Genomic DNA, 144,179 nt, shown 5'->3' with positions numbered 1-144,179 from the left:
TCTTTAGTGACTTCTTCCCTTCCCTTCTAATACCTTTCCTCCCAAGCATCAAATAAATTTATAGGAGTAAACAGTAACTCAGCAGTCAAACAGAACAAGAAGTAACATGAGCACCTTCAAAAAGCAAGGAAGAAAAGGAGTACAATCAATGCAGGACAGCCTAAATATTCAGGAGGACCTAGAGTCATCAGAAAAATGGTCATATAAAGAACTCAAGGAACACCTTAGACAGATGGAATGGAACCTTAAAGAGGATACAAGACAACAAATTCAAGCAGCGAAAGAACACATTGAAAATGAATTATATAAACAGATAAAAGAAGAAGTTAAGCATCTTTATCAGGAGATACAGATTATAAAAAATAATCAAACAATAATTCTAGAAATGAAGGAAACAATAAACCAAATTAAAAACTCAATTGAGAGTATCACTAACAGAGTGGAGCAAGTAGAAGCCAGAACGTCAGATAATGAAGACAAAATATATCATCTTGAAAAGAGTCTAGCCAACTCAGATAGGCTGGTAAAAAATCATGAGAAAAACATCCAAGAGTTATGGGATAACATAAAAAAACCAAACTTAGGAGTCATCGGGATAGAAGAAGGTACAGAGATTCAAACCAAGAGAATGAGTAACCTGCTGAATGAAATAATTACAGAAAACTTTCCAGAAATAAAAAAGGAAACAGATACACAAATTGAAGATGCATACAGGACACTGAGCACACAAAATCACAGTAGACCAACGCCAAGACACATTGTTATGAAGATATCCAAAATATAGAACAAAGAGAAAATATTAAAAGCTACAAGAGAAAGGAGACAGATTACATTCAGGGGTAAACCAATAAGGTTAACAACGGATTTTTCATCACAGACACTGAAAGCAAGAAGGTCATGGAACAATGTATTTCAAACACTGAAAGACAATGGATGCCAACCAAGAATTCTGTATCCAGCAAAATTAAGCTTCAGGTATGACAACAAAATAAAAATCTTTCATGATAAACAAAAGTTAAAAGAATTTGCAGCCAGAAAACCAGCATTGCAAAGCATTTTGAGCAAAACACTACACGAGGAAGAAATGAAAAACAATAACCAAAACCATCAGTAGGAAGTGCCTCAGTAAAGACAGAGGGCGAGGGGAAAGATAATCATGGAGAAACAAACTAAATTTTTAAAAAAAAGGATAAATAATCAAACATGCATGGAAGTACAAACCATATATCAATAGTAACTCTGAATGTTAATGGCTTAAACTCTCCAATAAAGCGACATAGGCTGGTATCATGGATTAAAAAAACAAATCCAACAATATGCTGCCTCCAGGAGACACATCTGATTGGAAAAGATATACACAGGCTGAAGGTGAAAGGATGGGAAAAAATATACCACGCACACGGTCCTCGTAAGCAAGCAGGGGTGGCCATCCTCATATCGAATAAAATCGACTTTAAGACTAAGTTAATCAAAAGGGATAAAGCAGGTCATTATATATTGTTAAAAGGAACCATTCACCAACAAGACATAAAAATTATCAATATTTATGCACCAAATAATGGTGCTGCCACATTCATAAAACAAATTCTCCTCAAGTTCAAGAATCAAAGAGACCACAACACAATAATTATGGGTGACTTCAACACACCTCTCTCACCATTGGACAGATCCTCCAAACAAAAGTTGAATAAAGAAACTATAGAACTCAATATCACAATCAATAACCTAGACTTAACTGACATATATAGAATATATCAACCATCATCAAATGGATATACTTTTTTCTCAGCAGCACATGGATCCTTCTCAAAAATAGACCATATATTATGCCATAGGGCAACCCTCAGTAAATATAAAGGGGTGGAGATAATACCATGCATTTTATCTGATCATAATGGAATGAAACTGGAAATCAATGATAAAAGAAGGAAGGAAAAATCCTACATCACATGGAAAATGAACAATATGTTACTGAATGATCAATGGGTTACAGAAGACATAAAGGAGGAAATCAAAAAATTCTTAGAGATAAATGAAAATACAGACACAACATATCGGAATCTATGGGACACAATGAAAGCAGTTTTAAGAGGAAAATTCATCGCCTGGTGGTCATTCCTCAAAAAAAGAAAAAACCAACAAATAAATGAGCTCACACTTCATCTCAAAGCCCTAGAAAAGGAAGAGCAAAACAACAGCAAATGTAGCAGAAGGCAAGAAATAATTAAAATCAGAGCGGAAATCAATGAAATTGAAACAAAAGAAACTATTGAAAAAATTAACAAAACTAAAAGTTGGTTCTTCGAAAAAATAAATAAGATCGACAGACATTTAGCCATGCTAACGAAGAGAAGAAGAAAGAGAACTCAAATTACTAACATACGGGATGAAAAATGCAATATCACAACAGATGCTACAGAAATACAGAAGACAATTAGAAATTATTTTGAAAACCTATATTCCAACAAAATAGAAGATAGTAAAGACATCGATAAATTTCTTAAGACATATGATTTGCCCAGACTGAGTCAGGAGGATACACACAATTTGAACAGACCAATATCAATGGATGAAATTGAAGAAGCCATCAAAAGACTACCAACCAAGAAAAACCCAGGACTGGATGGGTATACAGTGGAGTTTTACAAAACCTTTAAAGAAGAATTAATACCAATACTTTTCAAGTTATTTCAGGAAAAAGAAAAAGAAGGAGCTCTTCCAAATTCATTCTATGAGGCCAACATCACCCTGATTCCGAAACCAGACAAAGACACCTCAAAGAAAGAAAACTACAGACCAATATCTCTTAATGAACCTAGATGCAAAAATCCCCAATAAAATTCTGGTGAATCGAATACAAAAACACATCAAAAAAATTGTGCACCATGATCAAGTAGGATTCATCCCTGGGATGCAAGGATGGTTCAATATATGGAAATCAATAAATGTTATTCACCACATCAATAGACTTAAAGATAAGAACCATATGATCATCTCGATAGACGCAGAGAAAGCATTCAACAAAGTACAGCATCCCTTTATGTTCAAAACATTAGAAAAACTAGGGATAACAGGAACTTACCTTGACAATGTAAAAGCTATCTATGCTAAGCCTCAGGCTAGCATCATTCTGAATGGACAAAAGTTAAAGGCAATCCGTCTAAAATCTGGAACAAGACAGGGATGCCCTCTATCACCACTTCTATTCAATATAGTTCTCGAAACACTGGCCAGAGCAATTAGACAGACGAAAGAAATTAAAGGCATAAAAATTGGAAAAGAAGAACTTAAATTATCACTATTTGCAGATGACATGATTCTATACCTAGAAGACCCAAAAGGGTCTACAAAGAAACTACTAGAACTAATAAATGAATTCAGCAAAGTGGCAGGATATAAAATCAACACGCATAAATCAAAGGCATTTCTGTATATCAGTGACAAAACTTCTGAAACGGAAATGAGGAAAAATACTCCATTCACAATATCCTAAAAAAAAAATAAAATACTTGGGAATCAACCTAACAAAAGAGGTGAAAGATTTATACAATGAAAACTACAGAACCCTAAAGAGAGAAGTAGAAGAAGATCTTAGAAGATGGAAAAATATACCCTGTTCATGGATAGGCAGAACTAACATTATCAAAATGGCGATATTACCAAAAGTTCTCTATAGGTTTAATGCAATGCCAATCAAAATCCCAATGGCATTTCTTGTAGAAATAGAGAAAGCAATCATGAAATTCATATGGAAAAATAAAAGACCCAGAATAGTAAAAGCAATTCTAAGCAGGAAGTGTGAATCAGGCGGTATAGCGATACCAGATTTCAAACTATATTACAGAGCAATAGTGACAAAAACAGCATGGTACTGGTACCAAAACAGGCGGGTGGACCAATGGTATAGAATAGAGGACACAGAGACTAATCCACAAAGTTACAACTATCTTATGTTTGATAAAGGGGCTAAAAGCATGAAATGGAGAAAGGATAGTATCTTCAACAAATGGTGTTGGGAAAACTGGAAATCCATATGCAACAAAATGAAACTGAATCCCTTTCTCTCGCCATGCACAAAAGTTAACTCAAAATGGATCAAGGATCTTGATATCAAATCAGAGACTCTGCGTCTGATAGAAGAAAAAGTTGGCTCCGATCTACATATTGTGGGGTCGGGCTCCAAATTCCTTAATAGGACACCCATAGCACAAGAGTTAATAACAAGAATAAACAAATGGGACTTAATTAAACTGAAAAGTTTTTTCTCAGCAAGAGAAACAATAAGAGAGGTAAATAGGGAGCCTACATCCTGGGAACAAATTTTTACGCCTCACACTTCAGATAGAGCCCTAATATCCAGAGTATACAAAGAACTCAAAAAATTAGACAATAAGATAACAAATAACCCAATCAACAAATGGGCCAAGGACCTGAACAGACACTTCTCAGAGGAGGATATACAATCAATCAACAAGTACATGAAAAAATGCTCACCATCTCTAGCAGTCAGAGAAATGCAAATCAAAACCACCCTAAGATACCATCTCACTCCAGTAAGATTGGCAGCCATTATGAAGTCAAACAACAACAAGTGCTGGCGAGGATGTGGAGAAAAGGGTACACTTGTACATTGCTGGTGGGACTGCAAATTGGTGCGGCCAATTTGGAAAGCAGTTTGGAGATTCCTGGGAAAGCTGGGAATGGAACCACCATTTGACCCTGCTATTGCCCTTCTCGGACTATTCCCTGAAGACCTTAAAAGAGCATGCTACAGGGATACTGCCACATCGATGTTCATAGCAGCACAATTCACAATAGCTAGACTGTGGAACCAACCCAGATGCCCTTCAATAGATGAATGGATAAAAAAAATGTGGCATCTATACACAATGGAGTACTATGCAGCAATAAAAAATGACAAAATCATAGTATTTGCAGGGAAATGGATGGCACTAGAGCAGATTATGCTTAGTGAAGCTAGCCAATCCCTAAAAAACAAATACCAAATATCTTCTTTGATATAATGAGAGCAACTATGAACAGAGCAGAGAGGAAGAGCAGGAAGAAAATATTAACATTAAACAGAGACATGAGATGGGAGGGAAAGGGAGAGAAAAGGGAAATTGCATGGAAATGAAGGGAGACCCTCATTGCTATACAAAATTACATATAAGAGATTGTGAGGGGAATGGGAAAATAAACAAGGAGAGAAATGAATTACAGTAGATGGGGTAGAGAGAGAAGTGGGAGGGGAGGGGAGGGGGGATAGTAGGGGATAGGAAAGGTAGCAGAATACAACAATTACTAATAGGGCATTATGTAAAATTGTGGATGTGTAACCGACGTGATTCTGCAATCTGCATTTGGGGTAAAATTGGGGGTTCATAACCCACTTCAATCTAATGTATGAAATATGATATGTCAAGAGCTTTGTAATGTTGTGAACAACCAATAAAAAAAAAAAGAATATCTCCAGGTGATTTCTGCACATGTAATAAGTATTGCTGTAGGGTGTGGAGGCTCCCTTGATGGAGGTTAATCAGTTAAATGATTTTGTGTGTGTGTGTGTGGTCACTGAGCCACATCCCAGCCCTATTTCATATTTTATTCAGAGACAGGATCTCACTGAGGTGCTCAGTGCCTCACTTTTGCTAAGGCTAGTTTTGAACTCTTGATCTTCCTGCCTCCACCTCCCAAGCTGTGGGATTATAGGCATGCACCACTGTGCCCAGGGCCAGTTCAATGATTCTTGAACACTGGGTGTGACAGATTTACCTAAAGTCCTTTGAAAAATATTGATTCCCAAACCCCATAAAAACCAATCCAATTAAATGCAGACCCACTGAGATAGAGATTGAGAACTGAGGCCCCGTGCTGTATGAAGACTCAATTACCACATCAGTGGTACATGGTGAATTCACATCTCCCTGGCATAAAAGAACACTTGATTGAATATAGCATGACATCAATGAGACTAGGGTCTGTGTATGAAATTGGAAACTTCAGATGTGATTTAAAGAATGTAAAAAGCAATTTGGTTAAAATAGAAAATATTTGGAAAAGGTTGAAGACTAACACCAACATGAGATTACAGAAAGGAAGTGTTTTGGGAAATTGCAAGGAGGTAAAGTAAATGACTGGAGTTGGGAAGTTAGCATTTACAAATCAAAAATATAAGTCAAGAGATGTAGACTTGGCCTGGGAAAATAAATAAGATTAAATAATAACTATACTCAGGTCAGTTGGGAGTTTTTAGGGATTGTCTATGACATTTAATCACTTGTGAAATATTTTTCTATACCCTGACATATTAAAAAAAAGTTCCTTATGGAAAATTGGGAAAGAGGAGAAAAATGGAAAAAAGGAAAACCCAAAGTACTCATAATTGCATAATACAGAGATTCTATGTTTAGTGTTATGTTATATTCTTTCTGTGTATGTCCTATTTCTTTGATCTTGGAAGTAGATTTTAGTAGATTTAATAACATTTTTACTAGGAAATGAAAACCATGTAATTTTTAAACAATAGGCAATACATAAAACACATTATGCATTCTTTCCAGCCTTGTATTTGTCTAAATGTTGTCACAAAATGCTTTCAGTCATCAGCAGCTGTCACTGCTGCATCGTGACACGATGATTTTCATAATCCACACCTGTGATCATGACTTCTTCCTCCCTTATGTAAGTGAAATATACATTTGAGATATTGAGAAATACCAAAATTTTTCCACATTTTCTATTTGGTTAGGTTTAGTCTTGGCTTTTCCTTATCTGGAATATATAGTTCCTCTTGGTCATTAGCCAGTGCTTTTCACATAGAGATATTAAGGCTTGAGTAAATGTCCTTCACCATGCTCAAACTGGTCATGCCACCTCTCCTAGCTTTGAAAATTTCTAAAGCATTTCATGCGATTGCCTATGATGTGACCAACCAAATGCATGGCGGATAATCTTCTGCATACAAAGATAATCTTTGTTTGAAGTTTGCACCTATAATAATTTTAAGGCATTAAAGGTAATAATTTGCAATTCAAATTTATGTTAAATATTTGTTCTACTACAATGTAAATAACCCATCAGAGGTGGCAATCAAAAGAACATTATCTGTACATAAATTTGGATTCCTGTTTCTGGTTATTTTCTCTTGGTTACATTCTTTGATAAGCTAAATCCAAAGTGTCTTGTGTTGTTTTATCTTGAATGTCCTTGATTATCATTGACATTGAACATGCTTTGCGCTCACTGGCCAGCTATTAACATTTCTCCCCCTGTGAATGGCCCTGGAAACTCCTCTGTTCAAATTTCCTTTTTTTTTTTTTTTCTGTGTGTGCAAATATGAAGGAAAGTAGCCTTTTGCTTATCACATTTGAGGGAAATGTTTTCCTAATATCTTGATTGATTTATTGTGTCAAACATTATTATTTGACAGATTACATAATAAGATATGTTTCTGAGTTTCATTTCTGCCCCATAGGTTTACATATCTTTTCTTGCATAGTGGTGCATAATTATAATTTAAAATTTTTAAATTTTGTAGTATATCACTTTGAATTGCATTCAACTGTAATCAAATCCTTATGATGAGGAAAGCATTATTTATTTTTTTTCACTCAATAAGAGTTAAGGGATTGGAAGCCTGAGGTTGATTCAGTTGCTGAAAATACCACCAGGAACTCAGAATTCATCTTTCTTCTTGCTTCATTGAACTCAGCAATGACCACTGCAACTCCATCCTCCAAACACTCGTTTACAGAAAGAGGGAAACAAGGAGGAGGCAGTATCTGTGTTCTTGGGTTATCTTTAGTTGCAAGAGTGTCTTGGAAGTAATAGAGGTTTGGAGGGGGTAGTTTTGTCTCTGTTGTGTGTTTTGCTAGCTTCTGTAACTAAAAGGCATGGCAGAGGGATTGAAATCGGCATTGAGTGATACAGCATATGTCCACGGCACATGTAGGTTTATACCAATTGGCATCTTTCAGAAAAAAAATGTCCTCTTACTCTCAAAATTTCATAGCTTTTCTTTGTACATCCTACCTTTAGGACTTTGAATTAAGATGCTGTGCTTTATTAAGCTTGCTATTAGAACTCCTCACTCAAAAATATGGTATACCTTTATTTATATTTTCATAAATATCACAGTAATATTTTGTCTAAATTATCTAAGGTCCATGCAGTTCTTGTTAAACTATTCCCAGAAATGTTGTTTAGTGAAAAGTACCCCTGTTTCCCATGATGGTTTTTAATTAGTTGCTAATATATATACTTAATCTACCTAGGTTGTTAGAACAGAATACTCAATACTAGATAATTTATATGTAAAGAACAGCAACTTACTCCTCCGGTTCCAAAAGCTGGGAAGTCCAATATCACAGGGCCAGCACCTGGAATGGGCTGTCTTGCTTTAGACTTTCTTGCTATATTCTCAGAGAAGTTGAAGGTAAAATGGCAAGAGAGATCAAATGCAGCCATGTGAGCTGTTTTTATAGTAACACTAATCTATTCACAAGGGTCAATTCCTGAAGGTCTAAACACTTCTCAAGAGGCCCCACGTACCGATACTGTTACATTAAAAATTAAGTTTATAGCACATGAATGGGGGGGGCACATTCAGACCATGGCAGTACAGTAATGGGAAATATGTGGATTTGAGTTTCCCTATCTCATAGGTAGATACACTATTGCACCCTCATTAGTTTTGGCAATTTTCCCTTGATATGATACTTTCCTTTTTCAGTCGTGCTGTGCAGAATGTTTTTCTGAACATTGTTTCTGTCCTACATTTGGAACATCTTGCTCCTGGGTTTACTTGCATGAAGCGCTAGTTTTATCAAGGAAGTTGTTGTTCATACATTAAACTGTATTTCAAACTTAAAGAGGAAAAGAGTGTGATGTTAATTTTATGTGCCAGCTTACCTAGGCTGCAGGTTGCCCAGATATTTGGTTTCACATTATCCTGGTTACACCTTGAGGGTTTCTGGATGACATCAACATTGGAGTCAGCAGATGGGGTAAAGAATCCCTGCACCAATGTGGGCACACCTCACCCAGCCTTTGGAGGAACTGAATAAAACAACAAAGAGCTAGTAAGGAAATCCCCTCTGTCTGCCTGAATGCCTTTGAACTGAGACATTAGCATTCTTCTACCAGACTCACACACTGAAACTTACATTGTCAGTAATGCTGGGTTTCTAGCCGGCTGACTGCAGATCTTGGGACCGCTCAGTCTCCATCCTGCATGAACTAACTTCTAATCATATACAGATATATAGGATAACATATAATTGATATATAGGATATATATCATACATGTGATAAAAATATAATATATAATACATAATATTTAATAAGGCTATATAGTACCTAATATATGACATTATATATGATATATAATTAAAACATATAATTATATATATGGTATATAATTATTTCTCTGAAGGACCCTAATATAAATAAAATTGGTTGCATACTTTTTCAGTAAATACCTTTCTTTTCCATCCCATTGGTCCTTAGGAATCTGAGATCATAAGCACCCCACTTTACAACCTAAATTTTAAAAAAATGTCTATAGAATCAATTATGTGAGCATTTGAACAGCACAGTGTCTCCCTCATAATTTCACCTGGCCTCAGAGTTCCCTGTTAACCCTTACCAGCCCCTTTTAGGTTCCCACCCCCAGCTCTGGTTGCTCTTCTCATCTGTCGATCCTGCCATCAAGCCTCTGCACATGACCTTCTTCTGTGATCTTCATGTGTAACCTTGAGTCAGACTCTGCCAGGAGCGTCAGGGGCTGCTCCGCTGTCTTCCAGCACTTATTCGTTTTGAGAACTACTGTGGGGCAAACTCATTTTGTTTCTCCTTGTGGGTAACTGGAGCATTTTTTCCTGATCACTTTAGAAGAGTCCTTTAATCTTTGAAAATTCCATCAGAATGTATCTTTTTATTGTTTTACTTATGAGTTTTCAGATTAAAGTTTTATTTATTTAGAACAGGAAGGACATACATGTCCTTCATCTTCCCTGGGTTAGGGACCCTCCCCAGTTCCACATCTTAGGAATGAAGACAAAACATTCTTGTGTGTTGTTTATATAGAAAACAGGTAGATGCAGATAAAGGGACAGATAGCTCATACAGTATAATGTCACTGGGTTGAACCCTGAAATTACTGATGGCCTGTTGTCAACTATTCTGCCTGGATGCTGATAACCAGATGTTCCCAGCTGCCAACCATGCAGTGATTGCACTTTCCCAAACATAGAAACACTGCAGACCCATGGGATCTGGTTCAGATGCCATGTTGACACTCCAGACATCCTTGACCTCATTTTAATCTCATATGACTTATTTGATCATTGATTGCTGTTTCTAAGCCAAATATTCATTCTCTTTAGAGTTCCTGTCATCTGTAAGTTAGATGTCTCAAATTGAGACCCCCCCCTTTTCTTTGGACTCTTTAGACTTTTGCCTATTTCTAGAAGGACAGTTTTGTATTCAAAATATATTTTTTTCAGTATAAAACCTATTATGCATGTCTTAAGGTAGTTTACAATTTGGTAATCGTATTTTCCATGTCCTTTCAAATTGTGAATTATTATTTATGACTGATGGTTTTAACTTCATTGAAGAACGTAAAATACTCAAATGTTTTCTAAGATTTTTCACTTTCCTCTCCCTAACCCTAACCCTAACCCTTTTGGTTAATGTATTTCAAAAGGAGATTGCTTTGAACTACGGCACCTCTTTACTGACACATGATTTTTATTATCTCTCCTTTCCTTAAACAGGAGGTATTATTGTGTATTAGTTAGCTATTTCTGCATAACAAAACACTCCAGTCTTATTAGCCAAAACCAAAAAACATTCTTTCATGATTCTGTGGAGCCACAATTTAGAATGAACAGAAGAGTTCTGGTTTCAGTGGGCTCCTTCATACGCCTGTGGTCAATTGCAGGACAGTTAGGTGACTCTGCCTCTGGTAGTCAACTGGCTATTAGGTAGAGCACTTCAGATTCCAGAAACCTCTCTTTTCCCACCACAGTAGCCTGAGCATGCTGTTGTAGGAGGTAAAGAGGCCCAAGAGAGCAATCAGAAATATGAAAACGCCTTTTCACACCTCTGCTCACACCTTTTCACACCTCTGCTCACATCAAGTCTGCTATTGTCTCCTTAGTCAAGACAAATCACAAAGCTTAGTGTCAGAGTGGGAGGGGACTACAAAGTAGGACAAGGCTCTGCATATAGGAGCCATTATTTGGGAACATGAATGCAACCAATATACTAAATATTGGCTCATATTTATTTTGTAATTGAACTGAAGTCATAAGATCAGTTGAGAGGCCCATCCAAATCTTCACAGGTGAGAATTATAGCCTAACCAGTTCTTTGCTCTATAGCAGAGACACACTTCTGCCTCCACCATGACCTGAGCTTCCTAAAAATCTGAGGAAACAATGGTGGTTTCCATACTTGGATTGCATCCTGGAATCCCTAGAGCTGTTGGGCTCTTCAAGGTTAGTGGTAAATCCCTGAAGATTCACCATCTGTTCTTACTAATACTCCTAGTAGGAACCAGGCAACAGTGCAGGTCTACTATACCTTCTCCCAACTCCAAGCAAAACTTACCTCTTTCAAGTTGAGGATGGTGTATAAAGCCTTTATGGTCTATATGTTGTACCATCCAAACTATAATTTATATGGAAATTCCATGAAGGTTATGATATGTCAATTTTATCCTTAATTTGTATCTTTGATACAGGTTTCCCAAATTTGCATGTTCTGCTGCTGTTGCTTTTTTGTTGTTGAGGTATAATTTGCACAAAATGCGTAGTTCCCAAGTGCTCAGTGGGAAGAGGTTTAACAGATGCCTATAGTCATGTAAACACCAACCAAAATCAAGATACAGCATCTTCTATTAACTCCAAAAGCTCCCTTTGCCTCCTTCTCTCTAATCTTCCTCAAGCTAAGGCTACAGCTTTCTGACTTCTATTACCAGAAACTGTTTGCCTCTTCTTAGAACTCATGCCAATGAAATTTCCTGCAACATTACACCATTAAAACTTACCCATGTTGTTACAAGTGTCATTAGTTGTTCCTTTTTATGACTGAGTAATATTCCAGTGTTTGACTATATCAGGTTCTCAAAATCCATCTCCTGATGATAGATATTTGTTTTTAATTTTTGGCCAGAATGAGTGAGAGACTGCAGTAAACATGTCCAAGCTATCCATCTTGCTTCTGTTGACTTTCTAAGAAAAACTGTTTGTCATTCAGCTCTGAAAGATTTCATATGTCTTCAAAAAGCACAATAAAACTATTCAAAGTGGCTTAGTATTAATGTTAATTTTAAGTGCTGCTGCTATGAATTTCAAAAATAGGAATAAGTGATCATTAAAAGTGGAAAATGTTTAGATGAAAAAAATGTTTGCTCAGTAAGCATTAACAATAGCAATCAGAAGGGAGATCTCTATGGAATTATATGTACATACATGTCCTTCATCCTCCCTGGGTTAGGGACCCTCCCAAGTTCCACATCTTAGGAATGAAGACAAAGCATTCTTGTATATTGTTTATATAGAAAACAGGTAGATGCAGATAAAGGGACTGATAGCTCATACAGTGGATAATAATGTCACTGGGTTGAACCCTGAAATTACGGATAGCCTGTTGTCAACTATTCTGCCTGTATTCAAAAGTTACACCATGGATGCTGATAACCACGTTCCCCTGCCAACCATGGAGTGACTGCACTTTCCCAAACATAGAAGGGGTGCTGCAGACCCGTGGGATCTGGTTCAGATGCCATGTTGACACTCCAGACATCCTTGACCTCATTTTAATCTCATATGAATAAAAACACACTTACCAGTGCCATGACAGATCCAACTTCACCCAAATTAGGGAAGAAAATAGATGGTAATCTGATTCCTGGAAATCCTCTCCCTTCTCCATGAAAAGCGCGGATGACAGTATCCATATACCCAGCCCTGGTAAAAATCTAGTCTCCAGACCTGCTGGGAGAAGATGCTTTTAGAGTGGGAGCTTCCTTCTCCATTCAGTGGCCTTTGAATAAAATTTCCTGTCTGCGGCTGGGGTTGTGGCTCAGTGGTAGAGCACTTGCCTAGTATGTGTGAGGCACTGGGTTCAACTCTCAGCATCACATATAAGTAAATAAAATAAAGGTTCATTGAAAACTAAAAAAAGTATTTGAAAAAAAATTTGTCTGTTCCCAGACCTGTCCAGTTATCTTCTAGTGGTCTTAGTAGGAAAATATCGCAGATTTAGTAACAATACTAGTAAGTTGGGAACGATATATGTATATGAGTAGGAAAAACTGACCAGAGTTTGAAGAGATGATTTCAAAATCAGATAAGAACCAAGACTTAATCAATGGTTCCCAAATGAGACTGTATACTGAAATGAACTAATAGGGGAAAAAGTCACCTGGGGAGATGGGTAGGAGGAAAATAAAAATGTTTTGAAAACCTAAAAGTTACTATACCCACTGTAATCACAGGCTTATGATTCTGAAGGCTTGGAGTGGAGCTAAACATCCACACTGTTAAGGTGCACTTCAGGCAATTTTGAGGGTCCTGGGAGATTAGAACCCTGTGGACTGGATCAGCTCTAAGGCTCTTTTGAAACTGAAAGTACTGTATCCTGATGCCCTTGAATTATGCCAAAGCCAGAAGTCATCTTAGGTCTGCCATGAGAAATTTATAATGATATGATACTCCTTTCAAAGAATCTTTCTAAAAGGGGAGGCTAAGGATTAGAATAAATGAGTGAATAGACCAAGAAAGGATGATTAAAAAAATGATTTCTAGGAGTCTGGCTTCTGCTTTTATAAATTGTTTCTACATTTAACAAAACAACACTATGAATGAATTTTCTGTCATTGTTTGAAAAATGAATAGGCATTTTTCTCTTATATTAAATGGATGTAAATGGAGTGAAATATAGATTCGGTGCCAGCAGCCTAAGCTATAAAAATGTAATTGCTCCCAAATCAAGACACATTATCAATTTCTACTTTAATATTGGTTCACAATTAAAGGGCATTAATCAGCACACTTGGCACAGGCAGAAGTGTGGAGCAACAGCTACTGGTTTTTTTAAACATAGAGAATCAAAACATTAGTTACCATTTTTTAAATTGCCCACTATGGGGACAGATCTTGAGCCAGTCACTTTATTGACGGTGTCTCTATTCTTCATAGAACTCCTAAAAATTAGGTGTGGGGTACAAAATATCAATGTAGTAGAGAGAAACCCTGAAATAGGATTTTGGTCCTAGCTGTGCCACTAACTGGGTGATCCCTGTTTTCTATACTCAACTCTCTAAATTTAAATTCTGAGAAGTGAAGAGTAACCTCAAGTTTTATAACAGTGTATTAGTTAGGACAACCTGGGCAATGCAGCTGTAACAAACAACCCCATTACCTCAGTGCCTTTCACAGTAAACATTTTTTTTCACGCATCATTTGTAAATGGTGGAGCCAGATTCCAACTGTGTCTGATCTCAATCTCATATCTGTCACTGCATCTTATTTCACTGTGTTTTGTTAAGTGATGAGGAAGCTGATGCTCAGAGAAATGGGTTTCCTGACCAATATCACTCATCCTGACACACATGAAGATAAAATGCATGAACCCTTTGGGGTTGGAGTATTTGCTCTGCATTTCTTCTGTGTATGAGTCACTGAAGACAAAGCAAGGTGACTGGAACAGCCCCCCAGTACAGAAGTCCATCCATCACATTGGCTCCTCCAACCGAAGCTCTGGCCAAGACTCTAGACCCACCTTTCACAGATTTCTTTTGGGTTTGTTTTTCTTGACTGTCTACTAAGGGTCCAGTCAAGGATACTTCTGAGTATAGCACAAAAGAGGGTTAGGCTACAAATCTGTTCTGGGAACCTACAGAACCTTTTCTCTTGGTCAAGGGCTTTCTCTCGAGGAGCAGTTGTATCACCAGCCAGTAAATGTGTTTTTGTTTGGTTTGGTTTGGTTTGGTTTTTGAGATAAGTGTATTTGAACTACTAAACTAGAACTCAGTTGAATGCATTACTGAAGAAGTTCTTGTGTGTCAGAACTAAGAAGCTGTTCAAAAGTTATTTTATGTACTGATTCTGCCATTATTCAACCTGTTTTCTCCTTATTCCAGAAGATCTGGAGTTCAATAGAGGAGGGTGGGAGGCCCAGGGGGCCCACCCAGCTGTTCATGGGACCACCAGAGCATCAGTCCACTAACAACAGGCTCCTTTCTTTTCTGTCTTCATAATTTTTTTCCCCAAGAAAATCTTATGCTTCCTTCTGTTGACACGAAGAAAGTCCACATGTTCTTAGGGTCTCTTGAATACAGTGTCAGAAGAAAGATTCATAAAGAAACTTAATTATTTCCTAAAATTATAAAGAGGAATGTTGCTTCCTCCCTTTCTTTCCCTTTCTTCCTTCCATCTTGTGTCTTTTCTTTTCCTCTCCTCCTCCTCCTTTTTTTCTTTCTTCCTGAAATTTGCACTTATCTTCTTGTCAAATAACAAATGAAGTATGGGCATTATCCATTTATCTTTAACACAGTAATATATGCGTAAATAAAACAAAATTTAATGTATCTAGAATGTTCCTAAAGGGGAAAACGATTTCCAGAAAAGATTTCAAAAGACAACTTAAGATGTGAAGTTCAAGCAGAGTCTCTCTGCCTAAAACTTCAGAAGAGAAGGAAAATTAAATATAAAAATAAAAAAAGAAAAAAATATATATGAGATAAAACTTAAAACAGAAAGAAAAAAGAGGATGTAAGAAGCAATGGTAAGCGTAATCAATTTATGAGTAATTCTAAATAAGCTTTAAGAATAATGACAATAATTACAAATGGCTGTTACAGAGTAGGATAAAGAAGCATGAGTCATGTGAAAGAATACCTGAGCTGACATGGTCAAGGGTGTTTATGTTGCTAAGAAGAAGGGCAGAGGTGTTGATTGACTTAGAATGTTGTTAAGTGCACAGATGAGCCACAGAATGGTCAACACTAAAGACCGGAAGTAAAAAGTAGAAGGAATTAAAAGAAACGAGGGGAACTCTATAAACTCAATACTAACACAACAATATTAATTGATCAAGAAAGGAGGGAGACACAGTAAATAAGAAAAAATGGAAAAAAATAAATCCAAGTATATTGGTAATCACATTGTTATTTAATGGAACCTCCATATTGGATTATTTTCAATAAAAACAATTTACTACTTATAAAAAATACTGAAGATATAATGACAAAAATGAAATAATGAATGTTTGGGTAAACATGGAGAGTTCAATGCACAAGCTTTCCTCTTTTTTGTACAATGCTGCTTTATAAAGAACTTTAATCCTCCCATGCTCCCCATCTCAACCCCATTGTGAATCAGCCTCCTGATATCAGAGAAAAGATTTTGCATTTGGGGTTTTGGGGATTGGCTAACTTCACTTAGCATTATATTCTCCAGCTCCATCGATTTGCCTGCAAATGCCATGATTTTATTCTCTTTTATTGCTGAGTCACATAATGAACTCTAGATAGAGCAAAGGGGTAGGAAGGGAAGGGAGGGGGCATGGGGTTAAATGAAAGATGGTGGAATGAGATGGACATCATTACCCTAAGTACATGTGTGAAGACACGAATGGTGTGAATATACTTTGTATACAACCAAAGATATGAAAAATCGTGCTCTGTGTGTGTAATATGAATTGTAATGCATTCTGCTCATATATAACAAATTAGAATAAAAAATAAAGAGCATCTCACATCTAAAAAAAGGGAACTTTAAAAAGTTATAAATAGGAAAAGAGATGACGGCAGTAAAATTTTACTAATACATCAATATTAATCGATCTTATAGATTACAAAAAATTGGGGATCTAAAACAGCAGTGGAGAAATCCTGGTGTGTTGGGGTTCGAGTGTGCAGAGTTTAGCTCCCTCAGGCCTGACAGGTTGCAAGAGCTGTGGTTGTGATTTAGGTCAGCTGAGGCAAACCTCAGTTAGGAGGAGAAAAAGTTCTCTTCCCCTTATCGCAAGTCACAAGTTCTGCAAGGTTTGGCCAAGAGGAAGAAGCTTCCTGCATACTGGACCTGGGAACAGTACATTCGGGGATTAGATAATGTCTACAAAGAACTTTGGGAGGGTACTTATCAAATGAACAGGAACAATCTGAATTTAGCTCTGTGTACCCGCTGAGGCATGATTTTTGGGCAATGTGGGTAAAGTGTTACTGAATTGCTTGCTTTGTTAGAAGAAGAATATAAAAGGAACTTACAAATAAACCTCAGCACGCAGTTGCAATTGCTGCCTTTGCTCTGCAACCCCTGTGTCCCGGTTATTTCGCGACCCTTACCCAGGGACCCGAATGCACTAGACGTTCACACTGGTGGAACGCCAGAAGCGATCATTTCTCAGAAGCCCAGACAGAGGAAGTGGAAGCACCTGTCACCTCAGTAAATGGAGGCACAGAGAAGGAGCTAAAAGCAGAGAATTTACTGAAACTCTGAATCAAAAGCAGCTGGACTCTTAGATCCACTCTCTCTCCCCGACAGCCAGGTAGCCATTCTTCCTCCACCTGGCAGGAGACTGAGCTAGAGGTGCTAACCTCGGGGACATCGAAGCAAAGCTTCCAAAGAAAGTCTCATGTTGAGGTATTGGATGTTAGGACTTCATTGTCACTTCATAGGGGACATAATGTTACCTGTAACATTGTGTATATTACGTATGGCCGCAGAAAACGAAAAAGCAGACGAGATGAAAACTAGAAGAAAAAGTTAGAACTGGAGGGCAAGTGCAGACCCTCTCCTATTTAAATACCAGATGGTATGGAATTACAAAAGGAATAATTAACTGAGTGCTCAGCACACAGAACGGAACGTCTTTGTGAACTGTTAGTATAGAGATGATCGACAGATAATCCAGAGGGGGAAAACACGTCACGTAGAAGGAATGTCACTGCACAGCAGAGGACTTGTCATTAGCAACAGTAGAAGCTAAAAGACAGAGGAGACATACCTTGGAATTTGGGGGGAGACTTCTTTCCATCTTGCTGTTCTAGCCAACCAATCTCAGGTGTGTCAAGGGTTCGCATATTAAAAAGACACTTCAGACATAGAAGATCTCAAAAGTGTCCCTCCCTTGGGCCATTTTCCACTCATGTTCTGAAGGATGTAAATCCAGAAGAAACAAGGGGTTCCTCCCATGAGGGCCACAGAAAACAACTGAAAAGAAATCCAGAGAGCAAGGTGTGCTCAGGGGTGCTAGAGGACAGTATGGGTGTCTCTAAGAAAATGAATCTGAAAGGTTACATCAGACATCTGGAAGATAGTCTGGGGATGAATGACAGTTCCAGTTATGTAAGCAAACAAGAAATGAAGCAGTGACAAACCCAAAGAGAAGCAAAATGTTTCATGTAAAAGAAATATAATCACAGTACACTACATGACGCCACTGGGAATAATATTTACATATTAATAAGGTTGACAGTTAAATTCATTTTATTTGGTTAGGTTCTTTTTGGTCTGTTTTTGGTATGAGAGATTGAACTCTGGGGCACTTCACCACTGAGCCACATTCCAGCCCTTTTTGTATTTATTTTGGGACAGGGTCACACTAAGTTGCTTAGGGCCTCACTAACTTGCTGTGGCTGGCCTAGAACTTGCCATCTTCTTGCCTCAGCCTCCTGAGCTGCTGGGATCACAAGCATGTTCTACTGCACCCTGCTCATTTGGTCAGTTCTAAGATATTTACTGAATGCTTGCTTGATGCCCAGGGGCTAAATTAGGCCATGAACATGCAACATGTTGTGAATATATTATTTTAATTTGATTTAATTTTTTTATTAGCTCCACATGACATTATAATGATCTTGGCAATTCATACATTTAAATCATTGGGGTATAATTTCTCATTTTTCTAATTGTACAGATTGCTGGTCATAGAGTCACCTACATACATACAGCAATAATAATGTCTATTCTATTCTGCTGCCCTTCCTATCCCCCCTACTCCTCCTCTACCCTCCCATCATTTCTCTCTATCCAATCTAATGTGACACACTTTTTTTTCCTTTTTCTCCTCACATCATCATACATGTATTCTGTATAACGATGAGGGTCTCCTTTCATCTTCTGTGCAACTCCCCTTCTCCCTCTTTTTCCCTCCCACCTCTCTTCCCTATTTAGTGGTAGTCTTCTTCTCATGCTCTTCCTCCCTATCCCATTTTGAGTCACCCCCCCCTTATATCAGAGAAGACATTTGGCATTTGTTTTTTAGGGATTGGCTAACTTCACTTAGCATAATCTGCTCTAATGCCATCCATTTCCCTGCAAATGCCATGATCTTGTTATTTTTTAGTGCTGAGTTCTTCATGCACAGATTTTTAAAAATGATAGTAAAATCCTTCAGACAATCCTATCAACTCTAGCTTTAAATATATGCTAAATCCAACAAATTTCCCACAAGCTACACTGCTACCATTGTTGGGCAAGATTTGGTCTACTATGGGCTCTGAGTAGCCCTGCATTCTTGCTGCATGTGGCAAACTATAAGAATTGTTCATCCTTTGAATCTGAGTAGTTTCCACAGTCAGAAGAGAAGATAACTAATACATAAGACAACTATTGCTTCATCACTATATAACTACTTGCCTGTCAGGGCATGGAGACTCATGTTTGCTGCTTGCTTCAAAATATTCTGGGCCCCAACACCTGTGTTCCTTAACCACTGTGCAGTCCCCTGCAGGCAGAGCTTCTATCTAGGTCCATCACATTATCCATGGGACTTGAGGACAAGGCAAACTGGCACAGGTATGCTCCATATGTTTCCATGTACAACTCTTGCTCTAGTTCATTAAGTTTATTATCTACTTTCATGGAGGACTCATGGAGCTGAGACAAGCTTCCTCTCCTTCCTCTGTGAAGTTGAGATTTTTTTCTCAACAGAGATTGGTGCAGTAAACAAATAAGCAATGGCTATTTATGAAGGGGTAAAGCAGGTACCCTGAGGTCAGGTTTCAAGGATATAAGGAAACTCCAAGCAGTTCAAGGACAGAAGGGACCAAGTGGTTCCCGCTGTCATTGTCGGTAGGGATTGAGCAGCAAGATGTAGGGTTGAAACACACTGCCCCAGTGGGCCACATTTGCTGTTTGCTCTCTACATGACGGACTGGGGAGAGCACACTTAGCATCATCAGGAAGGAGGATCTGATGCTGCTTTGGTCAACAGTGTGGGGAAGTCTTGGAAACTCGGCTTGTGATTCTGTACATGAAAATAAAAAATGTCCCTATTTGATCAGATTCCTCCTTGGAGACCAATCGCCCTTTGATGGAGGGACTTAGGAGACAAGTGACTGCCATGGGACAAAGCAATCCACCGGAGTTTCCACTGTCTGTTGGGACCCCTATCTCCTGACTTGGCAACCTTTGACTAGAAGGGGCAGGTTGGAGTGACATCTATCTCTGGAGGAGTGGGAAGGAGCGAATAAAGGCCTAAGGTCCCAATGAGGGTCCCAATGGGAAGTTGCAGGAGAGGGAAAGGACATGTAACAGTGTCATAAAAATGGGGGTAGGAGGAGTTTCCATGGTTAACCATGAATAAGTAGCAAAAGATTACCAGAAAGACACAAAGTTATGTAGCAACATAAAATAGGACCCCAGGGCAGCTTACCCTGTCCCCAGAAAGCAATCATAAAACTGATAAAATTGTTTAAATGGACCATTTAAGTACCTACCATACAGTAAAAACATGCAACAAATTGATGAGCTTGTAGTCAAGAAAAATGAATTCTATACTTAAATTGGGTGAATTCTAAAGTTGTTGAAGTATGCCTTAATAAACTTGCTCAAAGAAAGAACATATTCCATTCATGAAACAAGAGCAGGACACTATCAGTAGAAATGGGAAGAACAAAAATAATTCATAGAAAGCAAACATGATTTGGGAATTTTCAAAAATAGCATAGAAGTTTGAAACAGTAAAGTCAAGAAATATCCTATAATATGAAACTGAAAGACTGAAACATAAAAGAGAATGTAATCATGGATTACAACACCAAGTATTCCAGACAGAGAGGGGGAGAAATGGAGAGGGGAAATTTTATAATAAATAAGAGCAAAAGTTTTCCCTGGGCTAAAAAGAAGCATGAGTTCTTCATATTAAAGAGTCTGTAGAGATCCAAGAAAAAGTAATGAAAAAATGAAAAACCCTCTGGACATATTACTATGAAATTTCATAACACTAGAGGAAAGGAGAAGGCCCTCACATTTCCACAAGTAAAACCCAGAAAATGGGGTTCAGACAGCATTAAATGTCATAAGAAAATGGAGAAATGGCATTTAAGTCTTGAGAGGAAAAGATTTTAAATCTTGACTACTGCCCTTACCCAGCTTTTCAACAAAAGTTAAGATAAACAAAATAACTTTTTAGACAATAAAAAACTCAGGACATTATCTCTCATGCAAGTTTTCTGGGGAGAGTAACAAGAGTAAAGAGAAAGGAAGTCAAACAAAAAATAATAAACCTTTCTGAAAAGCTCAATGAAAATATTTCCCAGAATAAGAGTTATATAAAATTTCTAGTAAGTGACTCACTCAAAATAAGAAGCCATTGCACTCTAAGAAGAAAAAGAGACAGGATGCATTCCATGCAGTATCAATGATTGCAGAATGATTTTACATTAATAAAAAGTGGTGAGAATAAAAACAAACAAAAACACGTTTCTACTGTCCATAGGAGGATGAGAAAGTGAGCAGAACAGCCTAGGAAACTATAAAACTGTATAAGAAGGGCATGTTCAAAAGCACTGCAAAGTAAGCTATGCATGACTTTGAATAAGGGAAATATAAGAAAAGGAAAGGAAATTAACTTGGATGCTGTGAGATGTCTCCTGCAAATAATCTCAAATAATTGCGATATGGTCTTGCTGCTCTGTTTGCTTAGCAGTGAACAAGTGAAAGCAGTTAGACTTATGTAAATGTATTTATTATCTTTGAACTTTTAGGGATAACTCATTGAATAAACCTTCAAGATTTACATGTAGTTACAAAACATGATATAAACATCATAATTTGTCATCAAAACAGAGAGGGTAGAAAAGGTGGAGGGAACTGGGCACACAAGTCAAGATGTAATATCTAAAGCTGGTGAGTCAAGAAACACTAGTTTAAATATGACATTTAAAGTTATAAGTGCAAACAACAACTAAAACAATAACCATCAAAAACTGGAATTGAAAGATAGAAATTGGGAGAAGTTATGGGGTAAATCCTCCTCTTCCCCAGTGAGAAGTTAATATAAGTCTGTCAAATGCATAAATCATATCAACATACTATTTAAAGTATAGGAAGATAACACAAACTGTTAAAAGTAATTGTCTTTGGGAACTGAAATGGGCTATGACCAGAGCATAATTCTTTAACCCATGCATTCATTTATAGGACTTCATTAAGCACCAACTGTGGAGCAGACCTCCTTTATTATTCTATTATTAATATTGTTACATGTACTAATGAAGATTACAATGAAGAAAGATAAATAAATGAAATATAGAAATAAATGACAAATATAATGAAGCACACATATGAACATCTCTCCTATAACTGGGAATGTTTTTAAACTTCTCCTTGTTAGGTAGTTCCAGAATGTACAACTTTGGTTCTACCTGAATTACTACTTATGTAGCTTTTGTACCAAACTAAACCAGAAATAACCAAATTAGAGCATTCATGTTTACCCATGCTTCTGAATTTCATTGTTCATTTAGCATTTCAGGTTTTCATATCATGAATGCTTAATTATATTTGCTATTTATTTCCATTTGTAGCTATTCAAGTATGTCTAGAACTTTGAGTCTAAGTCAAGAGAGAAAAATGGCCAAAAACTGACTTAAGTATTTATTGATTGTGTTTACCATCATTCATTTTCAGAAATAATCTAAGGAGTTTCTCTAAAATGAGATTGGTAACAAAGAGAGAAAAGGAAGGAAGAGGAAATCGTTATCTGGAAGAGGACGTTTTAAAAAATAGTGATAGCATCGAATGTGGCTCTGGTTTGCTTGTTCAAGGCAGGTGCTAACAGGTCACAGGGCAAATCATGCTTTTTGAACAGTGGCCCCATAGTGCCACATGTTATGTATAGACTCAAGAAATGCACAGGCAGGGAAACGTTTTCCCTGGGGTGCACTGAGGAAGAAATTTGGGGAAGCCTTCCATAACAAAGAAGATGGGTAGGACTCTCCCATGGGATTCCAGGTGTCTCACCCTTCTTTCCATTTCTATATAGAAAACCTCCAAATATGGCATGGTATACCATGACAATAAACACTTCTGCCCAACAGAATTCTTCCCCTTTAGAAGCTAACCAAAACGAGTGGTAACTAAATGGAGCTGGTTTATGCTTTTATGCCCTGCTGTTTCTCCGGGAGAACCCAGCTGCAGCTTAGACTGTCATAGTTTTTGCTCTGCTGTGAACATTAGCTCCAGCCTGCACGCCTCTTTTCCTTCTCTCTGAAAGCCACTGTTCACTTAGAAACCAGACTTCCCTCCCAAATTCTCCATAACTGATGCTCCTTCCCAACCTAATGGGCACTCAATGTTAAACGTTATTCCCCTCTTATTCAGTGTAGTTAAGGGAAAACGTGAAGTTCTATTTGTAGACATTAAGAATCCTACAAAGTGCAAATTGGAACTTCATTTAGGGACAGAGACAGAGGCATTGCATTGGCAGTAAAGAAGCAAAGCACTGTTCACTTCATGTCAATGGGTTTGCACTCTGCTGTACATTTCCACTGTTTTGGAGAAAATTCTTATCCTACTACATATTGGGTATGGGGGACTCTGCAGTCACTATACAGAAAAAAAATAGTCTAAATTAAAATCAGATGATGAGATAAATATCTGAGCCATTAATACTAACAAATTAACTTCCTTAATGAGCAGAATTTTCCAAGAAGGCTTCCGGTTGTAAAGTTGAGTGGAAATGAAACATAATTGTGTTGCAAAAAAAAAAAAAAATGCAACTAGCAATTCTTGTTGGTAAAACAGAGTTTGAAATGTTGACTATTTTACTTACCTCAGTGCTGTGCAGAAGATAGTTCACAGGGAAATCAGAGTGAAGGTCCCTGACTGACACCAAGCTGCCTGAAATTGCCTTCCTGCTCCTCCCTCTGCCCGATGTGCACTTGGGCTTCACTTTCCTGCTGTGCTACACAGGGAATGATAATGATGCCACACGAGGTGGTTGTGAAGAAGAGCCGAATAGCATCCATGAAACGTTAGCTGTGGTAATCACTGTTAATATGGTTTCTGCACTTCATTTAAAACATAAAATAATTAACTGGGCAAAGAATGCTGCAGCCACTGAGCTCCAACTGGGTGGCTACGATAAATCTTATTTTGTTATCTGTTGTAAAATAGAAGGATACACAAGTCTTTTTAAATCTTGATGTGTCGCCATGTTTTCCCTGTATTCAAGGTATCCGCACCTGGAAGATGGCTTACGTTTAACAGTGGAAGGGTCAGGCGCCATCTTCACTTCATCACATTGCAAACAGTTGATCTGTTATTTTATGATGCTGTTTTACAATGACCTAATCTGATTAATGGCCTCAGAGTCTGAGGTCTATGCAGCCGTGTGATAAAGCCAGTCTGTATCAAGAACCAATTCAGTAATTTTGCAAATCAAATATTAAGCCATGGATGGCTTGAAATCAACAATGGTGGGAGTATTTATGCCACAGAAATTGGCAAGCAGTACAAATTGAGGTTTTTCTTTGTTCCCAGAGAGGGGATGAGCAGCACATGTGTGGAGGAGGTGCTCATGTGTCAAAATCAGTAGCTTCTTTTTACCAAAGTGTGTTTCTATCCAAACTAAATGATCTTTACACCGATTCTATGGCAGTAGCCGAGTATTATCATTCCTGTTTTACATATCAGGAAACAAACAATGATGTTCAGTAATTAATTCAAATTAACTATCAGAGCAGAACAAGGACTAAAACCAGGCTCCACACTTGCTCTCTCCCGATTTTGAAATAACAGCATCCCAGGAGTTGGAGATCCCCAATTAATTTTAAGAAGTGCTACAATATTTTATAAAAGAGAGGTTGGGGGAGGGCTGGGGAAGGAAGGGAAAGGAGGAAAGGAATCATCTAGTTAAATTACATATGCTATTTAATAAGTAATAATTTGGAGGACTTATATATAATAATTTGGATGTATATAATTTAACTTAGATGATATCTGTGTCTATATCTTCATCTTGATCACTTGGTCGGCAGGATGGGGAGGATATGAAGACATAGCAAAATCTCCTGCAGACATAAATATTACATTTGTCAACATGAGGTGAAGCCTGTGCTGATTGCTTTTGTGCATGGAAAGGGAATATTTAAAAAAATGAAATATGCCCACTTTTTTCTGGGAAGATTTCACTCAAATTAGAATCTTAAACAGACGTCTGGGATGCTTAAGGATGTTTACAAAACCCTGGTGCAGTGGCACAAGTCTGTCATTCCAACCACTGGGACGGCTGAGATAAAAGGTTCACAAGTTCGTGGCCAGCCTGGACAATTTAGCAAGACCCCATCTCAAAACATAAAAAGCACCGGGATGTAGCTCAGTGGTAGGGCCCTGCTAGGTTCAATACATAGACCAAAAAGAAAAATAAAACAGAATATTTCCAAAAAATATTTGCAATTTTTGCCTGGGAATCCAGGAAGCCTCCTAGAAGGAGTGAAATTTGAGGTGTGTCTGGCAGGTGTCCCTAAACCTGCAGTGCTGACAAGGAGAGGATAGGATTGACACCTGGCACCCAGGATGACTGAGTAACAGCCTCCTTCCTAGAAGTGCTGAACCTCCAGCCTCTGGACAGGGCTCTAGATGATGGAGCTCCTCCAGGGATGGGGGAGAAGCTTGGCCCAGACAATGTTTCACTTCTTCCAGTCTGTTAAAAACACAGCACTTGAAATTAGTCACAAAACAGACTGAAGCCTTGGGCTTTCCCTTTCCTTTCCATCACTTTCCTTCGTCATTTTTGACACTCTGGTGGGTAAACCACCGTAGCAGTCATGGGAATATCTGAACAGCTACAGTAATGTCTGAGCTAATTTTCCTGTTGTTCCCTGAAAAGCTCCACGATGTTGTCTTGTACCCCACTTAAGGGAATCCTAGCAGACCAATGTTCTGACTCGGAACCGAATGGATTGGGGTAAGGTTATATGCACCACAAAAACAGCTATTCATTTTAGAAGAGGATGCACCATTGTTCTATGAAATGATTTCTTTTCAACAGGCTGTCAGTTAACTACTGTTTCAGGCACTGTAGATTCAAAACAGGTCCCACAGCCCCCACAGATCTGGCTAATGACAGTCACACTCAGTTGTTACAATAGAAGTGGAAACCCTTGAGGATGATGGATCAGAACCGTTAACAGTTGCAGGTATTGGGCCAGTTGACAAAAAGGTGGTGACGCTTCGAGTGGAAATGCACCAGTTCACTAGACAAAAAGATAGCTCTCCTCAGGCGGGACAAATTGGAGAGGTCAGTATGTGTTAAAAAAACAAAACAAAGCGTTGCCATGGTTTCCTATGCAAACGTGGCCGTGGTCTTCCAACTTAAATCACCCCTCAGATACAGTAACTGAAGGCCTCCTGTGTGATTAGCAGTAATCCTCATTTTATCAGGCCCGAGAAGTTCATTGTTGCAACTGGAGTGGGGACACTGAAGGCCCTGAAGGCAGGTCAAGTGGAGGATGTAGGAAATCACTCAACATTTTTAGCACGAACAGGAGTGGCATGCTCAGATTTGTAATTTTCTTTTTTAGAAAAAGATCATTTTAGAGATGATAGAATAAACCAAAGGGTAGAATTCTTCTAGTAGATTCTCTCTTATTACATTTAAATTGCAATTAAAAAAAAAGTTCTGCTTGCATAGATTAAACCTTTGTCCTGCCTCTCAAAGCAAGTGGAATACCCCTCCAATATGGCAAAGCCCAATAAAGCATGGGTTGTTAGTTGCAGTGTTTTAATGCCTTGTTTTTCAGATTTTTTTGGGGGGGGTACTGGGGATTGAACTCAGGGGTCCTCGACCACTGAACCACATCTCCAGCCCTATTTTGTATTTTTTTCTTTTATTAACATAATTGTTTTATTTTTTATTTATTCTAATTTGTTACATATGACAGCAGAATGCATTTCAATTCATATTAGAGGGCACAATATTTCATGTTTCTGGTTGTACACAAACTAGAGTCACACCATTTATGTCTTCATACATGTACTTAGGGTAATGGTGTCCATCTCATTCTACCATCTTTTCTACCCCTTTGGCCTCTCCTTCCCCCTCCTTCCCCTTTGCCCTATTTAAAGTTCCTCCATTCCTCCTATGCCCCCCCCACAATCCCCATATGAATCAGCATCCTTATATCAGAGAAAACATTCAGCATTTGGTTTGAGGGATTGGCTTGCTTCACTTAGCATTATATTCTGCAACTCCATCCATTTACCTGAAAATGCCATGATTTTATTCTCTTTTAATGCTGAGTAATAGTCCAATGTATGTATATATTAGTTTCTTTATCCATTCAACTATTGAGGGGCATCTAGGTTGGTTGCACAATTTAGCTGTTGTAAACTGTCCTGCTATAAACATTGTTGTGGCTGCGACCCTATAATATGCTATATAAATCAAGGAGTGGGATAGCTGGGTCACAAGATGTGGGGGAAAAAGGCACACTCATACACTGCTGGTGGGACTGCAAATTGGTGCAGGCAATATGGAAAGCAGTATGGAGATTACTTGGAAAACTTGGAAAGGAACCACCATTTGACCCAGCTATCCCACTCCTTGGTGGAGGCTGTAGGAAATCACTGAACATTTTATACCCAAAGGACTTTAAAACAGCATACTACAGGGACACAGCCATATCAATGTTTATAGCAGCACAAGTCACAATAGCTAAATTGTGGAACCAACTTAGATGTCCTTCAGTAGATGAATGGATAGAGAAACTTTGGCATATATTCACAATGGAATACTATTCAGCATTAAAAGAGAATAAAATCGTGGCATTTGCAAGTAAAGGAATGAAGATGGAAAATATCATGCTAAGTGAAATAAGCCAATCTCAAAACCAAAGGTCAAATGTTTCCTGTGATATGTGGATGCTAATTCACAATAAAGTGGGGGGGGGGGCGCTAGGGAAGAACAGAAGTACTTTGGATTAGGGAGAGGGGAGCAAAGGGAGGAGAGGGGGTATGGGAGTAGGAAAATAGTAGAATGAATTGGACATTATTACCTTATGTACATACATGGTTACAAAACCAGTATGATTCTACATCATGTACAATCAGAAGAATGAGAAGTTATACTCCATTTATGTGTGATGTGTCAAAATGCATTCTACTATCATGTATAACTCACTAGAACAAATTTTAAAAATCAGAGGTTTTAAATAAAATATACTAGAATAAGAAGCACAAATTTAAATGCCTGTAGATGTAAACATAAAATGCCAATGAGGCAATCCAGGATAGATGTGAGAAATGCAAAACCACAGAGGCACCGTCATTAGTAAATGACATTCAGAATGTGGCACAAGAAAGAGCATCAGCCTCATCTAAATGGGCTGGATGACACCAGGTAGGAGAAGAAAGCCAAGTAGCTAGATCTGATGTTTCTAGAGGTTCAAAATGCAGATTTCAATATAAGATGTGACAGTATTAAAATACTGATGGTTAATTCATTTTATAAAGAAAAACATTGTCTGGATAAAACAAATCTTTCTGTGGGGGCTCTAGGGATGCCAGTTACTACATGCCTGGCCTAGATGCACAAGAACACTTCTAGGCAGCTCTGCATGGATGAAGGAACACAGCCCCCCGCCATTTTACTTGTATAACATGGGACCTCCTCTTTGTGTGGCACCATCCTCCAAATATGGAGCATCTGAGGACCAGATGGGTCAGGACCTTCATTTTAATCCAAGACCTACCAGAACCAAGAAGAGATAGCACAGATGTGCCCTGTTGTCAGGCTCTGCAGCTTCAAAACCAGGTAATTGGCTTGACATTTTATAATTAGGAAAAGCAACAAGGCTATGCACTCTAAATTGACCATGAAATCAAAATGATCACTAAGTTTATCTTAAGCCTCTTCCCAGAGCAGTCTGAAGGGAGAGGACAGGAAAGGGGAAGCTATGTTGCTCAAACTTACAGGTCTTATTTTGACTACATATTTGAGATCATTCTTGAGGGAACATGTATAATTTGATTGACATTCTGTGGATGTAATACATAGGAGTTGGTACATGAAATAGGACTGTTTAGTAAATGATTTTGTTCAGCACATGCAACATATCACCTATTTCTTATATGCAGGCCATGCTCTGATGAAGCTCCATGCTTTGAGTTTTCCCCTGTAGACACCAGAGGAAAGTCAAATCTCTTACCTGGAGGATGGGAAAATGGCTGATTAGAGGAAGGGTCCATTTCCCAGTAGGTCCTTAACAGCAGACTTAAAAAGGGGGGCGACTGCTCCTCAACAAGGTGGGAATTTTAGTCAGCTTTTTGCCGCTGCGACTAAAAGACCCGACCAGCACAATTGTAGAGGAGGAAAAGTTTATTTGGGAGCTCATGGTTTCAGAGGTCTCAATCCATAGACAGCAGGCTCCATTCCTCTGGGCTCAAGGGGAGGCAGAACATCATGGCAGAAGAGTGTGGCGGGGAAAGCAGCTCACTTGATGATCAGGAAGCAGAGAGAGATCTCCACTTGCCAAACCCAAATATACACCCCAAAGCCACACCCCAGTGCTCCACCTCCTCCAGCCACACCCCACCTGCCTCTGGTTACCACTCAGGTGATTGGTTCAGGTTGGGTTAAGGCTCTCGTAATCCAATTATTTCTCCTCCAAACCTTTGGCATTGTCTCACACTTTTGGGGAACGCCTCACATCCAAACCATAACAGTGGGTAACCCAGAGAACTCACTAAAACCAATACTGGACAGAGTCACAGAAAGTCAGAAACTTTGAACATAAGAAATAATTCATTAGAGATGTGCCAGCTCAGCAGGCGGGAACTGCCGAGGAGAGGGAGGGGCACAGGGAGAGAGGAAATCACTGAGGAATGAGAAAATTGGCCTGGGGAACCCCTAGAACAGACAGGGAGGAAGACCTGAAAGGATCCGGGGGTTGTGGGGGAGGGAAGCCATTGAGTGAAAAGTAACCAAAATTGTTTGGCCCGTGGGCAGAGAGTTCTGTAGGAACTGGGGTCACTAGCAGGTGAACAAACAATTTGTAAGCTCCACTTGCCAGTGAGTAGATTGGGAACTGGTAAAGGAAGTTGCCAGGTTGCCAAGCAGTTGCCTCGTATGAGGTCCATCACGTCCTGGACCAGTGTGACTGAAATTGTTGCAAATAAAATTGTGCCTAGGGCATATGGGCCCTGATACCCAAAAGACCTCTCTTTGTGGCTGGTGCCCCAGAAATCCAGCTGATATTGTCATCTCTCTATCAGCAGCAGGTGTGGATCAAATACCCACTAACAAAGTTCCAAGGGTCAGCCAGGACCAACCCTAGCTACTGTGAGACTTCCAGGGTAGAACTCTGCACCAGCCCCACTTCAACAATATACAATTTGTCAGCACTTCCCAGTCTATCCAGAGACAGGAAACTGAGAGCTACTGTAACCAGCTTTAGGTCTGGGCTACAATGCCGGGCAGATAGATGAGGAACACAAAGACACTGGACTTAACAACTCCCAGCCCTTGGCCCACAGTTAGAGATCCCCCCAAAAAACACAAAGAATGAAAATCCTCCCTTCCAACAGCTATGACCACCCCAGTGGAAAAAAGTCCTTTATTTCTCATTCAGATTATATTATATATGTTGTAGATGGACACAAGTATCTTTATTTATTTTTATGTGGTGCTGAGGATCAAATCCAGTGCCTCCCATATGGGAGGTGAGCGCTTTACCACTGAGCTACAGCCCCAGCCCTCATTAAGATATTTTAATCTTTCTCTTTTTTCCCTCAAGTCCCCTCAATTATTTTTTACTTTTTTAATTTAAATTTTTTCAAAAATTATTTTATTGTATTTTTTTCACTTTTTTTCCATTTGCAAGGTTGTGTGTGTGTGTGTGTTCTCACTGTGCATGTAGGTTCTAATATATATGTTTGTATATACACATATGTTATCATATATTATATGATATATAGCAATTTACATATATTATACATATATGTGTATTATCTAATACACACACATCTTCACATAATTTTACTTTCATTTTAATTTCTCTCTTCTTCACCCATTTAGTATTTAACCTTGTTTGACTTGAGTGGGGAATAATTATATGTGGACTTGAGCTGTTTTAATCTTACATTTGTTTATTTGAACCTTTGTTTTTGTCCCTCTTATGGTCCCTTCTTCCTCTCTTCCCCCACTAATAGTCAATTTTTTCTGTTCCCTCTTCCTTTTTTAAAAAAATTACTTTTAGTTTTTTTTTTATTCCTCCTTCTTTATGACTGTCATTTGCTACCTAGCTCCTCCCTTTCCTCTGTTCACTTTTTAAATATTTCAGGTTTTTCTTGTCTTCCTACTGTATATTCCCTTCACTTAAGGAACTGGGATGACACTATCTAAGAGAATTATATTGTGTATGTAATTCCTACCCCATTCATGTTGTTGTAATTATTAATATAGTGGACGGCATAGGAGGCACCTGCTGCTTATACCTGATCTAGTTCATGGGTTTTTTGTTTTGTTTTGTTTTGTTTTTGCTGATGTCAAATACTGATCCCACCATTCCAATACAGGTGACAATTAATGTTGTATGTGTCCAAGTAGACACTTGGTATTTATCACTAACATTGCTATTCCTGGCTCCCTCCTTCCTCTAAGAGTGGCTGGAAAGTAATTGGGACACTTCAAATTCACAGAGTAAAGATCCTACTGCTGAGAAATATTCACAGCTTAAACAAATAACAGCAACTCTCACCCGACACATGATCTAGCCCCACCCAAGCCTCAGAAATATTTCAACACATGGAACTGGGGAGAAAAAGACTTTTAACCAACAACCAGGCCCCAAGGAGGAACAATGGGGGGAACTGCAAATCTCATTCCTGGATATCTGCTCATATGTCAAAAACAAAGAAGTCCCAGAACAAAAAAGCTACATACAAAAGGACACATGTGTACAAGAGGAGGGGGAATCCATCTCTACTTATGCACAAGTCCAAGACCTCTGAAAACATGGGAAACAGGCAAACAGATCCCCGTCCCCCAAATTCCCAGTCCTTCAGAAAGAATCCCACAGATATGGAAGAGGATGAAGTTCCTAAGAAAGATAATTTAAAAACTGATTATTAGAATTTTAATGAACTAAAAGAAGATCTAAGGAACAAATTAATAGAGCAAATCCAGGAGATCAGTATCAACTTTATCCACTGATTTCCACTGACAGCTATCCTCCATCCATGCCTCCTTATTCTGAGGAGTGCTGTGAAATATCAGCACTTGGTTACCACAAGGAGATGGATATATATCTACTTACCCTGAACATCTCTAAAGCATTTGGGTGAGCAAAGCGAGTTTTAACAAAAATACTTGCCCAAAAGAATGCTTTGTATTTCTACAGTGCTGTTTTAAGAAGCTTGTAAGTTATAGACAATCTGAAAATTTGAAGGCACTGTATTCCACCTGCTTGAGAGCTTTTTTCCTAAATTAAATGTAAAAATTTTGTTCTAAAAATCAGGATACACTGTTCCAATTATTGAATGGATTTGGTTATAAGTAATTCATTTACTTTGAAATTAGCTATGACTTTTCAATAATTCTCATACATACCAGGAAACATTTGCAAAATAGGGAAAAATGTAATTACCCATCGTAATTATATACAATGAGCTGATAATAGTGGTTAATTCTAGGAAGGAAACCTAGACTGGAAGTAGAGGGTTGCAGGGACACTAAATTAACCCATACTGTCTGAATTTTTTACAGAATGTATTATTATTTTAACATGTAATTTAAAGATGCATATAATATTATTTTAAAATAAATTATAGGGAGAAGAACAGGAGATCTCATAAGTACTAAGGATTTTCAAGTACATATGGATGCTTACAAAAGATGGAAAGATTTCTAAATATGCTTGCTAGGCTTTACTATATTCAGATAAATGAAATAGTGTTGATTTTTATGGAAATATAAAAAATCTCCAAGATAATTATACAAGAATTTCATTCTACTGGGAATTTCACTTCATTATGTCTCTTGGAATTTATTGCTTAACTTTTGTAATAAATCTTCACCCTTGCTAATATCTGATTTTATAGCTTTGGGGTGCCCATAATGAAAAAAGAAATTAATTTAAAAATTTTAGTATGAAAAATATGATACCTTGGAGAAAAAAATAAGCAAGCTATGTCTCATTAATGTTAATATATATATTAATACATATAAGATATATATTTTCACACTATGTATAATATATGACTATATATTTTCACACTAAACCAAAGGAGATGTTATTATAGAGGAAGACGTGGGAACTTCATATAAAATGACCACCATTCTCATGTTTTATTTTATTTTATTTTATTTTTTATTGGTTGTTCAAAACATTACAAAGCTCATGACATATCATCTTTCATACATTTGATTCAAGTGGGTTATGAAGTCCCATTTTTACCCCAAATACAAGTTGCAGAATCATATCGGTTACACATCCACATTTTTACATAATGCCCTATTAGTGACTGTTGTATTCTGCTACCTTTCCTATCCCCTACTATCCCCCCTCCCCTCCCCTCCCACCTTCCCTCTCTACCCCATCTGCTGTTATTCAATTCTCTCCCTTGTTTTTCCATTCTCATGTTTTAATAATTCCTTGTGATGACATTTGTCAACAGACATTGGGATATTTATATATGAGCATAAAAAGTGCGTGTTTGCTTTCTGCTTGCTGGCTGCCATGAGGCTGCAGAGTTTTCCTCTACCCTACCTTACTGCCATGATGTTCTGCCTCATCTTGGGCCCAGAGCCATGGAGCCAGCTGACCTGGGATGGAACCTCTGAAACCAATGGCAAACCTTAAACAGTGGATCTACCTTTAAGTCAGGACTTCTGAAATTGAACATACCTCCAGAAGTTTTTGAACTGACACTATAGTGAAGAAATACACAGCTGAGTTCACCTTTGAGAAAAGACAGCTTCTTGCAAAAACATAGGTGTAACACTGTTCCACCAGAGAAGAAGAAGAAGGAAAACTGGAAAGGCATGAGGTCCAAAACCTGGCATTTAACAGAGGAGCGAGAGATGCCTGAGAGTGAAGATAAACGGAAAAGAGTATCAAATGTTATTTAGAACCAGGGAGTAACTACCAGGAAGAACACCTCAACAAGTTGAAGGGCATTTATATCACGTTAGAAAACTGAAAACATAAAGAAAGATATGGTAGAAGACAAAGGAAAAAGAGGGACTATATAGCAGTACTGGGGAAATGGGTAGACAGATAACTTACTGAAAGCAGTTAAGAGGTTTTGAATTATGTCAGGTCAGCTCTGACCACTCAAGTATCTTGGGAAAGGTTATTTTTTTTAAGAGACAATATATTTCCTTAAGGAATAACTTATATGTTGGATAATACAACATAGAGCAAGGAACTGGTGTAGGAATCGAGGAATGTCATTAAACATGAGATTTCCTCATGGAAATTAAAAGTCTATGGTAATTCCAGGAAAAAGTCCTCTGAGCTGGGCATTATCTAAGAAGGAAGACTGTATGGAGGAGGTGACCATTGAGGAGGGTCAGGAGGGCATAGAAGATGAGGATGAGAGAGGTGGAAGAAATGCCCTCCCAGCAAAGAAGCCTGGGCCAGGGCAGGGAGGTGAGAGTGGGTCCAGCTCATTGGAGGACAAAGATTCCCTTATCCCTGGCAGCATGTGGCCATCCTGGTGGCTTCTCTCCGAATCTAGCAGGTGTGAGGCAACCTTGCCTTGTTAAGTAGCATTACAAGAGCAAATGCTTTTTGGTATCTGTACCCATGGATTCTCACGTTTAGCACAACTGATATTTGTGGACAAGTATGTCTTACAAGTATCTCCTTCTTTTGTGGTCAGGTTTCCTGATGGTTCCAGGATTCTTAGCAGAATTTCACAGGATGTTTAGTCTTCTACCACTCGATATCCACAGCACACACAAACCCCTCCAAATGGGACATAGATAACTCCCAACATTGTGAAATGTTCTCTAGAAGCTGGGGGAGCGCAAAATTTCGCCTACAGAGAACCACTGCTCTAGCAGCGGGGGAATGTGATAGAGATTTCCCTATATATCTACTGCACCAGTGGTTCACTTCAATCACCTGAAACTATTGGCTCAAACTATGGGCTGACTTCAGTAACTGGGAGACTATTGGCATTAACAAGGAGGGAAATTTGCTAACGCACTGGCATTGATAAGGGTATAGACGTATCATGAACCAAATCAAACTGTCACATGTGACAGGCATTAGCATTTTTTCAGGGCATAACTTGGGGAAATGGCAAGTTGTATATTGTCAAAATTTTGGCAAAGGCCCAAGGCAAATTAGCCAGGGCTGGCACCTGCCTCTGGCTGACTTTTAAATGCAGTACCTGATCCCAATTAATCCTATAGATCCTGGTGAGATTTTTAGGATGGTTACAGTCACTTCTGGGTGACAGAGTCTGAAGTGGCCCAGATTTTGGCTGAAAGTTTCCAACCAACTCTTCTTCTCATTTGCTCTCTTCCTCCACGATATCAGGGTCCACATCCAGGAAATGTGGTAGTTTTGCCCAATATGTTAAGCTGACATCAGACTTTACTGTTGAATCTGACATTTGCTTTATCATTTTTATTAAAACTTTAAATATAAATGAGCTCCTGTTCCTAAATAGACCTCATAATAACACATGCACTAGAATCACTAAACTGAAATATTAGAAACATTAGAAAAAATATGCTTATTTGCCCAAATTGGTCCATACATTAGGGAATATTCTACCTTTCTCCATTCAGATAACTCAGAGGTTTTACAGATGATCTAAGTCAATTAAAGCCTTTCTCTACTAATCTGGCTACCATATGATTGTTCTCCTTTGTTACTTAACTAGTGATAAAAAATAATTCTTGAAATTCTTTTTCTTTTTTCGAAGGGGTACTGGGAATTGAACCTAGGGGCACTTAACCACTGAGCCACATCTGCAGCCCTTTCATATATTTTATTTGGGGACAGGGTCTTGATGAATTGCTGCTTAGGGCCTTGCTAAGTTGCTGAGGCTGGCTTTGAACTTGCTATCCTCCTGCCTCAGCCCCCTGAGCCACTGGGAGTACAGCCTTCCTTTGTCCATGAATTTCTTCAACAGACATTATTTCCAAGTCCAAACTCTGACTTGACCAGGAGGAACACAGGACAGCCTTCTGTCCCGTTTCTTTTTTTTTAATCATGGAGAATTTTATTTATTAACTTTTTTATTTCCCAGATGAAGTCTAGAGAAAATATGAATTGATTTCTTCTGGCAATACTTGAGAACAGGATCATTCTGAAAACATGAAATAGTAAAACAGCATTTTTAAAGAGTTGGAAAATGTTAAAACCCAGTTTTCCAAAAACGACCTATTAGGAAAGGAGCACAGAGAGCATTCGACACAGGGACCAGATACAGGAACAAAGATATCCATCAAAACTATGGGAAAGAGGCCATCAAAATGTAATGATATCCAGAAAGTGGCCCAGACTAAGAATTAAGGAATCGAAAAAGTAGGAATGAGAATAATGGATGTAAAATAAAGTTGTGAAGAGGAAAGTTGGAGAAATTAAGAAAATTATCAAATTTCTATTTTAAAAGTAACACAGAAATGTTTTGAATCCTGATTCTGTAAGACTGTAACTTGAACCAGATGCTATGAGGGACTAGTCGGCTAAAACCATTATGTGGAAAATTACCTGCTTTTCTACTGGAAGTCTTCATTATTGCAGCTTAAGAATTTGGTTCTCTTTTGACATTATATGAATTTGATATTTGAAAAACAGATCAAATTTGAAAACAAAATCTGAGCCATCCCAGGCATGAATGTTCTGGATCTAGGTTTGACCAAAAACATCTCAACATTACTCTACTTTGGATTTGGGTTTGGCAGAGCTAGGCATTTTCAGACCCTCAGATCTACTCTGAACACAAACTTTAATGATTTTCCAATTTCTCTCCTTTCCATTTAGATTGATGGAAGTGACCATGCTTTATTTCAACTGGGTCTTATTTTTTAAACTCCAGGATAGAAACATAAAACTGAACCTAAACCATGAAGCCACATTTACAGACCACCCAGACACCAGTGAACCCGTGCCTACCCTGACGATGGATGCCAGGTCCTCCCAGCCTCAGAGGTTATTGCCCAGTCAAAACTGCGGAAAGCAGTAAACCAGTTTTACAAATTTTCTAATTTGCATTGTGGGGAAGAAGACAAATTTTGAAGGAAACAAAACAAATTTTCCTGCTCCTTGCTTGAGAATATTAATAAAGTCCTAACTTCAGCATCTTGCATTTGGGGGACAAGGAAATCACTTCACACCTGGAGATGTCTTGGGACATTGCCTAATACCTAAGAGTTGGGTGGACTCAACAAACACTCTCAGAAATTCCACAAAACTCACAGCCATTATTACCTCCCATCTCTCAACACCAGAGAGCACATTAACAAAGACTCTCAACACCACTTTGTTCCTGCTAACATAAAAATGACTGCTTTAAAAGGGCTGTTTTAACTTATAGAAGCTTTAACATGTCAAAAAAATTATTGCACTGACACCCAGAGTAAAAAAAAAATGAAAGTGTCTATTGGTATTTTTTTCTTCAAATCCATGCCAAATCTTGGCCTCTGTTCAAGGTTTCCTGATTTTCTGTGCTCTCCCAAATGATCTTGAAGTGGTGGCAGGATTCCAGCTGCACTTAGCTACAGATGCATGGTTTTTTTTAACCTTCATTTCAGTTTTCTCACTTTAATCACCAAAATGGGCCACCAGCCCATATTCTACTTGTGGTTATAAAAACTGGAAATAAATAAATGGATCATACCTCTCAGGGCCTTGTCCATCAATGTTCCAATTTTAAATTGCTAAATTTGCTTAGGAAGACCTTGCAGGTACTGTATGCATAGGCCTTTTCCGGTCCATATAAGGTTTTCTCTGGTTCAACAATTTGTGGAGCATTTACCCTACTCTGTGTCCACTCAGCTTAGGTTTTCCAGAAGTGTCTCAGTCTTAACTAGAGGTGGAGCAGCACTCATCTGGACATCAAAAATTCAAAGTTCTCCAAAATCTCAAACTTTGGGCACTGACATGTATGATATGTCCCCATGGAAGATTTCATGGTGGAAAATTCCCCATTAGGAAACTTTGTTTCATAAACAAAATTATGAAATGTGTGCTATGAATATAAGTTATAAATGAATCACAAGCAAACTTCACATTTAGAATTGGGTCCCATTCCCAACGTATCTCATTATGTATTTTCATGTAGTGCTTAACCTCATACGGCTATGTTCTGAGAGATGCACCTTAAGGTGATATCATTGTTGTGCAAACATCAAAGAGTGTGCTTATACAAGTAAGATGGCTATGATGTCACTAGGGATTATGATCATATACCACTACAGTCATAAATGCTGCCTGCCATTGAGTGAAATGTTATATGGCACACAGGTATACATGCAAATATTACAAAATCCAAAAAAGTGCAGAACCTAAAACACTTCTGATCCCAGGATTTTTAGATAAAGGATATTCAGCCTATACTGTGTCTTTTAGTTGCAGTAAAACACTGGTGTGTAGTAAAAACCCCAGAACAGTTGAACCAACATTCATAAATGGGTGATGGAAATGTGTGGTATAGGCACTGTCTCACCAGTCTTCACAATTAACTTTGCTTGTGGTGACCTAGGGCATCCTCTGACATCTGGTATCCCAGGGCGTCCAGCTAGGGATGAAGCTTTCATTCTTGTAAAAATGAGCAATAACCATCTTTTGCAGTGGATCCAGGGTAGCTCATTACCAGGAAAAAAAAAAGTCTCCTTATGCTCACAGCCAATCATATTCTTAGAATCCAGAGGTTGGTAGAAAATATCTTTTCACTTTGTTCATTGGGTCACTTCTCAAATATGCAAAAGTTCTCTCTGATGGGCTCACACAGGGTTCCTCTCCTTCCTCTCCCTTGGTTTCCTTTCTTCTTTCCTTTTCTACCTCTGTTCACCCAGGACTTCCTGTGTCACTGATCCTGTGTCTGAGCCCTGGGAATCCCATCCTTGGTTTCACCGAAAGTGTGGGGGACAAGTTCTGGTTTTGGTTTTAGGCTTTTTGTTTTTGTTTTGAGACAGAGTCTTAAAACATTGTCCAGATTGGTCTTGGCCTCCAACTCCTGGGCTCAAGTGATCCTCCTGCCTCAGCCTCCCAGGTAGCTGGGACTAGAGGTATACAGCAACATGCCCAGATGCTGGTGAGTTCCTACCTTCTTCATAGTTGAATCCTTTAAAATCAAGTTTATTTTCATACCTAACATGGATTTGGGGTGCTCTACCTGCTTTTAAGACTGAGACTCTTCTGGAAAATTTAAGGCAGTAGCTACCAGGAGATAATGTTCCAAGGAATAAAGGGGACTGGAAGTTCTCCATCAAATGCAGGGCAGGAGCCAAGCTCGTGGTGTAAAGGCCGGGGCCAAGGAGTAGATCTCCCTCTCATGAAAGGAGACTAAATAATAGGTAACAAATAATACAGCAAAGACCTTCTAGAAGCTATGGCTTTCTTGAGAGCTGGAAACTGGACAAAGCAGCTCACAGATTTCATCTGAATTGAGACAGTAAGTCAAGGTGCCTTCTGACTTCCAAGGACTCTCCTCTTTCCATGTCACAGGTGGGGTGGCATCTGAAGGTGCTCTGAAACCTCTTGATTCTGGAGGCTCAGAGAACAAGGAAGAAGCAATCGCAAATCTGCTAGTCTAAGAGATGCATGACAAATCTATTACAAAAAGAGACAGCCAACAAAATCAATGGTAAAAATGTTGATTCACCCCAGACTGAATTTGATAGAGTATGTTTGGCAAAGCCTTTAAATAAGCAGGCTAACATGTGTCCAAGAAGATAAATGAGGCCTAACTTCTTTTAACCAGAAAAAGACTCCGTAAAACATAAGCAAGAAGAAACAGGTGGCAAGGCCAGAGGACGAACTGAAAACTTGGAAATGAAAAGTGAAGTTATCAAAATGGAAATAAAATAAAACAGATAAATTTCAGATGGGACAGAGTTGGAGAAAGATGGGTTATTTGGACAAGAACAGAGAAGGCAAAGACTGCTTTTCAGTTCGCAGCAGGAAGCAATACTTAACAGACCTGGTCTTTTCCTCCCAAAGATGGCCTAACTCTGTAGGAGGTGACTCCCTGGGCCCAGCTGAGCTCCCAGCCTCAGTTGAGCAGCCATACTTTTCTAAGAGCAAAGGCATTCTGTTTTCTGTACTTTAGGGCGGCTCAGACATTGTACAAGTGCCTACAGCCCCACTTTCCTAGACTAAGAATTCTAGTGAGAAGTTATTTGCCCACGCTACTCTCCACAGGCCCATTTTAGAGACTGAGGATGGAAGACTGCAATCCTGAGTGACTCAATCATCAAATCCTCACATTTATTTATTTTTTTGGTACCCTGGATTGAACTCAGGGGCACTGAACCACGGAGCCACATCCCCAGCCCCTTTTTTTGTATTGTATTTAGAGACAGGGTCTCACTGAGTTGCTGGGCGCTTTGCTTTGGCTGAGGTTGGCCTTGAACTCGTGATCCTCCTGCCTCAGCCTTCCGAGCCGCTGGGATTACAGGTGTGTGCACCACTTCGTCCTGCCAAATCCTCATGTTCTAATGGGAGCCCCTGGTGGAAGGGACCTGGCCTGGAAGACTCTTCAATACCAAGCTGGAGCATTTGTCTGTTGCCAGAAGATGTGGAGGAGTGAGTTTGAGAATTAGAAGTTTTGGTCACCTCGACAAGAAAGAGCCGTGGGTGATTTCCCGGATTCACATCGGGTTTCCCTGCGCCCCTCCAAGGTCTCCCTGGTGGAAACTTGGTTCTTAGCATGGAGGTGTTGAGGGGGTGGGACTTTTAAGAGATGGAGATTAGTGGGAGATGATGAGGTCACCGGGGGCACAGCTGTTAGAGGAATGAATGTAGCTTTTGCAGGATCCCAGATAGTTTCTGCAAGACAAGACAGTTACAAAAAGAGGAAGCCTGGATCCTGAATCTCTCTTGCTTCCTGTCTTGTTGTGTGATCTCTCCCTCTCACATCTTCTTCAACCATGATGCTGTGAGCCATGTTATGATGCAGCAAGTAGGCCTTCACCTATGACCAAACCAATGGGCCGTCTGACCTAGGCCTTTCAGCCTCCAAAGCTGTGAACTAAATAAACCTCTTTTTTTTTTTTTAAGAGAGAGAGAGAGAGAGAGAGAGAGAGAGAGAGAATTTTAATATTTATTTTTTAGATTTCGGCGAACACAACATCTTTGTTGGTATGTGGTGCTGAGGATCAAACCCGGGCCGCACGCATGCCAGGCGAGCGCGCTACCGCTTGAGCCACATCCCCAGCCCTAAACCTCTTTTCTTTATAAAGTTTTCAGCCTCAAGTATTTTATTATAGCAACAGAAGATACATTCATACAGTGCTAATGGGTTTTGTGCCCCTAAACAAAGATTGTGTATGTGACTTTGTGATCCCATTCTTGGCTGAGTCTCTAAGTACATGGAAAATAGGATGTAGCAGAAAGAGCATCGTATCTGGTGCTACATTCTAGAAGCATATCGCCTGCTAACAAAACTACTTTCTTCCCAACTGAGAGGGCTCATCTTGATATACCTCACCTGGGACAGTGGTTCTCCCCAAAAGGCATTCTTTGCTCAGATCCTAAAAGGATGGCCAGGAAATTGAGGGATGCTGTAGGACTGAGACTGTAGGATGGAATACATTTATTGAATTTTCTTTCAGTTTATGTGCATTTAAAAAAAAAATACTTTCCATTTGAGCCAGGTGTGGTGGCACACACCTGGAATCCCAGCAGCTCGGGAGGCTGAGGAAGAAAGATCATGAGTTCAAAGCCAGCCTCAGCAAAAGCAAGGTGCTAAGCAATTCAATGAGACCCTGTCTCTAAATAAAATACAAAATAGGGCTGGGTGTGTGGTCAGTGATTGAGTGCCCCTGAGTTCAATCTCCAGTACACACACACACACACACACACACACACACACACACTCACAATACTTTCCATTTGAAAGATTGATACCTACCACTCCTTAGGATTTAAGCAAAGTGCCTATTCCCTGAAGCCTTAATGCATGAACATCTTTTACAGAAAGCAACAATGGAGCCATAAAAGTAAATTGTGGAGTTTGAGTGATTTTGTTTGGAGGATATTCTTAGCAGTTGATGCATTGAGTAATTTTGCTTATACCTTGATCTTACAGGCCCCAAGCTGAGCACCTGACTCCCCTGTGACATCCAAGTGTGTACGATCCCTGACCCACACCTGGCCTGCCAAATTCCTCCCCTTTCTGTTTAAGACTTCCTGCTGACCCTAGAAACTTTTACCTCTCCAGAAAAGTCTGTTCACATCTTACTTAACAATTTGTTTTCATTGTTTTTCCTTTCTCTCTGTTATTCATTTTGTTTTATTTCCATGGAAACATGGATCTAGAAGATGCTATGGGGATTAACTTGTTCCACACTCACATCTTACAGACGGGAAAACTGAGACCCAGAGAGATTAAGTTACAGTGTCTTTTCAGGATGGGTGTGGAATCTCAGGAAAAGGACCTGGCTCCTCTCAGAGAACTGGCGGTGTCTCTAGGACTTGACGACGTCATTGGCGTGTCTCAGGGTGGCAGACTATTCCAGCACCACCGCAGTGCCCCAGAAGTCCAGCCGCACAGGTCATTGTGAGAGGATCTGTGCTCCCTCAGGGATAGGCTGACTCTGCCTCTGACCCTTTCAGATTCTTGGCGTGGTCTCACCGAGCATTCTCCTCTCCAGCTTCCTGGCAATCTTGATGTCATCCAAAATGTTCTCCCTCTAGCCTGACCTGATTCTCTCTCTTGTTGCCTCTGATGCTCCTCTCCTTGCCATGGGATTTGATCCAGCAGCAGGGGACCCCATCCTGCCCCTCCCAGTGCCTTGGGATGCCACCTGGGATCCTTGGCCAGGCGGCATTTGGACCAGCCCCCAGTGGAGTCTCCTTGCTTTGTTTCCATCTCCACGGGGACTGATGAGCCATCCACACCTGCACACTGTGCCTGCCAAGGCATGACGCGCCAAGCGAGTCATCTGCAGATCTTAGGGCTGATGAGGATGAGGATCTCAGAGTTCCTGCTGGACATCTGTGGCCCAGGTCTTTAGAGAAACAAAGAGAGACAAACTTAAGTGGCCTCCGAACCAGAAAATGTTAGTGAAGAATGGTGAGGCCTAATCTAGATGAGAGCCCAGGGGATATCAGATTTAAGATCCATCCAGATCCATCCAAATCACTCTGGTGGATTGTTAAAAGTTCAGATTCCCGGGACCCCCTTTCAGGCGTTGTGATTTCCTTGGTGCACAACAGAACCCGGGAGAGTGGCTTTCTAATAAACACCTGTGACTCTGATTCAGAGTTCCCTTCCCCTGTGCGTCTCCCTATACTGCTGAAGGTGGCACTCAGCATGTCTTCCATTTGGTTGAGAAGGCTGTGCCCCCCCCAAGCCAGGCAGAGAGGAGCCTCCCTCTGGCTCTCCCCAGCATGGCCTGATCTCCTCTGGTTTCTACGATTCTCCCTCTGTCTTCTTGCCTGGCTTAGTGAGCTGGGCTGTGCTCCGAGAAAAGTGCCCACGTGGAGGGCAATGAGAAAGCCAACCATGTGAGGTGGGAGTGGCTCAGGGGGACTGCACGAGTCTGAACGAGTCGTGTAGACAGCCTTCATCAACACCTAATTTTGCCAGAGGTCATGACTGAGCCAAAACATTCAACTATGTTGCTGAGCAGACATCAGCCATCTGCCAGCCCAGCACATGTGTGGCCAGGAGATGCTCAGGTCATTCAGCTCATCAGGCTCCACACATTCGGCTATTTCTTCTTCCAGCTGCATCTTCCTCCTCCTCTGTCCTCATGCTCCCCCTTTCTTCCTTGTTTTTACTCCCCTGTGTGTAATAGGAAAACCAAGATGGGAAGAGAGACAAGTTCAAAGTTGTATTCTTAACTGACATTAAACTTGATTAAACTTGTGTGTGTGTGTGTGTGTGTGTGTGTGTGTGTGTGTACGCACGCGCGCACCAGGGACTGAACCCAGGGGCACTAAAAACAATGAGCCATATCCTCAGCCCCTTTTATATTATTTTTCATTTTAAGACAGGGCCTTGCTAAGTTGCTGAGGCTAGCCTTAAAGTTGCGATCCTCCTGCCTCAGCCTCCCAACCCCCTGGGATTACAGAGATGTGCGCCACCACACCTGGCTTTCACCGAGCTCTTTCATGTGACCTTGTGCAAACAAAAATCTGGAAAGATGTCACCTGGATCCCAAAGCACAAAAGCCATGATGCAGCAGCACAGTCCTGACTTCTTGGCCTCGGTTTGCATTCCTTATTCTCAAAGGGAAACTGAGGATCGGGTGTCACATCCACAGAGAGTGTCCACAGGGACGCATTAACAGTTTTCTAAATGAAAATGCCTTTTAAAAAGTGATTTTATCTTTCAGTCAGAGTGGAGTTCCTCTTTAAAATTAAAATAGCCATTTGACTCTCTTGCTCCTGGTGTGCAATTTCAAATGATTTCCTCTTGCAGTTTTCTCAGTGCTTGCCAAAATCCCACAGATGAGAGGATGTTTTATACCTCCAGAATAAGTTTTGTTCCACTCACAGGCATTAATCACTGAATGCCAAGAAGAGGCAGATAGATGAGACAAAACAGCCAGCATAAATTACATTTTAAGACTCTCAGATAAGAGCAAAGTCAACATCCCCACGTACCACCTCAAATCCCTTTTGGAATTAGATGGTGGTATAAATCTCAAGTTATAAATAAATGAGACATTTCTGCACAGAGTTATACTAACCTCATAAAACACAAGCCACTTGTTTTTTTTTTTTTTTTCATTTCTGTGTCCAAATTTGAATCAGAAGCAAAAATGGCTCAAGAAACACAAACACACACACACACACACACACACACACACACACACACACACAATTACTAAATGAAAGTGAATTTGAACCAGGAATTTAAAAATCACTATCTCAGGGATGTCACACATAGTAGCTAGTGAAGAACCCAAATCACAACGTCACAAAAATGTCCAGGACTAATAAACCTCTTCTACTTTGTTGGATGATATTTCACACTTGAATTCACTTAACAGGGCAAGCTTATACAAGTGTCCTTCCTATAGTAAGTCATCTAGCTAAAGAAACTGTGGTGGAAGTTGGAAGGTAAAGTATGAGGAGTGACCTTTATGGACCCAGAAACCCCCACACATATGTACTTTGCAAGTTCATTTCAGTATCAGTTCTCAAAATGTAACCAGAGGGAAGCTGAACTAGCCTGCTGTTGAAGTGGGGGTGTATCTCACAGGTTGATTAGAAGATGCTAAAGAAATTTTGACACGGTGAACATCTGCACATGCCAGATAGACACATCCAAGACATCTTATGCCTATAAGATACTTTTCAATTTTATGAAGAATTTGTGGATTAAAACTAAAATCCTTTTGATCATATGTAAGTGTTGAAAGCAATTTCATTGTGGCTTTGTTGGAGAAATATTATTTTGTTCCTAAAAATGTGGTATATATTCATTGAAACCGGTACAAAAAAATCATAATCTGCAGAAGATGAGGCTATGTTCCAACAATTCTGGGTGAAAGGAATAAAACCAGGTGGCTAAAGAGAACTATACTGGCATCAATAAATATAAAATGCAATGAATACATTGCTGAATGAGATCTTACATCTTTTATGTGATACTATAAATGCAAATAACAGTCTTGCTTTTCAGAAAAGCCAGCCATAATATAAAATATATGTGAATGGATTCTCATCTAGTACTCTGGACAGAGTAAATATATCAGCAAAAATTGAAAAAAACAACTAACAGGATATAATAAATTTGAAATTAATTCCTAGATACAGAATTTTAGTGGACATAAACAAAAACTATAATTAATAGAGAACTTAAGCTCAATAATAAATTTGAAAGAATTCTAATATTATGCTTATACAAGCAACAAAACCAGATATTTCCCTGACTAGGAGTCAGCAATAAGAAACCTGGTAAAACATGAATTTGAATAGATGTCCCTGGACCCATTGCTAATGGTAATGGTTCTATATGGGTTTTGAGTCACAATTTATGTTGAGGCAAGTTTGTATCTAAGATATTAGTGAAATAACTCCAAGTCTACTGCCTGTTAGCTGTAGGATTGGGGCTCATTTTGTTTGTTTGTGTTTGTTTTGCTTTTGTTATTGGGAGGTTTGGGATCTGGTGGGGTAATTGCTATTGTTTAACACACAAAGAAATAGCAAAGCGCTCCCCAGGAGTGCCTGGTTCCACCATCTGGAGTGGCAGAATCACCTGCTGTCCACCACCCCTTGCCCCATGGGGACCTGGCCTGAGAATTATAATAGAAGCCCATTGGGTGTAGGGAAAGCCTTTCATATTTGAGGTAGAGGGGAAGTGATAAATGTCATAAGCCAACAAATTCAGTGTATCTGGAGAACTATAGTAATGCCTGACATACTAAAGAGGTATTCTGTTAATCAACTGAATTGCTTTATTTATTTATTTGTTTGTTTATTGGTACCGGGGATTGAGCCCACAGGTGTTTAACCACTGAGCCACATCCTCAGCTCTCTTTATTTTATTATTTTTTATTTTGAGACAATGTATCTCTAAGTTTCCTAGGGCCTCCCTAAGTTGCTGAGGCTGGCTTTGAACTTATGATGTTCCTACTTCAGTATCCTGATCCGCTAGGATTGCAGGTGTGGGCCACCATGCCCAACTTTGAATTGCTTCTTTAGGGGTCTTAAATACCCAGCAGCCAGTAAACCCAACTCTTTAGTCAAATACCAGAAAAGACTTTCCTAACATATTTTAACAGGTTGATTTACAGACCAGAAGGAAAATAGAATCCTGATTGGCCTTTACGTTGGTACCCCAACAAGGAAAGCAAGCCCTGGCAGAATGGACTAGAAAGAAGCATGATAAGGCACATGGGGGGGCACACTGACAAAGAGCCTGTGGTCCAGGACATGAATAACAACGAACTGAACAGTGCTTACCAGTAGAAGGGCCAGATAGCAGTAATTAGAAGGACTAGCCTAATTAGGTCATTAATGTTCTGAGGCAACTAAGTTGAACTGGGGAATCCACCCAGCTTTGGTAGCCTCGGGTCACCCATGAGAGGGAAGCAGATGACTATGATAGAAATTGAATATCGGGAAATTTCCAAAGCAGTAATAACAACAAAAACACATTTCAGAACCACGATTGCATCGGTCCTCCTTCGACCTGCAGTCTAACCGAACCCATGTCTGACCCTGTACTGAAGCTACAAATTGAGAAACGATGGATATTTCCAATACACAGATTATACTGGAACGATACATCCCCCTTAGTCGACTTCATCTTGGATGCAAGGAAATGTGCGCTTTAAGAAGTTTTCTATTGAAAAGGAATCACAAAATTTTAAAGTATTATTCACCGTTAGTATCTGGGTGAACTTGGCCATCCATAAACTCTCATTTCTTAAGCATTCTGGGTCATGGGATACTTGAAATAAAGCTCTCTGTGGACTGTCTTGGATTATATGTAAATATTTTCTTTTAAAAATTATTTATCATCTTTCACCTTCCTTATCTATCCATACACCAAGAGAGTGATTTCTGATACACAAACAACTTAATTTTTCAACTCATCATAAATTTCCTCTCTCTCTCTCTCTTTTCCTTGGGTTAGGCTCTCCTCCTTCTCTGGCTCCCCTCCTCCTCCCCCGCTCCCTCCCCTCCTTCCCTCTCTTCCTCTAGGAACTGCATTCACACAGAGACAACTTGTCTGTCCGTGGAATGTTCTATTTTGCAATTCACAGTGTGCACACTGTCTGTCTGCGGTGTGCTACATACGCCCTTACTGTGGCTCTCTGGTATCCTCTGAACACAAAGTCTAGCCTTTGAACTTGGAGAGGCCACATCCTCTGACCACTGCCCTTCTTGTCTTGTCAGTGGGGGAATCATGGCCCTGAGAGGGGAACTAAGGTTCATCCACATTACACTGCTGTGGGGGGGGGGTGGTAAGGGTGCCCTGCCACTTCTCCCACCTGCAGGCCAGGTTTTGTCACAATACATACAAAGCCACCCCTGTCCTTCTATTCTGTCTTTTGAGTGATATAATGTACATTTAAGACTCCTTCTGTCTGTTTTGGAAGAGGGGGTGAGGTGGGAGGTGGGGAGGGCAGAGGTAATGGTTACTGCTTGTCTGTTTCCTATGATGTCGCATAAACGTTTCAATAATAATAATTTTATCTCCTTAGGGGAAGAGCCTCCAAGTAAACAATAAAATATTAATAAGAATCAGACAGGATTTGCTTAACCACAGTGTGGATTCACATGCAGATATGGACTCCGGACTGCCTAAGTACCACCATTTAGAAATGACGGGTTTTCCAGGTGCAGAATAAAGCTCGTCAGTCTTCCTGTAGCTGTGATAATGAACATTTCCAGCAGTGCTAGAAATATGTAAACAGAATGCCATCAAATTTCTTTTTTACAAAGTTCATGAAAGGTGTCTCACAGAGTTTTTGTCCAACCCAAAGCAACTTTAAGATGTGTACGGTCTGTCCCTTGTCCCATCCCGTGAGCCACAATGCCAGCGTACCTGTCTGCTCAACCACATCTCAAGGATTCTGCCTTATGGCTCCTAGGTTTCCTTCTGCCTCCCCCAGGGTCACTGAGAGCTCACCCCCTCCTGGCAAGAACACCATGCTGCCAGGAAGGCGCCAGGGCAAACTGTAAAATTGGCACAAAGAACTTTCTGGAACAACCTCACCTAACACTCCGAGGTAGGAAACAGACCCTCTATTTCATATAAACAGCAGTTTATATGTGATGCCAACCAGGGCCCTCTGCTGCAGCCACAATTGTAACCAGGCAAGAGTTGCTTCTTCTACCAACTGGATTCCCTTTGCCCTTGGTGGCTGGGTGAATTCAATATTCCCACCGTTACAAAGACAGTTTTGAAGAGTCAGTCACATTGCTTTGGCTTTAATGAAATACTATAAATAAAAGTCATTGGGTCCAGCTCAGAGCATGCTTAAGAGAGAAGCACTATAAATTAAAAATAAAAAGAAAGAAGCCCTGAATAGCAGTTGGGATACAGAAATTTAAGAACTGTTTTCATTCACACCAAAAGCCTTCTACAGAAGGCTGCCTAAAGGGAAATAAACTTTGTGGCTTATTTAAAAAAAAAAAAAAAACTAAGTTGAAAAAAAAATTAAAAACACTTGTCACAAGAAAGACAGCATTAGTTGTTGTTTTTAAAAAGCAATTTTGTCGAGTTGAATATCCAGTCAATGAACTATCACTACTTTGAGTTAAAAAAGTAAGACTTTTATTTGCTTCATTGTCTTTTTACTCCATGCTTTTAAACTGGAAATTCTCTCTCTCCTCTCCTCTTCTCTCTCTCTCTCTCTCTCTCTCTCTCTCTCTCTCTCTCTCTCTCTTGAAAAATCCACTTCACACAAAAAAGACCAAAAAAAAAAAAAATCCATTTCACTTCCACAAGACCTAAATATTTACCTTTCCTCTTCACCTCATCTCTGTGTACTTAAATTTTTCCTTCTTTTCCCCAAAAAACCTTGAAAATAAGAAGGGGAAGAGGAGAAAAGAGAGATTTAGCAATTATAGACTTCAGTAAAAAATTTCACAATTTTTATGACTCTCAGCTTCTGCATGCACAACTGCACTCGCTGAGCCTTTTCCTGTACTCTGAAGGGCTTTGGTGTTCTGAGAGAGAGGGGTGCTCATGAGCCTACTGACTCACTGACCTAGATCTGATAATACTGAGACCCGGGGGAGGAGGTGACACCGTCATCCAACATCCCAAACCCATCCAGATGTTAAGAGCGTGACCTTGAGACCCCTACATCCTGCCTGAGACCCGGAATGCCCCTGACCTGCCCTCCCTTACCCGGATGGGACCAAGGCAGCGGGCTGCTCACCACCACCCTCCAGTTCTCTGCCTGAATAATCCGCTTCCTCACTGTCCAGCAAATTTATGGAACAACAATTATACGCCAGGAACTATTTTAGGTCCTCACTTTCATGGAATGCACGTCCTAATTGAGGGGAAAAGAGAGACATCTCTTTACCTCAAGAAGCTACAAATAAAAAGAAAATAAGATGTTGTGAAGGCAGTGACCTTGCTGGGTGTCAGAAAGGAAGTCAGGGAAGGCCCTTCAGGCCAGCTTCTGTCCCATATCAACTGTTCTTCCTCGGCTATGCTATGGCTCAGAAACCAGGTCTCCCATCTCTGCAAAATAAAAAGCTTTGTTAAGCAATAATCAAATGTGCACAAATATTCAGATATGCACGCTTGTAAGGTAAAACACTGGAGAACTTAAGCAAGAGGGAAAATAAGTATATTCTAAACAGAGCTGTTACACGACATTTTAAAAGTGGGCTCTCTTCCTTTCAACACAAGGGTCTTGATTGTGCCCCCCTTCGGTCCCAAGGGATGATAAGGTACCTATACACTCACCAGGGGAGGTTTGGTGTGTATACAAAATTGCCAGGGAATGCTACCATTAACTTCTGCCCCTAAAGGTCACAGTTCCCTGTGAAGAGATGAGATGGGTGTAGCTGAAGGGGCTTCAGGAGCAGAGGCCCAGCAGAGACTTGACAGTACCCCATCACCTGACGTTGACTTTTTCTGACTCATTGTCGTTGATCTTAAGCAGAACAAAAAGGGGAACCATGGTAACTCATCACCATCTTTATTCCACATGCTTCCTAACAAGCTTTAAAATCTGGGCAGGGTGTCAGGAGGGAGGTTTAGGGAATCTTCAGTCACCAGCATATAAGCCTGCCAAGCCACTTGCCCGCTTACAATGATTTGGATCACACAGGGCATTTTGTAGACCTTTACAGGGTCCTTGGACACATTATCAAGTCCTTGATTTAGGGCAAGTTGCTTTAAAAAAAAAAAGTGACATTTGGCTGGGCATGGTGGCACACGCTTATAATCCCAGCAGCTCAGGAGGCTGAGACAAGAGGATCAAGAGTTCAAAGCCAACCCTAGCAACTATTTTTTCCTAACTTAGTGAGGCGCTAAGCAACTCAGTGAGACCCTGTCTCTAAATAAAATACAGAATAGGGCTGGGGATGTGGCTCAGTGGTGGAGTTGCCCTGAGTTCAATCCCTGATAACCGCCCCCCACCAAAAAGTGACATTTGTCGGTTTTAGTCCCATCGTTTGCAATGATAACGTCCTATTGACTTGGTTTTCTTTTTTGTACAAGTGGGGGTGGGGGGTGGGGGACATACAAAGTATTGAACCCAGAGGTGCTTTACCATTGAGCAACATCCTAAGTCCTTTTATTCATATTTTGAGACAGAGTCTTACTAAGCTGCCTGAGGGTCTCACTAAGATGCTGTGGCTAGCCACAAACTTGCCATCCTCCTGTCTCAGCCTCCCAAGTCACTGGGATTATACGCATGGACCACTGTACCAGGCCCTATTGGCCTTTAACAGAAAAAAAAAGAAAAAGAAGACTAGGTTAGAGAATATTTCTCTTTTGGTCTTTTCTTTCTTAAACAGCTTTTGGAATTTCAAGGTAATGTGTTTCATTTCTTTTCTGTCCTTGAGGACCTTAACTATTTTTTCCTTAACTTGAAGCATCTTGAAAATAAATTAAAAGTGTTTTATTTATCTTATCTGTATTACAAATGTAGATAAAAATACTACTCACAAAATTACAATTGGTTTCTAGAGGTTTCTAGTCTGGAAGAGACGCTAGTCGACAGTGTCTACTTTATAATGGTGTGGAAACTCTTTTTCCAGGCAGAATCTTGTATAAAATATCAACACATAGAATCAGTAATATTTAGGTGTTGAGGAGCTGAAGGGCTCCTGTCCTCTCTCTCTCCCATCCCCCCCCCTGCCTTTCATACAGCACACCCCTCCCACCCACCCCCACCACACTGCTCACATAAGACACACACATACGTTACAGGCCCTGAGTTCCCGGCTCCAAGACACATCATTTTAGAACCAAAGTTCTTGAGGGGTCTCATTTTTCCTTGTCTCACGGAGCACATTCTACTACAGGTGGCCATGCTGGGTGTCTTGAATATGATGACCTTTTCAGTCTACCCCAAAGGAGTCTTTGACTTACTCATTCGAAGACTATCCTGGAAATCTAAAAGACATTATATTTAACCCTCTTTTATTTCTCCTTTACCTTTTGTGAAAAACAGAATAAAAATAATGATAAATTACAACACTATAAAGTTGCTTTAAAATGGAACTTAAGAATTTCACCCTGGTTCGGCTCCTAGACTTAAGTTTTGGGGTTTGTTTGCTTTTTTTAATGTGTTAGACAAATATTTACTAAACTCATATCCTACATTCAAGACAGTTAGTTACCTAAGTCATCTAAATTAAGGGACTAAGACTGAAAGGAAATAGCATGACCTTTGGAGTTATTCTAACCTAACCAGTTACTGTTATCTCACTGGGCCTCGGTTTCCTCACCTGTAAACTGGGATAACAGTTCCTAACCGTGTTTTTGAAGCTCAATAGAATAACGCATGTGGCAATGCCTGTCCTAGCACTTGGTCCAGAGCATGATAAGTCTTTTGGGGGTGTGTGTGTGGGTGTGGGGGGGTGTCAGGTTGGCAAATGTATTGTGCTACAACCACAGGGTAGAGAGTAAAGCCTGACATCTAGTGGCCAAAGCAACAACTGCACCTCTTGCTGCTGCAGGGTTGTCACAGGGGTTCCCAAACCTGGGTTTGCATTAGAATCACCTTGGAAAACTGATTCCTCTCCTGGAGGTGTTGTGATTACACATTCAGTCCAGCGAGTACTTAGTTTTAAGAGATATCCAACATAATTCTTATGTCACCTGCCAGTTGTAAGTATAGTTTGAGGCCTCTCACCTGAGAGTTCAAAGAAGAGAGCCTGGCTGGAATAAAAGGTCTTGATTTTAAGCTCTTCATAAAAAGGGATCTGTGTTTTGCAGGGGTGCAAAGACAAGCTATTATGTTATTCAACTCAATTTCCAGGGGTGCAAAGCCAACCAAACCTAATCCAACCTGAGATCAGAATGCTTTCAGGGAGAAAAAGCAGTAACTGTGGCTCCTTCTAGGTAAACATGCCATTTGGTTTGGATGTGTGGTGTACCCCAAAAGCTCCCGTGTGAGACAATGCAAGAATTCTCAAAGGTGAAATCATCAGGTTATGAGAGCCTTAACTTCATCAGTGTATCAATCAATCACTGTAGGTGGGCAGGGTGTGGCTGGAAGAAGGAGGTCCCTGGGGGCATGCCTTTGGGGTTTCTATTTTGTCCCTGGTGAGCAAAGCTGGCTCTTCCTGCTGTCTGCTTGCCTTGTCCTGAGCTGCTTTCCTCCACCAGGCCTCTGGCCAGGATATTCTGCCTCATCTTGGACCCAGAGCTGTGGAGTGGGCCATCTACAGACTGAGACCTCTGAAACCGTGAGTGCCAAGCACACTCTTCCTCCTCTGCACTGCTCTTGTTAGGTCTTGTGGTGACAGTGATGGAAAAGCTGACTACAACATCTGCTCAAGATCCAGGCAAGCCACCAAGAAACAGGACCCTTACCCTCTCACCACATGCTGTTCTGAGTACACAGGAAATCAACTACAGCTTTTCCATACATTGGACAACAAATATTAATTTGCTGCCAGTTATGTTCCAAGAGCAATGCTGGTTCTTCATAATATGAGTTGAATAAGACTGATTCTTTTACTGACCTTATAAGATACCGGAGAGATGAACAGTAATAAATAAATAAATAAAAATAGAATCTGATGAATGTTAAGACACAGAAAGGAGAGGGAGGTATATGAGGAACAGAAAGCTCTCTGTGAGTTTCCTGCTACTGTAACAAATTACCACAAGTCCAGAGGCTTAAGAAAACAAAATTTTATAAACAACAAAAACTTAATATCCTACAGTTTTAGAGTTTAGAAGTCCAAAATGTGTCTTAACAGGACTAGATCAAGTTGTTTGCAGAGCTGTGTTCCTTTGGCAGCTCTAGGGAAGAATGTTTTCCTGCGTTTTCCAGCTTCTGGTGCCTTCCATTGTTACATTATTTTTATTAGGCACATCTGGATAATCTCAAATCATCTGCCTGCCTCAGTATCTTTAACTTAATCATATCTGCAAAGTACCATTTGCCAGGTGCTATGGTTTGAATATAGTTTGGGTGTCCCCCAAAAGTCTGTGAGTTGGAGGGTGGCATCTAGGGTGGTGGTATTAGGGAATGGTGGGACCTTTAAGAGGTGGAGTCTGATAAGAGTCCTTGGGTCAGTTGGGGCATGCCATCAGAAATGATGGAGGGGTTTCTTGTGGGCCCTGGTTAGTTCTCGTGATAATGGCTGTTACCAAAGCCTGAGCCTGGCCCCATGCAGTCTCTCTGCCTTTCTGTTTGGAAATGTGAGTTTTCTTTCTTGCACAAACTCCTGTCTTTAGTTGGGGGCCCTCACCAGAGCCTATGACATGCTGTTTGGCTTTTCAGCTTCCAAAACTGCAATCTAGACTGCAGATAGAGCTCTGTGGTAGAACACTTAACTTTCATGCTCAAGGCCCTGCATTTGATCCCCAGAACCATAACCCAAACAAGTTTATGAGCTAAATAAATCTCTATTCTTTATAAAGTTAACCTGCCTCAGGTGTTTTATTATAGTCATGAAAACTGACTAATACACCATGTAAGGTAATACATTTACAGGACTTGAACATTACAACATGGATACCATTCTTCTAACACACCATCTCACCCGGACTTGGGGGACCGAGGAGGCTTCCCAGAGGAAGTGATATCTGGGCTAAAATTTAACTGATAACAAATTGTATTTCCAGATGAAAAGTAAAGAAAGCAGGTCAGTCATAGAGAGAAAAAGGTGTCCCCCAAAAGTAAACCCATGAGAAGACTCTGAGGTAAAAGAAATAACATTTGTAGAAAAGAAAATGCTTTAGCCTGAAATAAACACACACATTTAGAGTTGATTGATTTTCAAAAAAAAAAAAGGTGCCAAAACACACAATGGAAAAAGGACAGTGTTTTCAATAAATGGTATTGGCAAAAACTGGATCTCCTCATGCCAAAGAGTGAAATTCGATCCTTTTCTCACACCACATAAAAGAACCAACTCAAAATGAATTAAAGTCTAATAGTCATATTCAGTAAGAATATTCATAATACCTGAATCTGTACAACTACAAGAAAAAACACAGGAAAAAAAACATCGCTCTGGGCAATGATTTTTTAGATATAAACTCAACAGCACAGGAACCAAAAGCAAAAATAGACGAATGGAGCCACAGCAAACTGCAAAGCTTCCGCACAGCAAAGAGAACAATTAACAGAGGGAAGAGTTGACGCATTTGAGAGAATCTATTTGCAAATTGTACCTCTGTCAAAGGGTTCTTATCTGAACTATACGAGGAATCCAAAGAATTTAACAGAAAGAAACAAGGACCCAATTAAAAATGGTTAAAGTACCTGAATAGACTTTTCTCAAAAGAAGATATAAAAACATTCAAATGGGTATATTTAAAAAAATGCTCAATATCACTATTGTCAGGGAAATGCAAATTTAAACAGCTATGAGTTATCACCTCACACCCTTGAGCATGACATTTATCCAAAAGATGAAAAGTGCAAAGCATTTTGAAAACAGGAAGCCCTTATCCACTGTTGGTTGTTGGTTGGCCATTATGGAAAACAGTACAGAGAGTCTTTAAAAAAACTGAAAATTGAAATATCACATGATGCAGCAACCCCCACTATTGAGAAATACATTTCACTTCCAAAGAAAATTAAATGAGCTTCTTGAAGAGAAACCTGCACTCTCCTCCTCCTTGCGTTGTTATTCATAATTGCCAAGAAGCTGGGGAAGCAACCTGCATGTCCATCCACAGATAAATGTGTCAAGAAAGTGTGGCATGTGCACACGATGGGATGCCCTGGAGAAGGTGGCCTAGAAGAAGAAAATCCTGTCACCTGTGACAAAACAGACCGATATGGAAGACCCTGTACTGCATAAGACCAGCGAGGCGCAGGGGGACAAATACCACATGACCTTCCTGATATGGGGAATCTAAAACAGTCCAACTCACTCAAGCAGAGAGTAAGTTGGTAGATTGGTAGGCCAATCCTAGACCTGGAGGTGGGTAGAACAGGGTCGGGGAGGCTGGCCAAAGGGTATGAAGTCGCAGTTAGGAAGACAGAGTTACAGAGCTCTGCTGCACAGCAGGGTGGCTCTAATTAATAGCAATGTGTTATACATTTGAAAATTGCCAAGAGAGGAAATTTTCAATGTTTTATCACAAAAGCGTGAGGGGATGACTAGGATAATTAGCTCGACTGAGTCATTCCCACAATGTCTGCATATATTTTTTTTAAAAAATCACACGACGCTCTATAAATATACACATTATTGCTAACACCATTACTTAAAAATTTAAAAAGAAAAGAATCCACAGTTAAGAATGCAAGAGAAATTGAGGAGATGAACATAAGATGAACTAGGGACAGTTGCTAAAAAAAAAAAAAAATGGGGTGAGATTGACCAGGACGCCCAGGCCAGAGCTCCTGTGTGTGGGTGGCTGCTGGCTTCATGACACCATGATGACATCGTGGTGACCAGGACACAGGAACACCAGGGCTTCTCTGTGTGTTGGAGGATGAGGGTGGTGATTGGTTTGATTTTTATCATGTTGATTTTGAGGGTGACTGTGAAACTCCCCAGAAGAGAGATCCAGTGGTCACTGTCAGGGCCTCTTTAGAGAGACTTGACCTGGGGCAATTATTAGATATTAGAGATATTAGATATTAGATATTAGAGAGTCATTAGCTGAGTGCAAGAGAGTGAATGATGGGACCACAGTGAGCAAAGGAGGAGCTGGGATAGAGCCCTGGAGCACACAGAGGAGAGGACACTTCCCCTCAGGAGGCATTTATCACCTGCTATTGTGATTGCTTGTTTAACGTCTCCATCATTTAACTCCATCAGACCAAGAGCTCCCTGAGAGCATGTCTCATGTCTCGCTTGCTCACCTCCAAAGAGTCACATCCAGCTGACACACAAACCCCACTCAATGAATATCCCCAGTTGAGTGATTCAGTGACTGGCATGCTGTGAATCAAGAAAATGCTAACAATATGATCTACAGCAAGAAGAAAACACCAAAGATCCTTGAAAGCATAAAGACAGTTAGTTGCCTTGTAGAAACAGGCAGAGGTATGAGGAAGCTTATAGGAATGGAGTGCATGAGAAGGTGGCGGGTGAAAGTAGAAGAGTCAACTGAGAAGAACCAGGGGAAAGAATAGACAAAATATTGTCATTATTGGATGATTGTGGTGGTGGTGGTGGTGGTGATGGTCATCTGCAAAAATGATATGTAAGGAATGATAATGTCAGTAAGAAGAAGATAATGAGGGCTGGGGCCGTAGCTCTCAGTGGCAGAGCACTTGCCTCACACACGTGTTGGCACTGGGTTCCATCCTCAGCACCACATAAAAATAAATTCATAAAAAGGTATTGCAAATAAAAAGTTGTGCTCCATTTGTGTACAATAAATTGAAATGCATTCTGCTGTCATGTATAACTGATTAGAACAAATTTAAAAAATATATTGTGTCCATTTACAACTAAAAACATTTTTTTAAAAAAAGAATAAGATAATGATCTTCTATATCCCCAGGTGATTCAAGTAGAGTCTTGTCTGGTGACAGATCTCTTTCTGGCCCAATAGTCCTGGGACTGATGGCCTCTTTGCTCTGGTCATGGTAGGCCAATCCTAGAATATTTCCTTTCACGTATTTACATGTTCATTCTATAAATAGTCACTTAGCATGCTGGGACAGGGAAATGAGTGAGACGTCATATTCCTTCTCTCTAAGAAGTGCACATATCAGTATTACAGAAAGAGGTCTGAACAGATTAACAAGCTACAAAATTGATTTTATAATCTAGATGTGGGGTTCTATCGAAATGGCTTTGTCAAGGTCAGTAATAACGGCGATGAGGCTAAATTAAATAGTCGATTCTATGTCTTCCTCTTACTTAACCTGTCAATACCATTTGAAATAGTTGATTACTTGCTACTTTTGTAAATCCTCCTTCCCAGTCTCCCTGGATTCTTTTCTGCTTTACCAGCTATACCTCTTTAAGTCTCCCTGATGATTTTTCTTCATCCCTATGAACTCTAAACATGGACTCCCTCAGAGCTCAGTGATCGGAGTGCTATATCCATACCCCCCCTCTTGGTGATCTCATCTAGTGTCTTGGCCTGAAATACTATCCGTATGCTAAACTTGTTCACATTTTTACCTCAAACCTGAACATCTTTCCTGACTTCCAGGTCATGTAAACAAATAGCAAATTGACATCTGCTCTTGCATGTCAATCATAACATATCCAAAATCCCGCTCTTGACTATTCTCCGAAAAACAGCTCCTCCCACAATCATTCCAACTTAGTAATGGCAACTTGACCTCTAGTTGCTCAGGCCCAAATGCTTAGATGCATATGGAGCTGCCCTCCGTCTCTCACACCACACAATCTATCAGACAGTCTTTAGGATTTTGTGTCACATTGTACCCAAGAGCTCATCCTTTTCACCACTACCATGTCAGTCAGCTTTCTGTCACAGTGACAGAATACCTGAGAAAAACAATAAAGGAAAAGGTTTAATTTGACTCACAGTTTCAGAGATTTCAATTCATGGTCACTTGGCCCTGTTGCTCTCGACCTGTGGTGGTGCAGTACACTGTGGCAGAAGCATGTGGCAGAAGAGGCCTGTCCACCTCATGGTGGCTAAAAAGCAAAGAAAGAGATAGGAAGGTGCTGGGGTCCTAATGTCCCCTTGAGCACCCCACCACTGTTGCCCCATGAACTAACTTCCTTCCACTAGGTCCCACCTTCTAAAGATTCGACCACCTCCCTGTAGTGCCACAGGCCGGTGACAAGCCTGTTAACCTTTGGAGGACACTCGGATCCAAATGATAGCAACTACCAAACTCACCCATGCCATGGTCATCTCTTACTTGGAGAGCTGCCAGAATTCCTAACTGTTCCCCACCTCTACACCTGCCCTCCTCCAGCCTTATCAAACCAGAGGAGAAACCGGATGATCCAGTAAAACACATCCCTCCTCGGCTGGGACCCGACTTCCACCTCACTAGGGGAAGAGGCCAGAGGCTTTACAAGGCCTAACTGCTTCTTCCACCCATGCTCCCACCCTGCTCCAGGAGCACCAGCCTCCTTGAGGTCTGTGGAACATGCCAGGCACCTGTTTACTCCTTTCAACTGAAATGGCTCCTTCCCTTCTCTACTTTGTATCTTTGCTCCAATGTGGGGTTGGGGAGAGGCACAGTGGCTCCCTTGGACTACTCCCAGCACGGAACAGCATACCACCCTATTTTGCCTGCATCAATTTGTTACCTCTGATGTTTTAGGATCCATCCCTACAAGTGCCTAAAAATTTCTGAGAACACTAAAACAATCCACCTTGGAAATACCAAACTATGTCTTGATGATGATGTTGAGAGCCACAGCTGAAGGGGCCCCAGCAAACTTCCAGCTGTCAGCTGATTGGCTCCTCTGTGGTGATGCTCATTGGGCTGTTTCCCCTCTGGGCCACCAAATGCCGCAGTCTGGCTGGGCAGAGCCACTCGACAAGCAGACGCAAACTTTATTTTTAGAACACATAGGCTGCACCACACCAGCTCTTCAGGAATTCCCTCAGAGCCCAACTGCCACCACGGCTTCCAGCGAGCCTCTCAACCCCCACTCCTCCCGCTCTTGAGGCCGGTGGGCTGGGTTGCATGGGCGGAGCCAAAAAAAGTCCCCCAGTGAGCAGCTCCATGGTCTGAAAGGGCGGGGAAACAGCCCAATGAGCATCACCGCAGAGGAGCCAATCAGCTGGCAGCTGGAAGTTTGCTGGGGCCACAGTGAGCCAATCAGCTGGAAGTTTGCTGGGACCACTGTGAGCCAATCAGCTGGACGTTTGCTGGGGCCCCTTCTTCTGTGGCTCTCAATAGCGCAGAACAATGTGATTCATTTCAACCCTTTGGTGTTGGGTGTGAATCAGAGGTGAAGCAGAGAGTGTCATTACCCAGTACATGTCATGCACACTTTATAAGAATACTTGTTCTGGACATGTACCTGCATAATAAGACAATTATTTTTTTTAACCTGAGAGGCCAGATCATGGGATGTTCTAGTCAAAAGTCTTGCTGATCAAAAAGCAGTCCCCACTCAAAGCAGTAAGTAGACCCACAAATCTGAACAGAGAAATGAGAGCTAAATGAGATGAGCAGATTTATCCAACTCTGTAATTGTAGAACATAGTGGTTCCAAGGCAACTGTTTTCTCTATCAAAGATTATAGAGAGAATATTCTGCATCTTGGAGAAGCAAGTAAAATAATCTGAATAGGAATTCAATATATAGTCATGGTCTGACAATATGAACCCTGAAATATGAATGAAGTTTAAAGAAAATAAAAGCCTTTTTAAAAATGCACAAAATGTGCCAGATCTTGGGAATATTACTAACTTCAATTAGTTCATTTAATCTTAATAAATCTTCTCAAATTAGGTATTATTCTTCCCAATTATGCAAATGAAAGGTTAGGTGAATTGACTCTGGTCAGTGTCCAGGGTCAGGATCAAGCCTACATACCTCCCAAGTCTCCTACCTTCCATTATACCAGGTTCTGAGCCAGGTGGAAGGCCCACAGGCCCTGGGTCCCACCCAGGATGAGGCTAAGGACTAGGCTGGTTTCCCAACTGAACATCTTGCCTTCGGGGTCTGCTTTCTCCATCCATCTCCTGCAACCCCTTCTGCAAAGTGGCTGTGGATTGTGGCCACTAGAGGGTAGCATGACATGAAAAGTCACCAGGGCACCCAGGAACCTTGCCCTTCCCTTGGCTTTCTGGACCTCCCTCAGAACACCCCTGGGTCTGCTGAACAAATCAGAGTAATGACCACTACATTTCCACAGCGCTTCACAGGCCATGAGCCCCTTCTAAGTCACATTTCTTTTGGTCCTTGACATAGCCTTGTCAAGTTTATTTTTATCCTCATTAAAAAAAATATTTACAAAATAATGAGACAAATATATTTGATTTCACTGTCAATACTTCTCTAGAACAGAGACTTGACAGAATCATGGAAAGCATCTATTTCTCAAGACTAATTGATCCCATGAGATCAGTAGTCCAAAGAGTAGGCATTTAGGAAAAATAGCTATCTATTTATTATTCAGTCTCTAACCCCAGCCCCTACCAATAACTGCTCAAGAAATGTTAACTAACTTAACTAATTAGAGAAAAAAGGAACCTTAAGAACCTATTGTATCCTGTTCCCCATCATCAATGATTTTAAAAAGGGGCTACTTGGGATTATCATCTCATTCTAACAGCAAGTAATCTAAAGCCCAGAGACACAAATGTCAGAGTAAAAAATGGAATATGGGCTAGGTATTTGTGTAGTTTCAGAACCCTTTTCAACATACCTCACAGTATCCACTAGATCTGGAACCCAGAAAAAAAAGTAAAAAAAAAAAAAAGACACCACCTGACCATCGTATTCCAGGAGCCTGGAGAAGCTCAGGCTGAGCATCACTGAGAGGATGGGTCCCTGTGGTTTGCCCCACCCACTGAATGAAGGAGGGTTAGAGAAATCTCCACACTTCACCCAGTTTGCAGGGTTATATTAACTTGCAGATAACAAGGCATTGGAAGAACACTTTGAAGGATCACTGTTGAAGGAAATGATATGAAAAAAAAAAAAAATGGATTCTAAGTCATGCAGATAACCCACTACAGATTGTCTGGAAAGAACTTCTCCCAAACTTTGCAGATGACCTGAACTAGGACCAAGGCAAAGAAGGGTTTAAAAATCTCAGTGGATAGGAAAATAAAAGAGGAAAGTGTCTTAAAGACTTCTTACTTCATCAACAGTTCTTCACCAGCCAAGTCCCAATCTTTCTCTGTAAGTGCCTCTTAAAAGACTTTCCAACAAACTTCCTGTCCATTCCTCTGCCCAACCAGGTTATGCTGTCTTGGTGAACTGTTGGCTGCTGTCTCCTCAGTTGCCGTGCTTCTTTTGGAGTGCTTCATTCTCAATTCTGGCTTCACTCTGAAATAATGTCTTGTGAATGACCGCAACACCACATTCTATAACCCTCGCACCAAACTCTCCCCAGCACTTCTACCGCCCAGAACCCCACGCTGTATAGAAACCTGGCCTCCCTTTCCCAAAAGGGTGTTCCCACAGAAAGGGAGTCATTTTCCCAGCCTGATTCAAGGTCATTCAACAAATGCTGATTCTGTTTAATTCCATAAGTGTTTATTTATGCACATTTATGTATATAGAATGTATGGTAGACACGGCCAAAAATAAAAATAAAAATCAATGTCTTTTGAGCTGGGCCCACCGGTACATGCCTATAATTCTCTCTACTTGGGAGGCTGAGGCAGGAAGATCACAGTTTGAGGTCAGCATCAACTTAGACTCTTTCAAAATAAAAAATACAAAGGTCTGGGGATGCAGCTCAGTGGTAGAGATCCACTGGGGTCAATCCCCAGTACTACCCCCTTCCCCAAAACAAAGGTGAAATGATTACCTCATTTAGCCTCTGTTATGCTCCAGGTAGATTCTGTAGCTCTTAGCATCTTTTTGTCTCTCTTAAACTGGCCTCTTTACTGGATTTCCTTATTTTTCTATTTTCCAAAAGGCCCACCAGGTACTCACTGCATCCCAAGATCTCAAGAGATCCTGTGTCACCCATATGCATGACCCATATTCTATGTCCTTAATACCTCACGTTCCCTTTGTAACAATAACAAGGTGTTGATAAGATAACAATGGAAAAAAAATTTAAATCCTTATCTTCTTGAAGTTAAAGAATCCACCAGAAATGAAAATCGATGAGAATGGTAGGAGACCTTCAATGATACACAAAATTATAAGAGGTTGTGAGGGGCAAGGGGGAGGAAAAAAAAGGGGAGAGAATTGAACAACAGCAGAGGAGGTAGAGAGGGAAGATGGGAGGGGAGGGGAGGGGGGATACTAGGAGATAGGAATGGTAGCAGAATACAACAGTCACTAATATGCCATTATGTAAAAATGTGAGTGTGTAACAGATGTGATTCTGCAATCTGTATTTGGGGTAAAAATGGGAGTTCAAAACCCAATTGAGTCAAATGTATGAAAGATGATATATCATGAGCTCTGTAATGTTTTGAACAATCAATAAAAAAAAAAAGAAAATCGATGAGGGTAAAATAATCCTAATAGATGAGGAAACAGGTTGAACTTCATCATAAGTGTAAAATGATAATGTGTCCAGAAGAAGAAGAAAAAAGCATTCAAATTGGGAGAATCGGGATGATCTTTATAAAGGAGTCGACACAGAGGGAGGCTCACAAAGGATCAAAGAGAAGGAAGTTTCAAGAGAGGACATGATACCCACAGGATCATGTGCAGAGAAAATGCCGGAAGTGTGTGTCGATTCATGGAGCCGCCCAGGGTCTCTGAAGAATGGGGAAATGGGATTCTGGAAAGGAGGAGAGGGAAGTGGCTTCCTGGAGGGCAGGAAGTGGGTAAATGAAACTGTCTTTTCAAACAAAGAGAACAAGGTGTTCTGAGTGTTGAGCAATGTTTAAGTTATATTGGGCCAGTTAATGCTGGATGGAGCTCTTTGGTCCCAAGAGATTCACTTTGTGAATGTTCGCCTGGAACATCTCTTGACATCCTCCATCACAGTTCATTAAGCTCGTTCCTTTTGCTGAAAGACATAAAGCTCTCACCTCTTCTTCCAATCCTTGACCCACTTCCTGGAAGATAGGTAGTAATTTCACCTTTGTTAACTAAATATATCACCTTGGGCCTTCTCTGAGAGCTTACCTCCTACTCTCCCTAAAGCCTCCAGACCCACCACCCTCTACTCCAATCAGATACCTTTGTCCCTTATTTGTATTAAACTGGGAATGTTCAAAATTGGCTTCCCTTTTCCAGCCCTAAGGTGTTCCCATCTCAGAGGGTGAGGTCTATTAGTTTCACACATGGCAGGGCTCACCTCCACTGTTTGTCTAGAGACCAAGGTCAGGAACAACTCCAAGGCCCAGCCTAGTGGCTCATTAAATAGATGCTAGGTTCATCTTATGGCTAAAAACCTAATATTATGACAGAAATCTAGATCTCAGGTCCCAAACTCTTTTGAGAAACAGCTTGGGAGTGACCCACAAGATGGTGCTCAGTAATGGATTCATGTAGTTGTGATTGTGTATTTCTCTGCCCTTTGTCAAGTGGCAACAATTTGGACAATATGAGAATCTGCTTCTTCCCCCAAGTGCCTTTTCTACAGGGTCTAGACATCTTCTGAGAAGCTCACTGATTGCTTTTCTTGGGTTGGTGATGTATCCAGCATTCCCAGAGCAAGGATAGGGATGCTAAAGAGACCTGACCCTGCTCTCTGCATTTCTGTTTCCAAGGAAACCTTATTGTTAAAGCTCAAGTGATTTCAAAAAAGTCTACACTAGCTTAAAATTCAGAGTTTTTTTTAGAAGATCACTGTTATAGGCTGGATTGTATCCTTCCCAAAATTCATTTGTTGACATTCTAACCCCCAGTACTTCATAATGTGACTTTATCTGGACTTAAGGACTTCAAAAAGACAATGAAGGTTCAGAAAAATAGGAGGCCATCAGGGTGGGCTCCAATTCAATGTGATGGTCTCCTTATAAGAAAGGGACTAAGACACAGAAACACAGGCATGTGAAGACACAAGGGGAAGATGGTCATCTGTAAGCCAAGGAGGCAGGGAGACCTCAGGGAAAACAACTCTGCAGACATTTTGATCTTGTGCTTCAAGCCTCTAGAATTGTGAGAGAATAAATTTCTGCCATTTAAACCACCTAACCTGTGGCACTCTCTTATGGTAGCTTGAGTACAAGGTACAAAAGTTGAGGTACACGTTTATATCATCTGTAAGGGACAAGGCTTTAATAAATAAGCAGGCTTGATTAGTGAATTTCCCTCTTTCATATCCTTATAAATTAGTTTCCTCAATTTTACATGTATATTTTTCTCCCAATAATTCTTCTATTAATAGAAGAGGTTAGGGTGAATGAAAAGGCTCTGGTGATAAAGTAATAGAAAAACAGCCAGGAATGGTGGCGCATGCCTGTAATCCCAGCAGTTTGGGAGGCTGAGGCAGGAGGATCACGAGTTCAAAGCCAGCCTCAGTAACAGCGAGGCACTAAGCAACTCAGTGAGACCCTGTCTCTGAATAAAATACAAAATAGGGCTGGGGATATGTCTCAGTGGTCGAGTGCCCCTGAGTTCAATCCCCAGTGCCTCCCCCTCCAAAAAAGGAATAGAAAAACAGATTCCAAACATTCTCATAGGATGTAGAAGTGAGGTGGGATTCTGAGAGCTTTGTTCCAGATTGCATGATTTCCATTGTCTTTTAGGAATCAGAATGCAAGGGGGTTATGATTAAAACATGCTTATAGAAATACGGCAATGACCGAAAGTTGTTAAGGAATTTAAGGAGGTGTGCGGGAGAGGCGATGGACATTCTTTTTCCTGTAATTAAATCCACACATTAAGTGGGCGTTTTGTCTTCACTCAACATTCCTTTACTCCTCAGAGGGTCTGCTTTGATTTGCACAGTCCAAGTTCAGGTCAAGCCTCAGCCATTGTCAAGAATTATTTTAATACATACATGTGCACACAATTCCTTCTTCCTATGGCCCTGTGTCCATAAAAGCAAACTAAGTGCACAAGGAGGAAGTTGTGATGTCATCATTCCTGGTTGGGATGACAGACCTCGATAGTTTTATCACACGATGGGCTTGAAGCCAGAGTGTGAGGCCCGCCCGACTGAAAGCCACAAGAACTCACCAAGACCCGATCTGTCAAACACATCTCACCTGCCCTGATTCTTTAAACCACACAGCTGTCACCACCTGCCCTGTTCAGTCTCTTCTTGTGGATCCCTAAACTCCAGGGAACATTCAGTTTATATACTAAAGCAAACACATTGGAGCCATCATACAAATCTTTTGTCCTTGTGCCCCAAGTCCCTGCTCTTCGTTCCCTCCAATACTGCCATTCTTGTAATGCTTTGTCTCACTTCCTCTCCTGCCTGTCCTTACAAACCCTTGCATCCTACTCCCCAGGATCTACAAACTCCCGGAGTTCTCAGATGGCTCTCTGAACCTCCCCTGCCTCTCCACCTCAGCTGTCACTAGCTCTCTCTTGAGGACACCAATCCTCAACAAGTGGCTCATTTTTTCACATCCTTGTTAAATGAGATAGGATATATAAAATATTCAGCCCACAATTTGATTCCTAGGAAAGTCCCCAGAAATGGTCAACTATTAATATTCCACCATTGTAATTATCATTGTTATTCTCAGGTCAGGAGGTGAGGGTAATTGACCTCCACACTCCTTCAAAATATTTTCTAGAGCACTGTTCCTCCCTCTTGTGGTGAAGACCCATAACACTGTGGGGCAGGTGCTACCTGGGCCATTGCCCTAGAAATGACGACAGGGCTCTGACTCCTGAATGCTTCCTCTTATCTATTAACCTTGACTCTGCCCTCTCTGTGCCAACACCTGAGCAGGTAAACTTGGATTCAATTTGCTAAGGTGTATACAGGATTTTTCTGTGCATTTTATGAGACAGATGATTCTGAAGTTTTCAGATCAATAAGTATCCATAGGAGGGTCTGATTTGATCCACACTCTAATTATTGCAGTAACAACATTGACCTGGCCACAGACTTCCTAAAGCTTTGGCTGCAGATAAAATAAATTGTAAAATAAATTGGGAAGAGTTTCATCTTTTCATGCCATTAAAGAATTTCAGCAGGGGAATTAGCAATCCTTTAAAAGTCTTATAATGATTCATGCTGGTTGGTTTTAATGTGGAGTTTTGGCCTTTGAAAGTGAAAATCATTAGGAAATGCAGGTTACTTAAGTGGACATGGACCAGTAGTAGAATCAGGAAGGAACGTTTGACTTTAAGAGCTTCTTTGGCTTCTGCATTGTTGTTCTATTATTTACTATCTAAGTCAAGGCAGTGTCTTCTGAACCTTTGGTGTTGAATGGCTAGTTGAGGACTTCAAATGAGCATCATTATCTGAGACATTGCTGAGTGACTCACTTGGGTACAGGCCTCCACCTCCCTCACCCCACAGCTGCAACACAAAACCCTGCCAAATTTTCAGCCTGCCTGCTTGCCCTGTGGGTTTCAGGCTCAAGACAGCAACACCAACTCTTGCCGGAGTTTCTATTCTGCAGGCCTGACCAATTCCAGACTCGCCAGGCCCCCAAAGCACCTGAACCAATTTCTTATAATTAATCTATCAATCAGGGGTCTGTTCTGGAGAACCCTGATGGATATACATACCCCAAGTTGGTTACAGGTATAACTGTCCCTTCAGCTTCCAGAGACCAATGCCTGTTATGAACTTTCTTCCTTTGAAGTTATATGCAACATCCACCATTTAGAGACCACATCCATCATTTTACATGTGACATCCATAATTTAGGGACCACAGTTTTATGAATACTGAGGAGAACCTAAACCATTCAAACAATAAACTCATGCAGTTTGGGAGAATATTTTTTTAAAGTAATAAGACCTGGTAAATTGCTCACAAAATAATGTAAACTTTAAAAACTCAAGTTTCAAAAGTTTATAAATAATTGGTGCATCATGACAGGTATGTCATTCCTCTAAGTTCTTTGGCTTTAAAATTTCATTCTGGGGAAGTATGACCCCAATTTTGATTTTTTAAAGCAATCAAAGAATAAAAATAAAGCTGGGAGGAAAGTCAGTATTGATAATCTCTCTGAGGTGGGATTTTATGCAAAACGTTTTCATCAACTTTTTTCTTTAAATAAGGAACCTAAGTAGCTGTTATAGAGAAAAAAAACACAATACTTGGCTTTATAATATGCAAATAAGAGAGAGCTGGAAAATTTTGGTAATGCAGATGAGATTAAAGAATCACTGAAAAATATTAAGAAGTTGATAACTCAGGGGTGTGGGAATGTAAGCTGATGCCTCTAACACCACAAAGAAATAAATGCGCAGGAAGACAGAGGAATTATGGGCAATAGAATTAACTGTGGCATAATTGGTGGGGGGAGGGGGTAAGGCAGCAAAAGACTTATTAGATGACGGGACGCAGCTCTTGATGTAAACATGCGGCATCAACCAGAGCCCAGGACCCTGGACTGCACTACGGCTGCCAGCTCATGGGCTCCCACATAAAAAGGATGAAAGTAGGAGAGATTGGACCAGAGGCAAGGACTTTGAACAAAAATGCTTTCCAGAGAAATTGAATGATAAGGGGACAAAGAAAGGTGACTCAGCTTCTCAGTGGTTTTTAAATTATGGTTAATGGAATAGATGTCCATTAACCTCAGATGTATGAAAGCTAAAAGACCCAAAAAAATGCAATAAGACATTTAAAAATATATTAAAACCTTGAGAAACTTGATCAATCAAATGCTATCTGAGAAAAGAAACCTAAACTTAAAAAAAAGCGAGAGAAAAACTTTGACCAAATCATGTAAAGCTTTAGGAGTTCTTCAGAAGAAAGGCACCCTGGAAATTTGTTTTTATCACTTTTATTGAAAAGACCATTTCTCTCCTCTTAGGTAAAATTCTTTGATGCAAGTTCAGTAGCTTTGCAGTGAATCTGAATGCAGTTTTCAGAGTGGTGAGAAAAGTCATGCAGAGTTGAGATCCCAGGCTTCCTCTAGGGAATCTTTTGAAAATAACAGATGAAGATGCTTAGGTTTCCACTGACTCCTTGTGAGATGTGGCATTCAAAGAAGTTGGTCTACTTCTCTATGATTATACACTGTTAGCTTCTGAAATGTTACATAGCAATTTAAGAGCAAAAAGAAGCAAAAAGATTTCATTTCTAACTCATTATGGACAAAATACATAGGTAAGAGTCTCAACGTCTAATTTCAGGGTAAGTGGGTGGACTTGGATGTACCAGTCAAGATATGTATTGTTGGCTGAGTTTAGTGAGCAATTCCAATGTCACCACCATTAGGAAAGAATATGGCCCTTGGCATTGCAAGCATTCTTCACAGAAGCACCAGGTACCAGGAGGAAGAAATGAGTTAGGGTAAAAAGTTATAATGAAAGTCCTCTGGAAGCCACAAGATGATCTATGACCTACAGCATAGTCCACAACAACCAATAGTATTCTAAAACAAGAACAAAGCCTGTAGCTCTTGGGGCATTTTGTGGATTGTTTTTAGGATTTGTTTTTTTGCTGCTCTGTAATACAATTTGAACTTTAAGTTGCCTCTTATAAATGTGTGTGGGGGGGGGAGATGTCTCTTATACACCAAAGTCATTTATTTAACACTAGTCAGCAGATACCATAATTTTTATATATTTGGCATCACAGTTTACGGATGTCATCCCATTATTACCCTTTAAGGGAATCATTTCTACCCCTATGTTATAGATGAGAAAACTGAGTTTCCACTCTAAAAGAGAGGTTAACTTACCCAAGGTTATACAACTAGGCAGTGACAGAATTAGGACTTAAGCCCAGTTAGCCCAGCTGAAATTCCAAACTCTGAAACTACCACATCACATTGCAGCTGATATTTTATTGAGTACCTATTAAGGTCATGGCACGCTATAGAGATGGTGTGATGTACAAGATAGCATTTACAATTTTTAACAAACAAGATTAAGCATTTTTCTCCTTCCCAAAAGCCAATGCACTTATGCTTAGCGTTTTGCCACATGGTCTTTGAAGTCATCTGTACTAAAAATCCGTGAAACAGTGAAAACAGCCCACTGGCAGAGAAGAGTGGATAATATGGCAGCTAATGCAGTCATGCCTTGGTATCCACCGGGGGCTGCTCCAAGGGTCTTTTGTGGAATCTTACATCCATGGATGTTCAAAGCTCTTAAATAAAATGGCTTAGAATAAACCCAGAAACATCCTCCTGTATACATTAAACCCTCTCTAGATGACATAATACCTAATACATTGTAAATGTTAAACAAATAGGTATTATACAGTATGGTCAAGAAAATAATGACAAGAAAAAAATCCATACAGGGACAGTACAGATGCAATTTTTAAAAAATATTTTGACTCACATTTGGTTTGAGCAGATCTGAACATAGAGAGGACTGACTGTGCTCACCCATCCCTGCGGTGAATACTTGGGCCAGAGCAAATGAATAGCTCTGTAATTCTCTCTCTGAGCCAGAGGCACAGCTTGCTCCGAGTCTACCTGTCTGTGACAACAACCAGAGAATTTCCCAAACTTCCATGTTTGTTTGTTTGTTTCCATTTTATTTATTTATTTATTTGTATTCTAATTTGTTATATATGACAGCAGAATGCATTACAATTCATATTACACACATAGAGCATGCTTTTTCATATCTCTGGTTGTATACCAAGTATATTCACACCATTCGTGTCTTCATACATGTACTTGGGGTAATGATGTCCATCTCATTCCACCATCATTTTTACCCCTTTGCCCTATCTAGAGTTTCTCTATTCCTCCCATGTTCCCCCTCCCAACACCACTATGAATCAGACTCCTTAGATCAGAGAAAACATTCGGAATTTCATTTTTTGGGATTGGCTAACTTCACTTAGCATTATCTTCTCCAACTCCAAGCCTCCATGTTTAGCCCACCCCACCATCTCCAGGAGACCAGCACCAGGAAAGTAGCTTGTTAAAGAGGGCGCTTGTTTCTGGGTTGCTCCTTGAAGTAATAATAAAAACAATAATACATATTTTTTAACAATAATACATATTTATGGCAGATGCTCAGCACTGCCTTATACAACAGTGACTTGTTAGAATACTCTCATCATAGAAACAATTTTTACGGAAAATATAGACAATATAAATCCATTCCCATGAGGAAGAGCGCAATTATTAGCGTGAGGCATGTGGAATTACCAATATCCAACCCTTTGGCCTACACAAATGTTTTAAGCAAAATGAGTGCAGGAAATCAAGTGTTATCCAAAGCTCATGAACTCTCATGGGGTGCTTTGCTCAACTGGAATTAAATTCTACTTCCTCTAGCCTCTTTTTCCCCCCATTATGACATAATCTGGGCTTCAATTTTGACTCACTTTTAAAATAGCTCCCAAGGGTGTGCAGATAACAAAGGCATGGGTGCTGCAGGGTGGGAGGGTGGAGGCTAAAGCTGAAGTGCGGATTGGTGGCTGGGATCCCCCCACAGAAATGGCAAAGCAGGACAGGGTGAAACTAGGCTTGTTGACTAGGGCGTGGTACAAGACCTAAGACATGAAGAGCATGCTAAGTGTCACCACCACGGAGGCACCTTACAACTGCAGGACGTATGACAAGAATGAGTGATTGCTGAGCTGGCTTCTTCCTAGGGATCATCCTCTGACTGCCTGTGTTCCCCCGAAGCATTCTCTATACAAAGCGGATATACATAAAAATGATGACACGGCAAACACTTCCTGAGGACTGATGACCAGCAAGACGTCATGCTAAGTGTTTGATTCCGTCAGGGTCTCAAGAACCACAGAACTGTTGAGATTTATTTCACATTTGCCATAGCAATTGTGAAGCTGCCAAGTTCAAAATCCACAGGACAGACCAACAGGCTGGGAACTGTCCAGCACTGTAGTCCTTACTATAAGTCATCTAGAGATGCTGCTGCCATCTCTTAGGAAGTGACCAGGTACTGGGGATTGAACCCATGGGTGTTTTACCACTGAGCTGCATCCCCAGTCCTTTTTTTATTTTTTATTTTGATACAAGGTTGCTGATGGTCTTGCTAAGTTGCTGAGGCTGACCTTGAACTTGGAATCCTTCTGCCTCCACCTCCTGCGTTGTTGCTGGGATTACAGCCCTGTGCCACTGTGTCCTGGGATGCTGCCATCTTGAGGCAAAATTTTCTTTTCCTTAGGAAACCTTAATCTTGATTTAAGGCTTTTAAGCTGATTAGATGATGCCAACTCAGATTATGGAAGATAATTTCTTCTACTTAACAACTCTATAGACATTACCCAGACCTACAAAAATGCCTTCAGGGCAACACCTAGATTGGTGTTTTACTGAATAACTGGACGATATGGGCTGACCAAGACAACAGGCAAAATCAACAATCACAGTGTACATGCTTATTATTAACCTCATGAAAAAAAAATCAATAAGAAGTTTCATTTTATCCCTATTTGACAGACGGAGAAAAGGCTCAAGAAGGTAAAATAATTTGTTCAAGGTCACAGAGATTGCAAAAGGATGGAGTCAAGCATTGAAACCACGGACTTTAGGGCCTGTGGGTTTAACAACCGGTATTTCCTGTTTCATCAAGCAGCAAGGAGCAAGGATTTCCTGCTAAAGATGTTCGTATTTGGGAGTCGTATTTGGGAGTTGAGTGATGAAAACTAGGCAAACAGCAAAGCCAAGAACAGGTCAGCATTGGCTTTTGTGCATCAGATACTCTCAAGCTCTCCATTGCCAGAGGCTGGACAGTTAAGTGCTCAACTCATACATCCAGCCTCCTTCCTGACCCTCCCCGCCCTCCCCACCATGCAACAAGTGTGAGTACTTAGCAAATGAGCCACTCTATGAATATAAGGAAGCTTATAATATGGTGGATACACACGTATCAGCTTATGTGCAAGAAAGAAACTCAGATCAAACAGGATCATATATGGAAAGTCAGGAGATGGATGAAATTGTCACTTTTTCTGCCATTCCAAATAGCCTGCTTCCAAAATCTCAGTTCAGCAGAAATAGTATTAGCAAGAGCAGGTAACGGTTCCCCCTTGGAGCTGTGACATCAGGGACATGGAAAGAAGTGCTGCCTTCATAAATTGATGGCCAGGCGCAGTGGCACTCGCTTGTTATCCCAGCGGCAGATTGATGAGGTGGGATTTGCCAAAGGATGCTCCCTTATCCCCAAACCAAAGCATCTCCCTCGTCTTCCTCATTTTCCCATACTCCAGAGTTGTGCATCTAAATTTTTTCCCATGTCCCTAAAGCTCTTAGCTATTTATAGACATCTTAGTAGAAGACCTTTATAGAGTGAATGTTGGTATCACATGTTCAAAGCCAGCCTCAGCAAAAGTGAGACGCTAAGCAACTCAGTGAGACCCTGTCTCTAAATAAAATACAAAACAGGCCTGTGGGTGTGGCTCAGTGGTTGAGTGCCCCTGAGTACAATCCCTAGTACCCACCTACCCATGCCAAAAAAGAATTGATGTAGTCCTCCTAGGACCTCATGAACGTAAGTTGTTATAAAAGAGCAAACCTGAACCCTGGATGTCCATCTGCTTTCCTGTCTCACTATGTGATCTCTTGCCCACCTAAGAATTCCCACAAAAATGTCATCCACCATGAGGTGACTCAGCCAGGGTAGCCCTTGCCAGGCCAGTGCCAGGTTGTGTGGACTCATGGCCTCCAGAACTGTGAGAAAAAATAGCTGTTATAAGCCAACCATGTTATTCCCACCTTAGGAGAAAAATGGAGGTCAGCAGAAATAACTCTCCTAAACATCTCTCTGCACAGCCACTAAGCCTGGGTCTGTACCAACCCTCCCAGGATTCCTCTGCAGACCTGTGCTGGTGCGTTAGAAATGGGAACATTTGATCTGAGTAGACAGGTTGAAAATCAACTCTATTTTGATTCCAAGAGACATATCTTAACCAAGAGCATAGAATGATTAAAAAGTACAGAGAAAGCTATTCCTTCCAAATTCCCTAAGCAACCAGACAGTGGATATCATATAAAGGAAAATTTATGACAAGACATGTTAACTAGAGATAAAGGAGGACGTGATATAAAAATTCAACTTACCAGGAAATATACAGAAAATGCTCGTTCTATATATGCTTAAATATATACTTTAAAATTTGTGTATTCTTCTAAATATGAATAGCAAAAATGAACATTATTGACAGCCATCAATAACGCTGTGTGGGCTCTAGCACACCTTCATCAGTGACTTACAGGACCACCAGGACCTTCTCACACTGAGATAAGAAGATAATCAACCTTTTAATCAGTGAGATCTAACAAATCAAAATTGGGCTCCCTAGGGAATACTGAAGTGCATGCTAGAGACACGCTCAACTGAACTAGTCACACAGATAAAACCAAAAGCATTTATGAGACTGTTTATAGCAGCATTATTTGTAATTGTCAAAACCTGAATAGAGCCCTCAGATATCACCACACATTGAATATAAAAAGTGCAATATTAGGGAGCTGGAGATGTGGCTCAAGCGGTAGCGCGCTCGCCTGGCATGCGTGCGGCCTGGGTTCGATCCTCAGCACCACATACAAACAAAGATGTTGTGTCCGCCGAAAACTAAAAAATAAATATTAAAATTCTCTGTCTCTCTCTCTTTTTTTAAAAAAAGTGTAATATTAAAATAAAAAACAAAAAGAACACTTGCTTCAACTCTGCTTCCCCTTCAAGCTACCAAAAATTTCTCTTTGTTTCCTTATCTACCAAGTTTAAGAAAAACATTTCAGGTAAAAAAAAAAAAAAAAAAAAGTAGTAGTTCTGTTTCCTCACCTCCGTTGCTCCTGTCTTATTCCCTGAAGTTTTTCTGGCTGGGACAGCAGCGACAGCACTCTATTATCTTGGTTTTTATTCTCCGGTTTGGTTGGCCTCTATTCCTCTCTGACATTGAACTGCAAACCTGAAAATCTTTGTTCTTTTTTTCTTTTTTGCTTTATGATACCTAATTTAACCTTTTCATTATGTAAATTTCGGGCATCTAAGTTCTTAATTTCTTTCTCTTGGTTCTCCTCGTGTTGCTACAACTTTGCTCTTCAGTGGTTTTTCTTCTGTGGTTTTTCTGTTCTGTCATTTCAGGCCTCTGGTGCCCTGGGACCTCACCTCTGCTCATGCTGACTGATGGATGGTATTCAGTCCATGGCTTCAGTACCAAATTTGTGCTGAGGCCACTGGAATAGTGACTTGGTTCAGCATGGATTTTGAAGTCAGAGAGGTGACAATCGAACTCTGCAAATCAAAATCCCCCAATCCTTCCTTTATTCTACATTTTAATCAAAGAAGCACTGAAAATAATCTTGACCCAGGTCATAACTATGCTGTGAGCCAATTTTGCATCCATTCACATCCACGAATTGTTGAAAGTCCACATCCTGTTCTCACAATACCAGACCCAGTTTCTGAGTTTCTCAAGTTTCCTCAGCCATGATGTTTCTACTCAGTGCTATGGAAGGGACTCTCCAGGAAGAGCACAGCATTAACAGTATTCTTCTCAGTACGTACAGATGTCTGGAGAGAGGCTCAGGCCACCCAGCAGTGGGCCCTGCTGTAGGCAGTGGCCACTCCTGATACCTATGCTGCTCAAGGCAAGACCAGGCTATTCCTCACTTCCCCCCTCCACCCTCACACTGCAGGGCTCTCAACTGCAGCCCTTGAGCTGTCTCTGCTAACATGCAGCTGTCAGGGCTTCCTAAACTCCCCCCGCCCACCCACACAACCCATTGGCTTATCAGGATGGGTCTTCGAGGCTGCAGGTTGCAGGGAGGCAGGCCTAAAATACCCCTGGCTCATGCCCAAGTGGCAGACGTAGCTGGAATCGTGGGTGAGTAACACTCCAGTGTCAGAGTGGGGCAGCTTTGACCAACCAGCAATAGGAGACAGAAAGAAGCCAACAGGTAGCTTTTCCTCCATTCCTCTTCCCTGAGGGCTGGGTCCATCTGTCCCTCTGGAGACGCCTGGTGTGATGGAGCAGGCAGCATGCTTTCTGGTCAAGGCTGGAGAGTCTGATGATGACTACTTGGTAGTTGCTGCCTCTCTTCCTCTACCTCACCTACGTGGCCCTTTCACATTTGCTTCCCTGGATTGTGCCCTAAAGACAAACAAACAAAAACCCCTTCAGTTTTGACTTAGGCTCTGCTTTCTAGAGAAATCAGGTTAGAGAGACCATTCATCAAGAAAAGGAAAGGGGATAGACCCTCTTGGTTCCTCTGAGTACCAGTGATTTTACAAAGTGACTTACATTTGCTATCTCTTTCAAATCTCATAGAAAACTATGAAATAGGTATGATTTTCCTCCTATTATAATAAGGGCCTGAGGCTCACTGAGATGTAAATAACTCACCCACGAGGACACAGCTGGAAGGGGGAGAGCTAAGAGGCTAACTCTGGTGTGTCTTGCTTCAGAGAGAGTATTCTTCTCCTCTTCTCTACCATTCCTGATTGGCTCTAACATCAGGACATGGGGGCTTGGGAATTCCTTGAAGTGGGATTTTCAGAAGATTTAGAATGAGGTAGGAACAATATTTTAAATGTCGAAGCAGAGCATGGTAAAGCTCTACAATGATAGGATGAGTAATCAATTAAAGCAGGTAGTTGAACTACCGTTATCATCTGACATTTATTTTTTCCTTCTATTTCTTAATTTGTTCTAATTAGTTATACATGATAGCAGAATGCATTCATTGTACACAAATGGAGCACAACTTTTCATTTCTCTGGTTGTACATGATGTAGAGTTGTACCACACGTGCAGCCACAGACGTACCTGGGGTAATGATGTTCATCTCATTCCACCATCACTCCTGGCCCCATTACCCCTCTCCTTCCTACCCTCTCCTCCCCTTTGCTCAATCAAAGTTCCTCCATTCTCTTCAACCTCACCCCCCATTATGGATCAGCATCTACTTATCAGAGTCTTTGGTTTTTTGGGATTGGCTTACTTAGCGTAACATGATATTCTCCAACTCCATCCATTTACCTGAAAATGCCATAATTTTATTCTCTTTTAATGCTGAGTAGTATTCCACTATGTACATATACCACAGTTTCTTTATCCATTCATCTGTTGAGGGCATCTAGGTTGGTTCCACAGTTTAGCTATTGTGTGACATTTAGATATCACTTTATATAGACATTTCTGAATGGAATCACATTAATGAGCCAACAACAGATTATGAAAGTTACTTTTGCAAGAATGAGGACATGAAGGGTTTGGAAAGAAGACACTGAGACCCACCCACTCAAGCCCACCTCCATGATCCCCATGTAGTGTGAAACCTCTTGGCAACCTGGACCTCTCCTTGTCTACAGGGTCAAGATCAGTTTGTTCCCCCAGTAAAGATCTTTGGGAACAAAAAGTACAAAGTTTCATCCAGATAATTAATTTTGAAACAAAATAGAGGGCTCCTGACTGCCAGACTGAAATGGAGATGGTTTCTTCATACTGCACAGAGTGTAACTGGCAAGTTCTAAGTGTGTCCAGAGGTTTGGGCCATGATTCCATTCTGGAAAATTGGAAGAAAAAAACCCCAAACTGAATTTGAATCCCATCACTCCACTCAGTTAGCATCTCTCCAGTTCTTGTAGTTTGAGTAAGCCTTTGCACTCTGTCTCTCTCCTGTGGAAGAAGGGAGATGTTTCTGTACAATTGAAAAGTTATACTGATTGCAGGTCTAATCATTTTCCTTTGGTCCAGTTGGGTGGTAAAAAGATTATCCCCTTATGGAAGGTTATTAATCTATAAATGCATTGCTACAAAAACAAGTGGATTTGTGTACTCATGGAGAAGGTATCAGTAATATCTGACACAGAAGCTTGTCTGTGCCACACGATGCCTTGGTCCTCGGAGAATACTTTCCAGCACAGTCTATGTCCTCCAAGAGGCCTTTTTCTCCTGTGCATTTTCCCTGTGTGTTTTTCAGTTATATAACTATAGTGCCAAAACCTCCTCCCAAAGTATCAACATTCATCTCTTGAAACACAGAATCCTCTCACCCTCCAATCCACACTCCAAAAAAACCTGTTCAAAGAGCCTAAAATCCATCATGTCTTGAACTTGAATAGAAATCACCTAGGGGTCTTGTTAAATGCACATCTGATTCAGTAAGTCTGGGTGAGGTCTGAGATTCTGCATGTCTAAGAAGCTCTCAGGATAGTCAATGCCATTGGTCCATGAACTACATTTTGCATAGCAAGGTCTCAAAATACCGTTTGATGGTGCTTGGAAAACTGGGTATCCAAATGTAGAAGATTGAAAATTGATCCCTATCTCTCAACCTGCCCAAAGTCAACTCCAAGTGGATCAAAGACCTAGGAATTAGAACCGAAAATCTGCAACTGCTAAAAAAAAAATGTAGGCCCAATACTCCAATATGTTGGCACAGGAACCAACTTCCTTAACACGATTCCTTAAGCTCAAAAGATAAAACCAAGAATCAATAAGGATGTTGCCATCAAATTAAAAAAACTTCTCCACAATAAAAGAAACAAGAGTGTGAAGGCAGTACCCATGGAATGGGGGAAAATCTTTGCCACCTGCTCCTTAGATAGGACATTAATAAGCAGGATGTACAAAGAACTCAAAAATCTGAACACCAAAATAAACCCTCAAAAATCAGAGGGCACAGAGATATGAAAAATTGTGGTATATATGTGTAATAAGAATTGTAATGCAAAAGAAAAAAACAAAGTACACATATAAAGGCATGGATTGGCGTGAACATACTTTATATACAAAGATATGAGAAATTGTGCTCCATATGTGTAATAAGAATTATAATGCATTCCATTGTCATGTATTTAAAAAAATAAACTCAATTAAAAAACCAATGGGCAAAAGAAGTAAATGGAAGCTTTTCAAAAGAAATGCAAATGGCCAACAAATATATGAAAAAGTTCAATATCTCTAGCAATAGGGAAGTGTAAATCAAAATAAAGATTTCATCTTACTGAAATCAGAACGGTAATTATCAAGAATACAATACTAAAAAGTGTTGGTGAGGATGTGGGGGGAAAAGGTACACTCATACACTGTTGGTGGGATTGCAAATCAGTGCAAACATTATGGAAAACAATATGAAGATTCCTTAAAAAATTAGGACTGGAACCACCAGATGACTCAGCTATCCCACTACTCTGTGTATATCCAAAAGATCTAAAATCAGCTAACCATAGGGTTGTAGCCACGTGGATGTATATAGCAGGTCAATTCACAGTAGCCAAACTGTGGAGCCAATCTAGGTGCCCTTCAACAGATGGATGGATTAAGCAAATGTGGTCTAGATACACAATGGAGTATTCCTCAGCCATAAGAAAGAATGAAATCATGGCATTTGCTGGTAAATGGATGGAAATGGAGACTATCATAAGTATAATAAGTCAGGTCCAGAAAGTCAAAGGTCAAATTTGTTTTCTTTGATATGCAAAAGTTAATCCAAAATAAGGAAAGAAAAGAAAAGGGAGGATTACATCAATATAGAAGAAAAATCAGTGAACTAGATGAAGGGAATTAAGGAGTAGGGAGGAGGGACGGGATAGGAAAGAAGAGGGGAATGAATGTGATCTGTGTACATACATGTGACTATGCCACAGTGAATGTCACCATCACGTATATCCACAAGACACTAATTAAAAAAAAAAACCTTAAAGTAAATAGCAGAAAGATCAGTAGAGGGCAGGGAACAGGGGGAGGGAAGGGGGAGGTAAAGGGGGAAATCCTGGGGACTGAATTCGAGCAAATTGTATTCCATGTTTTTATAATTATGTCAAAATGAATCCTAATGTTATGTATACCTAAAGAGAACCAAAAAATAAAAATAAAAAAGAATATCGTTTGATATTTTTCTTGAGAGAAGTGAAGATTACTTGGTCCTTAGAAACATTGACCCCTAGGGATGCTCTGATTTTACCTCCAGGTTGTTCTGAGGGACACTGCAGAAATTATCAGCCAGATGGGGCTGAAGTTAGAAACGGAAACATCAGGTTTTTGCTGTTCTCGGGGGCGATGTTGCTTTCGCTATCAGCACAAACACAAATTCAAAGCACTAATGGCTTACTCTCAATATTATACATAAAAATGAATTTTTTCCAGCACTACTTCACTAAATCTACTTGTCCCTGAGACCACCAGGCTCATTTTATTTGGTCTCAAATTGGCTCTTTTCCACTGAGCAGTTTCAATTATTGCACAGGATAGAAAGATTTAAATGTTAAGGCACATAAACAGAAGCAGTTTAATTGTATATTTAAATTATATATTTGATTGAATAGAAGTAATACTTGTTATTCTGCCTCTATTTCAGGGGTTTCATTTTCTGCTTGGAGAATTTCAGTCATTTTAATGTCCAAAGAAACTATTGTGGAAAAATCAACTGGTCCACAGCATGTTTAACCAATGACAATAGATGGGGCAAGGGGGTATTTTTCTAGATGCCTTAGGAATGCTTAATATATATTTCATTTTATGCAAGAAATATAACTGTGTATTATCTTTCATAGAAAAATATCTTATTTGGAGGAAAATAAATATAAACACTATGTTACATATAAACTATGCTAATTCTTGAACTTATACTTTATGTTCATTTTTGAAAATGACTTTCCTAGATCGAATATTTTCCACCTGCATTTCCAGAATGTCCTCTTGGTGGCATTCCTATCTTTAGATGCTATCTACTATAAATAGATATCTATAGCCAAATACATTTTCCAGAACAATCTCCTTAATTCAAGGAGACTAAGACTTTTAACATTTTTTATGTTCTCCTATCTCAAGGTATTTGCTCAAAACCCAGAGCCCTGGAGGGTAATATTAGCAACATTAAAGAATAGGAAGTTCCCGACTATTCATCCTTCCACAAATACACACCCAACATGGATCAATTTCCTCCAAGAATAAGTCAAAAACCAGGAGAAAGACCTCTGCACACCAAATAGCAAGAGAACCCTCACATCTAAACAGGTAGGGAAAGCCCCTGCTCCATACACCCCACCTTGGGCAGAGCTTCTTATAACCAGGAAAGATCACCCAATTCCCAGCTTCCTCCTTAGGAGTAAAAGGACTATATCCCAAACACAGCGCCTCGTTTTTACAACACCTGCCAAAGCGTTTGACACTAACATCACCCTGCTTATGGGAATGGCTAGGGCTCAGCACTGGGGAATTTCTCTGAAATACAAGGAACCATGAAGTGGGTCTGAACCACATAAGCATTCAAGTTCGGTCCAGCATCCAGATTCTCCCTGGAAGGAGTTTGTCCGCATATATCCAGCAGCTTCCTGGGATTCTGGGTTCTAGCTACCTTGCATCTGACAGCCTTTAGGACAGAGAAAAGAGTCTGCCTGAAAAGGAGGGCAATCCCTGCACCTTCTTCCTGTGTTTGTTCCAGCAATAAACATAGGCCTTCAGATTCTCCCTGAATCTGGGAGGAGTTTGAGAGACCTCTGTTAGCCTGAAGGGTAGGAAGGGCACTCATGGGATCTCATTCTCTGGCTTGCTCCAGCAATTAATCCAGGTAATTATTCTCTCCCCAGAAAGAGTCTGTGCATGCTTCAAGTGCCCCAACTTTTATAGTTCCCACTGAGGGACTAATTCCTAAATCACCCCATACTAGGAACTGATGACCCTCTGCATTCCTCAATTTCCCTAGGTTGTAGAGAACAAAGAGGTAGTTTTTAGATTTGTGTACACAGTTATCTCCCCAGTCTCAGAAGGTGCAGGCTGAGTGAAAGTGCAAGCTTCTGGAGTAGATCTTCTCCTTGGTGTAAGGAAGAATGAGTAGGAGATAAACTAGCTCTCAGCTTCCCATGAGAAACAAAGGAACAAGAATGTGCATCTAACAACCCGATGTCCTAACTACATCCCAAGAAACTGGCTTCTAACTCATTTATTTAAGGGTATGAACTTGAGAGGGACTCAAGAGTTGCTTGTTGAGCTAATTAATAGGAAGCATCTCCTACAAAGTCAGCTTAACACAACTTGGAGAAGCATTGTCTCAGCTAATATATGGAAAACAATACCAGAAAAAAATTATTCTAAATAAAATAAGAAAAACTGCAAAATCTAAAGCATAAATATATATGATTTTCCTTACAGAAGATTCAACACTCAATGAAGGCTCAATGACATCAGAAAAGCAATGCGTGAACAAACTGAGTATTTCAAGAAAGAATATTAAACCAAACCGAAACTGTGGATCTAAAGCCTATAATAACTGAACTGAAAAATTCAATAGGAGGTTCAGCAGCAAGGACTGGTTCTCACAGAAGAAAGGATTAGTGATCTCAAAGACAGGCTACGGGAAATAATTCAATCTGAGAAGCAAAATATTTTGAAGAGTGAAGATACCTTAAGGTACCTATTGGGAACCATCAAGCAGAATAATATATGCAATTCAGGAGTTACAGAAAGAGAAAGAAAAAGAGGAAAAAACATAGTCAAATAAATAATGGCAGAAAAATTCCCAAATTTAAAAAAAAATGTCTTCCATCAAAGAAATGCCTAGAACCAGATGGATTCACCACTGAATTCTGTTCAACATTTTTAACAAGTAATATTAATCATTTTCAAATTCTTCTAAAACATTGAAGGGGAAGGAATATTTCTAAACTCATTTTACAAGGACAGCATTATCCTGATATCAAGCCAGACGAACACATTAAGGAAAATTATAGGCTGACATCCCTAAAGAACATAGATGCAAAAATACCAGCAATCTAAATTTAACAGCACATCAAAAGAATCATTCACCAAGATCAAGTGAGATTTATTCCAGATACACAAGGACAGTTCAACACATACAAACTCAATAAATGTGATTCACCATATTAATAGAATGAAGGACAAAATCCATGTGATCATCTAAATAAATGCAAAAAAAGCATATGCCAAATCCAACATCCTTTTTTGATTATAAATAATTCTCAACAAATTAGCTGTAGAAGGGAGGTCCCTCAATGCAATGAAGATCAAAAATGATGAGCTTATAAATAACATACTCAATAATGAAAAGTTGAAAGCTTTCCCTCTAAGATCAAAAACAAGACAGGGTACTCACTTTCACCACTTCTATACTTCTATTCTACATAGTACTATAAGTCCTAGATAGAGCAATTAGGCAAAGGAAAAAAAAGGAGGAGGAAGAAGAAGAAGAGGGGGAGAAGGAGGGGGAGGAAGAAGAAAAGGAAAGAAAGAAATGAAAAGCTTCCAAATAGAGAACAAGTAAAATTTTCTGTTTTCTGATAACACGACCTTATATATGAAAAACCCTATAAACTTCACCAAAAATGTTGAAAATGATAAACAAATTCAGTAAAGTTGCAAAATTTTAAAAAATCAGCAAACAAAAATCAGCAGCATTTTTATACTAAAATCTGAAAAATACATCAGGAGAATGATCCCATTTATGATCACATCAAAAAATAAAATATTCAGGAGTAAATTAACCAAAGAGGCAAAATATGTAACCACTGAAAACTATAAAATGTTGATGAAAAATGGAGATAATATAAATAAATAGAAGTATATACCATATTTATGGATATTTATGGATAAATAAAAATTAATATTGTTAAAAAAGTCCATACAACCCAAACAAAATCTACCAATTTAAGGCAATCCCTATCCAAATTTTATTTAGTTTTTCATAGAAATAGAGAAAACAATTCTAACTTTGTATGATGCCACAAAAGACCCCAAAGTACTCCTTGAAAAAAAAAGAAAAAAGCTGGAGGATCATACTCTCTGATTTTAAAATATATTGCAAAGACATAGCAATCGAATCAGTATGGTACTTGCATAAAGACAGCTGTATTAACCAATGGAGCAGAATAGAAATCCCCCAAATAAACCATACATATATAGTAAATTGATTTTTTATAAAGGTGCTAAGAATATTCAACAGGGAAAAGACAGTCTTTCAGTAAATGGTGTTGGGAAAACCACAAATCCACATGTAGAAGAATAAATTGGACCCTTTTCTCACACTATATACAAAAACCAACTCAAATGGACAAAGACTGGCCTGTAATACCTGAAACTATAAATACTAAAAGAATTCTGACATTGTCTAGGTGATGGTATTTTGAATGCAACACCAAAAGCACGGGCAAAAAACAAAAAGCAAAAACAAAAACAAACAAACAAACAAAAAAAAAACATTACATCAAGTGGAAAAGTTTTCATACAGAAAAAAAAACAACAATTAAACAATTTGCAAAGTGAAAATATGACCTACAGATTGGGAGAAAGTATTTGCAAACCTAATCTGATAAAGGGCTAATATCCAAAATAAATTTTAAAAACTCCAGTAATTCAATAGTTTGGAAACAATTAATCCAATTGAGGAAAATAAGCAAAGCACCCAAAATAAACATTTTCAAAAGACAACATCCAAATGGACAAAAGGTATATGAAAAAAAATGTTCACCATCACTAGGTATCAGGGTAATGCTAATTCAAATCACTATGCGCTTACTTCATTCTTCTTAATATGGTGATCACAAAAAAGATGAAGATAAAAAGTATTTATAAGACTGTGAAAAAGGAACCCTTTTATACTATTGGTAGGGATGTAAATTAGTACAGTCCCTATGGAAAACAGTATGAAGCTTTCTTTAAAAATTAAAAATAGAGGGCTGGGGATGTGGCTCAAGCGGTAGCGCGCTCGCCTGGCATGCGTGCGGCCCGGGTTCGATTCTCAGCACCACATACCAACAAAGATGTTGTGTCCACCGAGAACTAAAAAATAAAAATATTTTAAAAAAAATTCTCTCTCTCTCTCCCTCTCTCACTCTATCTTTAAAAAAAAAAATTAAAAATAGAGCTACCCATTTATCTAGCTATTTTATTTTCAGGCATATATTCAAAGAAATTGAAATCAGTATGTAGAGGAGGCATCTGCATTCCTATGTTCATTGCTGAATTATTTACAAAATCCAAGATAGAGGAGGAACCTAAGTGTCTATCAACAGGTGGGTAAAGAAAATGAGATAGATGCAGGCATTATGGAATACTATTCAGCCTTTAAAAAGAAAGAAATTCTATCATGTGACAACATGGATGACCAATTTAGAGGACTTGATGAAGTGAAATAAACCAGAATAACAGAAAGACTCAAATTCCATGATTTCATATATGTATGTGGAATCTAAAATATTGACTCATAAAAGTACAGAGTACAATGGTGGCTTCCAGAGGCTTGGGGTAATGGGGAATGGGGAAAGGGGACAAATTGGTCAAAGTGTACAAAACTTCAGTTAGACAGGAGATTTACATTGGCAGGGAGAGATTGCACATAGTTACATATTAACTACAATCAACAATAATGAATTGTGTATTTCAAAATAGCTAAAATGATAGATTCAAATGTTTTCATCACACATAGGTATGTGAACTCTTGTATATATTAATTAGCTCAACTTAATCACCCACATAGTGTGAATATATTAAAACACCATACTGTCTCTTACAAGTATACAGAATTATTATTTCTCAATTAAAAATAAAGTTAGCTGGGCGCGGGGGCGCACATATGTATAATCCCAGCAGCTTGATAGGTTGAGGCAGGATTTCAAACTCAAAGCCAGCCTCAGCAACTTAACAAGGCCGTAAGCAACTTAGTGAGACCTGTTTCAAAATAAAACATGCAAAGGGGCTGGGGATGTGGCTCAGTGGTTGAGTGCCCTGAATTCAACCCAAATAAATAAATAAAGTTAAATTAAGACAGCGGGATACCATTTCACATCCATTGGGTGGATTTGTTTGTCTACATAAAAATAAAACAAACAAATAAAACCCAGAAAATAACAAGTGTTGGCAGGATGCAGAGGAACTGGAACCCTGTGTACTGATGTTGAGATTGTAAAATAGTAAGAGTGCTATGAAAAATAGTACAGCAATTCCTCAAAACATAAAAGTGGAATGGCAATTGTGCAAAAATTCTACTTCTGAGTATATACCCCCGAACTGTGAAATCAGGGACTCAAGTAGATATTTGTACACCCAAAATCATTGTAGATTATTTACAATAGCCAAAAGGTGGAACCAACTCAAGTATCCATTTATAGGAGAATTGATAAACAAAATGTTGGATATAAATGTATGTGTGTATATATATATATATGTGTGTGTGTGTGTGTGTGTGTGTGTGTGTGTCTATCTCGCTATAGATTGGGAGGAAGTATTTACAAATTATTCATCTGATAAAGGGCTAACATCCAAAATATATAAAGAACTCTAATATATATATATATACATATATATATATATATATATATATATATATATATATATATATCATCCCTTTAAAAAGAAAAAGATTCTGACACATGCTACAACATGATAAACGTTGAAGATATGCTAAGTGCAATATGGACAAATGTTGCATAATTTCATTTAAAAGTACCTAGAAGAAACAAGTGCACAGAGATAGGGAATATAGAGGCAGGGAGGGCAGGTGGGCAGAAGTGCTAGGGGGTGATATTGGCCAAATTATATTGTTACATTGTGTGCAGGTACAAATAGGCAACAACAAATGCCATCATTATGTACAACTATAATGTGAATTTGTGCAACCTTTTTAAAGGTCACACAATAATGTGAATCCACATAAAGTCTACTAACTATACATTTAAAATGATTAAAATGATGTTTTATATGTGTATTACATTTCTTATAAAATAAAGATTAACAACAACAGAAAGTGTCAGCTGTGAGGACAAGCCACTCCTCAACAGAAGCAAAACGTGGGGCTCTGCACCACGGAGTTGGTCTGATTTTCTTCGCATGTACTGACCTGCACAAGTTAACTATGAATTCAATTTTTTCAATAGACATAATCTATTGAGGAGATCTATTTCTTCTTGAGTTGTAGTAATTTCTTCTTGCAAGCAATTACTCCATTTCATCTAAGTTGTTGAATGTGTGTGCATTCATCTAAGTTGTTGAATGTATGTGCATAGGGTTTTTCATGGCATTCCTTCATTGAACATTTAATGTTTGCAATAAAAATCTCTCAAGCTTTATCATTTGTTTCTTCTCATTTTCTTTGTCTACTTAAAGGTTTTCCAATTTTATTGAATTTTCTAAGAATTAACTTCTGGTTTTATAGATCCATTGTTTTTTATTTCGACTTTATGGATTTCTGCTCTCATCCTTGTTATTTACTTGCATCTGATAAATCTGGTTTATTTTATTCTTCTTCTGGTTCCTGGGGTGGAATGACAGACTATTAATTTGAGGCCTCACTTATTTTATAATAGATGCATTTAATGACCTATTTTTCTCTATGTACTGCTTTGACTTCATCCTACAAATTTTGATATGTTCTATTTTTACTTTTATCCAGTTCAAAATATTTTCTGAATTTGAGACTTGTTTTTGGCCTATGGATTATTTAGAAGTATACAATTTAGTTTCTAACAATTTGAGGATTTTTCAAATATCTTTCAATTATCAATTTCTACATTAATTTTACTACAGTCAGAGAATTTACTTTGTATGACTTTTGTTCTTTTAACTATGTTAAGGTTGTTTTATGACCTAGGGTACAACCTATTGTGATAAGTGTTCCACATGCACTTGAAACCACATGTATTCTGCTGGAGGTTGCTGTAGTGGTGATGGCAGTTCTTCTATGCCCTTGTTATTGTTTTGGGTCTTGTTTGTTTTTAGTAAAGAAGTAAACTGAAAATCTCTGACTCTAAGTGTGGATTTGTTTACTACTCCCTGCAGTTCTGCTGGTTGTATTTTAAATACTTGGGTGAACAAAGAGAGTGTGCTCATGCATATCAAGGATTGCATGTCCTTTTAGTCTCTTGACCTTTTTATTATTATGCTGCAATGCCTCTGTATTCCTGATACTTTTCCTTGTACTATCATCTACTTTGTGTAATATCAATAGAAACTCAAGCTTTCTTTTGGGTAAGCGTTTGCACGGCATATATGTTTCCCTTCTTTTACTTTTAACCTACCTGTAATATTACATTTAAACTGGGTTTCTCCATAGTACATATTTGGTTTCTTGGTGGGGAGCAGGGTTTGATCTGTTCTATTTTGCTTTGTTTTGTCCCATACAGTGATCCCTGCATTTTACTTAGTGTGGTTGGGTCATTTATGTGAGTATTTACTATTTTTATTGTGATCACGCAAACAAAGTGATTCAGACACCAAACAATCATATTCAGAGTCAGTGGAACAAAACTGCACAGAGCAGTCATCTGATGGTTGACAATGTTGAGGATTGCTAACCAGGACAAAGACACCAGGAGTTCTCCTGTTTGGCTTCACTGTCACTGAGCTCTGCTCCTTCCGTGGTTGGAGAAGACACCATGCCCTCTCGGCCCTTCACTGATGGGAACCCTCCCTTGCTTGCCTGTTTTTACCTGCAGTTGCTATTAATAAAGCAGAGAGAAGACCAATGAAGGTAAGAGCCAGCAACATCAATTTCTGCTTGTCACACTTAAAAGCCAGTCAGGAATTCTACTCTTTTATTTTCTGATCCTCAGGTGACCTTTTGAAAAAAGAGATCAGGAGAAAGGGAAGGACATTGGTCCCTATTGGTTTATTTATTGATAAAGTATGATCTATTTCTCAAGGATGAGTTAATATAAGAAATAAGATGATATGTTTATAGGATAAAGCTAGGGAATATTTTCTCAACCATCAATAATCAGCAGGGAAATGCAAATAGGAACCATAATGAAATATCACCTCACACCTGCTAGAATAGTTATTACCAGAAAGTCAGAAAAATAATGAGAATACAGAGCATAGGGACCCCTGGCACCCTGCTGGAGAGACTGTAAATTGGCACAGCCATTATGGAAAATTGCATAGGGGTTGTTCCTCAAAAAATTTTTTTTAAAAAAATTTTTAAATAACTACCATAAGATATAACAGTCTCACTTCTGGGTACATGCCCAAAGGAAATAAGATCCCAATCTGTAGGAGGGGTCTGCACTCTCATAGTCATTGAAGCATCATTCACAGAAGCAAGATAAGAAGCAACTTACGTGTCCATCAACAGACAAATGGACAGTGAAAATGTTGACCAGCCTGAGTTGCTCAAAGACACCCATGGTAGAAAAAGAAATTACAAAGTGTGCAGATATAGTCCTGCATTATAATTTTAGAATACTAGGAAGACTTTTAACACCAAGAGTGACCCAATGGCTAGGGAGTATTAGTTTTGTAACAAACTGCATAAATGAAATGGACTCTTTATTGCTCAAAGAGGGGTGGACAAAACTGTGTCATTTCAGCACGCAGCTTATTTTCAAAGCCTTGGACAATCCACTTTAAAATCGGATGATGTTCAATAAGAGCTAAAGCTTCCTATTAATCCCTCCTCTTGGAGCTTCTTGTGAATGTGGTCTCCAATCACAGTGCTTCTTGGACAACGCCCTTATTACAGCTGCTCAGTGGTCCATCAAAAGGACAGGTCCAGGGCCGTGTGGTGGGCCGAGTGCACTTAATGCATCACTAGCAGGAGAGATGACATTAGAAGGTTTCCTCTAGTCCTTTGCAGAGCCACCTCTCCCCCTGGGAACAGAGAAACCTTTCAAGTTAGAGCATGGAGTAATCTTCCAAACTCTATAGAGATTAGAAATGGAACTGTGAAAGTGCCAGAGACATCAAAGTGGTTCCAAACCCGTATTAGAAACCTTAGGATGTGAACCTTGTAAAAGGACTTGCTGCCAGAATGCTCCAGCTATTACCTCCTCTGGATGAGTTGACATTAAACTCTCCTCTCTATGGGGCTCTTTGGACCTCATGAAGTGGACGGCACCATCTATCCTTGTCTCTGAAATTATAATTAAAAGTAGATTACCTAGACTATCTTGGGGTTAAGAGAGCTCTGTGTAACTTTCTTGGGATGTTTTCACAGCCAACCACCATGGATTCTCTTGATTCGTAATGTCATAGACGTCAAATTCTGTAGAGCAAAGTTTGAGAACGATGAATGTGAAAACTTTGCTTTTTTGACACAGGCTTTTTAAAGACTCCAATCCTATTCAACATGCGCAGCAATGAGATAGATTGAGTGCTACCTGCTTTGCATATGGTTCACACACATAAAAATAATAAATAAAAAACAAAATGAAAATCAAAGTAGGAAATGGGTTTGTGCTTTTTAACTTTTATTTTTAAATAGTTTAAAGTCACAACAAAAATCAACGATGTGAAAATAAAAGTAGGAAAAAACAGACCCATCTGTGCTTTGAACTTTTTGTTTTGAAATAATTTTAGAACCCCTTGGCCAATATTTTTCCTCCTCTGTTGTACCCAGGTGTTGATTTACTGCCTCAGTGGACTCTCCTTAGATGTGCTATAGATATTTCAATTATTTTTTGGTGGGTTAACTTTTCACTGATTTTTACTCAAACAGACTCAGATCTCTATTCAGGCTCAGTATGGGAAATAAGAATTTCCAGAATTAAAATTTCAAACTGCCATTGAATAATCCCTCTTCTAAAAGAGCTTTCCCAAAGGCCACATGATGCTTGCATCTGCCACAGATCTACACTGTTCCAGTTTAAATTGATATAAAAAAGTATTTGCATTTCTTTCAGAGATACACTATTTTCTCTGGTGGAAAAGCAATAAAAGAATCAACTCGATAACCAAACAAAATCAAAGAACACAATATTGCAAATCCCAGTATAACTCGAGTCATACTTATATCAAATTTATTACTCATAGTCAATTTTCAACTGATTGAATACTGATGTTTCATGCGGTGCAGTCTAATGCACGATTGGGATAATTTGTTTCTTAAAGGTTTGGTGGAACTTGCCCATAAAACCACAATGAGTTGGCATCCAAACTGGTGGAAATTGAATAGGGTCTATAATCTAGTCAACAGTGTTGTACCAGCACCAATTTCCTGGTTTTGATATTGCGTTTAGGGTTAGTTCTGTAAGATGTCATCATTGGGGAAAGATGGGTATGATGGTTTCACAGGATTCTTTGTGCTCTAACATTATCATGACTTTAAGATTAAGAATTTGAATTAGCCAGGTGTGATGGCACACTCCTGTCACTCCAGCGCCTCCAGAAGCTGAGGCAAGAGGATTCCAAGTTCAAAGCCAGCCTCAGCAGCTTAGTAAGACCCTAAGCAACTTAGTGAGACCCTGTTTCAAAATAAAACTTTAAAAAAAGGGCTGAGTATGTGAATTCTGTGGGTTCACTCCCTGGGGGGGGGGGGAGAGAGAGAGAGAGAGAGAGAGAGAGAGAGAGAGAGAGATTGTCTTCCTCTAATGCACACTGCTGGGAGCCAGGGCAAGTTATTGTCATCTGTAAAAGCTTTCTTCCACCTACACTGGGATAGTTTCTCCTTGGGATCCTGGTCCTATTAGCAAATGGAGGAAGCCAATGCTGGTGATGTCACTCCTTCTGCAGCCTGACACATAAAACGGGCATGGAACTGAGGGCACTGTGGAAAGGACACGTGATACTTGTCCAGCTGGTGGCTACTGTACAAAAACAACGTGAGGGAGAAGAGGCACTTGTGCTTGGCAAAGCGCTGTGAGGAATGGAGGTGCTCTCTGTCAGCCTGCGGTCACTGAATTCTTTCTGGAGCAGCTTCTGATCTTTGAAAGCTTTCCCCAGTATACCTTATATCTCCCGTGCTGTCTGGGGGCACTGTCTTTGGTCTCTCTACAACCTACCCCACTGCCCTGGCACACTGGGCTGTGGGTGAGACATTGATAAGTGGTCATTATGGAAAGTTTATACAAAAATCTTAAAACCTCTTACAAATCAAGATACATAGACTAACAGGTTAATGGGCAAATGATTTGAATAGATATTCATTTCACCAAAGGCGTGAACATCAGGCACCCAGCCTCATTAGTAATCAGGAAAATGCAACTGAAGATCATAATGAAATGCCACTTTACACCTTTAAATGGGTAAGAAATAAGACATTTGACAATAACAATGATGGTTAAGGATGTGCATTAATGGAGATTTTTATGTCCCGTTAATGGGTGTAAGTTATTGTAAGCATTCTGAAGAGCAATTGGGCATGGAATACACGACATGGTGGTAACTGGCTGCCAAGTGTCCCCCAGTGTCCATTCTTATTTTTTAGGAATAGAACACCTCCAGGTTCTGATTGGACACATGATCATTCAACTACGTAGGTTTCCTAGTCTCTTCAAATAGGTGTGGCTAAGTGATCAACTTCAGACAAGAGGATGTGAGAACAACTGACTTGTACAACTTTCAGGTCAACTCTTTGAAGACATTGGCTCTAGATTTTCTGTCTCCTATCCCAATGGCAGGGGACAGAACTGGAGAAGTTGCTTTGAACTCAGTGATGGAAGCCAGACATTGATGAGAACAGCGTGGGTGCCCCAGCCAGGGCGAAAGTGGAATCCAAGAGGAGCCCAGACCACTCAAGTGGTATTGCTAATGTTCCAGTTACCATTCTGCAACTCCTCATGTATGCATTATTCCTTATGATTATGGATTAGTGAGACCCTGTTTCAAAATAAAACTTTAAAAAAGGGGCACTGAGTATGTGAACCCCGTGGGTTCTCTCCCTGGTACAGAGAGAGAGAGAGAGAGAGAGAGAGTGAAAGAGAGAACTTGTATTAAACACAGTATGGTCCTGTACACCTCAGATATGGTGTACTACAAAGCTAAGGAAAAATTAAGAAGAGGTTTTCTCCTTGGCTTCTGCTCAGGTCTGTATTCTGCAGAGTATGTGTGTTTGCACAGTGAACTTTGTTTTTACCAGACAGATCAGAGACCTGTCCTGGCTGACACAGGAGGCTTAGGCCTCAACCACACTCCAGAGAGCCCCAGCTGAGCAAGATTTTCCTTCTGCTTTTACTTGTCTGTGTAGTTAAGAAAGATATTTTTGTAAGGCTCCATGGTGTGGGTCAGATTGCTCTCTCCTCAGTTTCTCTGACTTCCATCTCTGCAGATCCAGTGCTAGCATTTCAGTTCATTATACCTCCTTGGGCTGCCAGTCCCTTCCCCTAACTATCTTGCCAGTTGTGAATTCTATTTTTACAGACTTTGGATGTCAAGCTACCCTAAGCTTTAGAGCTTTGTCTTTATTTCCTGTCTTCAATTCTTGTCCCAAACCCTCTCCAGATCTTTCTTCACCTGCAACAGAGTTCTCTTTTGGAGTCCAATTGCATCTGCCCTCTTATTAGATCCTTTTGCCCTCTTCCTTCCTCCATGAAGGAAATTTTAAAATCTCTTCACCTTAATTTTTCTAACCATCCCAAATCTATATTAAAACAATAGTTTTTTAATAATAAAGCTTGGGACATAATGGTATGCAAAGTATTGTCAAGCTACTCTGAAGGAGAGAGGGTGGCAGGTAGCTACTGGCATCCAAATAGGCCCTCTCATTTTGACCATTGGCCTCTAGTCTGATAGTGATAGTGCCAAATTCCACATGAGAAAAAGGTAATTCCCTTCCACTGCAGCTTGGGCTCAGGGGACCCATGCCAACAAGTTGGAACCCAGTTCTGCATCTCATCCCATCCCCACTGTCTCATGAGGAACATCTGTCTTTGCTCAACCCACTCGTCTCCCTCTACCTCCTTGGGTGCCCTAGTTGAGCCCATGTGGTTCCAAAGCTCATTCTCTGGCTTTTTCCATAGCTCAATTTGTGACTTATCACCTCACTTTGCCAAAAAATTTCTGCTGACAGTTGTTTCAGGATTGGCCTCTGGACCCAGCCAGGGGTTCCTCTCTTTTCTTCTTTCTCTGTATGTCTTTGTGGACTGACCCAAAGGCAGGCTGAGACCTGGCCCAGAGTTCTAGGCCACTACACACACACACACACACACACACACACACACACACACACTTAGGATGTCCCTTTTACTGGCATCTTCTTCTTTTGTGATATTGAGATACCAAAGAGTCCCATTGTGAACTTGATGTTTCCAAAATCTGGGCCAAGACTGTCTCTTCTCCAGTAAGAATCTAGTCTCTATTTTCTGAAGTTAAAACTGGCAGCTACCACAATTCACAATAGCTAAACTGTGGAACCAACCTAGATGCCCTTCAGTAGATGAACGGATTAAAAAATGTGGCATATATACACAATGGAATTTTACTCAACAATAAAAGAGAATAAAATCATGGCATTTGCAGGTAAATGAATGCAGTTGGAGAAGATGATGCTGAGTGAAGTTAGCCAACCCCCAAAAAACAAATGGTAAATGTTTTCTCTGATATAAGGTGACTGACTCATAGTTGGGTAGAGAGAGGGAGCATGGGAGGAATAGATGAACTCTAGATAGGGCAGAAGGGTGGGAGGGGAGGAGAGGGGGCAAGAGGTTAGCAATGATGGTGGAATGTGATGGACATCATTATCCAAAGTACAAGTATGAAGACATGAATTGGTGTGAACATACTTTATATACAACCAGAGATATGAAAAATTGTGTTCTATATGCGCAGTAAGAATTGGTGAAGCATTCCACTGTCACGTATTTTAAAAATTAAAGCAGTTAAAAAAAACTGGCAACTACCACTTTCCTACATTCCTTACCATTGACTAGCTTCCCATATCATCAGCACAATCACAATGGCTAATATTTTGTGGGTACTGACTATATGTTTGGCACTACTTCCAACATTCTCTCTAGATGAGAAAATTAAAAGAGGTTATTATCTTAAAGCTATTTGGAAGAACATGGATTCCAGTCCTGACCCTGGAAGCACAAACTCCTAAACTCTGCACAGGAAAAGAGGCAAGAAATGGTACTGTGACGGATGTGGCAGAAAGTTCTCACTGTGTACAAAGCACACAATGAAAGCTAAGCTGTCCATCAGTAGGTGCTGCCAAATTCTAGTCTCTACTAATCAAGTATATTGGTCACAGTTTATGTGTTTTAGGAGACATGCCAGAGAAATAAGTAATTTTTAAAACTCATTTACATTTGGAACAAAAGATACTCTTGGCTCCTGCTACACAAACAATTTTTTTGCCATATATGTCACACATGTACACACAGAGACATAAACCATAGGGATAATCATCATTTTCTCTCCCCTACAGACATGCTCAACTCCCATGCTGGCTCGAGCCTCCTCCATTCTCAACAGTGAAAACACACTATCACACTGACTGATCATACTGAAAATTTATGATCTTTAAAGTTAAGAGGTCCCTACTCGCTGCCCCCAAATCATATTTTACTTCTCTAGTTCACTCTCCTATCTTTCTATACAAGTATCATTGATTATATACCATAGTTATATACCATAGTTAGGATCTAGAAACTTTTTACAAGTGCTGAATTAGCAAACACTAGATTATCATTCCCATGGAAAATAGAGTTAGGTTCTCATGAGCTTCTTGACACGGCATTTTCATCAACAGGTAAGTACTTAGGCGTGGGTTATGTGAGTTTCTGTGTAAGACGCCTTACTGAATACATATTATTGATTCGTTACCGTTGAACTCGCAAGGTCAGCTGCATTATAACTCATTCTTGAATGAAGTTTCTCTAACCTGTGTCTTTTCTCCATAAGGCACATCTCAGCCTCCTTATGTTTGGGAATGCTGGACAGCACTCCAGCATTATACTTGGGGAACATTTTAAATAGCTAGATCACCAATACAAACTACAAAAATGTAAAAAGAAAAATCATGGCCCTAAAGAGACCAGAAAAAAATGGCACTTATTTATTGCAGAAGAGCAGCCACAAGAAGATGGGTTGTGGCCTTGTTCAACCTCAGCTGGGAAACATGCACATAGGAATCAAATTAACCCACTTCAATCTAATGTATGAAATATGATATGTCAAGAGCTTTGTAATGTTGTGAACAACCAATTAAAAAAATTTAAAAAAAATTATTTTGCAGCCCTGAGCATGCACAAATCTGTGAATAACCCCAAAATCAGTGCTAGTGTTGATTTGGGGATTGTGGATGAATTTTAACAAGTAGGCAAATTTACGCATTTGTAAATTCAGAAATGATGGAATTCTATTGTATTTTCATCTCTTCACCTCAAACCTTCAACCTCTTGTCTTCTACCCTCAAACTCATGACCTGGTTTCTTAATTCACTAGGAAGACTGGAGCAATCAGTCAAGAACTTCTGACTCTTATTACTACCCTATCAACCTTCTCACATCTACAAAAACTCCTAGGCCTGTCCTTAATACTTATGAAGTTATCAGAAATCAGCACTAAGTAGTACCAACACAGTTACAAATTGCAGATTTATTTACAAAAGACAACAATGTAAAGAATCTAAATCATAGACAATTGATTAAATACATATAAAATATCATGCAATCACTATAAGCTGCTAATAAATATTTAGCAATGTAAGAATATTATAGATTGAGCGGGAAAAATATAGATTATAAAAGAAATTATAAAATCTGGTCTTACTTTTATAAAAAGGAAAAAAGTGGATTAATTTTGCCTATGTGGGTTGGTACACTGAAAAGTAATCAGAAGGATATACACAAGGTATAGCAATATTTGCCCCTGGTGTGTCTGAAGTCAAAGCCCAGGGTGTTCACCACTCTGCGGAGATGGGTGTGGACCCTCTCATGTGGACTGCGATGGAACCCAGGAGATATCACCCTACATATCAGCCCAGGAAACCACATTAAAACTACACATTTCACCAATTGGTCTCTGGACTACAAACAATTGAGATGGAATTGCAATGTCTTTTTTTTCCCTTTACAATTACACCCTATTTAATTATAAAATTGGGAATAAAACTAAGGGGTGTGATAGTTCTAACAAAATGTCTGCCAAAATAGAGAACTGGAATCACCCTCCCTTTGGTCTAAGGCAGACTATGGAGGCTCCAATCCAACAAACCCTGGTGGAATAAAAATAAACAGCTCTTTGAGAACAAATACAAGGGAATATCTTGTGATCTGTGTTTAAAGAGAAAAAGAGAAAGGAGAAAACTCGAAAGTTAAAGAGCAAATATGGCCCTTCCCAAGGTAGGCGAGAGGTGCGTTTGTGTTAGGTGGAAAAGCTCAAAGCCAGATTCCCATCTTGACAGCTGTTCTAATTCTCTCAGCTACCCCTCAGCTAATCCCTACCTGAAGTTTTGAGAGATTACCAAAATTCTTCATGTGGATCCCAGTTCCCCAAGACGGTTAAGATCTATTATCAGATTCCAAAAGTCACCTTCCTGCAGTATTAAACAACAGTACAAAACATCATGGGAAGGTAAGAGTGGACAGTAGCGTTTATATGTCGTATACTATTTCCGTCTTCACAAAGCAGCAGTAGGTTATTTGTTTCTGTTCACAACCATCCTATGGAACAGGAAGAGGCAATCCTGTTGCCTTGTTTTCTAGATGAAAAAAGCTGGGCTCAGTGGAATCCCATGCCTTGATCAGTTACTGACAGGGCTCAGAAGCCAGGACCAAAAGTTCAACCCTGCTGTCCTTTCCAGGGACACAGTACCTGCTGAGGCTCATCTGTTCAGGCCTCTAAAGGCATGCACCACAGAGAGGGCACACACTGCTCTCCCCTCCTATCTGCACTCCAAATCACACCACTGCACGTTTACATTCTGTGGCCCTTTCCTGCTAACCACCCTGCAAGTTGCATGACAGTCAAGGACAAGATTCGGCCTCAGTAAACACATATTGAAGTCACACAGTTGTTTGCTCAATATTCTTTAAGATGTACAGACAGTGTTCAGTGTTCTTCAGTATTATAGCTTCAAAAAAGTAAAAAATGAAGAAAACGTTCCATGATGAGAGAAATGTTAACTTTCACCCTTCCATTTTTTTGAAAGTACATTCCTTTCTTGCCTATATTTGTTGGCAGGCCTTGACCCCTTCACCCAGGTCCCTGATCCTGCTGTCAGGTCAGCCACCCTCTCTGATTAAATTCTCCTACCAGACTCCATGCTACACAATCTATGTCATGCAGAGATGAACCTCATTTTCCTAAACTTTGAGAGTCACTGAGGCTTATGAACTCTAAAATTCTAATCTTGAGATCCACCCAATACAAGTGTCAAGTGTTGATGTAAAAATGAAAAAAAAAAAAGACTTAAGAACTTTTAAAATTAGCACTTTTTATGAAAAAAATAAGAAGAATATGTTTAAAATGATTTGATATATTTTGAAATGAAAATGATATATAGTTTGCTTATATACTCAACAGGGCATTTTATCCAGGCCAGAACCAAAGAAATTGACCTCTGACCAAGAGGTCAGCTTCAAAGCTCCAGACAGACCTGCAACTTAACTGTCACAGAACACTGGGAAGGTTCTTAACTGTCACTAACAGCATGTCCAGCCACATCTCTTGATGTACCAGAAGGAGCAGGAGGCCCAGAATGACTTTTGAAACTCATGTATATTGAGATATTTCTGCTGGATCGAGCAACTCCCAAAGAAACCAGACGGAAGGTGGAGAGTGTAGGAGTCCTGAGAAACGAGCCTATGAATAAAGCTGCATGTGACAGAGCAGCAATGCCTGTCCACCAGACATCTAGGCTCAGGAGAAGTTCAGCCTGGACCTGGCCGCCCCAGCTGTCCTTCCTGTCTCCCCTTTCTGCAGAGGAGGAGTGTTTTCAGGAAGGAGGGGAGGGGGTTATGATATAAAGGAACAATTTGTGCCTCACTCACCCAAACCAATGGAGTGGCGATCCAGTGTGGGGCAGCAGTGTGGGAGCAGCCACCTCTGTGAGGGGTGCAGAGGCTGGTCAGGAGGCAGAGGGTCTGCTTTCCTGGTGGTCTACCGTGTCTCCCTGCAGGGGTTCTTGGTAGCAAAGTGATCTAACTTAGAAGTGAGGGGGTACTCAGAATTACAAACAGAAACATGCTTAGAAATACTGAGGAATGTTTTGGAAAGAGGGATCATGAAGGAGACAAGATAGAATTTTTACTGAGAAAGGAAGTGGTAGGAGCCACTACAGGTCCAGTGTGAATGAGTACATGCTCACTGGGCAAACGAAAGTGGCCATGCACTAAAAAGGTGGTGCTGTGGGTGCTGCTGTGAACCTGGAAATCTTCCTCTTAAGGCATCCATGGTGATGTTGCTGGGGTGGATAAGGGAATCATCCTGGTCCAGTCTGGCTCCTCTTCCTCATGTCCCATGTGATGTGTCCATGTCCCATAGGTCTGATCTTCACTGGGGATCCTCTTCTTGCTTTGGGTCCTTATTTCTGAGACCTGAATTTTGCTCAGGCAGTTGCTGGAGGAACAGTCTCTGTGATGTCTCTGTGGATTACTTGATGGCAGGCTCTGCTCCCTCCACTATGCTGAGGTTGGCGATGGCCATGGCAGGCTGCCCTCTCTGGCTAGCCCCCCGCCCTTGCTTTGCCGGTTTCTGTGTTCTCTTTGGTGACTGCATTCTCTCTTTGGGATCCTGCTTCTTCCTACACGCTATAGTAATCACAAGGGTCTTTTAAACCTATCTCAACAGCAGAACATAATCCTGAAAGGATTTGCTATTAGACAAAAAAAATGGGTATAGGATTTGAAACTTTAGTACAGAACGTCAGTTCCTAGTTGAAATTGGTGGTGAAAATTTTCCCTGTTAGTCCAAAAGATGGATACCAATCTATTCCTGATGCAACAAAAGGCAACAGGAGTCTCTCCAGCCTCTCTGGTCCCATACCCCTGTCATAGCAGCTAATGGCAAACATTTTGCCGATTTTGTGCCTGTGATGAACCTAGTGGGGGGTCTTAAGAACAGCCCTGAGACTTTGCTGCCCACTTCTGATCATTTTGCTTCTTTGCTTCTTAACTTGCCATCCCTTATCCTGATAGCTAACCCTTTGACAACCGTGATCTGGACTAGACTCTTGCTGTTCCTCCTCGTTGTCCCCTTCCGAGGGCAGACAGGACCCAGATAACAAGGAGTTAGCTCACATGAAGAAAGATCTGGAAGGTGCTGTTAGGACACTGACCTCCAAAACTGGTTGCAGCAGTTAAAAAGAGAAATGTTGACACCAAGAGTGTACAGAGACGGGTTCAGAGTGTGGAAATGCAGGTTTCCCATATCCTCTAGGGCGAGCGAAGCTCACTCTTTTTTGGCAAAAGCCCCATGACAGTAAGAAGAGCTCCAGTTCTTATTCTGCCATCATCTGCTGGGTGAATTTGGGCAGGCTGCTGATCTTTAAACCTCAGTTCTTTACTCAGATTGGAGATTGGAGGAAAGCTCAAAGAGGGTAGTCCCTGGGCTCTTGGAGTCTCTGCAGATGCAGAGGGAGGGGAGAGAGACCAGCGGAAGGGTGCGGGCAGGCCTCAGGTTGCAGCGCTCGGTTCTCTAAGACCTGCCGCTTGTACAAGGCCTGTGACAGCCCTTGAAGCTGACATGTCCCTGTGTCTCCTGACTTCAGTAGCTCATTAAGTTGCTTGCTTCCAAGATCCTCGGAACCTCTTAAAAAGCTGGCCCAGAGAAGGCTACTTCTCCACGTCTGTCCTTACCAGCATCATGTCCCCTAGCACGCCGAACAGCACTGAGTAGACACTTCCCCCTGAAGTCTGGGACCAGAGCGGCCCCACGTTGTCATCTTTTCCTCTTTTGACTATTTAAAATCATCCTTAATTTTATGTATTAGAAAAGAGTTATATTCTCTCAGGCATATGACACTCCCTGCACTTAAAACCCTAGATGGCGTCCCCATCGTCCACAGATTGAACTCGTCGGTGTGGGACACTTGATTCTTTGTGGCCTGGCCCGACCTCCTTCTTCCACATTATCCCCAGCACTTTCTGCGGCTCCACTGCCCCAGCCAGCCCAGGCTCATCAGGGAGCCTTGCTGGGAGACGCTGCCGTGTGCTGTGCTCTTGCTTAGGTTGCTCTCCTCCTCTCCTGGGCAACGTCCCGGCTCCCACATCCTCAACCACATCGTCTGACAGCCCTCCCATCTCGGTCTTCCTGGAGAGGCACCTGCAGCCCCGCTGGTTGCCCATGGCCCTCTCCTGTCAGTCCGTGTCATTCTCCTTTTTGTATGCAAGCTTTTTCTCCGTGTCTTATCTTCCCAACGTTCTTTCAGGATGATAGGGGCAGTTTTTTTTATTTAAATTTCATTCATACTCCCCACCTGGCGTGACACAGGACCCACCCGTGGAGCTGTACACTAAATGTTGAAACACATAGGAGTCCACAGCCCACCAACCAACCCCCCTGCAGATGTGCCAACCTTACATTTTCCTGCTAGGGCCTGCCCCATCTCTGTGCTGGCCGGGCCCTCTCCCATGTTCTTATGTTCTCACTGCTCTCCGCGTGCGGGTCAGTGGACCCACAGGAGTTGAGCGGCCGCCCCTTCCACGATTTAACAGGCAGGAAGCAGAGGGGACAGAAGCCGGCTCTCCAGGTGTAAACCACAGGAGAGGGGAAAGCTTGTGCACATTGCTTTCTGGATGCCTGAATCTGTCAGACCAATGTGGACTGAGAAGTCACGGGAGGAAGAAAAACAAAGGGGCAGCCTTGAAGCTCTTGCCTTCAGAGAGGGAAGTGGAGAGAGAATCCATCCAGCTCCTCTGATCTTAAAGAGGCAAACTGTTTTTTCAAAGATCAAAATGGAGATTTTGAGAAAATGGACAAAAATCGAGACCTCTATGGCTTCTCCTGGGTGCCAAATGATGCCCTAAAAGTTTTGGTTTATATACCTCTTAAAAAAAAAAAAAAAGGAAGGAAAAGAAACTGTCTCTTCTCCAGTGATTTCTCTGAGGTATAAGATGGGAGGAGGGTTTATTATGGGAAATTGAAAGCAATTGAAAATTGAAAGCAGAATGATGTTTGAAATTAGAGCAGAGCCACTGATAGTATTTTAGATCATTCTTACCAGCTATTCCCAGGACACTTTTATAAATATTTATACATCATAGCAATCTCAAAACTATATTTTTATTGCTGAGCAGGATGAACTTACCTTAACCAGGAGGGCTTACACCATTTGCCCTATCTTAAAAGATCTTGATCTCGATATTAACAGAGTGTGAGACAAGGTCACCCCAGTACAACGTGAAGGATTTTTTTTAGGATATTTTAGTTTGGGGATTGAAGATTTTCTTTAATCAAGAAAAGCAGACTTCAATGAAAGGCTATTATATATATATATTTTCTAATTTAAGGGGAAACTGTCAGTACACACTGTGTTTATGTTCCAGTGTACACTTTAGTATTTTATGTGTGACCCCTCTGATGTGGGGTTTCTCAAAGTTCCTGGTTCTAAGGCAGTTAGTGGCTTGCCATGCACATCAAAATAAATCGTTGTGCACTTTCTTTAACCGAATTAAAACCTATTTAATCCAGAGGCACTTTGAGAGAGGTAGTCACACCCACGATCATTTCATCCTTAAATAATCCTGCTCAGGACAGATACTGGATAGCCCTGTTGAAAGAGTGCATGCTGACAGGGGTTTTGATGAAGTGAGGATCTGCTGGATTAGGTTTAAATCATCCAGAGGATTTCCAATTTATGATTTCCATCTTATTTTTCACCATGTTGGTTGGTGACTTGCAGGCCTATAGTCACTGAGGGATAGCAAATATTCTCTCCTCGCCCTTGCCCACAAAACACTTAGTGCTCTCCCCAGCTGCCCTGTCCCTTGCCCCTCTCATCTGTCCTCCTATACGGGACACACCAAAGCATCTCTGCCTAATGTAAATCTGATCATGTCACTTTTCTACTAAAAATTTCTCAGAGGTCCTCCATTGCTCCTAGGATGAAGTCCAAATTCCTTATTTTGGCTTACGAGACCCTGCAGAGGCTTGGGTCCTGGTTCACGCCCCTCTCTGATTTTCTTATCTTCCCCAGCTCTCACTAACTACCACCCTCACACATCTCCCTTGCTCGCCAGCGACGTTCAGTTCACTCTCTTGTCTCTGTGTCTCCAGTGTTTCAACCCTCCTCTTATGCTCTCTACTTTGTGGACGTGACTTCGTATAGACATATACGTTTGCATAAGCCTGTGAAAGAATGAGCGCATTGGGTGGTGACACAGAACCCATCCGTACAGCTGTACATTAAATGTTAAATAAGATTTCACTCTTCCACACTACAATTCTGTAGTGATGTGACAGGTCCACGAGTAACTGACTCCTAATTCTAAACACTGTTGATATTTTTGCCTTCTCGCCTCTCCCGCCCTTGCCAAATCAGTTTGAATGTTTGACGTGTGCATTACAAAATAAATTCTGTTGCAGATTAAAAGAAACTCTACTACTGAGAGTGTTCTAGCCACCTCTCCGGATGCCTTTAATTGTACCCTCATGAGATAAGATGTGATGGCCCCATCTGTCTGGTGTTGGATACGGTTCCATCTTGACTAAGAGTATACAGTAACATTGACAAAACGTTCAATTCACCAAAGAGGGAGGTCATTTGTCTCATTTTCTAAATTAGCAGGAAGATAATCTTGAGAAATAATGAAATATAATTTGCCTCCCCAATTTTTAATAGATTGGACAGTTTCCTCAGGCCCTTAGAAAAAGCCTCATAGTACTTTCTGCTTGCTCAGGTAAAATGATTTCTATTTCTCAACACTTCAGCTTATACTCTCGATTACTGAAATGCAGGCCCACATATGTAGTAGGAGTTAAAAATTTGGGTTGGCTATTGGTTATTGCAAAAACAACCTGGTTAATGATCTGAATTTGGTGTTCAGGTGTTTTAATGCCCCCAAAGCACCACCTTTACATAACCCAACTTTGACTCTGTGAGTTTTTGCTAAGGATTTACTGTATTTCATGACTTCATCCCTTAAAAATACCCTCATTTCCATGGACCTCTGTGAATGATTACAAGGTGTGTCCAGGACACATCAGAGTGAATGATCAAATACTGACCTTGATACAGGACTCCTCTGGAAGGTGGCAGGATGTCTGAAGGGCAGGCCACCTCCAAGCCTCCCAATGCTTTTGTTTTGGGCGCCTCTTCCTGAGAGGCTGTGTGGCTGATGCCGCCCGTCTCTCAGTGCTTTTGTAAAAATGCTACCTGGATGGGCCACGGGAATGAGGAGTTCTTGGCATTAAGTTCACGAGACTACGTCTTACATAGTTCTTCAAACCAAGGTCAGTCCAACCAGGGTAGTTTCCAGACAATATTTACTCAGCATCCCCAGTTTCAAGTTACCCAAGAGCTCCTGGAGTTGAACTGGCATATTGATGAAGTTATTGCTGGGGACTGTGCACTGGGTGGGCTGGGGTGTTCCTGAGAGATCACCCACTGCCCCTTGCCCACCTGGAAGACATTACTCTCTGTGGCAGGCCTTGTTGCATCCCATCCTACCCTGGCATTCACAGAGGCCCTCCGTTAATCCTGACTTCGTAAATGAAGAGGAAAGGTTTTCAAAAGAGACCAGTTTGTCCTAAATCATCAAGCCAGTCCCTTTTTGAAAGGCTTGCGAATAAGGTTGAAACAAAATGAAACCAAACTCAAGAATGGATACAAAAAGGGACTGAAGTCCTTACAGGACAGACCTAAAACCTAAGCAATTCAGCAAAGGTCAAGTCGCCAGAGCTACTCTCCAAGTGCGGTATGAGGGGCAACAGGAAAGCGACAAAATGCATCAGGAGAAAAAGAACCAATGGAACTTGGTCTCCAAATGGATGAGAAGATAGTCGGGAGACATAGAAACAAACAAAAACGATTGGACTATGACCCTCAGCCCAGCATGCACGCGCACGGCTGTCCCCTTCGCCCCTGGGGAGGAGCCACATCCTGTGAGGTCCTGACTTGGGCACCAACTGTATGATGGGATGGAAAGGCTGGTAGGTGGGGGTGTGGTTCCTTTGTGATCCTTCAGTGTTCAAGACACTGTGCAGCAGGGACAAGTGCTCATGGCCAGCGAAGGGCTGCTTTCAAAGAGCCACACCAGCTCTGTTTGGAAGCTGTGCGAGAGAAAGGCAACCCCCGGTCTTAGGAGTGGGGAGGGGCTCCTGTCAGGCAGGAAAGAGGTGGGGAGAGAACAAGAAGAGAGGAGGAGGATGGGGCTCCCAAGAGACTCTTTCCTTGGATATCACTGATGTCCTTTCCTTCAATGGATTCACGCACTTTCCTGTCTGCCATTTTATTTTACATTTTTAAAAAAATGTTCAAACAGAAGAGAGCACATGAGCAAAACAGGGAGACACCTCCTTGCACCTTAGTAACCATAGGACTTTGGGCAGTAAAAGTCTGAATAGAAGTTACGAGATGCCGGCTGTGTCCCTGTCCTAAACTTGCCTATGCAACAGTCCCACAAGTGAGATGATGCTGTAGTCCGTTCCACAGTGAAAGAAAGTGCCCCAGCAGGTTCAGGAGGCCACCAGTGAGTGTCACACCACACTTGAGAGGCTGTGCCACTTGGGGACATGTTAAGGTCCCTGAAGGTGTCCCCCAATCTTGCCCTCTGCATCAACGTGGATTGTGCCTTCTGAGGCCAGCTCGTTGCTGGCAGGCTTGATATGCGTGCAGCCACACTGTCATGTCCTCCTTGGAGTTGAGTCCAGAAAAAGGTCATCTTGAAAGATTGTAATCGTTCCTGATGGCATCCTTTCGAGTATGCATTGGCATGATCTGCCTAATTAAGCACAACGATTGTGATTGCTTTTAAGGGTGTACTTCCAGTTGATGTAACTGAGGTTTCTGCTGGGTGTATAAAGAAAAATGCCTGTTAGGTTCCCTGCATGAAATGCATTGTGGCTGGAACAGTTTCAAGTGATTTGAGTGGCTTTTATTTTTGCTAACGTATGTATCAAAATACAAATCCGAGACTGACTCCCTCTGTCTTCCTGCTCAACCTCTGGCTGTCCAGTGAAATGCACCAGTCGATACTTTAGAGTCCCTGTGTGACTGACCTTCTGCCTACGAGGAGAAGTAACTTGAGCAGACCCTGGTTGTAGGGAGCACACCCAGCCTTGGGAGCTCAAGCTTTCCTGGTGTGAAACATGACTCAGTGTGTAGGTGCCAAGATGTGGGGATATTTTCCCAGGCACCATCACCTGCTCCCAGGCAAGGCTGGCATAAGCACACATGGAGTGAAGGTCCAGGATAGAGGGGCCATGTGTGAATATAAATGATCCCCAGGGTCCTCCATCCAAAGTCGGTGGGTCCTGAGGAAATTGTTACTCCACAGTGTTCCATCTGGTTTCCAAAAACCCTCAAAGCTCATGACTCGGATATTGTCATACCACTTCCATGCTTCTCAAGAAAAGCTCAGGCTTGGAATAAGTGGCAGAGCTCAAGATGGTGGAGTACACAAGCCACAAGATAAAGCATGTCCACTTTCCTGAAACAGTCAAGGACTGTTCCCCTAATCTGATTCCAAGGGATCCCTAGGCATCAGACTCTTGCTCAAGTTCACAGCTCTGAAATCAGGAAAGATCGCAGGCGGCATTAAAAGGCCTGGGGGCACTGAGGATGGCGAGTTAGGGTGCCGTTCATGCCCGTGAGCATTGCGCTGGCCCCTTGTATCGCATCATCTGACAGTGATGACAGGCATCTTGCTCAGGGGAGGGTCCTCAGCACACAGCCCCAGCCTCTGAGGCCAGCCTTGAGGGAGAGTCTTCAAGCGCTATGTATCTGCTGTTGGAAGCCCACGTGAGGCCCTGGAAGTCAGACTTCCTTCACAAGAGGATACAGCTGTTCTCTCTGCGCTCTGCTCTATTGGCCCAGATTTCTTCTTTGTCCTTTAGAGAAGCAGATCTTATTGTTAGGCTTGTGCCCAGCCTATCAACCTGGACCTCTGGTTGTCACCTGTCAATATAATAGAAGTGCAAAAATAAGTGTAGATACACTGTAGAGTAAGTTATAAAGCTGCCTGAAGTTTTTAAACATTAAAATATAAGATTTCAGAAACAGAGTCAATGCTTTGGGGCAGCTTTGGGCTGGCACAGAGCAGGATTTGTAAGAGTATGGTTGGTACTGGGGAAGGAGAGATGATATGAATCCATTCGCCTCTGAACACTTTGGTGAATCTAAGCTTTGAGCTCAGATTCCCCAAGATCAGCTCGGCCTCTGGGGAATAAAGTTGAGGGGCGTCTTAAGATACCCACCAATGAAAGCCACCGAGGCTGTTGTCACAGAATTAAGATGAGCAACTGTGTGCACACCCTGCCTGGGGTCATGTCCCAGCTCGTGTCACCTACTGCATCAACTTGGGCAAATCAGATGTGAAACGAGTCCCCTCTGGGGGGGCGGGGAGTGAGGGTGACGATAACAGCACCTACCTCATAGAGTTGTTGTGAAGATTAAATGGGTTAAATTGTGTGAGAGTCTTGGAACGTGCCTGGCAGAGAGTCTGCACTCAGTAAATGCTGGCCAGCAGCAGCAGGAGGAGGTCTTGGAGCACAAACAGGAGGAGTGGCCAGAGGGAAAGTTGCTGTCCTCTGCAGACACCTCAGCCTGGGCCTCCAGGGACTCCGACTCATCTTCTTGTCAGAAGCTTCTCCTCTCTGAACTGGAGTCCATTTGTTTTCAGTGGCTTTGAGGCTCTTGCTCGTGTTTTTCAGCCTGTGAGCGATGGCAGGGATTTGCTGAAAAGAAACAGTTACCGGCTCCCCCAGGGCCGCGCCATAACTACTTCTCTTTTCTCTTTCCTGAAGCACATGGTTTCCAGACTCGCCTCTCCCAGGTGAGCAGAGGAGACATCAGGCTGGAAGGGTGCAAGCCAGGCCTCGGGTTGTCACCTTGATCAATACTCAGAGCTTCCAGACCAAAGAGAAAAAGCCAAATGCACATCTTTTTCCTCTGGATCTGGAAATGTCTTCCCCAGATGCAGGGCAGGCTATGCGGTTCCAACTCAACGGTGTGACCAGCCATTGTAGGTCACATCTAGAACATACCCCCCCCCTCAAAGATATCCCTGGAGCTGTTTTCCAAGCAAGGCATCAAAACTCGCAGAGCAGCCTCCTCACGGACCATACCAAGGGTAGAGGCCCAGAAGCTCACAGAGCAGGGTTCTGGGCCACTGTGGCTTCCCAGCTGCAGCATTTAATCCTGACCCAAAGCACTGGGCAAGGACAAGGGACTATGGATAGACAGCAGGGAGGGAAAAAATGTCTTCCTATTTCTTCTTTTTTTTTTTTTTTTTTTTTTTGAGTTTCAAAAGCCTATTTGTGGGAATGACAAAACCTTTGGCTGAAAAGATTCAGGAGTAAACCTGGTAAGTAGGCAGCAGACTTTTCCACCCCACACCCCATAACTCCTACAATAGCTGGAGACCTCTCCTGGCAGTGGAGGAGTGAGGAAGAGGTGTGAGGACTTGAGCCTGGGTGTCTCTGGAAGACACCCTACAATCCAGGTAAAGCCCTGCGGGGACTACTGGGACCAGAGGAGGAGGGGACCTGTGCCTTATTTCCCAGACAAATCCCTAGAGAAATGGCCAGACTCCAAAAAATTGATGGGTAAAAGGAGTATCCACAAAGATGGATGGTCCTCAGATGGCTTCCAGAAACTTCCATGCAGCTCAGATTAGCTGAAAATCAGAAGCTGATTCTGTGTGCCTGAGACATGGTATGTATCAATGAAACTGGAAGGGTGTCTGGGCTTGGGACCCAGGGGCACCCCCACAGCTCCCTGTGCACTCTTGACAACTGTGGGCTAATGCAACAATGGACATCACAGTGGACACTGTACAGACACTGTACGCACAGGCATACCGTGCGTCTTCCTGTCCCTTCTGTAAAGCCTCTGGGCCTTAGCCAAGACCCTGGGTAAGAGGACAAGAATCCTTGATTTGGAAGAGATTAACTTTCTATCCCCCTGTCAGACTGGCAGCTTACAGAACACACTGAGCTTTGCATTTTTTGGAAGACATATTTCTGAGTGGTCCGTGATACACGTGCATCCTACGCGTGTGCGTGGTGTTTTGTATAAACCATTGAGCCTGGGTTGTCACTGCTGAAGACATCTCTTCAAAAGGGAGATTAACAATCTTATGCAAGAATAGTCAAGTTTGTTCTGGGTTGATTATTCTGAGGGCTTATTCCATGTTTGGCGTGCACTGCCCATGCCATGACAGAACAGGAGAGCAGCCACAGCTAAGGGGACCTTCTCAATCCCTCCTTCCCTGTCCTCACGGGGTATGGAGAAAGGTTGAAAAATGTTCCCAGATTCCCATTTTGGATTCCCCGATTGGAATTTCGAGAGGAAGAGTGACTAGTAGGGGCCTGAGACTTGGAGGAAGTTATAGAGGACAATGGTGGAGATTTTGGTCATCACCGGGGAGAGGAGAGCTATATCCTGGTGGATGCCATGATTAGACCCCTGAGGGCCAGGCGACTAAATCATGCTGCAGTGGACAGTGCAGAAACAGAGAGTCATGCGCAGGGACTGTGCAGGACAGAGCACCTCAAAGAGTGCCCACGGATGGCCAGGCACCTCTTTTCAATGCTGTAAAAATAACTTCAGTTTTCTGTGGTATCCTTTGGCACTTATGTAACTTCTGGGAAGAAAAACAGGAGAAAGTGGCAAAGGGGTTAAAAAAAACCCCAAAACACAGAGCATTTATCCTGTAAAGATAGGCTTTGAACTTGACAGTGATTGAGAAAGTCACATTAAGTGTGGCTGGGAAAAAAATGGATTAGATTGAATATGCTAGAATGGGAAAGAATGAGTTCTCTTTTACAAGGTTGAGTATTTGAAAATAATGTCATGTTTGCTCACCCTTCAGTCCACGATGGTCTGACAGATGTTTATTTGGTAAGGGAGGTCAAAGAAAATAGTATTGTAGCAACATTTCAGGGGTGGGGAGCAGAAAGCAGCAGGCTTCTACAGAAGTGGGAATCCACCTGCCAGGGGGTTTGGTCCTGCAAGTGGGGTCTATGGTGGGACAACACTATCCTGAAGCTAGGAAACCACTTAATGAATTTCAAGTTAGAAAATTCACAAAGATAGCAATAAAGACAAGTTGGAAGGTGGTGATAATGGAAGTAGAGAAACCAGAAAGGAAGCTACTTACCCATCCAGGCCACATGAGTTAACAAAACTCAGAGGAATGGATGAATTCTAGAGAAATTTGGAAGGTAAAAGCAAAAGAGCATTGCATGCAATACTTGACTAAAGAGCAGGCGAGAGGTTTGGGAGAATCTGCTGCCAGCTCATGTGGAAATTTTGAGCATATGGAAGTGCCATTCACTAGTTTTACTAGGAAAGGCAGTAAGCGCTGAGGGGGCATGGTGAGCGGCGGGGAGTGGACATGCTGGATATGAGGTTCCTGGGAACATTCTGTTGAATACTTCTGCTAGCCAGGGACTAGTGCAGAGATCTAAAAAGGAAACAAAATATTGGGAGGCATCAACATGCAGGTGGCAGCTGAAGTTGTGCTGTGTGTGAGGTGGCCCAGGAGCCAAAAATAGAGAGTGAAAAGAGAAAATGATCTCAGGAGCAGAGAGGCAGGGAGGCTGGACGTTGGACGGAGTACCAAGACCCCACGGTGAGCACCGGGAATGACCTGCCAAAGGATCGGGAAGTGAACCAGGAGAGGGGAAGATGATCATGATGACAATTTGGGGAAATGAATGGAGGCTTTCAAGAGGAAGTGGGAAACTGATTCAGATTCCCAGAGGAGCCTGGTAAGCTAGCAACTGTGGAGTCAGAGGCCCCAAGTGACTCTATTTCTGCAGGTCTTCCCTGACCCTCATCCTAACATTAGGGTTGCACGATTGAGGCGGCTGTACACTGCCTTGCTGAAGTGACCATCAAGGAGGGATTTTGTTTTTGTTTTTCTCCCACTGCTCGCCCGATTTAGCTAAGAACAATCAAACCTGCTCAAGGGGATGGCAGGATGGCAAGAACTGTTTGGAGTTGACTCCGACCTTCCGCACGGATCCCCAGCCCCACTGTTCCTGTGAGACTTTCGTCTTTTCAGTCTCTTCCCTAAATTACAGAGGCTGGAGTCTCTAAGCGCCTCCAAAATACTTTGGAGTAATAAGAATTTCCTATATCCAGAAGCAGAACGTGGAGAATTGAGACCCCTACGAGGCTATAGAGGGCTCTTTCCTTACAGCAGCACCCCACATACAGAGTAGATGTATGCTTCAAATGTTTGAATTTCCACATATTTTCTACGGCTGTTTGTCTCTGTGGGAGTCAGTGGCACTCGGTGCTTATTTTATCTTGGTTTCCAGACCCATATAAACTTCTGTTCTCCTTGTGTCCCACTGCCTGGGTCCTCTGGTGTATTCCGAATCACAGTTCTTCAGTCACAAATGGAAACGGAATGGGTTAATGAAACCCTCCTCTGTATAATCCTTGAAAAGGGGTGGTGTGTGTGGGTAGGGCTTCAACGATGACCATCCTCAGTTCTGGTCTTCTCCTCAACTCGATCCAGTTGCAGGGACTGAAGAAGACCCTTGGGTGTAAACTCAGCTCCCTGCTGTTTCTGAGGGCCTCAGCCCCAGGAAGCGTGGTGGTTGGTATGTCTCCAGGTTGTTCTGTGATGCTCATTGATTTCACCCCCAAGGTTTTCTTGATGGTGGTACAACTTGCCCTACCAGAATGGAAACTCTTATCAACCAAACTCTTATTTTGTTCCACGATCATAGATCATATTCATAGCCTTTTTCTTTTTATTCTCAGGAGACCCTCAGGAAGCACTGAACCCACCACACAACTTCCTTTATGGCATCTAATGGGTTCATCCATTCAACAAATATTTTCTTGCCAGATTCTGAAATACAATGAATAAAATGTTATTGCCTTCCCAGGGCTGACAGCCTCCTGATGTAGACAGACGAGAGAAGACATAATGACGCAGTGATAAACATGCTATAACATGGTGAGAAAGGTGTATGGCCTTATCATTGACAGTCAAGGTTTCCTGAAGAATGTCTAAAGTATAGCATGAAAGAAGAATAAACTCTTATCATTTGCAGGAAAATGGATGGAACTAGAGGACATTATGTTAAGTAAAACAAGCCAGATGCAGAAAGACAAGGAGTGTTTTCTTTCATATGTGGAAACCAAAAAATTAAAGGGATATGAGCTGGGCGTGGTGGCACATGCCTGTAATCCCAGAGGCTCAGGAGGCTGAGACAGGAGGGTCGTGAGTTCAACACCAGCTCAGCAACAGCAAGACACTAAGCAACTCAGTGAGACCCTGTGTCTAAATAAAGCACAAAATAGGGCTGGGGATGTGGCTCAGTGGCTGAGTGCCCCTGAGTTCAGTCTCTGGTACCCTCCACCCTCCAAAAAAATAAAGTGATATGAAAGTAAGAGGGATAGCTATGGACTGGGAAGAAGACTGGAGGGAAGAGAAGAAGGGAGGTGGGGAAAGTTTGAAGGCTGGCTGGCTGGCCATGGTCACTGTACCATGTGTGCATGTATGGGGATATCACAATGATGCCCATTAATTTGTACAATATATGTTAAAAGTTAGATGCTGAATGACAGAAACCAAACAAAAAAAAAAGAGTACACATAATGCAACTGTATTTATATAAAACCGCTGAACAGATAAGCCAATCTTTTCACGTGGGTGGAAATGAATGTCATTTTCAGATGTTAATGAAACAGATGTGAGGGTGTGGCCCTTTGCCCCAGAGCAAAGGTGAACCTGGGAGGAATTTACCAGTGTCTGTGGAGCCAACTGAGACAACTCTGCTGGCCCATCTGTGTGTTCCTGGACACCTAGTGGACACCGAGTCAGTCACAGGGACACCTAGTGGCACTGACTAGGAGAGGTTTCCACACTCCATTTTTAAGGAATTAGTTGGGGAGAAAGGTGCATGACCCGGGAGAAGGCTGAGGGAAAGTGATTGGCCATTGGTAGAGATGAGGAAGACACCAAACAGGTGTTTGGGTGGTGGTGGAGGTGGGAGAGGGGATGGAAGGAAAAGAGGTGGCTTGGACCACAGGGAGGACGGTAGGAAGAGAAAGTGATGGAAAGAATGTGTTGAGTTTTCCAAAACGGGAGGTAGTGACGAGGGAGGAGGAGGCTGGGGTGGAGATGGAGACTCTGGAGGCCAGATGGAGGTGATGGTAGAAAATAAAAAGAAGTTACAGGACCATTGCTGAGAGACACTGCAGGCCTAGGCTCTTCTCAACACGTGTCAACATCATCGTCTGGTCCACACCTGACACTCATGAATCTAATAGCTGAGAGTATTGTTTCATATGAGTAGTTGATTTCTTAGATGTAATTTTTCCATATTTCATATATTCTAAACATGGCATGTCTTTTAACCATCCCCCCAAAATAAAAGTAACTTCTAAATATTTTTTACAACAAAACATGAAAAAGGAAAGTACTTTATTGTCATCATTGAGTTTGGACTGTTAACCTATGCTTAAATTTGATACACATAAATTGCAAAGGAATATAAACTGCTACCCTCATTCAGATAAAGGAAAGAACCCCCTATGTGTGATGTCTGCAGAAGTGATTAAGTTAGATTAATTTTAAAAACATAATCCTCTCAACTCAAATAGGTTGATTATAGCTTCCTTGGGAGCTGAGTTTGGGTACAGGGAGTTGATGGCGTTCCTATAGCTAACAGTCTCTAAACCTAGCCTTCCTGTCCCAAAGGGCGAGGGGTGGTGGGCAGGTTTTAATTCTGTGATACCACAGGCCTAGCCAGAAACAAAAGTATGAAGTCAGAAGAGGGTCCTACAACATCTGGTCCCTCTTTGTGAACTGAACATTGCTTTGCCCATAGTCACGGTCCATAGACCTTTTATGAGTGCATTAAAAGAAATGAATGAAATGAATGAGAAAGTGAGCATACATTACCAAGATCCTGTAGGGGAGACAGAAGAGTATAGGAAACATTATAGAATAAAAGGGAAAATTCTAATAGAGAAGGAAAGTGCTTTAGCTGCAATAAACACAGCACCCTGGGAGCCCATGGAAAAGCTTCATTGCCTGCCCTTCCCTTCTACATATGCCCTTCTGCATCCCCAGCCCAGACACCACCGTGTCACTCATTCAACAAGTATTTATCGGGTGCTTCCGGGACACACCTGCGGTGAACAGGACATTCCAGTCTCTGCCCTCAAAGAGCTTACATTCTGATGAGAAGGGACTGAAATCACACCATTTTAATGGCTTAAGATGATTTATAAGAAATTAGACGTTCTCAAGGCCGTAAGGTAGGATGTGATAACGTAGTCAGCCATGGCACCTGGGGACAACTTTGGGAAAGACATTCAAGGGAAGCTTTCCAAATGAAGTGGCATTGGTCACTGGCCTACAACCGACATGGAAATGAGCCTCCCTTTCCCCAGGTAGTGCGGTGGAGGAGAATGGAGACTCCCGGCAGAGGCAGTGAAGCAGACGGTGGACCGTGGAAGTAGGAGAAGAGCCCCAGCAGCTAATGATTTAAATCCTTCTTCAGAAGAGCTAAGATCTGGAGGGAATTCACAGACATAATCCTGGAAACTGCGTGATTTTGAGGAATTAGGGAAGGCAAGAGGGGAGCCCAAAACAATTATGCTTGACTATTCCCCACAGGGGAAGAGAATGAAGAAGTTTGGTCCAGGTTGCAGACATGAATGAGAATTCTCAGCCAAATGCAGGACTGGCTTGTGAGGAACTAGTGCTTATGTCCGCGGGGATCCCCTGGCCCGCTCAGCAGACTGTCAACTTGACATTGAGTCCCCCAAACCCAAATACCTGCACTGCAGGCCACTGACGTGGGTGTTCAGAACACGGGAGGCCTATGTCCAAACCCAAGTTCATTGTACCCCCCCGTCAAATGTCCCTTATTTTAATTTACACATTCCTTCATTTATTTCACAAATACTTAATATGCACTAATGGTAGTCTGGATGCTACATGCTGTGGTGTTAGAAGAGTAGTAATATAGTGCGGGCATGTATGTACCAACCTCAGAGTTAAGCAGGTGGAAATTCAACCCAAAGGGCTGCTGCTTAACCAGCTATGTGCAAAAGGACAAGAGTCTGCGCAACTCAGTTTTCTCATCTGTAAAATGGGGATGATTAACACAGGCTTGGCAGGAAATTAGTCATGGAAGGAAGGAGAGAGGGAAAGTGGGAAGAGGGAAGGGAAGGAGGAGGGAGAGGGGAAGGAAGGAGGAAGAAAGAATTGGTTCTTACTGCATTTGGAATGACTGGATGGAATGCAAACCCTGACACACAGCCCTTGAAGAGCTCGCCATTGAGTGAGGAAGAGAAATGCAGTTCAGATGATGGTTGATATTTATTGAGTCCTTATAATGTGCTGGGTACTGCACTAAACCTTATACTCGCAGAGACACTGTGTGACGCTCAGTTCTGACTTTTTTTTTTATCCCGACTCCAGAGATGAGAATTCCAAGCATGGAAGGATTGAGGGACTTGCCAAAGGTCACTCACGCGCGTAAAGTGAATTAATGCAAAGCTGGGATGGAAAACCAGGCGCTTGGCTCCAATCGCTGCACTCTGCTGCCACAAGAGTGAGCAAATGGGACGGCCATCAGGCGCACATGCTATTACGGGGAGGCCCAGGAAGGGTGACTTCTGCATTTGGGAATCTCGGCGTGCTCTGGAGAAGGTGGCACGAGACAAGGTGGCAAAAGGCAGAAAGAAAAGATGAACAGAGCTAGGAGGCGCTGGTGGCGGCTGCGAGTTACCAAAACAGCAGGCTGGTGCGGGTCATGCAGCATGGGGCACCATGCTAGGGGCTTGGACTTTATCCTCTAAGCAATGGGGAGTCACAGGGAAGCAGTGTGACGGGAAGTGCACTCTAGTAGGATTTCTCTTGAGGCTTGAACTGACTTGGGGAAGATGACCAAGGACCAGGGAAGTCAGTCGGCAAGCTGACTCCCAACCTTTGACCTCTGACTTCCACCCGGTGCCCCTAGGATCATGCCCCCTAATGCAGACAGATTCACAACATATTTAAAAGGTAGAATTGAAGTGGAGCTGGGGGAAATGTCGTCCGTCTCTCAGGCAGGAATTGTGGAAAGAAGAGTTGGCTTGAGGCTCTCAGGAGCAAGAAGCTGCCTTTGTCCCAGACTCGGGGAGTTCCTTATCCCGTTCTTTATATCTTTCTTTTTCAATAAAAAATTTAAACACATAGAAAAGTAGAAGAAATAGTACCAAAAACTACCCATCACCTAGATTCAGTAATTCTTCCATAACTATAAAGTTTGCCATGTCTGCTTCGCATCTACATAACATACATTTACATAGTTATACAATATTTTAAGTGGGGGTTATTGTCAAATCATTTTAAATAAACTGTGGACATCATTACCTTTACCCTTAAATACTTTGCATGTAGCACCAAAATATATTTAGCCAAGTAATCATAATAACACTTTGAAAAAATTAACCATTGCCTCTTGGCATCTAATAATGAGTTCAAGTTAAAATTTCCCTAACTCTCCAGAATTTCATTTTATACTATTTTTTCAAAACAGAGTTCCCATGATGATCCCATTTTGCTTTTATTGTCTCAAAATTCCCTTTAAATGTGCTACAGTACACCCCCACATTTTTTATGACATTATCATCAAAGAAACCAAACCAGGTAACTGGTAGAATGCCTGAGAGTCTGCATTTGTCTGCTTGCTTCATTCCAGATCATGCCTTATTCCCTCCACACATCCCATTTCTAGTACGCTAAAATTAAGTTCTAAAGGTTTAATCAGATTTGAGCTCAAGGTTTTGAAAAATGTATGTCATTGGTGATGCTGGGTCATTCATATCATATACCTTCAGTGCCAAGATGTTGGTTTCAAGCCACCATCCTACTCCTTGGCCACTAGGTGAAATCTAAATCCAGGTGTGGGATGGGGAATGAGGGTGAATCTTATTCTAGAAAACATGCAAGTCCCCAGATAATAATGGGTCATGTCAAAAAGGACACAAAAGCCAGCTTGAGCCCCACCATTGGGTCAAATTTGGGACATTGAGCATCAGAAAGAACGAGTAGTGCTGATGATAGTACCAGACTATAGAATATATAGAAATCTACAATACTCAACACTTAAGTGACACTTAAGAAGAAACAAGCTCAGATACTCTTGAGGCTGTCTGTTCTAGCTAGTGACTCAATCAGATCCAAGACTCTTGTCTGGATTCCAGAATACTCCAGTTTTAACCTAAAATTACAGAATACAGCCATCCCTCATGTGTGTTTGAAACAATCAGCAAAGATGATATTGAAACTAAACTAGTCCAAATCTTTATATAAAGTTTTATCGAAAAATATAACATACAGAAATGTGACATTTTCATTTTAAAGAATGACAGGATCTTCCGAATTTCCCTACTACTAACAATTCTAGTTAGTATTTTTAAAAGAACAGTTTTACAACTCAAAAACAAATACTAGTAGACCTTCTTCTTGTAGCTCTGGCTACAAGCCTAATTATTTTTCCAAGGTTTGCATCTGTAGCCTGTACAAGAATAAGTAGCTGTTTCTTCTTTTCTATTTCAGAGAACTGAGCTCACTTTTCTCATATTACCAAAAAATAAAAACAACCCCTCCCCGCAAAAATGTCCTGCTCCCATACTTAAACTTTCTTTATCTGTTTTTGATATATTTTTTTTCTTCAGGCACAAATCTATGCTTCAGAAGTCATACCTAAATGAAATATGAAATAAACGAGCAAAATATCACGGGAAAAAGGAAATCACCATTCACAAATACATGCAAAAAGACAATTATTTTCTGCCAGAAAATAAATGTCATGTTAGAAAAAGACACCTGAAACAAATTTTGTCTGGACAGTAATAATCTTCCTTGGCTCCTCCCTGTAGCTACAAAGTGACAATCTTGTTTAGAGATCATTCTTTCCTCCTTCAAGTTGTACAGACCTTTGTTCAGAGGCCTGTCCAACAGTTGTCCTAGATTCCATAGGAACGGTATTGTGTTTTAGTCATGTTTTAGGAAGTCACCATCACACTTTCTACCCTAACTCTCACTGGACAGGCGCTCTAGTACTAAAATGAGGGGTTTCTCTCCCCCCATCTTTTATACAAATTTAATTTCTACTTATATTATAAATTTATTTTCTAGAGGATGTAGCAAGCCAAAGGGCGATCAGGACAACACACATGGATAAATTACAGAAAGTCATCTGGTAGAAGGAGGAATGTTTCTCAAAGCTTTGTAGTACTCTGAAGAGTTTGTAAGAATGACATTGGTTCTTTTCAGCTTTTCTAACAGCATAAATACAGAAAGATGTGCTCCTGAAGCAAGATACTTCATTACAAAATTTGTAAATACGGGCAACCGTCATGGTGCACAGGGAACTATGCAAACAAAGGGGGATAAAACAGGAATACAGATCAGATAGACTAGAGGCTCATTACCTGTTTCTGAGTGTTTCATTGAATTTAGAGCCAATGAAAATCTCAAAGAATCTAGAAAAACATAAGTTGTCTGAAATAAGTTTTTAGCTCTGAAAAAACCTTTGAAAGTTGGTGCTACAAAATACTGACCTTGAGGCAGGAGCTTTTTAAACACATTCTGGAGAAGTACAGCTTACATCCACCCCCGAGTTGAAGTAGTTTACACCTGCTCAACACTGGTGTGCAGTCTGCATAGTTTTTCTGCATTGACATAAAATGTTGCTTTTAAATAGTAAGCATTACCTTGTTTTCCCTAAGCATGCAGACAGAAATGGAAGGAGCAGGGACACCAGGGGAGAGAAGAAATCCACTGGATGAACAGACCTGGGCCTCTTCTATGCCATCTGCAACAAGGGAAGAGATTTCAGCTTGGGTGTCAAGAAGAACTAGGGGATGTTTTCTAAAAATCCATCTCTATTGGACATTTTGTTTTTCTGTACAAATAGTCAATTCGATTCTTACTAAGGGGGAGAAAGAGAACAGAAAAATGGGAATGGCTTCCTGTTGTGTGATACAAGGGCCAGCCATGTCACAACTGATATTCTATCGCAGTCAAGGAATTGTCATTCCACTTTTCACTACTTGTTCTTTCCCCACAGAAGAGCTATTCTGGAGAAATTAAAGACTTCGATCCCACATATCCCAAAGGCCACCTCAGTCAGATGTTTCCCTGCCAGCTGAAACCACCAAGGGTTCATGAACAAACAATCAACTACCAGGCAAACTGACAATTTCTGTAAGTCTCAGCGACTTGCCAATGCATTTGCAGTTAAGAGAATCGTTTTCCAAGTTAACCCTCAATGAAAACTCAGCTTGCTAATGAAAATGTCATTTTTTTGTTCTCTATAGACACTGTGATGCTGGGTAGGGCTGATGTGGTATTTCATCAGGATTAACGGGGTTGCCCTCTCTGGTGGCCTGTCGGTCCCTGAGTCCCTTCCCAATTTTGGATCACTTAAACCTTAAGTTGAGAATATAATGAACAGTCAGGCTTGTCAATTATGCAAGAGAAACCAAGGAAGAAAACTCAAGTGTACAGTAAATAAACCTTAGAGGAAAAACTCTTCTTTGTACTTTTACTGCATTTTCAGAGTCAAAAGAGGCGAGCCGGTGGTTCTCCTGGGATTTAATCAACAAGCTTAATGTACAAACTCCAGGGCCTCCATTCAATGTCCAAACAGGAGGATAGATTCCTGGTTTCTCACGGATCACATGAAGGGTCATACTGGTAAGCAGAGCCCCCAGCTAGGGTATAAGCTAGGGTGCAACCCAGCATGCAGGCCCCTTTGGAGCATGAGCAGTGTTCTTTCTCAAAGCCTCCCTTCCATCTTAAAGAGAAGGTTCTCCATAAGTTTTGATGGTTTGGAGAGTGGGGCATGTGGCAGAAGTGATGGTTGCCATTGCAGAGACCACAATCTGCCAAGCCTTTAGTAAACCTCCTAGAGAACAGCTTTTGAGTCAAGTTTCCTTGGCAAGAATTTGAATTCAATAAATTGACTACCTAGATTAAGAAGAGCCTCAGTCCAAATGGCAGGTAGAGCTATTATTATACCCATTTCAAAAAACTGTCAAGTCCCTGTATCAGGCTGGTAGGCGCATGGCCACAGAAGCCATCTATAACCTGCCACTTCTGTGCCAGAAGTTCCCTCCAAACCAATGTACAGGCATCCCTCTTCGCTGACGGGGCAGCAGCAACGTGTTCGTGGGGCTGTCTTTCTACAGAGTTTGTAGCACTGGGAGACAGCTTTGACACCAAAAGAAGTTCCTGGAAATGTTCCCAAATTCCATGCAACAGAGACTCGTGGACTCACTCATTTCTTTTGTAAAAACTTTATCCAATTCCCACTTCAAATTCTTTTGAAGCCAAAACTGGAGGTAGCAACGTTTCTGCTGTTATTTCCAACTGCTTCATTAATTGTTCTGTCTTCAACCTCCTGCAGCTTCCCAGGGGAAACCTCCCATGGTGAGACTTTCCATTTGCCTGGTCCCTTTCTTGACAAAGAAGCCCTCTCATGCCAAATGCAGGAAAGCCACTAGAGTATGGAAGTACCCTGTGACCCTCTACATCCTAATATCCATTAAGAATGTCCCCATTGGGAGCCGGTGCAGAGTTCCTCTTCAGTAGAACTTAGCTTCCCCACTGGACGATCTCCATCGTGGCCTGGGTGTCTTCCCTCACTTGCTGAAACTCCTCCAGTTCTCTCAACCCTGCCAGGGCAGCTCAGGGCAACCTGGTCCACGGTTGCAAAGGCACCTCAATCTCAGCCCATTCACCATGGAAGAGCACTCAGGCACATAGGAAGGCCCAAGTGGAGACTGTGCACCTCTCTGACCCCAGAGCCCTCGACCCATAGGCATCTAATACACTGGCTGATCAGTGGGACCCCGATGTGTTATTTGATTACACCTTCTACCACCCATGTTCTCTCCCAGCTGGGGTTGTCCCCTAATTGTGAAAGAACACTGGATACAAGCATGTCTTAAATTCCACAATACCAGGCCTACCCTATCTGTGCCTCTTCTGGCTTCCAGAACATACGAATATATATTTATCCACGTGGAGTGTCCAACATACTAAATAAAGCCTTGAAGGATAATTCTGGTTATTTGCTAGCCACTGCCATCAAAGTCTCCATTGAGATTCAGGGTGGAGAAGATGGTATGGGGCAGTCATTCTCGGCTCAGTTGTGCCTAAGAACCATGTGAAACAGTTTTAGTTAAAAACAAATTCTTGCCAGGTGCCGTGGGACTTTTGATGCTGAAAGAACTGAACTGGAATCCCACTCTCTTGTCCTTGGTGAGAGGCTGGACCCACTCAGGAAGTGACATTAGCCATTCCAGAGGGAAGATGATGGAGCAATGGTGCAGCAGTGTTTCTCCCTGGCAGAGAAACAGAAGCCGCAGGTCCAACCCCGGCAGAGAACTATAGTGAGTTGCGTGGCACGTCTCTGAGGGTGTGATAGGGCTTCAGCAAGGACAGGCTGCAGGTCTAAGGATAGGCAGCCCTTCCCTGTTCTAGATCTTGGGCTCCATCCTTGGCAAAGGCTTGTGGGTAGAACATGTTAGGGTTCAATCATAGAAGCAGAATTAATAAGAGATAGATGCACAATGATTATTTTAAAATTCCTGTAATCCCAGTGGCTCGGGAAGCTGAGGCAGGAGGATCTGAAGTTCAAAGCCAGCCGCAGTAACAGCAAGGCACTAAGCAACTCAGGGAGTCCCTGTCTCTAAATAAAATACAAAGAAAGGGCTGGGGATGTGGCTCAGTGTTTGAACGTTCCTGAGTTCAATCCCTAGTACCCAGCCCCTCCTCAAAAAAAAAAAAAAAAAGCTGTCTCTACATCCAAAGCTAGTCTGAAAGCCCAGTTAAGAGGGTAGAATATGGCAGACTGGAGTCTCACAAGCATGAGCTGGAACCCCACAAGGCCAAACTCTGATCCATGTGGGTTCTTGTGGCCTCTGACCTTGGTAACAAGAGTATCCTGCAGAGACTAGGGTTCTCTGTCAGGAGCTGAACACACACACACAACTGACCTAGGAATCAGAAAAACCAAAGGAAGATCAAGGGACAAGGGAGAGCAATTGCAGGCCAAGTTGCTGCTTCAGGCCAACAAAATGGATCAACAAATCAAAAATAATGTGCGTACGTTACAAAATGGCTACTGACTTCCTTCCCTCCTTCAACCTCAAGAGAAGATCTCCCTCTGTGGCCCACATGAACTGGAAACAGATTTTTTTAAAAGGGAATTCTGGGAAATGTAGTTCGGCCTAGCTAAGTGGGAGCAAGGCAAAGATATCACGGGAGGCAACTGGGTCTCTGGTCTGGATGTCACAAGAAACTAGTGTGAGCAAAGACGGAGGCCCACACCATTCTGTTCTATACAAGGGAATGGGTGAGGTCTTGCAAGATCCTGTGAGAAATCTCAGTAATGATGAACATTGAAGTTTCGACTAGGCCTACAAGAGAGAGCAGAATAAGGATTACTTTGATGTAAAGGAGAGAAATGAGATAAACATGTTGAAATATAATCCAGTGAGCCCCCCGGAGAAATTGATACCTTTAAGAATATCTTTCCAAACTATTGTCATCAGTTTCCACTTAATGTTACGAGTTTTTATTGCCAGTCATTAGAAGAAACAACAATATAAACACTCCTACTATATGTATATGTCACTAAGTGTCAAGGACAGTTTTTAGTTTTATATCCCTCTGTAGGACCCATGTAGAAGGCTAATATTAAAATGGTCCAAAGATGCCACACACTAAAGTAGGGAAGAAGGTCTCAGGCTATTTTGGTTTAGAAATATGTATCTAAGGAATTCTGAGGAGCCTCCCAATATTCGAGGTAGAGCAGTGTATTCTAACATCGCCAACACATCTTGGAAACCATGATGTCCTCTGTCACAATAATTCACAATGATCTACATGATGCACCGAGTGTGACCAAACTTTTTCCCTAGCCAGGACCTGCCCCACCACCTCCCTCAGTGTCTAGGTCCCTTGGCCTACACTGTCCAGAGGGTCTGCAGGTGTGTTCTTGACTTCACCTAGAGCACTTCCAAACAAACCCTTTAAATGAAAAGTATTGAAGCTGAATTTGTTAGAACTGGATCGTTTAAAGAAGAGTATCACTGACAATTTCCAGGTCCTTTTGGAAAGTGTTTTAACCTATGTTTTATTCTACCAGCATCCATTTCTCAAATTCCAAAAGAACTAGTAAGTTTATTAAATTGCTGGCAGTATACTCTTCTTATAATCTAACAACATAGTTGAGCATGATGTCTGGGGACAGGACAGAGACCCAGCCTGGCTGTATATTTATGAACAGTCAACCCAAGTGTGTTTTGTAAGCACTGTCTTGGGTCTCAGAGCCTTGTGTCTCTTCTTGGGTTGAGAGCTGAAGAGCTGGCGATTCACGGGGGGGGGTGGGGGGGGGGGTCTAAGACTTGGGTCCCAGCAGAACAGAGGATGGACCTGAACTCTGCCATTGACCTACAATGTGACCTTGAGCAAGTCACTAAATCTGTTGAACTGTTTTTTTCATCTGCAAAAGGGAAATGGTTTTCCTGCTCACTAGGCAGAAGCAGGATCTTCATTGAAGTACCTCTTGAGCACTCATTACATTATGGCTGAGTTTATGTTGATTGCTGTTCACAGAAGTACATGTGCACAAAGTTATGAATATCATTTCCCCTAAAGCATTATGGCTACATGCCACTTTATATAAAATATTTGTGCATTATAAATAAAGTTTTAATATTAAATAGAATTTTATATCCTTTCATTGTGGTGGTGTCTTAACATCACAATCAAATGTAATACTTAAGGGAAATCAATGATCTCTTAAAAGTGTAAAGAAAAAGAAAATAGACAAGGAAGATAAGATTCTCAGAAAAATAAACCATAAATATTACATGTAGTTTATTTACCACATATAATATCTATTATGGCTTATTTACTACCTAGGAATGAGGTATTCTTTGATTAATATTCCGTATGGTCTCTTCAACAGCAATAGCCCTTCTTTAATAAGTACCGATGAGTACGATGAAAGTTTCTGTTCATACTTGGTTACTTTACTGTGATTTGGCAGGCAGACAGGAGGGGTCTGGTACAGACACAATGACAGGTCTTTTTTTATTTTTTTCCAATAGGACAAAGAATAGACTCAGTAGCCTGAGGAATAAGCCTCTGGATTCAGCTTGAACCCAGTCTGGAGAGAGAGCAGTAGTAGAAGTAACTACGAGCCCCTGAGCCAGGCACCTCATTAAATACTGAAAAATTGTGCTTTTTAGTAAATTTGATAAAACACAGATACATTTTGCTTACTAGGTATATTGGGCCCTGTTTGAATGAAGCACTTTGCAAACATGAATTCATTTGTCCTAATGATTGTGACATGGATATTATTGAAATCTCTACTTCAGATGGGAGACATGAGTCATAGCTTCTATAGCTCTGGGCCCTGCGAGTCAGGACAAGAAAGAAAAAAAAAAAAAACTGTTGTGTTACATACAACCATCTGCAAAGAGATCTCGAATATATTTGAGAAGATTTTTCTAAGGGGCTAGGTTGGTCTACTTTAAAATTTATAGTTTTAGTTCTAGGGGCTTAAGAATGGCACTGAAAAGTTGATTAAAAAAAATAGATATGGGAGCCATCTCAGTATTAATCCCAACAATGCTTTATGATAAATGTCACAAGCCCAGATCTCTGCAAGGGCCGGGCATTGTGAAAATCAGAGAAGCAGCATATCAAGGGCTCCAGCCTGGTGGTGAGTCACATTCCCTCTGGTGAGCCACAGTGAGCGCAGAGGACATTCTCCTCTTTGGAGTTTCTTTCAAGACATTTTGAAAGCACTTCTTGGATGATGCCTGCTTTATTTGTTCCTGGGAAAAGTGAGAGGAAATAAAGGGTATACTCCATAACCGTTCCCCCAGAATCACCCCCTTGAACCAGTGATCAAGAGGCAAGATTTTGCTCAACACTTCTTAGATTTCTTCTCGGGCAGCCATTGGGCCTGGGTCGCCCCCTTCACCAACTTCCCTGGCAGTCTTTTTGTTTTGACTCTGGGGGACCTGATGCCCCTCTAGCTTGGCACTATGGTGCCCCATTCCTGGAGCTCTAAGGGATCCCCAGAACAGCGGTTCACCTCAGTCTGGGCTGTCACACTGGGTTTCAGCCTGTCCCTGGTACCCACAGTGCCACCAGCCTCCCCTATGGGAGGAGCTGGAGCCCCGTCTCCTCTTATCCAATGTGACTCAGCTAAACCTTAGCCAGGGGTCCAGCACAAACTCCCGGGGCTAGTACTCTGGCTATTCTTTCACAACAGCTTGATGCAGGAGTGAACTAATTCTCTTTGACGTCTGTGGCACTTTCCATGATTGACCACATAGTCTTTTGTTAAACTCAGATACCTTGGACTTCCAGGACACTGCTTAATCTTTGCGTCTCATGGATGTGGATCCTCCACAGGTGTCCTGTTTGCTCAGGATTCCTAGGCAATTCCAGCCATTTTCTTCCTACCCCTCTTGAGCCCTCCAGTGACAGCTAAAGAACCTCTACACACTGGGCTCAACCCTAGACCAATATCGGTAGGGTTCTGTGGCCAAACATGGGTGGAAGATGGTAGGCTGACTTAAGTTCTAGGTTTCTTTATAGTGGACTTGTTAGAACCTCTCATATGGTAGCATGCTCCGTGAGTTTTCAGAGGAGTATTTCAAAATCACTTTAACTATGAAAATAACATTTTGAGAAAAATATCTTAAGGGTCAAATATTCTGGTGATGACACCCTGGGAAACCCATTTTCTAAAAAAAAAAAAAAAATCCAACTAGAGTCAATTCTAGATTGAGCTGTATTTAGAAAAGAGGAACTCTTCAAGGACCACGAATGAGAATTTTTGATGTTTTGGCACATAAAGTTCTCTCCATCAACAGATCTCATTTGTCGATGTCAATGGGGTCATTGGGATCATTAGGGTATACAGCGGCTTAGTCACTTGGTTCTATAAACAGAATACCTGGCACAATATTCATTGCCTCAAGTAATCCTTCCTTTGGTTCCTGTCTCTGCTGGGGCCTGTCTCCCAGGCCATGAGGAAAGAGACCTAGTTAGTCAACTCTTACATATGGATGATGACTTTGACGACATGTGAGGGAAGGAGGAATAGAGGAGGCACATCGGAAATAAAGTTTGGGAGAATCTGACAGAGGTTTGTCAGACACAGAGAAGGAATGAGATGGGAAAAGATCCAAGACAATAACCTTTGGAAGAATCAATACTTAATGAGATAGGGGAGATTTCTCATTATGTATTGCAGAGAAAAAAAAAACAGAAAAGAAACCCAAGACACTGAATTATTAATAGCAGCAGTAGCTAACTGTTAGCAAGCCCTGGTCTCTCCTAGAAGGCTGACGTTATTGAATGTTCACCAGAGCCTCCAAGTGAGCATAGTAAGGTTAAGGAATTAGTCAAGGTCACACAGCAAGTAAGTGGCGGTGGCATTGGAAGATCAAACAGTGCCACTCTAGAATTGTGTGTGGAGGCACCAAGGTGAGGGAAGGGCTTCAGGAAGCAGAGTGTGGTCAATGGTGTCAAATACACGGGAACACAAGTGAGATGAGGGCTGGGAGCTATTTTTGATTTGGCAGTTAAAATATTTGGACTGTGCACTTCAAGTTGAATTGCAGAAGCAGAAACCAAATTACTAGTAATGAGGCAGTAATTGGATGGAAAGGACTTGGAAGCAGTTGGGTATGTAACATTTATTTGAGAAATTTGATCTCAAAGGAAACTGAATTTTCTGGAATTATCTTAGTATTCCTTGGTTGAGGCCAGTGAACCAGATAAGGAAAAAAACTAGATGCTTTAATAGGTCCCCAAATATCCAACACACACAACCCAAATACTTTGAACCTCAGACATTTATTTCTTGCTCTCATTAGAGTCTAATCAGGCTTGTGAAGGGAGAGCATTCTACTCCACACAGTCATTCAGGGAACTAGGCTCCTTCTAACAGGAGGATTGCCCAGGCATCTCCTAAGAACTCAGAACCTTCTCTCTGTTGAATCTCTTACTCTTTAAACAAGGGAACAAGTTGGGAGTAGAAGACAAGGATGCGCAAGGGTGGAGTGAGGGCTGGGCTTAGAGATGATGTCCATCCCTTCCATTCCTGGGTGCCTGGCTGCTACTCCAACGTGAGTTGAGTTCTCACCAGAGAGCACTCTGGGAAATGTGAAGAGAAATAACACACAGTGACCCCTCTCTTTGAGCCCCTCCGTCGTGACCCTTTGTTGTTTCTCTGCTCACTAATGAAGCGGTTCAGATACAAACCTCTGGGTTTCTTTGTTTCTTTTGTCTCAAAGATGAACTTGAAGTTCAGTCTTGATATAGCCTCTCATCCCTCCCCTGATCCACCTCCTCTCCTGACTGGCCCAGAATTGGCCTCGACCTGCAGTGCTGCTGGAGTTCTGCCTTCAAGGAAACGGGTGGTCCTCTGTCGGCCCTGAAATAAGAGAAGTGATTATGGGATCAAAGGAAACACTTAACAAGAGGAAGCACCATGCCTCCTGTGAAGGCTCCCCTGTGTGGCAGTTCTGGCAAAGGTGGTCATTTAAGGGATATTGGTGAGTAGCCAAGTCAGGAAACCAGGGGACATTGCAGAATACTTGCCCTTCAGTGCATGCAAACGTGGGCCCCTTATTGCTAGATTGTCCCTATTTTTTTTTTTTACTTGAAAACACACTCCATGTTTTAAAAACTTGGCTCAAGCAAAAGTTTTGTGTGAGCCAAATTCCACCAATAGCCAACCATGTTATCTTTAACTTGCATTCTGGAATGTGACTCCAAGAACTCTAACCTCATCACCATTGTGCATCTGATAAGACAGAAGAGGAGGTCAGTCTTGGGCACCTCCTGAACAGCCAGCATCAAAGGAAGGGAGAGGACAGGGGCAGAGGGGAAATGCACCCAGGTGCACCTCTGATCAACCTGACCTTAAAATAAGACTTCAGATGTTGGGTGATACACAAAAAGTACAGGAAACCAGACACCACTTCTGGGCGGCTGCAGGTGGGTGCCCATGCAATCTAGAGCATACAAAGGTTAGGCTGGAGAAGGTCAACCTTCTACCTGGTATGACCTCGTACCTCCTGCCACACCCTGCCCCACATTAGGTTTCTAGGGTTCTTGCCTTTACTCTGTGTAGCAGTCAGTACAATTCTGAGCCTTTATGTCTTCAGCAAATACTTATACTAGGTATATAAGTGAGTTACAGAAAGCCAATAATAATTAATTTCCATGTGAGATAAACCATCTACGATAAATAGACTTGACTTTGACTTTTCTCCCTCTTCCTTAAATCTAACTTGGGAGAAAAAAAAAATAACCTTCATATTGAGTCTGAGAAGGGAAAGGCTGAAATAACTGTAGTACCAAGTTAGGATTAGATGTATTAGTATTAACTCAGTAATTTTTAATGTTTTCTAGACATATAAACAGTTACACATGTCACATATGTGTTCCTGGATATGTATAGATGTAGGGAAGGAATGACGGTCCAGTAGCAATGTGCACACTGAGTACTCAAACTTGGTTTCTAAATACTAACCTTCACTAGAAAGAACCAGAGTTCCTCAGAGCAATTGGTGGTTTGCGTTGCTGGCTTAGGAAAAGTACAGCTTTGTGGAGATTTGTGATGACAAAAAAGGTGGTCAAATCTAGAATAATGTGAGAGTCTTGAGTATGTAATGAGCAAGCCTCTGTCCAGCCGCTGAAAAATGCCCACAGAGATGCTAAGGACTTGGTGGAGAAGTTCAGGCCAATACTGAATTTGAAACATGTCACTGAAAGAGCCGTTGGTAAGGCACGTCACCTGACATGACAGCCCATCTGACATGCAAGTCCTCACCTGAATATACAGCAGCCGTATGAGACAGTCATGCGGTTACAGTCTCGGCCGCTGGACAACGAGGCCCTCTTGGGCTCTTTTGATACTACCAGGCTAGGTGGAGACAAATTGTCACCTCTCACCTATCCACCCACAGACGTATTTCTAGTCTGTTTTTCAGTTTTCTCTCCGTCCTCATTAGAAACTATGAAAGAAATGGGGGTACCGGGGACCCCACTGTGCAGAAACTCCTTGGTTGCTTGTTGGGACCTCCACTGAACTTAAAGATGACCCCCCTCTACTACTGGAAAACTTCCTAAGGACAAAGAAAAGCCTGTAGCCCTGGCAACAGCTCCTGGCCCTGACCTGAAGGCTATGAAGCACGTGGAGTGTTCTGCTCTAGTATATAAAGGCCCCAGAGTCCATTTGACAAACCCCCCTTGGCTGTCCCGGAGGCTCCAGAACACACGAGCCATGAGAGGGTGCTTCTGCCAGCCTCCCCCAGAGCCCTGCTGCAGGATACTGTCAGTATCGCACTAGAAGCCATGGTTCAATCAAACTGAAGGTCACAAATTCTCTCTTGTGATGATGACGACAGCTCCCCTACCCCCATCTCCACGGGCCCCACAGGCGTGGGCTCCCCGCCTCCAGTCCACACATACTAGCAAATGCTGCCCTGCTGTGGAGGGTGAGAAGAGCGGTCATGACCATTTGTTGTTTTGTTTATTTCAAAGAGTTTCACTGGTTTCAAAGCAAGGCACGCTTTGCGATGACTCATAATAGAGAAAATCTTGGCTTTGAATTGTTGAAACGGATTTTTTTTTTTTTTACTTATTTTTAAATTAACTGGTAGATGTAGAGAGGAGGAAGGACTGAGCACTCAGCGCCACTTCCTGGATCTAGTTTAGGATTCACTATCTTCACCTGATGCTATTACTTGCCATCAGAAAGGTGTTGTTAAGAAAAAAAAAAAATACAATGTGTCATTTAACCCATTGTATCCCATTGCCCAAACATGAAACACTTAGAAAAATTAAATTGGACACTTTGAAATAATATATTTTTAGAGGTCTATTCCTTTTGAGTAAAAAAAAAATACATGGGTGAATGATTAGAGTGTTTGAAAATATTTTAAAATTTATTCTAAAAATGATGTAAACTTGGCTGCCAAAAGGGCTTCCACTAAATGCTCAACTGAACAAGATATCACATACATAACTAGAAGTGATATTGGAAGTGTTTTCTAGAACTAGGTCATTTTATTTCAAAGAAGGCACTATATGTCAAAGTTTCAATGGTATAAAACAGGTGTCCTACATAGGGACATAGTCCTACATAGTGGACGATGTACACTGCACAGCAACGGGCTGGGCAGCCTGGGTGACCAGGTCAGACAAAGCAAGCCACGTTTGGGAAACAGGCAGCAGGCTGTCAAAAATGTAATGCAACCCTTTGAAGTGCTTTGCCCCTTTCCACCAAAAATAATTGTTGAACAGTTCATGAAAGTCACTTAGGTAAAGAGTGCCTAGTGTCCTATTAACAGAACAGCTTGTACTTGTAAAAGTGGCTATACTGTCCCAATGTACCTATTTATAGGATTGTATTTTTGCCCTCACTGCTGATAAAGGATATATAAGCTACAGATTGATTTCCAATCTATTTTAATGCACCTGTGTCACTGAAATATTCACAGAATTGAAAACTTGGGGCTTCGTAGGCTAATGCACATACTCATTTTTGAAAGTTTCCTGTTGTCTCCAACCTTGAGTGGGTCCAGGGCTGGATGAAACCTGTAAAAGTGGATGGAACTGTCTCACCTCTCCCCTTTGCTAGAATGGGCCAGATATGTATCTGTGACCTTTAAAGCAATTGGTTTGACATGTGCTGTTTTGAAAGTTTAATTTTGTTTACTGACAAATGAAGAAAGGTATTTCACCTTTTGAAATAGTCCAAATGAATTCAGTCAGTAATTAGTTTCCTCTCTTGAAATACACACACAAGATGGGGTTACAAACTATTGAATAAAAGAATCCACATTAATGTAAATAAAATACAGATCACTTGTATTCTCTAAGGTGACACAAAAAGACTGAGGCTGAGGGACACTGCTGTGACAAGGCAGTGAAATACAGCACATGTTCCCAGTTAGGATTCTGGGCCAGAAAGGGAAATGAGAGGCACAAGCAGGTTGGCTGGGGAGACCTGCACGGGGTCTGTGGTCTGGACGGCAGGGTCGTGTGTGCCAAGGTCTGTTTCCTGATTCTCAGAAGTTTGCACAGTGGTGATGTAAGTTAAGTTAGTGCCTTTGTTTGGGAAGTACCACCCTCTTTAGCCTGTTTGGTGCTGCTATAATGGAATACCACAGACTGGGTAACTTAGAAGGAACAGAAATTTGTTCCTCAGAGTTCTGGAGGCTGGGAAGTCCAAGGTCAAGGTGCTGGCATCTGGCAGGAGGGCCTTCTTGTTGCATCATCCCATAGCTGTAGGGAAGGCAGTGGGGTGGGGTGGGGTGGGCAGTGGAGAATGATAAGAAAGGGGGCCGATCCTTCCTAAGGGAACATTTCCACAATAAGGAACCCACCCCCAACCCCACCACAATGGCCTTAATCCTTTCATGAGGGCAGATCCCTTGGGAGCTAATCAGTCATTAAAGTTCCTACATTGGGAATCCTATTTCCAACCCACATAATTTTGGGGTCACATTCAAACCATAGCATTCCCAGAATACTTTCATGGTAGTAAGTAATCTGGGTGGAGGAGATAGATGTTTGTTCTGCTTTTGCAAGTTTTCAGTAGGTTTGGGAGCACTAAAACAAAGACTGGAAAAAAAATAACCCAAAATATTAAGAGCAGCTGGCCTGAGAGCTGGGATGATGTATGACTTTTTGAAAAACACTTTGTTAAAACTTCACAATACTTTCCAAATATCCTACAATAGATATGTACTTTCTAGTTGAGGAATATTATAATATAGTAATATACATAAAGTGTATGACTTGATTATTTGCATGTGCACACCGATCACAACATTGAACAATTAATTTCAACACCTTAGAAGAGTCCCTGAGGTGGTTTCCCTGTTTATATACAACTACCAGTCTTTAATCAACTTTTATCAACTATTTTTTTAACTCTTTGTGAATTTCATATAAATGGAATCATATAATATGTTCTCTTTTGAGTCTGCCTTCTTATTTGTTATTATGTCTACTAATAGTTTACTCCTTTTAATTGCTATGAAGTCGGCCACTGTGTGGATAATTCATCCATTCTCTCCTTGGGGGAATTTGTTTTCTCAGTTTGGGGGCTATTATCATAAAGCTTCATGATCTCTCTTGAAAATGTAGAGTCCAGAAAAATATGAAGTCCAGGGCCAGCAAACTTTTTTTTTTTCTGTTAAAAGACTGATGGTAAATAACACACATTTTACAAGCCATATATCTCTGTCATAATGACTTAACTTTGCCATAGACAATACATATGCCTATGTAATAAAATTTCATTTACAGAAGCAGATAGTTGGCTGAATTCTGTCCAGGGGCTACTGTATCCTGAGCCCTGGTGTAGATGTTTGTTTTGCTTTAATAGAAAAATGCTAAATAGTTTTTCCCTGGGGCTATTCACCTAACACTCTAAGCAACACTTTACAAGAATTCACTCTTTGCTTCATCTTCTTTCCAGAGAATTGTCAGTCGTTTTAGTTTTAGTTTCAGTCGTTGTCATGTGCGTGTGGTATATCTAGTTGTGGGTTTTAACTTGTGATTCGGCGATGCTACTGATGATGAGCACTTAAAATCTGTGTGAGCCACTTAAATGTCCTCTCTCGGGACGTGCTTGTTCACATCTTTGGGACTTTTTTGATTGGGATGTGTTTGTCTTAGATTTTTGGGAGACAACCTGGCTATGAATCCATATTATCGATTGCTGCATGGCCATGTCACCACAAACCCTGTAGTGCGAAACAGCATACATTTATTATCTGACAGTTTCTGTGGGTCAAGAGTCTGAGCACAGCTCAGCTGGGCACTCTGCTTGAGGGCCTGTCACAGGTTGCAGTCAGGACATAGGCCAGGACTCTGGTCTCTGATGTATTTCAAATGGGTAAGGATCTGCTGGCAAGCCCACACGTTTAATTGCAACCTTTAGTTCCTGTGGACTGTCAGTTTCTGAGCCTCAGTGTCTTGCTGACTGTTGCCAGGAAGGTGCCCTCACTTTCTTGCCACACGGCTTTCTCAACATGACTGCTTGTTTTCTCAAAGCTATCTAGGGAGAATGCCTGCTCATGAGATGGACATTACAGGCTCAGGGAATATAATGATACTTAACTCTTCACGCTTGCCAAGTTCTTCTAAGAAGCAAATCACAGGTGACAGGACTGCCTAGGGTCACAAGTACCAGGAGTTCAGGGGTCCTGACATGGGGAATATTTTAGATTGTGCCTGCATATACACATGATCATACATAATTTGTATGATACATAATTTGTATATCATACATAGTTTGCCAATCTATAACTTGCCTTTTCCTTTGCTTTGATAGAAAAATAAGTGGTTTCATTTAGAATACATTAAAGCTTACCTATTTTTAAATTTATTTTATTTTTTTTTAATCTTACAAAGAGTGTTTTTCATGGCCTGCTTAATGACTCATTACCTACAGAATCACAAAGATATTCTCCTGGTCTAGTTTTCTTCTTGACTAGGGTTTCTCCACCTCGGCAGGCAGTATTGATATTGTGGGCTGGGTAACTTTTGTCGTGGGGAACTCTCCTGTGCATTGTAACATGTTTGACAGTATCTCTGGCCTCCGCCCGCTGGATTTCAGCAGCATCTCCTCCCTCGTCCTGACAAGAAAAAACCTTGCCAAATGCCTCCTGATGTTAAAAAAAAATCAAACAAATAAATAACTACTTGATAACTACTGTTCTGGATGTTTTACACCTTATTCTTTCAATCTGTCTGCAGTTCATCAAAGTTTGTGGTTGTTCCATAATGAATTAAATATTGATATCAGATTTCTCCACAATGTTTATTGAAAAGACCATCATTTCCTTCGTGAGTTGCATTCATTGTAGTTTTCTCAAATGAAAAGGTCTACATATGAATGCTGTTCTGGATTCACGTAACAGGAGTTATGCCAATAAAACACAGTGCTGTTCTGAGAAGTGCTGAAACTTATTAATGTAAATCTTGAAATTTTGCCATCAAGATTGACCTGGATATCCTTTACATTTCCATATATATTTAGAATCAATTTGTCTATTTTTACACATACACAATGTTAAGATTTTTTATTGGAACTGAATATATAGATCAACTTGTGATCATAGAATAACACAGAATATGGAATATTTTGGTACAGGAGGCGATAACCCCCTTTTTAATTGAGTTCCTCTTTAATATTTCTCAACATAGTTTTCAGTGTAGAAGCCTTTCAATAATTTCATTAAATTATTTCTCGATGTTTGATTATTTTTCCAGCTTTATTGAGATCAACCTGACATATGAAAATTGTGTATATTTACAGTATACAACAGGATGATTTTGTGCATGTATACATTCTGAAATGCTTACCACAAATAAACTAATATATCCATTGTTTTTGGATGATGAAAAAATTTAAGACCTCAATATTTCTTATTTTTGATGGCACGTAATTACATTATTTTCCTAATTATTTTTCCAATCGTTTGTTGCTAATATGTAGAAACACAATATTTTTATATTGATCATATGCTGCTCTGAAAATGAGTCTTACTTCTTTCTATTATTTATTTTCTCTGTCTTTTTTGCTTTGACAGGGATCTCCTAAGAGTGTGGATTGTTAACATCTGAGTCTTTTCCCAAAACTTAGTAAAGAAAGAACTCAATACGACAACATTAAGTAGGATTATAGTCATAGTGGTTTTTTTTGTCAACACTCTATTATAGTGAAGAATTTACCTTTAATTCTTTTTTTTTATTTTTTTATTTTATTGTTGGTTGTTCAAAACATTACATAGTTCTTAATATACCATATTTCACAGATTGATTCAAGTGGGTTATGAACTCCCATTTTTACCCCGTATACAGATTGCTGTGTCACATCAGTTACATTTCCATTGATTTACAAATTGCCTTTCTAGTGACTGATGTATTCTGCTGTCTATCCCATTCTCCACTGTCCCCTCACCCCTCCCCTCCCCTCCCCTTCTCTCTCTCCATCCCCTCTACTATAAATCGTTTCTTCCACTTATATAATTTTTCTCCTACTCCTCCTTTCCTCTTATATGTAATTGTGTATAACCCTGAGGCTCACCTTCCAATTCCATGCAATTTCCCTTAACTTTCACTTTCCCTCCCGCCTATCATCCCTGTTTAATGTTATTCTTCTTCTCCAGCTCTTCGTCTCTACCCTGTCCTTGGTTACTCCCCTTATATCAAAGAAGACATTTGACATTTGTTTTTTAAGGATTGGCTAGCTTCACTTAGCATAATCTGCTCTAATGCCATCCATTTACCTCCAAATTCTATGATTTTGTCATTTCTTATTGCAGAGTAATACTCCATTGTGTATAAATGCCACATTTTTTAATCCATTCATCTATTGAAGGGCTTCTAGGTTGGTTCCACAATCTTGCTATCGTGAATTGTGCTGATATGAACATCGATATAGCAGTGTCCCTGTAGCATGCTCTTGTTAGGTCTTTAGGGAATAGACCGAGAAGGGGAATAGCTGGGTCAAATGGTGGTTCCATTCCCAGCTTTCCAAGAAATCTCCATACTGCTTTCCAAATTGGCTGCACCATTTTGCAGTCCCACCAACAATGAAAAAGTGTACCCATTTCCCCGCATCCTCGCCAGCACTTGTTGTTGTTGGACTTCTTAATGGCTGCCAATCTTACTGGAGTGAGATGGTATCTTAGGGTGGTTTTGATTTGCATTTCTCTGACTGCTAGCGATGTTGAGCATTTTTTCATGTACTTGTTGATTGATTGTATGTCCTCCTCCGAGAAGTGTCTGTTCAGGTCCTTGGCCCATTTGTTGATTGGGTTATTTGTTATCTTATTATCTAATTTTTTGAGTTCTTTGTATACTCTGGATATTAGGGCTCTATCTGAAGTGTGTGGGGTAAAGATTTGTTCCCAGGATGTAGGCTCCCTGTTTATCTCTCTTATTGTTTCTTTTGTTGAGAGAAAACTTTTTAGTTTGAGTAAGTCCCATTTGTTGATTCTGGTTGCTAACTCTTGCGCTATGGGTGTCCTATTGAGGAATTTGGGGCCTGACCCCACAGTATGTAGATCATAGCCGACTTTTTCTTCTATCAGACGCCGTGTCTCTGATTTAATATCGAGCTCCTTGATCCATTTTGAGTTAACTTTTGTGCATGGCGAGAGAAAGGGATTCAGTTTCATTTTGATGCAAATGGATTTCCAGTTTTCCCAGCACCATTTGTTGAAGATGCTATCCTTCCTCCACTGCATGCTTTTAGCCCCTTTATCAAATATAAGATAGTTGTAGTTTTGTGGATTGGTTACTGTGTCTTCTATTCTGTACCATTGGTCCACTCGCCTGTTTTGGTACCAGTACCATGCTGTTTTTGTTACTATTGCTCTGTAGTATAGTTTGAAGTCTGGTATCGCTATACCGCCTGATTCACACTTCCTGCTTAGCACTGTTTTTGCTATTCTGGGTCTTTTATTATTCCATATGAATTTCCTGATTGTTTTATCTATTTCTACAAGAAATGCTGTTGGGATTTTGATTGGGATAGCATTGAACTTATAGAGAACTTTTGGTAATATCGCCATTTTGATGATGTTAGTTCTGCCTATCCATGAGCAGGGTATATTTTTCCATCTTCTGAGGTCTTCTTCTATGTCTCTTTTTAGGGTTCTGTAGTTTTCATTGTATAGGTCTTTCACCTCTTTTGTTAGGTTGATTCCCGGGTATTTTATTTTTTGGGGGGATATTGTGAATGGAGTAGTTGTCCTCATTTCCGTTTCAGAGGATTTGTCGCTGATATACAGGAATGCATTTGATTTATGCGTGTTGATTTTATATCCTGCCACTTTGCTGAATTCATTTATCAACTCTAATAGTTTCTTTGTAGACCCTTTTGGGTCTGTTAGGTATAGAATCATATCGTCTGCAAATAGTGATAATTTAAGTTCTTCTTTTCCTATTTTTATGCCTTTAATTTCTTTCGTCTGTCTAATTGCTCTGGCCAGTGTTTCGAGGACTATGTTGAACAGAAGTGGTGAGAGAGGGCATCCCTGTCTTGTACCAGATCTTAGAGGGAATGCCTTCAATTTTTCTCCATTCAGAATGATGCTGGCCTGTGGCTTATCATAGATTGCTTTAACAATGTTGAGGTATGATCCTGTTATCCCTAATTTTTCTAGAGTTTTGAACATAAAGGGATGCTGTACTTTGTCGAATGCCTTTTCTGCATCTATCGAGATGATCATATGGTTCTTATTTTTAAGTCTATTGATGTGGTGAATAACATTTATTGATTTCCGTATATTGAACCAGCCTTGCATCCCAGGGATGAATCCTACTTGATCATGGTGTATAATTTTTTTGATATGTTTTTGAATCCGATTCGCCAGAATTTTATTGAGGATTTTTGCATCTAGGTTCATTAGAGATATTGGTCTGTAGTTTTCTTTCTTTGAAGTGTCTTTGTCTGGTTTAGGAATCAGGGTGATGTTGGCCTCGTAGAATGTATTTGGAAGTTCTCCCTCTTTTTCTATTTCCTGAAATAACTTGAAAAGTATTGGTGTTAGTTCCTCTTTAAAGGTTTTGTAAAATTCTGCTGTATACCCATCCGGTCCTGGGCTTTTCTTAGTTGGTAGTCTTTTGATGGTTTCTTCTATTTCCTCTATTGTTATTGGTCTGTTTAGGTTGTCTATATCTTCCTGACTCAATCTGGGCAGATCATATGACTTAAGAAATTTATCGATGCCTTCACTATCTTCTATTTTATTGGAGTATAAGGATTCAAAGTAATTTCTGATTATCTTCTGTATTTCTGAAGTGTCTGTTGTGATATTGCCTTTTTCATCCCGTATGCTAGTAATTTGGGTTCTCTCTCTTCTTCTCTTCGTTAGCATGGCTAAGGGTCTGTCAATTTTATTTATTTTTTTAAAGAACCAACTTTTGGTTTTGTCAATTTTTTCAATTGTTTCTTTTGTTTCAATTTCATTAATTTCAGCTCTGATTTTAATTATTTCTTGCCTTCTACTTCTTTTGCTGTTATTTTGCTCTTCTTTTTCTAGGATTTTGAGATGATATATGAGATCGTTTATTTGTTGGTTTTTTCTTTTTTTAAGGAATGCGCTCCAAGCAATGAATTTTCCTCTTAAAACTGCTTTCAATGTGTCCCATAGATTCCGATATGTTGTGTCAGTGTTTTCATTTATCTCTAAGAATTTTTTAATTTCCTCCTTGATGTCTTCTATGACCCATTGATCATTCAGTAACCTATTGTTCATTCTCCACGTGATGCATGATTTTTCCTTCCTTCTTTTATCGTTGATTTTCAGTTTCATTCCATTATGATCAGATAGGATGCATGGTATTATTTCTACTCCTTTATATTGTCTAAGAGTTGTCCTGTGACATAATATATGATCTATTTTTGTGAAGGATCCATGTGCTGCTGAGAAAAATGTGTAACTACTTGATGTTGGGTGGTATATTCTATATATGTCAATTAAGTCTAGGTTGTTAATTGTGTTGTTGAGTTCTATAGTTTCCTTATTTAACTTTTGTTTGGAAGATCTGTCCAGTGGTGAGAGAGGTGTGTTGAAGTCTCCCATGATTATTGTATGGTGGTCTATTAGACTCTTGTACTTGAGAAGAGTTTGCTTGATGAACGTAGGTGCACCATTGTTTGGGGCATATATATTTATGATTGTTATGTCTTGTTGGTGTATGGTTCCCTTGAGCAGTATGCAGTGTCCCTCTTTATCCTTTTTGATTAACTTTGGCTTGAAATCTATTTTGTTTGATAGGAGTATGGACACTCCTGCTTGTTTCCGCAGTCCATATGAGTGGAATGATTTTTCCCAGCCTTTCACCTTCAGTCTATGTATATCTTTTCCTATCAAATGCGTCTCCTGTAGGCAACATATTGTTGGATCTTGTTTTGTGATCCATTCGACTAGCCTGTGTCTCTTAATTGGTGAGTTTAAGCCATTAACATTTAGGGTTATTATTGAGATTTGGTTTGTTCCTCCAGTCATATTTGTTTATTTATGTTACTAAACCTGATTAATTTTCCTCTTTGGTTACTTTCCCCCCTTTACTGTCCTACCTCCCACTGATGGTTTTCAATGTTATTTTCAGTTTCCTTTTCCTGTAATGTTTTGCCAAGGATTTTTTGAAGAGATGGTTTTCTAGCTGCAAATTCTTTTAACTTTTGTTTATCGTGAAAGGTTTTAATTTCATCTTCCATCCTGAAGCTTAATTTCGCCGGATACACGATTCTTGGTTGGAGCCCATTTTCTTTCAGTGTTTGAAAAATGTTATTCCAGGATCTTCTAGCTTTCAGAGTCTGTGTTGAGAGATCAGCTGTTATCCTGATTGGTTTGCCCCTAAATGTAATCTGCTTTCTTTCTCTTGTAGCTTTTAAAATTCTCTCCTTATTCTGTATGTTGGGCATCTTCATTATAATGTGTCTAGGTGTGGATCTCTTATGATTTTGCACTTTTGGCGTCCTGTAGGCTTCTAGGATATGGGATTCTGTTTCATTCTTCAAGTCTGGGAAGTTTTCTCGTATTATTTCATTGAATAGATTGTTCATTCCTCTGGTTTGGATCTCTGTGCCCTCCTGTATCCCAATGACTCTTAAGTTTGGTCTTTTAATGTTATCCCATATCTCTTGGATGTTCTGCTCATGGTTTCTTAGCAGTCTTGCTGAACTGTCTATGTTCTTCTCAAGTTGAAATACTTTGTCTTCATTGTCTGATGTTCTATCTTCTAAGTGATCTATTCTGCTGGTAGTATTGTCAATTGAGGTTTTAAGTTGGTTTATTGCTTCCTGCATTTCTAGGATTTCTATTTGTTTGTTTTTTATTACTTCTAACTCCCTGTGAAATTGATCTTTTACTTCCTGGATTTGTTTCTGTAGTTCCTTGTCAATGTGATCTTTCATTGTCTGATTTTGCTGTCTCATGTCTTCCTTGAGACTCCAGATCATCTGAAGCATGTATATCCTGAACTCTTTATCTGACATTCCATCTGTTGCAGCTATTACCTCTTCTAGAGTTGAGTTGACCTGCATTGCTTGTGGTCCTTTCTTTCCTTGTCTTTTCATGTTGCTTGCGTTTCTTTCTGCTTCGTGAAACTGTTGTGTTTTTGAAATTTTTCCCCCTGTTTATTTATGTTGCTCTTGTATATTTGGGATATCTCTCTTGTAGGGCGGGTAGTGGCTGTGATCCTCCTCTAATCAGGGTGATCTATCCACTACGCTGGTTGGTCGTAGGTCTGCCCGCCCAGCGGGCACGGGTGGCTGCTCTACTCTGCCCCCACTCCAATTGCGGTGACGTTCCTACCACATCCTCGGATCGTTGGTCTTGATCCAGACGTGGGCAGCAGCTCTTCTCCACCCCTACTCCAATTGATGTGACGTGTCTACCACACTGGTCGGCCTCCAAGCCTGTTCCGCCGGTGGGTCTCAGATCTGCCCACCCTGCGGGCCTGGGCGGCAGTTCTGCTCAACCCCCACTCCCAGTGGGGGTACCTAACTGCCTCTCCAACGGGTCTCTGGGCTCCTTCCGGACGCTGGCGGCGGCTCTGTTCAACCCCCACTCCAACCAGTGTGACGTGACTGCCTCGATGCTACTCGTCCACCACACTGGCCGGCTGCCGAGCCTGTCCCGCCAGTGGGACGCAGGACTGCCTACCTTGCAGGGTCAGACGGCAGCTCTTCACGGCCTCCACTCCAAGTGGGTTGACTTGGCTACCCTGCCGTCGGGTCGCTGGTCCTGTTCCAGGTGTGGGCGGCTACTCTCCTCGGCCCCAGCTGCAGTTGGGGTGTCGCGATACCACACCGGCAGGACCCTTAGCCTGCTCTGGGCACAGGAGGCAGCTCCACTCTGCCCTCCAGGCCCCCGCAGCACCCAGCAGGACCCGGACCAAGAAGCAGTCCCTGTAGGATCCCCAAGCCTGAGCCAGAGCCGCTTCGGGAGCCAGGAGCCGGTCTCTCCGATCCCCGCCACTTTCTGCTAGGAGCAGGCTCCTCAGGGCTACCGCCGCGGGTTCCCCAATCCCAGGCCAAAGCCGCCCCGGGAGCCCAAGCCTGGCCGCACCAGACTCTCCCTGCTCGGTGCCCAAGCCTGGTCGCACCAAACTCTCCCTGCTCGGTGCACGCTCCCCTGGGAGCAGAGTCTAAGATGCACTTCCCGCGGGCTCCCCAGCTCCGGGTCAAAACTGTTCCAGGAGACAGAGTCCCGCTGCCCCTCGTCGCAAGTTTCACTTGTGGCTGGCCTCAGCTCGCGGTCCCCGCAGGCTCCGCGGCCCTGGGTTCAAGCAGCCACGAGAGCCAGAATCCAGCCTCTCCGATCCCTGCCACACTCTGCTCGGAGCAGGCTCCACAGAGGTACCCCAGCCTCAGGCCCAGGCAGCCCCGGGAGCCCGAGCCTGGCAGCTCCAACCTCTCCCAGCTCAGTGTACCCTCAGACAGGGGCAGGGTCAAAGACACAGTCGCCGCGGGTTCCCTAGCCCCGGGCCAAGAAGGATCTCCCGCCCTGGGCCAAAGCAACCCGGGGAACTAGAATCTGGCCGCTCCAAGCCCGGCGCCCGCCTTGCCAGGGGTGAGGCCTGAAGAGTATTCTCCTCAGAGTTTCCAATCCCGAGCCTGAGCGATCTGTCTGCGCGACGCAGGCAAATACCAGCCTGGAATCACCTGTTCTGTAGTTGAATGAGCTGAGATCAGTAGAAAACAGGGATGATTGCATCAGCTCTCCATGATGGCGGCTGCAGTCCTCCTCCGTGTTCCGACCGGTGTCGGGAATCGAACTGGACCGATTCTCTCCTCTATTTCAAAACTGGAATTCAGCACTCAGCTCGGCCAGTGTGCCACTGGCAGGAGCCTGCAGAATCCGCTTCGCTGTAATCCCTCTCTGGTACCTCTCGGCTAATTAACTCGGGCGCGTCCCAGACTCCATCCACGGGGCGGTCCGCCGACCAAGTACTGCTTCCCTCCGTGCGGAGAATTCGCCCGCGACTAAGCCCCTGCAGCCGAATCCCGCGCGCTGGAATTCTGACCTCTAGATTCTGGAGCACCTCAATTTCACTGGGGATTCCCACCAAGGTAGCCTTCAGCCATTTCACCTCGTGTTTCTCCCGCACAGTGGCGCAGCATACTGGTGTGCTGCACTCCCTTGGCCGCCATCTTCCTACCTTTAATTCTTACTGAGACTTTTTTTCACAATTGGCTATTGAATTCTAGCAAACACTTCTTTCTCTGTATCTTTCCCTTGCTCTCTTTCAGCTATTAAAATGGTCACATTTTCTCCTTTATTCTGTTTATGTGGTGAATTACTTGATTTTTGAATGCTGCCACCAGTATTATACTCTTGGAATAAATCCTTTGGGTGTGATTTATGTCCTTTTTATACATTGCCAAATTTCATTTTGTTTAGGATCATTGTTCTCATGTTCACAAAAGACAAGGGTCTGTGATTTTCTATTTGTCCAGTTTGGGTATCAGGGAAATTCTGGCTTTCATAAACCACGTAGGAAAATTATTCCTTTCTCACTCTGCTCCAGTAGTTTCCATGACATAACCTTAGGTAATCCCTCATCCTCAAATGCCTGGGGAAAGTCACCGATGAAGCCATTTGGGGCTGGAATTTTCTTCGTCAGAAAATTGATAATCCATTTTGTCCCATCGTGGCAGATGTGAAACACTTCTAAAAACTTACATTGAGCAACAATATCAAATTTCCATGATAACTCTGAGATAACCTGTTGTCAGAGGCTTACTCTTTTGAGAAAAAAAAATAAGTGAATGATTAGAGTGTTTGAAAATATTGTTAATGAAAATGGCATAAACTATTTGAATCAAATGTATGATACATCAAGATCATTATATTGTCTTGAGCAACTAATAAAAAAAATCCTTCTATTAAATGTTCAACCAAACAAAATATTACATACATAACTGATAAATAAGAAATGCATTCATGAAAGTGTTTTCTAGAACTAGAAACCAGGTTGTCATTTTATTCAAAAAAGGCAGCTATTATGAAGATAAACAACAATAAGTGTTGGCAAGGATGTGGGGGAAAAGGCACACTCATAATTGCTGGTGGAACTTCAAAATGATGCAGCCAATATGAAAAGAAGTATGGAGATTCTTTAGAAATCTGGAAATGGAACCACCATTTGACCCAGCTATCCCTCTCCTCAGCCTATACCCAAAGGAGTTATTCTCCAGGGACACAGCCACATCAATGTTTATAGCAGCACTATTCACAATAGCTCAACTGTGGAACCAACTTAGATGCCCTTCAGTAGATAATGGATAAAAAAATGTGGCATATACACACAATGGAATATTACTCAGAAATAAAAGAGAATAAAATCATGGCATTTTCAGGTAAATGGATGGAGTTAGAGATGATAATGCTAAGTGAAGTTAGACAATCTCAAAACAACAAATGCCGAATAATTTTCTCTGATATAGGGAGGATGATTCATAGTGGGGTAGGGACCAGGAGCATGGGAGGAATAGACAAACTCTAGATAGGGCAGAGAGGTCAGAGGGAAAGGGAAGGGACAGAGGATTAGCAAGGATGGTGGAATGTGATGGACATCATTATCCAAAGCACATGTATGAAGACATGAATTGGTGTGAACATACTGTATTATGCAACCAGAGATATGAAAAATTGTACTGCATATGTGTAATAAGAATTGTAATACATTCTGCTGTCATTTATTTTTAAAAAATCAATTTTAAAAATGCACTGTATTTTAAATGATTGATGGTGAAAAATAGCTGTGCTGTGAATGAGAGATACTGAGACAAGATATACTGCAAAGCAAGGTACAGTGTACTACCTGGCTATTCTGGGCCACAGAAGTAACTTCCAGTTGCCCTTCTCAATTGGTCTGTACACCAAAATTCATCTTTGGTTGTGAAAGTCACTTCTTTGTATATTACATAATGAATGTCCATCTCTTGTTTTATTGGCATAAGTCCTGTTATAAATGTGTAAAAGATATATTGTTCCAGTGTCTCTTGGATAGCCTGTATTTTTGTTCTGATAATATAAAAGTTGTAGATTATGATTGACTTCCAATGTATTTTAATACACTAGTGTCTTTGATAAATTTGCAGACTCAAAAGCATGGGACTTAATGGGTTAATTGCATGATCAACTTCTTTATCATATGACTTATTGGGATCTATGTTGGTTAATGTTCCATAATGCTTC

This window comes from Spermophilus citellus (assembly GCF_964194105.1).
Source record: "Spermophilus citellus genome assembly, chromosome: 1".
Lineage (NCBI taxonomy): Eukaryota > Metazoa > Chordata > Mammalia > Rodentia > Sciuridae > Spermophilus > Spermophilus citellus.
This window is presented reverse-complemented; position numbering follows the sequence as displayed.